We start from the raw sequence: 144,179 nt of genomic DNA, 5'->3' as shown, positions 1-144,179 counted from the left end.
GCTGTCCCCAGAAATTAAATCACATTTTTAGAGACCTCTTTTGTGTGCTTTTCATTATTATAAAGACATATATGCACAGTTTGAAAATTCAAAAAAATGCAGAAAAGTAGTGAAAAGAAAACTACAGTACACCTCTAATTTGTCATGAGATTAAGGAAAATATCCTTTCCCGCTTTCTCTTTTCAGTATTATTAAAATTAAACATTTTGAAATCACTCAGGATCTTAAAATTCCATTAACAACTGGTAATGTTTGGGGTTTTTCCTTCCAATGTTTTAGCTAATCTTATAGATTGTATCTGTATTTTTAAACATTTAAATCTCACTCTCTATAGTAGTCAGGATTTTTTTAATTTAGCATCTTATTTTGAATGTATTCCTCAAGCTGTGCCTTTAGCTTTCAATTTAAGTGGATCTGTGTAGATCAGGGGATTCACGTATTTGTTTCATTAAGATACATATAGTTATATAGTGTGGCTCTCTGTTGGATACAATGTACGAATAAAGAAAAGTAAAGTCAAAAGTGGAGATTCTGATATAATTGATATTGGCCTTTAAATTTGTGAAACTAGATATGCATCCAGTTACACGTGTGCGTACACACGCACACACACACACACACACACGAGTGCTGGTGCCTTAGCACTTGCTATTCCCTCTGCCTGGAAGTTTCTTCCTGTGCACATTCCCGTGGCTCACCCCTCACTGTACTCAGGTCAGGCTTCACCCCCTCAGAAAGGGGTGGAACTAAAAAATCTCAGTCCATCTGGCAAAATAAAATAAAATAAAATAGTAAACTCCCCCACCTGCCACAGTGACCCCTGCCTGGCTTCACATTCCTAATTGCCCTTATTGCAACTGGACAGGACACTGCATACCATTGATTAATGTCTATGCCTCCCCCCTGCATCACCACCACCCACACCCAAATGTAACCTCCACAAAGGCAGGGAGGGACTTTGTTTACTTCACCATTGTATCTCCGGTACATAGAACAGTGCCTGGCACATAGTAGGTCCTCAACAAGTGCTGGCGGGTAAAGACGTGCACAGGACCACTTCCTGTCCTGCATGCCGCCCCTCAGTCTGGCATCTGGGACCAGTTTGCTGATTTTCTGCTCACTGGCAGGAAGGACTGCCTTGGGAGGTACTTCTGGACAGTCCCATGCTCTCTAGGAGATCAACACTGAAGTCCAGGCTGCTCAAGGGGCTGTCAGGAGTGCGGGCACCGGAGCTGACTTCTGGGTCTGACTCCAGCTTGCCTACTTCCTAGCTTTGTGGCCGTGGGCAGCTCATCAGCCTCTCAGCTGCTGTGAGCAGTCACTGATTTAATATCCATGAGGCTCTTAGAATAAGTCCTGGCACAGAGTAAATGCTCTACTAGTGTCAGTTGTTATTAAAGGAAATCAGAGAGCCAGGAAGTAAGAAGGCAGATGCATTTTCCCAATGGACTTTGACACCCAGCTTTTGTCATCACCTCCCCTCACTTTAGCCTGTCTCTTCCAGGAAAATGTCATTGGACTAGAGAGGGGGCTGACGTGTGTGTCCCCTTGGAGGGTCGGTAACAAATGGGAGACCAAGGCCTGGACGTGGGAAACTGGTCATTTTTCAAAGAGAATGAATTGCCTGGTTAGAAAATTCAACCTCTGTGTTATAATGAAAATCTGAGAATACCATTCTGATCCCAAGAGTGGGCTGTGGCCCACAAGCTTATGCCCTGAGTGTGTTGTTTTGGATGTGGTAAGGGTCCCACCTTGTGCCTAAACTGTGCTCAACTCTGTGATTCAGGCAAGTTTGGTCATGTCTGGGGGACTGATGGGTGAGGTCATCAGTTATCTTTACCCATCTGGCTCCCCTATAAGCCTATATCCTTGGTACCTATCTTAGGGCCTGTCAGATGCTTAGAGTTCAATAAATGTTCAGTGGATAAGTAGATCAATAAATAATACATTCAGTAAATAATCTAGCTGTTCAGAGTGCTCAGGTATATGTATTTATGTGTATATATGTACATGTATGTGTGTATATACATATGTGTGTGAGCATATATATACACACACACACACACACACACACACACACACACATGTATTCCCTATATACCACAAAGAATTGTTCTAAAGAACAAAAGAAGGAGTCTAAATCTGATTGAAAACACTGCAAATGTCTCTACAACAAGAAAGCATTTACTCTTATCATCAGGTGTGTTCAGAGAAGCATTATTAGAGAAGTTTTTAGGCCTCGAGGCGAGCTTTGAAGGAAAGATAAAGTTTGGCCAGGTACAGAAAGGCTGGCCTGGTGAAGTAAATGGAAAAGGTCAGAATGGAGACCTCACACAGTTATTGATTTGCTATTTTATGGAAAAAAATAAAGCCTCCACCCACTTAGCCCAGTGTAAACTCTGGGACCCTCAGGTTCTGAGTATTTGCGATAGCAAGTCCAGGCCTGTGGGGTGTCACTGCCCTTCTACCCTGACTCCCTTCGAGGAGAAAACTAGGGTTCCACAAAGTCTCAGACCCAAGGCTTTTCTTCATAACATCTAACCCATGTTGTTAATACTTATATTTAGCAGTTTAGTTCATTTGAAAGTAAAGGGCGTACATTTACACGTGTTTACATGTGTGTTCCAAGAGGAGCAGGCCATTTTAACTAAGTTATCCATATTACAGTTGAACTACTCCCCATTTTAGAACCTATTTTCAAGCTTAAAATAATAACTTATTTTAATCGGCAGTGTTTTTTCTTCGACTCGGTACTCCCAGAGCTGGGCTTTATGTGGTAAGGCTGGCAGGTGAGATTTCCATCTCACTTTGACTCCATTAAAATAAGCTTCTATAAACAGATTTCAGTTACAACCAGTTTTAAGGGTTTTAAAATGTAATCCAACAGTGCTGCTTAACTAAATGAATCACAGGAAATGATCTCCAGTGAATTAAGAGCCGTGTGCGGATGACTCACTGTGGCCTGAGTTAATGACTGAAGAAGATCAAATTAATTACAAGTGTCTCCAAGGAGTTTCCAGGAAGAATCCTTCCGTCATCAGTTAAACTCTGTTTAAAGCTTCATGTTCAAAGTCTGTATGTCTTCTAATTGTTAAAATATCAAGTAATAACGGTGGGGAGAAAGGCTGGTCTGCCGTCTCCTTCCAAGTGTGGGTTTTCAAATGTATCAAAGCATGTCACCCCACTGGGAAGGAAGAATCCCGGCGAAGACACTCTGATTCTCCAGGCCTTTTTGTGGATGGGTATCCAGCTGGGTTTGTGTTTGACCCATCAGCTGAGTTCCCTTGGCAAAGATCCAGGGAAGACTTTAATGAAGTTTTTATAGTTAAAAAGTGTCCGAAAGATAACTTTAATTGGAGGCAGAGGATACCCTTGTGAGCAGGGTCAGAGAAAAGCCTGCGCTGACCAGGAGGAAGCGTTCAAGATTGTCAGACATCATTTTGCACAGACCACAAGGATGTAGTAGGTCGTCAGCCAGGAGCTCTTGGGTGAGCTGATTGCCCCGGGAAATCACAGAAGGGCAGCCCTCAGGAGCTGCTCATCCACGCTGTTTCTGGCCTTCAGGAAGTGTCCGCAACCCAGCTCTGGGTTTTGGCCCTTGCATTTTCCTGCGTAGTGATTTTGGAATGAAGAGTCCATCTTCTGAATACAAGCTGCCTTGTATTTTATTATTATCATGACCAAAGGTTATTTTGGTGGGTGCCAGAGCTGGAGTGCTTGTTTGAATAGCATAACCAGAGAGCAAAATGGCAGAAATATAGAAAACTAAAACAGAGGCAGGTTGAAAGTGAGAGGTAAATAACAGTGTTTGAGGAGGACGGGTGATAACAATGAGAACACACATGGGAAAATTATATTGTACCTGGAAGCAACCAAGACATCCTTCAGTAGGTCAATGGGTAAATAAACTGTGGTACATCAGACGATGGAATATTATTCAGCACTGAAAAGAAATGAGCTATCAAACCATGAAAAGACATAAAGGGAACTTAAATGCACATTACTAAGTGAAAGAAGCCAATCTGAAAGGCTACACGCTGTGTGATTCTAACTAATGGCATTCTTGAAAAGGCTAAAGTACGAAAACAGTAAAAAGATGGGTAGTTGTCAGGGGCTGGGGGGAAGGGAGGGATGAATAAGTGGAGCACAGAGGATTTTTAGGGCAGTGAAAATACTCTGTACCATACTGTAATGGTTGATATATGTTATTATAAATTTGTCCAAACCCATAGAAGGTGCACCATCAAGAGTGAACCCTAACATAAACTATGAGGTTTGGGTGATGATGATGTGTCCATGTAGGTTCACCAGTTGTAGCAAGTGTACCCCTCTGGTGGGGACGTTGGTAATGGGGGTGGCTACACATGCATGGGGTATATGGGAGCAGGGGTATATGGGAAACTCCTGTACCTGCTGCTGTGAACTTAAAACTGCTCTGAAAAATCAAGTCTAGTTTAAAAATTATATTGTAGAAAAAAACAAAAGGAGGTGGCCTCCTGGATTCCCCGTTCTTCAGATGTAAGCGTGATTTTCTGTAGTTTTCATGTCCTTCAAGGCACCCCTTATTTTCCTTTCTTCATGAATTAATTCATTTATGTCTTTGATACATGTTTACTGAGTGCCTCTTCCAAACAAGGCATGAGCCCAGCCCTGGGGAGACAGCAAGGAGCCCCACATCTGTTGCCTGTCACCCCATATCCTGCAAAGGTCCAATCTGTGACCAACCTGACGCAGGGAGAATCCCAGTGGCTTTGCATGATTTGGAAAAGGCATGCTTCTGTAATTTGCATGATTTGGAAAAGACATGCTTCTGTAACATAATATCCCTAACTAGTACTGCCTTTGACTTTTCATAAAATTTTTAAAGTTTCATTGAGCTATACAATTAACCATCAATAGCCACGCTGCTGACACTAATTCCTCTTGTCAGTTTTTATTTTCAATATTTAATTTATTCATATGATGCAGTTTACCCTGCCCAAGCCCTTTGTCCATCTGTCAGGTCTTTAAATAAGGTCACTACTACACAGTTTGCTTGAATAGAAGTTTTTAGTGAGGTTGATCCTTCAGGGACATCCTACAGCAATGCTGGGCTTCTCTTTAAAATATACGAATTCCAGAGAAACATTAGCTCTTGGTGACTTTCTCCATTTCAGCCTCTGAGCTAATATGCCCCGTTTTTATGTGTTGTCTGCATAGGGGGATGTGGCAACAGACTGTGAAAGTCACGGAGTCACGTGCCAGACGGACTGTGGTTTTGTGACCCCTGTAAAGTCCATCAAAGATAATGGAAAGTAGATAACATAAAATCACAGGCTCATTCTGCACCCGCCGAGCTGGAATTTCAGTGCCGAGACACTAATTGGTGCCAGTTTAGCTCTGCCTGATGGTATCTTTATGAGTGTTCGTACTTGCGGGACGATCATAGAACGGAAGTCCATAAAATGCTGAGGCAAAAGGTGCATGATGACTTTCAGTGGATGTTTTTAAGCAAAGAGATAGAACTGTTGTTAAGTCGCTCAAGCAGAAGGATCTACAGGGCACTCCAAACGGCTGTGTTTAAAAACAGCTCCTTCGTCGCCTCATATTCCATAGAATAATAGATGAGAGACAGAGAAACTGATGTCCTACAACACAGGGGCCAGCCTTGCACAGTGAAGAGTCCCCCTGGCCCAGCACGACTCTCACCTGTCCTTCCATTCACGTTCACGAGAAACCTTTTTATCATGATCCGAGCTGATAAACTTAAATCCATTTGACATCTAAATCCAAATACTTTTTGGTACAGAGTTAATACACATTGAATTTTCCAGGAATGCATCCACTTGATGTTGACATCAATGGAGGACTGAACTTGTTTTGTTCAGAGTGGCCACCAAACTCACCAAGAGTTTCAGACATTGCTGGTGGTATTTACATTGCTCATCTCACGCTCCTGGATCGTTCTATTCATAGTGTAATCTTCATGGGATTTTCCCTAGAGGCACAAAAATCAGACCACTTCCCTTTGTCTTTAGTATAGTTTTTTTTCTTATAAATCAGTTTCCTTTTCTTTCTCCTTTATAGTTGAGAGAGTATATTGATTTTTTTTTAAGAAATGTTGTGCAAAGGTATGTTATAGTGCTTCATTTCAAGCTACTAAAGGGATGTTATAAAATATTTGTTATGAAGAAGTGGGTGTGGGTCTGATGTGATGGCCCAGTGCAAGGGAAGGAAGGACTAAAGTTCATGGTGTGCAACTTTCACAGTGAGCCATGCGTGGCCCTGGCCACCCCAGGGCACCTGGGCTATGTCATTTCCATGTGATGTTGACTTTTCCTGGAAGACTCCTCCCAGTATGGGAGTACATGTGCTTCAGAGATCCAGAGAGAGGCCTTGACCTTCCTGAGGTTCCTCCCTGGATACTTTCCAGCGCCAAGACACAGCCGGCCTGTGGCCCAGCCTGGCCAAGACAAGCCGGCCATCCAGGGGCAAGCTGTCCCCTCTGATTCATCATGCATCCTCTCCCCCTTGACATGGTTCTCCTTTCTTCATCAGCTCCTTTTAACTCAGGTCACAGGATCTATCTCATCCTCCAGAGAATGAGGCAGGAGCTGGTTACCTGGCACATCTTCTCCTTGGGGAGCCCCCTGAGCCTGTTAGAGCACAGCCGGCTCAAGCTTTCTGTCCAGTTCTTAGTGCAGACTTGCAGCTTGTGATGCTCTCTTTCATGTATTGTTTACATGGAGAAATGAGGCAAGAGAGGGTGAGAGTCATATAGTCATGGGCCATACTGATGATATTTTTGTTGCCATTGTAAAGTCCATCAAAGATAAAGGAAAGCAGATAAAATGACATCATACCACCCCATTCCAGGTTCACCAAAGCTGGACTCTGAATGTCAGGACAAAGTCAAGGTGAACTCTCTACATATTTTTAAAAACAGGAAGTAGGCTTATCACTATTGTAGTTGAAACAGTAATCATTAAGAGAGGAACCACGACAGAGTAGGGGAGAGCACTTGGAATATTCCATGGAAGCCCCTGCTCATTTCTTCCTGTCTTTCCCTTCGGCGGGGGGGGAGAAAGCAGCATTACAGTGAAGAAAATGAGTAGCCCTGGCTTTAAATTCCAGTGAGGGGACCTTGGGCAAGTCATTTTCCCAAGTTTTGGTGTCCTTATATGTGACACATGATTAGCACCTGCCTTTAAGGGTCATTCAGAGGATGATGAGAGAGAGTATAGACACCTACAACACCTTGCCAAGGTCCCGTAGGGAGCATGTGGTAGAGACGGGACTTGAACCCAGGCAGTCTGACTTTAGAGATTCTGCTTTTATCCCATATGCTATGTTGCCTCTAGGAAAGGCGTGTGGTAAGTGGTAGTTATTATTATTGGTACTGTTCTTTTCCTTCCCTTTCCTTCTCCTGTGGGGTGGAGGGAAGCAAAGGGCCATAAGCCTTTGCAGGTAATGAACGAGGCGTCAGTGGGGCTTTTGCTTCCACAGTCCACGCTGCCCAGATCTGACTCTTGTCATGGTAACAGACTAGGTACGATGCCACATTCATCCATGCCAGTCACTGGGAGGCTTGGCGGGTCATGGTGCTACTCAAACTTTATTTTCCTATCAGTTATCTTACATCCTCTAAAATGTGGAAAAATAGAAAGACTTCTAGATCAGAGAGTCGACACACCAGTATTTTGTTCCCAACTAGTCACTCAACTTCATTCAAGTCAGCTAGTTACCTTTTCTAAGACTTGCTTTCTTCACCTGTAATATGAGGCTGTTTTATTTCAATGGTCTCCGAGACCCCTTCCGTCTTGAGGATTGAAGGATGCTCTTTCAAAGTCCTGGGTCAAGCCTAGACCACCCCTGCTTTTGTACCCCCATGAGCTAAGAATGGTTTTAACATTTTTTAATGGTTGAAAAAAATCAAAAGATGAATCATCTTTCATGGCACATGAAAATGACATGAAATTCAAATTTGCGTCCATAAATCGTTTTATTGGAAGCCAGCCTTGCTCATTCGTTTGCATATTAGATCTGGCTGGTTTTGTACCCAGTGACAGAGTGGAGGGGTTGCAACAGAGACCATATAGCCACAAAGTCTAAAACCTTTACTACCTGGTACTTTACTGAAAAAGTTTGCCGACCCTGGATCTCAATGAACAACAGGAGGAAATGTTTCCAGGTTTGTCTTTGTTCTGCTTTTTTAGACAAAGGAAATCCAGGTCATGTCCTGTGTTCATTCAGTGAAACAAATAACCCTGATGACCAGGGAGCAGTTCCCACAGTCAAGAAATTACAGAAAGCCCTGTGCTGGCAGCGTGCCCTCAGAAGTGGCCGTGGTGGCTGCGTGAGCCGGTGGGGAGCGGCAGATTATCTCAGCAGCGGGAGCCTGTCGAAATGCCCCTCTCGTGGCTGAGGAAGCCTGCTTGATGTGCCACAACTTTCCATCAGTAACACGCCTAAACGCTCATTTTCAAACATTATCTCCATCAGGAGGGATAATTTGCTATAATGCAGGGGTAAGAAATCCAGGAGTAGTTCAGCCAGTCATTCGCTTTATTTTACTATTTAAAAAAAAAATAAAAAACACTAAAAATCCTGGAAATGGAAATGTTTTCAGGAAAACCAATTTGCTGTGGAAGAAAAAAAAAAATCCGAGAGATTTGATTCTTTCTGATCAGGTAGGAGGCTGGCATGACTTGGTCCATAAGGATATGAAGAAGATGAGGAACTGGTATTTGTGAGCGTGTGTGTGTGTGTGTGTGTGTGTGTGTGTGTGTGTGTGTGTGTGATTATTAGACCAGATTCAAAAAAAGCTAGTGCTTCTGAAAAACATGTAGGTGGTAGACGTGGAGATAAATTTAAATATTATGATGACTACACAGACAATTTGGAGGAGGTCCAGAGATAACCCAGAGTTACAGGGAAGAAACTATTCCACGGTTTTCTTTAATTGAAATATAGTTGATTTACAATGTTGTGTTAGTTTCAGGTGTACAGCAAAGTGATTCAGTTATACATATATAGAAAAATCTATTCTTTTTCAGATTCTTTTCCATTATAGGTTATTACAAGATATTGAATATATTTCCCTGTGCTATACAGTAGGCCCTTGCTGGTTATCTATTTTATATAAAGTAGTTGCATGGATAAAGATGAGTCATGAATTCCAAATAGAAATTTATTAAGAACTAGTCAACTCGTCGTCCTCTCAGAGAGGTACAGAGTCCAGGCTGGCTCCTACTTTACTGCCATCACAGCCAGCTGCTGGAGTCTTCCCAGCCAGCCTCGTTCAGGGCCAGGGGACCCTCTCTTGTGCTCCCATATCACATGGAACACACTCTGTCCAGCACTTGTCAGATTGCATTGAATATCTCTGTTGATATGTCTTCCTTCCCTACCAATCTGGAAGCCCCTGGAAACCAGGGTTTTATCCTTCAGTCAATCCAAGGACTGCCCTCCAGGCCAGAGTCATAGTAGGGACCCAATAAATAAAATGTTTGCTGAACAAAGCCAAATACCGAGGGGGTAGTGGGGGAGGAGTGACTTTTTGTTGAGTTTGGATCTCTCTGAAAATAAAGTATTACAGCACCAAACATTCGTTAAACCTAAATTTCAAGACTGAATCCCTCAAACTCAACAAAAAGTTAGTCAATTTGCTGTGTTTTACTTTTGGATTTATAATTTTTTGTTTTTAGAAAGATCTATTTTTAAGAAGAAAGGACAAGGCTTACCTAAAGTGATTTATTTAGTGGCAAAATATTTCTCCTTCACCAAATTCTTCCTTTCTAAAACAAGTAGGAGAGGAATTAGTGAGCACATAGATTACAGTACTGAACAAGCAGCTAATGTGACATTCGTCAAAGAACAAGCAGTGAGAAAGTTAGAGCCACTGACTTACTTCTGGAATTCCTTGACAATGAGGATGAAGGACAACTTACAGCAAATTATAAACATTTTAGGGAATGAAAGAATGGGAGATGCAACATGGGTGGACCTAGAGATTATCACACTAAGTGAAGTAAGTCAGGCGGAGAAAGACAAATATCATACAATATCACTCATTTGTGGCATCTAATTTTTTAAAAAAGATACAAATGAACTTATTTACAAAACAGAAACAGACTTACATATATTGAAAACAGACTTATGGTTACCAAAGGGGAAACGTGGGGTGGGGGAGGGATACATCAGGAGCTTGGGATGAACACACACACACTGCTATATATAAGATAGATAACCAACAAGGACTTACTGTATAGCACAGGGAACTTTACTCAACCTTCTGGGATAACCTATATGAGAAAAGAACCTAAAAAAGAATGAATATATGTATATGTATAACTGAAGCACTTTGCTGTACCCCTGAAACTAACACTACATTGTAAATCAACTATACTCCAGTAAAATTAAAATATTAAAAATTAAAATATTAAAAAAAGAATGGGAGATGATGGAGGAAAGTATGAGAATATGGTAGTTTGTAGGGTATTAACCAAGAAGCCTTAACAATTCCTCTACTATGCCTGACTAACCCAGGCAAGTCAGAGATAATAAGAAGAGGACAAAAAGGAGTCTTAAATCTTCCTTAAAGAAGAATTGGAAATAACTTATACAGATATGCCCCACCCTCCAGAAGGTGGAGCTTAGTTCTGCCTTTTTGCCCACCCCACCCTCCAGTATGGGCTGGACTATGTGACTGGCTGCCATGGAACAGAGTATGAAAAGGGAAAAATAGAACTTTACGGTGAACAAACCCGGCAAACCCTATCTTAACCAAGTGATGAAGGCTAGCCTCCCCAGGAATGCCTTGTAGATGTCATGAACCTCCAGAGAGGATGTGATGACAAGGGCACGTCACCTCTGTGGAGTTCTCTCCCCAATCCCATAACTGTTGAATCAAGATAAAAACAGCAGGCAAATCCAAACTGGGGGACAGTCTACGGGATACCTAGCCTGTACTCCTCAGAACTTTACAGTCATGAAAAACATGGAAAGAATGAGAAACTGTCACAGACCAGAGGAGACTGGGGAGACATGACAACTAAATGTAACATGGTACCCTGGATTGGATCCTGAAACAGAAAGCCGACCTCAGTGGAAAACCTAGTGAAAGCCAAAAAAGTCTAGAGTTTACTTAAAAAGGAAAAAAAAAGAAAAAGGAATGTCAGAATAAGCACTAACTGGTTCTCTTCTTCCTTTATCCCAGTGGATTACAACTTGTCAATGACTTTCTCAATATAACACTTCTGCTTCAGAAAAGTTAAAGGAAATTCCAGTTTTTAAAGGTCTAAGGATCTAATGTGAAACATGGTGACTACAGTTGATAACACTCTATTGTATAATTGAAGTTTGCTAAGAAAGTAGAACTTAAAGGATCTCACCAAAAAAAAAGAAAAGGCAATGGATGTGTTAATTAACTAGATGGGAGGAATTCTCTCACAATGTATACAAAAAAAGAGGTCTATGTTGGCAACAAAACTGTAGCGATAAACAATGAAAAAATAAATAAGTAAAAGATGATATAGTTAAATCACTTTTTGGAAATTCATTTATAAGATGTAAAGAGTAAAGAAAAAAATAATGAAGAAAAATATGAATAATAACCATATGGATATGACAGCTTTGCATGCCTACTCCCAACAAATTTAATTTGCTTAACATAAATAACAACGGTATTCAGGAATTCGGCAAACCCCTCACTTCATCTTCAAACTACCTACCAAAATATTTATTGTTGCCCACCGGCATTTAATTTATATAAAATTCTCCTTCAAAACATAGCTAGCAGCATGGTGCTTCTGGAGAAACTGTATTTCAGTTGGAAAAACAATAACTGAGATTTAAGAAACAGTACAATTTCAAGTAAACAAAGGTAGATAGGAAGGTCTTTGTTTTCCAAGCCCCTAACTAATAGATCAACACAATCAGAAAAACACATAGGATTGAGTCTCCAGGCACCAGTGCCCTGATTTCAGCCCTGGAGAAGTACAGAGTCTAGGATCTCAGAATCTTTCTCATCATCAGTTGAGCCAGACAGACTCAGCGAAAAGGAAAAGATTGATGCGCTGGTTGGATTTCCCTTCATAAACTTTTGAGGGTGGGGAGGAGGGGAGGGGACCAGTATAGTTGGAGGGAAATCTCCATAGGGAAGCTGTTGACATCAAGCTGCCTTATAGGGCAGGACAGGAGGACCATGGGTAAGGAAGAGTTCCTCTAGGTCATGTGCAAGAGGAACTCTTGGAGAAGGGTGTTTCAGAAAAGCACCTGAGGTAGGAACCTCTGGACACTTCAGCATTAGAGTGTGGTCAGACACTGCAAGTCAGCTCCATAAATGTAGGTCCAGGAAGCACAAGCCAATGACACTGAGCTTGCTTATGGCCGCCTTCTGTGTGGTATTGGGGGGTGAGAGAAGCTTGCTCACCCCGTTTTGCTCATTCTCCGCAGAGGTCAAACAGGGTCCGCATGGCCCAGGTTGCAATATTCTTCAGTTCCATCTTTCATGGAGAGAAGTTAGTGGAGAATGGCTGAGGCCACATTCTCTGATGAGAAGGTTTACAACTTTCCATATATAGGGCGATGCAGTGAACAAAGGCTGTTCAGGGGATTCCGATATTGGTTGCCAGATCTTCGTAAGTGTCGCTAGGTTGCAGGTGGCTCAGTCTGGGCACCCACTTTGCACTTGTCCCACTCTGTTCCGGGTGGCAGAATCCCCATGACTGCTTGAGGGCCCTTCTTTCTCATCACTGATCATCCTTTGCTTGTTCCCTGACTCAGGAAAACTTCTTCGCTGTAGGTCACTGTAGGGCACCATGTCTGTGCCCTTTCTTCACACCAGTATCCAGGGGTGGCTCTACAGGCACAAACAGTGTGCTAAGTGCCTGTCACCAAGTCAAGCATGTGACTCAGCTGAGAAGCATTTTTGTGCATGTCTTCCTGTGTGTTACCTTTCTTAGTCAAGGGATCACCACCGAAGTTCCTTCGTGCTAGAAGACTGTGTCTCAAACCTCCTTCTTCCTCATTACCAACCACTTCAAACTCATGAACCTTCACATTCTAGATTCTGTCTCTGAATTCACTTCCTGTTCCCAAACCCCATGCTCATAGCCTAAATCCCAAACCTCATTGCTTCTAACTGGGATTAGGAACCACCCGGCCTCCCAACTCCTTCCCACTGGCTCTAGTCTCTCCAAACTGCCTGGCATGACATACATAGCCACTCAGAATTGGACTCCAGCCACCTTTGCCAATCTTACCTCATGGCCCTTCTTCGTACCACACGTCCTATATTCTAGCCATCCAGCACTTCTCTTCATCCCCAGCGTCCTCTTTCTTCACATCACCTAGAATACACTCCCAGACCCACCAAGCAAATTCTGCTCCTGCTACAAGCCCAGCTCAGATGCCACGAGCCAACCCTCCCAGGAATGCCAGGCAGCTTCTGCCGGAAGTCCCCTTGACACTCATATGACTTTTGTTCCAGTCCTTACCTTTCTGAGCTTCAGTTTCCACATCTTTAAAATAAGAGAGAAGAACATAACATCAGTCCCATAGTTGTATGTCCCATACCATAAATGGTTGTAGGAATGAAAGGAAATAACATATTGGTTTCCTAGGGCTGCCATAACAAAGTACCACAAACCAGGCAGGCAGGTTGATATTGCAGTCCATATATATATATATATATATATATATATATATATATATATATTATTAATTTAAGTTACTGATCTCTTAATTTCAAATGCATCTCAAATATCCTGCATTTGTACTCTCCTGTCATGATTACTGGTTTTGGTATCATATTTGTGTGTGGATATTTCCTACCTTTACTGTATGTTTGCCTTTACCGGTCAGCTTTTCCCATTTCATAATTTTCTTGTTTCTAGTTGTGGCCTTTTCTTTTCCGCCTAGAGAAATTCCTTTAGCATTTGTTGTAAATCTGGTTTGGTGGTGCTGAAGTCTTTTACTTTTTGCTTTTCTGTAAAGCTTTTGATTTCTCCATCAAAGCTGAACAAGAGTCTTGCTGGGTAGAGTGTTCTTGGTTGTAGGTTTTTCCCTTTCATCACTTTAAATATATGGTGCCACTCCCTTCTGGCCTGCAGAACAAACCGGGTAGCTTGAAATAACAGAAATTCATTGTCTTACAGTTGTAGAGTCTAGAAGTCCAAAATCAAGTTGTTGGGTTGGGAGGGTGAGTTTTCCTTGCCTTTTCGTTATTTGCCTCTTCCTAGCTTTTGGTGGTTTGCTGGCGATCTTTGGCATCCTGTCCTTACAGATGCATCACCCAAATGCTCCATCTTCACATGGCCATCTTCCCTCTGTGTGTGTCCATGTCTGTGTCCAAACGTCCCCTTTTATTAGGACACCAGTCGTATTGGATTAGGGTCTCCTCATGACCTCATTTTAACTTTACTTCTGTAAAGACATTATTTCCAAGTAAGGTCACATCCTGAGGTACTGATGGTTAGGATTTCAGCATATCTTTTGAGGGGAACTTAATTCAACCCACGAGAAATAATAGATACAGAATATGGGTATGTGCTAAGCCTGTGCTTTCCCACAGTGTGTTCAGACGGCTCCTTCCCTCCACTCTAAGGGAAAATCCCCGGATCCAGAACAGGCAACTAAATGTGCGTCTTTAATTAAAAAAAAAAAGACAACTGGTGCTGCTTCCATTCCCTCCCTCGCCACCAAGTGTTTGTTCACAGCAGACCTTTAGGAACCCCAGAATCTGAAACTATGCCACTAAGTTACGATACCAGCCCCAAGATGAAGATTCATATGAACAGTTTCTCTGGAACTTTCCTTTCAATTGCTCCTGAAAATTGCTGAAGAGGCAATTATGGCCATGTGTTGGTAATGGAAATAATTATGACTACTTTCTGAAATTATATATTTGTTATATTTCTCATAGGTAATTTAAGGGGGCAGTGAAGTGGGATAGGTGGGTTCTTTCACTGAAATCTCACTCTAGATAACTGAACAACATAATGGAGGAAGAAAACTACGTAAGTGAGCATAAGATAATGCAACCAAGAGAAAGTGAGTTAACACGCTGATTGCTTTGGGATTTCACTAGAATCTCACATCTGAAGCACTGGGAAAGATCTGAGTTAAGACATCTTCTGCCTACTAAATGATCATCAAATACCATCTTAGGTCCCTAAAATGCAGTGATCCTCACGAGCTGGCAGACACCAGTGATGTCCGAGAGAGGCACGATCTAGCTAGAATCCAGAGCGCCCTGACGCAAGATCTCTTAGGGTTGCTCTAATGGACACTTTGCAGGATAAACACATCTTCCAGAAGTGTTAGTATTTACCGATAGAAAATACCATGGAAATAAACGGAGGCGGCAAGACATATGAAAGCAGATTCACTTATAAATCATGGCTTTTGCATTTTTAGTTTTCGTGTGGTAACATACATAACATAAAATTTACCATTTTAACCATTTTTAAATGTACAATTCACTGGCACTAACTACATTCACACTGGTATGCAACCATCACCACCATCCATCTCCAGAACTTTATCATGTTTCCCAGACTGAAACTCTGTACCCATTAATCACTAACTCCCCATCTCCCACTCCCCCCAGCCCTTGGCAACCATCATTCTACTTTCTGTCTCTATGAGTTTGGCCTCCATGAATCTGATTACTCTGGGTACCTCATATAAATACAGAGTTTGTCCTTTTATGTCTGGCTTATTTCACTGAGCATAATGTCTCCAAGGTCCATCTATGTTATAACGTGTCAGAATTTCCTTCCTTTTTAAGGCTGAGTAATATTCCATTATATGTATATATTACATTTTGTTTATCCATTTATTCATCAGTGGACACTTGGGTTGTTTCCAACTTTTGGCTCTTGTGCCAATCATGACTTTTTAAAATGTGGTACAGTTGATGTATAATATTGTGTAAGTTTCTGGTGTACAGCAAAGTGATTCAGTTTTATATATATTCTTTTTCCATTATGATTTATTACAGGATATTGAGTATAGTTCCCTGTGCTATACAGCAGGACCTTGTTGTTTGTTTATTTTATATATAGTAGTTTGTATCTGCTAATCCCAAGCTCCTAATTTATTCCCTCCCTCACCCTCTTTCCCCTTTGGTAACCACAAGCCTGTTGTCTATGTCTGTGGGTCTGTTTCTGTTTCATAAATAAGTTCATTTGTATCGTATTTTAGATGCCTCATATAAGTGATATCATATGGTATTTGTCTTTCTCTTTCTGACTTACTTCACTTAGTATGATAATCTCTAGGTCTATCCATGTTGCTATAAGTGGCATAATCTCATTCTTTTCTATGGTTGAGTAATATTCCATTGTATATATGTACCACATCTTCTTTATCCATTCACCTGTCCATAGACATTTAAGTTGCTTCCATGTCTTGGCTATTGTAAACAATGCTGCTATGAACATAGAGGTGGATGTGTGTTTTTGAAATATAGTTTTGTCTGGATATATGCCCAGGAATGGGATTGCTGGATCATATGGTAGTTCTATTTTTAGTTTTTTAAGGAACCTCCATACTGTTTTCCACAGTGGCTGCAACAGTTTACATTCCCACCAACAGTGTAGGTGGTTCCCTTTTCTGCACACCCTCTCCAGCACTTGTTATTTGTAGACTTTTTGATGATGGCCATTCTGACTGGGGGGAGGTGATACCTCATTGTAGTTTTGCCAGTCATGGCTTTTTAAGCTTACTTTTACTCATTCCCAAAACCCACGGATTTTGTCCACTGAACATGGCAGAAGAACACTGTTTCTGAATAGCTCGGCTAAAAGACAGTTAACTCATTTTCCTCCCTAAATTCTGAAAAGTTTAGTACCTAATCCCTCTCAAAAGGTGAGGCATGTGTTATTATTGCAGCTGTTGCAGATGAGGATACAAAAATTTAGATGTTTAAGTGACTTGCCCACACACATCTAGCAACTGATGGAACCAGGATGCAAATTTGTCTGTGTACCTCCAAGTCTGAGCCTTTTCCCTACACCACCGTCCAAGCCCTACCCATGTTATCAAGATCGTACAGTCTCAAGAAGCCAGGCAATTTCTTTGTAAAAGAGACTTGGTAGTGAGATCAGTTTTCCCTACATGCACATGATTAAGATAGATCTTTAATTTGGGTGTTGGAGATCTCTTCGATTCCATGCAGGGCTGGTGCAACTCTGTATTTATAAATGCATATTTAACCCAAAGTCTTCACAGTGGGGAGCAAACTACCGGGGAAGGGATACAGTCAAGCCTTGTGAGCTCTGGGCTTTCTGTGGGTTTTACAGCTGTGGAGGTAGCTATTCACAAGTAAAAGAGATCTGGTGGAGTTTTAAAAGGCTGCCACACTTACCCATATTTTCTCCAATGAATGTACTGTAGGAAATTTCTCCTGACAGGTTATTATGACTACTTTAACGTACATATGACCAGCTGTCTGGAAAACAGTTCAAATTATAAATTGTTCATAAATATACTGACATACTTGGCGACAGCACATGGTGGCATCGAACATTTAATTTGATCTTTGTTCTTTAAAATAGTGATATTGCCTTCTGAGTGAGAGTAAGATACTATATCCTTTGCAGAAATACACATCTCTTTTTTGTGTGATACTTTGCTGTTTGTGAAGGGCTCAACATTAAAATCATAACAGGTTTGGGTTTCTCCATGCCAGTCAAGGAATAAGAAATGGACTTTTTTCCCCTTAAGTTAAATTCAGTCAGGGTTGGTGAGAATATGATATTAGTCATTTTAGGGGCTCTCACCTCCTCCTCTGACCATATAAGATCCCTGGGGATGTGTAACCCTCAATACCTGGGTGACCTGGGTCCTTAGTTGGGGATGTTCTCAGAAGCTGTTGCTTCTTGGCTAGGCTTGTGGGACCCATTCCAAATGAAGGCTGAAGGCTTCAATTCCTCTCTGCCAAGTTCACCCATGGGCACCTCCACATAGCTCTTGAACCCACAGTCCTTGGTGGGGGGCCCTCTCAGGGGATAACCTCCCATCTTACTGACAAGGAAACCCCACTGTTTTAGTGGCTTTCCTTCGTCATACAGAACATGGCAAAACCTTGATTTCTCTCCCAGATCCTGAATCAACAATTCTTTTGACTTCGTCACAGCTATACTTGTTGGATTTTTCCTCCTGCAAGGTTTGTAACTGATCTTCGGCCTCCTGTGATGTACCCCGTCACTTCAGATATCCTGTATCCCTCTGAAATCTCTGATGCTGCGGTTGGTTATGTGTATGATGCATAGACTGACAATGAGACAGTATATTTTTCCAGACTGTCCCAGAAACCTACATGTACAGCCACTATGTCCATCGTACTTGTGTATTAGTCACCCACGGTTCTTTGACAAACTACAAACTATCAAAAAGGCCTTTCGAATATGAGATTTGTTCCCATAGCCAGTAGCAAAGGTTCAGGAATTCTTGCTTGGGAATGTAGGCAGAGTTACCAACTTACTTCAAAAAATGATATTTGGGCAGGACCCAATTGCTATGCAGTGTTTCAAAAATTTGGGTGTCAAGTGTATGGATCCTAACATTTTGCAAAACTAAAACACTCCCCTGTTAAGGAACTAAAGCCTTTTTTTTTTAATCGTGTGAGTTAGATTTTGACAAATATATCTATTTTAATCGGCCATAGAGGAAGAAAATCTGAAATTATATAAAATGCGTTAATAGGACTGGCCCTTGTCTCCAACATGAGATGCAGACATTTCTCAGGGCAATCCCAGGAATTCCATGTTTTCCCCTCTGTACCGCGCCTCTGACCCCTCCCCCATCCAGAGCCCTCGTCTCCATCCTAGGAGCTAAACCTGGTTTCAGGAAGGCGCGTGCTCTCAGCATTTATTCCCTGAGGGCAGGAAGCCTGTGGCTCCATATTCCCAGCACGTGGCACGTGTTGATTCTCATAAACATTGATTGACGGAGTGAATTAGTGAATGAATGAGTAAATAGGAGTCAATGAGTCTCTACTCCCACCAGCATTTGAACTTGAAACTTCATCTCTACTTGTTGACTGTACAGCTCTTCTCCTGTTTAAGGAACTTTTAACGCCCAGGGAATCCTTGAGAGAATTACCTTGGAATTGAGGAGTGAGGGTAAGGACCTCTGAAATCATGGTTTATACGGGCACACATCTATCCTACTTACCTACAAGATGGGTCTCTGTGCTGCATTACACCAGTTCAAAGACTCTAGAGCTGTTACCCAGGCCGAGGATTACCAAAGCCTTTCTGTAAGAGTATGACTGGGGCACGTATGGGTTATAAGTAGACAACATCCTGATTCAACAGTGAATGTAAAATAATTTAATTATTTACAGTCTTTCTATTACATCATTTCCTAATGTGATGGTTTTAGTACCATAGCGTGGATTAATCTTACTATCAAATTACAACACAAGATCAACAAGACCACCCAAAACACAAGTGGTGTTATAACACCAACCACATGTTGTGTAAAATGGCATGTCTTTCCAGGCGTGTTCAAGTTTTTCTTCAAGACAGTCTTCTGGCCTCTCTTTGAACACTCCTGGTGATGGGACTTTAGTACTTCGGACAGGTCAGATTGTTAGAAAGTTCTCCTTTATTTTCCTCTGATGTTGGCTTCCCTACAGCTTTCACTCATTGGCCCTAACTCATTTCCCAGAGTGTGTCCTGAGGATATTAATTACTTCCATGGTATGTTAAGAAGTAGCATTTTTTAAAGGGAGAAAAGGGTGTTATGGTCAAATAAGAACGAAAATCCTAACTTCAAAGCTATCAGAAGAGCCTGCCTGCTTGGGGACTTCTCAGAGCCTTGAGAAGACATGGATGCTGTGAGTCTCTCTGAGCAGTGGGTACAGGCAGTCCCGTGATCCCAGCATCACTTTTTTCTACAGAGCCTTTCTCCAGATTCATAGCCCAGCAAGCAATATTTGCAAATAGTTATCCAAATAAACATAGAATCAATCTACTTTTCCACCCACCTACAGCTCTGCGAATAGCTGAAGATAAGGACAACAAGCCATAAGTCCAGGCTAAATGTCCTAGTTCCCAAGTCCCAAGGCTTTATTTTGATCCCAAATGTCACTTTCCTCCAGCTTGAAAATAGTGGCCCGGATCATGCCCTAAACTAGAGATACACTACCTAAATATAATCCCTTTACTCAGGGGAACATCTTATGTTAAGATAGCACTCACGCTTCTCTTTTCTGCTCATTATTTCTCCCCATAATCCCTTCCACCTTGGCACCTCCCTCTGGCTGCCTCTGGTTGACAGGTCCCCTCATCCTAGCATCACCCTACACAGTCTGTTATTCCCCAGGCCATCCAACCCCAGCACTGGAAACTATAAACAGTAAAGCCCGGAGGGCTGGTGTATCTTTGATTTAGATACCACTCCAGCCATTAAACCACCCACCACATGACCATTTTATAGCCATGTCAAATTTTTGGGTTATAGGGACTTCCCTCGTGGCACAGTGATTAAGAATCCGCCTGCCAGTGCAGGGGACACGGGTTCGATCCCTGGTCCGGGAAGATCCCACATACCGCGGAGCAACTAAGCCTATGTGCCACAACTACTGAGCCTGCGCTCTAGAGCCCACAAGCCACAACTACTGAGTCCACATGCCACAACCACTGAAGCTCACATGCCTAGAGCCCATGCTCCACAACAAGAGAAGCCACCGCAATGAGAAGCCCACGCACCACAAGGAAGAGTAGCCCCCACTTGCCGCAACTAGAGAAAGCCCATGCACAGCAACAAAGACCCAACGCAGCCAAAAATAAAAAAATAAATTTATTTTTTTAAAAATTGTTGGGTTATAATCAACTAGAACCCTTTGGTTGGTTCCTATGCACTGCTATTAAGCTAAGTTTTTCTGGTCTTACATTTGTAGAGCTGTATCTTTTTACTAGAAATTACTGTATCAAATAAAACACCATCCAAAGTTAAAAAAATATACATGATTTAAGGAAAAGTATTTTTTTTACATACTGTGTTAAGTTTATTTTAGATCTTTCTTTGTATATATGGATTTTGAGGTTTTTTGATCCATTTCACAGTTTGGGTTGTCAGCTTCCTCTTTCATGTTGGTCTGTCTCCTCAGGGGAGAACTGCCTGAATTGCTCTTCAGGACTCACTCGCACCCCCAGGGCTGCCCATCCCCCTCCCATCCCCTTTCAGAACCCAGATCTCACTCCCAGGATTCCTGTGGCCGCAGCCTGCTCTCCTTCCACCTGGAGCATCTCCCTGGGGCCGGGTCCACAGCTTCAGGCTGCTTGGGCAGGTCTCTCCACCACGCCGCTCCGTCTAGAATTCTTTTCTGTGAGCTTTTTGCTCTTATATTCCAGATTCTAAACATGGCTGTGCCATATTCCTTTGAATCAATGTTTTCAAGCTGAACCTGGAGAATGGCTTTGCAAGAGCCATTTTTCGAGGACCAAACATACCATGCTGCAAACTCAATAGATGCTATATTCAAAGTTAATCATAATTTCTGGTAAATTGAAATTAGCCTAGAATTTCACTAAAGGTTTTTGTGTGCTGTTATTATTTTTCCTCCCTAAGAAGGAGATTGTGTGTGGATCTTACACAGATCCAGCCCTGTCCTCTCCTTTCAGCCTCCTGAGATCCTCAGCAGGATTTTATATAGTGACTGCAGATCTGTGATCATGAAATAGAAACAAAGTGAAACTCATCAGACCATATTAGGACTTTAGTCACACAATCCAGTTGCCAACCAACAGGAATGAGCTGAGCTAATGAAATTACAGATAATTGTAGAGACAATTAGAAGACTGGTCCAAATAATGTCACTACTATAAAGCAAATTCTAACATAGATTTTATCAATTCACTTTGATCCGGGTTTCCATAACAATATTAGGCAAAGAGGTTGGAAAATAAAACAGCACAGGGTTACAAAATAAGGAATTCATCATCATTGCTCAGAGGTTTCAACTTTAAGCTGTTATCTAGTTATGTATAAAAATTTGTGATTCATGAGTTACCTCTCTTCGCTGATAACTCATAGCATTTGGCAGATAGGCTTAAAAATTCACAAATGAATCCCCATCTAACTAATCATCATTTTCTTTCACTTTAGGAAAATTAAACATGAGCTAATTAAATGAGTCTTTCAGAGGTGAAGTTATTTGATAGCATTAACCTACATTCGACCTGCTGTGGATGGCGTGTTAGACTCCCAGCAAAATCAATGCATTATGTTAGGTTTCTCATTATGTCGTTGTGACCAGCCGTAATTATAAGAGGAAATTTTTTTCCCTTATATACGACACATCATTTTAGACGGCTTCCAGATATTACATCCCATTTTGTTTTCCTCTTTATGAGATGCAGAGATATTGCCATCATCCAGTTACATTGGCTCACAAGCTTTCCACCTGCTAAGATTTAATTACATTTGTGTTCCTTCAAACATTGATACCTTGCGTGTGTTTTCAAATGATTCTCACTCCAGGGACAATTTTCCCATGTGGCTGTGGAGAAAATGGCCTTTGAAATGGTGCTTTCTCTGGAGTGCTTGAGAAAGGAAAGGCAGCAGGAGAACCTCAGAAGATGAGGGCCACGCTTGAAGCACGCTTTCATTAATACTGGATGGCAGAAAAGGAGCCCAGTCCCAGATAATGAGGAAGGAGTTGCAATTTTTTTTAAAGCTATCTGGTGACAGGGAAAACTAAAATGACATTCAGCTGACGAATGAGCGGAGTTTGACCTAGCCTTTTGACCCTTGACAATCAATCTTACCTGCTACTTCATAAAGAATTATAGCTCTGCCACTCACATTTGACTCTGGATTTTTACTATTCCCTTTACCTTTTTTTTTTTTGAATACGTGGTCCAAGAAGATAAATGTTTATGTTGTCCATAGCAGAGAGGAGGGCATATGGGATACTCAGAAGGGGGAAAAACAACTGAGAAAGGGAGGAGAGAGCAACAACCAGACCAATGGCCATAAAACAGTTTATACATGCAATTCAGCATTGTCAGGGATGTTTTTTATGTGACTGACCAAAATAGCAACTGGAAATAATGGATGACCCCATCCACCCGGTCTAGATGTGAAACCTGGAAGAGTGGGGGTGAGATCCAGGCCCACCTCCCCTCTGCACCCCAGCTCCACCCGCCCCCACAGGCATCACATGAATTCTGATGAATCCATTCCCCGTCCGAGGGCTCTGATTACGGTGTGTGCTGGGAAGGGTTTCGGTGCCGTCATTATAGGAAAGAAAGGGCTTTGGGTCCAGGCTATGAGCTGTGTTCATGATGTGTTAACGACACCTGTGCAGGCACTATACAGCGTGTGCTCTGTCCACCTTGCGTAAATCAGCAGGGGTGGGGAGTATCTCACTGGGGAGGGGAAGGAGACACCTGAGGAATGAGAGATAAGGTCCTCCTTGGCATTGGAAGCGCTTTTGTTTTTCTATATAATTTGATGCAGTTTGTCTCAAGACACTCAAACCCAGGCTCGTCAGCAAAAGCCAACTTTATGGAGCTTGCCCGGTGCATAAGCTGGCCGTGGGGACTTCTTCTTGCCTTTACAGAGTCGAGATGCTTTTTCATGGCTGTACTGGACACTTCAGCACAAACTCGGTCTCCTAGAAGCAGAATGCAATTTCTGACCATTTAATCCATCCTGGATCACTGGGAGCACAGAGCTGTTTTCCGCATCTGGCCTGAAATAAGAGAGCCAGGTTGGGGAGTGGGGAGATGGATGGAGTCTGGCAGTAGCTCTCAAAAACAAAAACAAAAACAAAAACAAAGCATCCGAGTGGGCGGTGTACAAATTGGCCCTTTCGGTAGCACATCTCCAAACCTGAATCACAGACTCCGGCTACCTCCCATCAGCAAAGACAGAAAGCATCCAGGCAAATAAGAAGAACTCCTGACATGAAAAGCCACCAATCTGTCGCTGACACCTTTCTCAGTAAACAGGGACTACCCTTTGCCCTTAGCTGCTCCCCAAACCTGGTCCCATGCCCGCCTCTCCCCGGCCACGGCCGTGCCGGGCGCGTCCTGTAGCCCCGTCTTGCTGGTCAGCTGGCCTCCGAGGCATCGCCCTCCCTCTCCTTGGCCTGGACTTGGTTACTTCCAGAACCACCAGGCTGACAAGCTGTTTGTGAGGGGTTTCTGGGCTGTATGTTTGTAAAGAATCCCCCCTCAAAATAGGGCGAGCTCATTAATGGAGGAAGTGAGGTCAGGGCTCTGACAGTCCTGACGAGATGACAGAATTTATGAAGCGCCGCGGTAGAGAGATGGAGTTATCTGCAGTCTATTCATATAATAAGGCCACTGGGGGCCCGTCGTTACGCCCCTTGAATTTGTGGTCCTTCCTTCCTTTTTTGTGGACCCGCTCTTCCTTGGCCTCCCTTTCTGGTCCACATAAAACTGTGATTACTTTGGATGACGTCGTAGCTGGGGTAAACGGGCCCACCTCCTCACAGAGATGGGTGGGCTGCTCCCTGGGCTGTGTGTGAACTGTGGTGACAAGGGAGAGTGGTGTGGGCCAAGTCCTTGGGTCAAACTTGGTGTAAAATCTAAATGTGGAATCAAATCGGCAGCACCTTAAGCCCAAGTTAAAATTTTCATCTAAAAATAAGAAACTTGTTGCAATTTCTTTTTTTTTTTTAATTTTATTGGCGTATAGTTGATTTACAATATTGTGTTAGTTTCAGGTGTACAGCAAAGTGAATCAGTTCTACATATATACATATCCACTCTTTTTTAGATTCTTTTCCCCTGTAGGCCATTACAGAGTACTGAGTAGAGTTCCCTGTGCTATACAGTAGGTTCTTGTTAGTTATCTATTTTATATATAGTAGTGCATAGATGTCAATCCCAGTCTTCCAGTTTATCCTTACCCCCTGGTAGCCATAAGTTTGTTTTCTACATCTGTAACTCTGTTTCTGTTTTGTAGATAAGTTCTGGAATTTCTTTTTAAAGTCCAGTGTCCTTTTAAATCCAATGAATGGCGACATCCTTTTGTCATAACTCTGTGAGGTGGGGGTGCATTTTATTGTTGCTGGTGTAGAATCGTCATGGCCTGAATAATCAGGGAAGACTTGATGGAGATGTACAGCTTGGGATAAACAAGAATGGAACAAAAGATTTGAAAAGCAAACGGGAAAAAAGAAAAAAGATAAGCCAAACCATTTTGGGTATTAAAATGAGGAGACAGTTTGCTAATAGAATTTATTAGTTGTAAAAACTAGTAACAGGCTAAGTTGGTTAGTAACAGGGAATAAAATATTGCCTGTTTTTAAATGTTGAGAATTAGGTCCAATGAGATCACTTCACTGTGGGGAAATCAAAAGTCTGTCCAGAAACCCACTACCATGATGGAAGCGGCTGTCCCCATTTTCAATCTGACTCAATATTACTTGTCAATCACAAGTAGTCAAAGTCGGTTTTCCCAGCCCAATTATTAACAAGATGCACTGTGTATGATTTTTCCTGCTAACGGTACTTCACAATTCATTGGGGAAAGGGAAAAATAAAAAGAGTCATCTCAGATAAGAAAAACAACAATAAAGCACACTACTCTTTTCTCTGCCTTTCTAGACCCAAAGAGGTATGAAGTAGCAAGAGGTCCAATTCTGTCTGACTCCAGAACAAAGTTTATGTCAATTTGATTTACAGGAAAAAAAGTCCATCTTACCCTTGAATCTTAGGGACTAAACATGCTGGTTGTTTGACTATTTGCTATACCAGTGGGGTCCACCAAATGCATCTTGATTCATTCCAGAGCTCAAGAAAGAGACCGGCTAATCTTGGAAAAGCCAGATTGCCAAGAGACATGGGCAACTGATATTAATCCTGCCTGCTCAGCATGTGACAGCTGTATCATTTGACCTTCACCCGCTCCAGGCTGACTTGCATTTGACCCCAGAAAAGATCTCTTGCTGGACACTTGCTGGACTGAGCCCATGACATGAGCACATTCCAGAGTCAGATCTGGGACTTGCATCAGTGAATGCTCCTCAGTGGGATCAGGGGTGGGTCCAGGGAAAGAGAGCCCTTCAGTCTGGCAGGTGAGTCAGGGCCTTCCCCATCATGGATGCTGATAAAGGATGAACACCTTCTCATCTGTGGCTCATTCTCATCTAGGATCAAAAGATTCCATTTCTGGGTTTGAATTCTTGTAGTCCTAAGCAATATTATTTTAAGAGCTTTCTTTTTCTTTTCTCCCAAAACACTTAGTCCAAACTGTCTTCTGCACAGTTCCAGGACAGTACCCAGTTGCCAGATGCCTGAATTGAACACCTGGAGGGTATGTGCGATTGAGGTCTCTACACAGCACAGGAAGTTCAGTCTCACTGCTTTCTTGGTACAAATGGGAAAATTGTGATGCGACAATAAGAAATTGGATATGGGGGAAAAAAGTGGCTGCCCAAGCTTAATATTGAGATAGAGCAGTCTTGTGCATTGTTGTTTTGATAAATATTAGGAAGGCTGTATCACTTAAAATGATCTCCACAGTCTTTATGCCAAATTGTCTAAAATTCATCCCTTAGAAATTCCTTCCTTTATATAATTAAACACTTTTTTTTTTTTCAAAACACGAGCAACTTGGGGCAGTTAACTCAGTTTCATTCCACATCAACAGCTCTGTCGCAGACACTAGACTAGACCTGAGGGTGTTTGGAGGAATCCACAGATGGCATCTCAGTGTTATCAGCCCTCCAGACCTCAGTGGACACTAACTAGGAGCTAGTGGTGAGGTTATCAGCCCTTCACACCTTAATGTGGATTAATTTATCACATAAATGTCTTCTTAATAGTTTAATGAGAACAAAGCCCATCATAGATTTAAGGAAGTTGGAACCTAGAGATATTAAGCTTACAATTTTCTCTTTAGTAATTTCAGAGTGCAGCCCCATTTTCCCACATAAATTCCTGCCAAGAATTCTCTGGATTTTTATCTTTTGTGGGAACACAAGAAAGCAGAAGAGTTAGTTGAGGCTCGTTAATTATAAGAACTCTAAAATTAATCATGTTCCCTTTCTTTTCCAAAACTAACATTTTTTTATAAATTTATTTTATTTATTTATTTTTGGCTGCGTTGGGTCTTCATTGCCGTGAGCGGGCTTTCTCTAGTTGTAGCAAGCAGGGGCTACTCTTTGTTGCAGTGCGCGGGCTCTAGGCTCGTGGGCTTCAGTAGTTGTGGCTCGAGGGCTCCAGAGCGCAGGCTCAGTAGTTGTGGCACACGGGCTTAGTTGCTCCGCGGCATGTGGGATCTTCCCGGACCAGGGCTCGAACCCATGTCCCCTGCATTTGTTGGCAGATTCTTAACCACTGCGCCACTAGGGAAGCCCTCCAAAACTAACTGTAAATCTTAATTTTTGCCTCTCCTACAAAGCACCCTGGAGAGCCAGATCCCATGTTTAGTCACTTGAATAAGTGACCATCCTCTCTCCTTTCCCCTCCCTAAACCCAATCTATTCTTCACATTGCAACTAGAGTGGTCTTTTCAAAATGCAAATCTGAGCACGTTGCACCCCTATAACTCTGGGAATAACATCTCAATCCTTAAACACGGCCCCAAGGCCTCTTTCTCCAGTTTCACTTCCAACTATGCCCACTCCCTCCTGCCCAGAGTCTTTGCAGGTGCTGTTCCCTCTGCCTGGAAGTACCTTCCTCCCCATCTCATGGACCCAGACTCATCCTCAGGGCAGCTTGCCTTCCTGCCTGCACCACTCCCAGGAGAAGACAAGGTGTCATTTTGCATTCATATGTGGAATTACGGGGCTAATGTGTGTTTTGTCCTCTTGAAAGTCAGAGCCCCGTAGCTCTGTGACAACAGGCTCTGTGCCTGGTCAGTGTCTGGCAGTGAACGAATGGAATAGATGAATTAATGAATGAATGAGTTCTACTGCTCAGTAAAGTCTCAGTGAATCAATCTGACTGAAGGACATGACAGTATTTTTGCTTTTCCATTGTGGTTTATTACAGGATATTGAATATATAGTTCCCTGAGCTATACAGTAGGACCTTGTTGTTTATCCATTTTATATATAATAGTTTGCATCTGCTAGTCCCAAACTCCCAATCCTTCCCTCCCCCCACCCACCTCCCCCTTGGCATCCAAAAGTCCATTCTCTATGTCTGTGAGTCTATTTCTGTTTCATAGATAAGTTCATTTGTGTCATATTTCAGATTCCACATATAAGTGATATCATATGGTATTTTTCTCTTTATGACTTCACTTAGTATGATAATCTCTAGGTTCATCCATATTGCCGCAGATGGCATTATTTCATTCTTTTTTATGGCTGAGTAGTATTCCATTGTGTATATATACCACATCTTCTTTATCCATTCATCCGTCAATGGACATTTAGGTTGTTTCCATGTCTTGGCTATTGTAAATAGTGCTGCTATGACATAGGGGTGCATGTACCTTTTTGAATTATAGTTTTGCCCAGATATATGTCCAGGAGTGGGATTGCTGGATCATATGGCAACTCTATTTTTAGTTTTTCGAGGAACCTCCATACTGTTTTCCATAGTGGCTGCACCAATTTACATTCCTACCAACAGTGCAAGAGGGGTTCCCTTTTCTCCACACTCTCTCCAGCATTTGTTATTTATAGACTTTTTAATGATGGCCATTCTGACCAGTGTGAGGTGGTACCTCACTGTAGTTTTGATTTGCATTTCTCTAATAATTAACAATGATGAGCATCTTTTTATGGAAGGACAAAAGAGTTTTTAACACTGACATGCTCTGAAACCCTAAAACAGTATGCAAAACCTAGAGAGTTTCTAATTCTAAAATAATTTTGAGAGCCTAAGTCTGTTTCTACCTGGGAGAGAAATGAATTAAGCTAAAGAGAAATTAAGGAGAATTAATGATTAGAATAAAATCTCTAATGAAAATCCTCTTTAAATTGTATTCTTTAATATTTGTGCTTACTTATTTTAATAGGGGTTTTTACACACACACACTTACACATTCACACTTTCTCTCTCTCACACACACACACACACACACATAGACACACATTCTTTCCTTGGAATGAATGAAGCATGTCTGTACGAGGTCTGGAATTTTGCACCATGACACCAGAACCACCATCAGTTTCCTATTGTCCTTTTACCTTCACTATAAGTCAGAAAGTCACTTGAAACTCACATTTAACAAATGATGCCATGGGGCACATTATTATAAGGAAAGAAAAAGTTGGTTAAGTATATAGTTCTGCCTCAGATTGATCTATTGTCTGACTATTCCTAGAACCAGAAAGTTGGGGGTCCAGAAATCCATGGCTTTAACATATATGATCATAGCCTGAATTCATTTGGGAGACCACTGTGATACACGTTTCCCTCTCTGAATTCCACTCTAAAATAAAAGTAGGTGTCCTGGCGGATATTGCTACAAAATAGCCGCAAGGCTGGAGCAGTCCCATTTGTAACATGTCAATGGCAGTGTGGGCTGGGATCCAACACAGTCAAATTAAACTACCTCTCACCTACTTTCTGTGTCTGGCCTGTCAGTTACTTGCAGTTTTATTTTTCATTGCTTACTTCACATATTTCTTTTCATCTTTTTTGAATAAACAGACAATCTTATCTGCCGACCCTTTTGGCTCCTGCTGTGTATTTCATCTATCTCATAAAGATCTGTTTGGGTACACTTAGAGAGAGAGCCCAAATAATTAATAAACCCCATTCCCTGAATTGTGCCCACAGCATTGGTACTTCTGAAAGACACTGAAAATAAACAAAACAAAACCAGCCAGAAGTGTGTCAATTTCACAGCAGGCCATGAAAACAACCCTCCCTGCCCAGCAGAAAACTCCTAGTAAACAGGTAATGAGGAGCTGGAATTGTTTTCAGACTTGGTCCAGGCTTCATTCATAATTGAATGTTGAAATCTAGAAATTGTGAGAATTAAATACCCTGGATTTAAGGGGCATCTGCTTAAAACCTAAATCACACTCAGAGGCTCCCCATCTCATTTGGCATTTATGCTGTTTCTGCATGTGGGTCCTCATTCAACTGCAAAGGGCCTTTGCAGATGTCAAAGTCCTCCAGGCAGGAAAGGCTCGGGTGAATTCGCAGCCCGGGAAAAGGTGGGGAGCAACAGCTTGATTAACTTAGCGTGCAGGCATCTGCCCTAGGCGAGTTCCTTCAGGCCATGCTTTTTGCTGCCAGCCACCGTGATTTCATTCCCCAGCCAGCAGGCAAAGGCTCCGTCTCAGCATCCTGCCCGCCTCTCCCTGCAGTCCCAAAGAGGCCTCCCTGACTTCAGGCTGGAGAGCCAAAGCACTTGGATCCCTCCGAATGCAATTCAAACAGGGAAGACCCCTGACCTAGAACATTCTCCAGAACTGATGCTCTTCAGTCACTGAGACCCTCAAACCAAGTGTAGAAAAGTACATCCTTCATTAAAAGGTTGTAAGGAAAAAGGGATTTCCCTAGCGGTCCAGTGGTTGAGACTTCACCTTCCAATGCAGGGGGTGCAGGTTCGATCCCTGGTCGGGGAGCTAAGATCCCACATGCCTCGTGGCCAAAAAAAAAAAAAAACCAAAACAGAAAACAGAAGCAATATTGTAACAAATTCAATAAAGACTTAAAAAATGGTCCACATCAAAAAAAAAAAATCTTTAAAAAAAAATAAATAAAAGGTGTAAGGAAAAAGAAGAATAAATTTGATTTTGTAAAAGTTTAAGACTTCTACATGACTCAGCTAAACATTGTAACAAATAACCAGAAATAAAGTGGAGGCCAGAATTCAGTGAGGTGTGGAATGGAGGTGTCCCAAATAATAGGGGGCATGCCAGGATTCCCCGAAGACCAGGGAGGGAACAGAAAGCTGGTAGAGGAGGGACAGGGACCTTAGACTGTGCTTCCAAGTGCCCAATGCCACAGGAGCCAAGTAAAGTGCTTGGGGGAGGGGCTCGCGGCTCACAGGCACCCATGGCAGGTGACAAATGCTAGAGCCAGAGGACTGCCACCATCTTCGGCCCTCACTAAGCTTCTGTGTTGGTCTGCGCGGGCTGCCGTAACAGAGCACCACAGACTGAGTGGCTTATACAACAGAAATTTATTTTCTCACAGTTCTGGAGGCTGGAAGTCCAAGATCAAGGTGTCGGCAGGGTTGGTTCCTTCCAAGAGCTGTTTAGGGAGGGATCAGTTCTGGGCCTCTCTCCTTGTTTGTAGGTAGCCATCTGCTTCCTGTGTCTTCATCTTTTCTCTATGTCTGTATCCAAGTTTCCTCTTCTTATAAGGACACCAGTCATGTTGGATTAGAGCCCACCCTAATGACTTCATTTTAACTGAATGTCCTCTTTAAAGACCCTGTCTCTAATTAAATTCACATTCTGAGGTTCAAGCAGAAGACCTCAACATATGAATTTGGGGGGAGACACAGTTCAGGCCACAACAACCTTCTTATTGGAAGGTTTACCTTTCAGTCTTTTGAATAGTCATGTTCCTTGGAATGCTGTCTTTAATTGAAATTATTTTAATTTTAATGCTATAGGGAAAAGTGTACCCCATTTGTATCTTGATAAAATGCTGGAGAGTAATTTTGCCTTTTCTGTTCTCAAGAATTTTACATTTCAGTCCTCTAGGATGGAAAAAGGCCATCTAGAAGTTCAGAAGTGTTTTTCAGTGTTATTTAGTAGTTTTTCCACTTCTCTTGGCCATCCTGTGAAATTAGAATTGACACGTCTCTAGAAGTTTCAGTTTTGTTTATTTCAGGGTCGTCCAGCATCATCAAGGAATGATGGGATTCTTTCCAGTGCCCCTTGTAAATCATGGCATCCAGAACTGGACACAATATTCCCCAGCAGGATCTGCCGGCCCTGCGTGCAGGGGGTTTTACAGCTTTTGTTCCAGGCTCTGTTCTTTGATTGATCACATGAGCTCTGGGCAGCCACATCATTCAGAAGTTGTTGCTCACTGTCATTCAGAACCTGGAAAGCTTTTCAGTATGTGCCGCGGTTACCCGTGGATCCTCAGTCTAGCACTTCTGCAGAGGCACATGTGTGCATGTGCATGCCTGTGGGTGTGTGCACGTGCCTGTGTGTGTGCAGTGTGTATGCATGTGTACTCGTGTGTGTTTTAAACTGCCACATAGGTTGTTAACTTTATCTTCGTGATATTTTATTTTGTCAGGTCTGTTTGATCATTCCAGCCTGTCATGAACTCTTTGGACCCTCATTCTGCCAGTCATTGCCTTGGCAGTCATTCCCTCTATCCCTTAGTCCAGTAATGAAAATGTTAAACAGGAAAGGGCTAAGGACAGATCTTTGATGCAGCACATCGGAGAGCTGTATCTGGGTCGACACCACCCCATTAAAACAGCCTCTGCATTTGCTTGCTCAGTGGTTTATGAACTTTATGAAGCCATGTAGCCTACATTTTTCCAACTTATTCACACAGACATATGAGTGACTTTGTTGACTATTCTGCCTAAATCCAAATAATAATAGTACTTTGTTTACAGCTTCTACCAGATCTACAAAGCTAAGGTTTTTTGGAGAAAAGCAAAGAATTATTTCATTTAATTTGTTCATGGTTAATGTGTGCCAGCTTTCAGTTGTCAACACAGCTCCTTTTAAGCAGTTACAAACCATTTATTTAATACATTAGCTGTGAGTTTTGCATGAGAATAACATCAATTTCTCCAGTCCATAGTTTCCAAAAACCACCTTCTTTCCCCTTTTGAAAATGATCACATTTCCTCAGTTTCACACTCCATTCTCCCATGCAAATTCAAAAGTTATGAGGCAAGTTTTGTCAAATAAGCTTTGAATTATTGTAACCTAAGGACTCACCAAGAAAGGGGATAGAAGGTTTTAGGGGAGATCTGCCCCGCCAGGAATAAAGATCAAAACAGATGGACCCAATACCAAAAATACAGGCTTTTAGGGATGGTATTTATTTCTTCTTGTGGATTTTTTTTCTCCAGAGCCAAAATCTTGGGTAAAACAGTCATTTGAAGATTAGTACAGTGGAAAAGGAGAAACTCTAAGTATTCCAAGTTTGCACCCCTGAATTGAGTATTTAATCCACATCTTATCTTGATCCTATCTCTTTCCTGCATGTTCAGTTGGTCCCAATGAAATTCTAAGTTCCTTGAGGTCAGGGGTATGTCTGTTCTTTCCTTTGGAGCTTCCACCATGACTAGCTCAGCACAAGACTTACAGAATTTCAATACATACTAGGTGTCTGGGCTTGAAAGAAACAATCAGTGAGCCAAGAAATTGGGGTAAAATCCAAATTATGTTTTTCATGACATGTGCACCTGCAGCTTTCCTTCCTCTATAGCTTCAGCATCCATCATAGAGCTGGTTACAGAAAGAGCATCATAAGTGCTTGCAGAACTGAACACATAGTAGGCATTTAATTTTTTTGTTTGTTTGTTTTAGCATTGACATGTATACACTACCAAATGTAAAATAGATAGCTAGTGGGAAGCAGCTGCATCGCACAGGGAGATCAGCTCGGTGCTTTGTGACCACCTAGAGGGGTGGGATAGGGAGGATGGGAGGGAGACGCAAGAGGCATTTAATATTGATTGAGTGATGCATGACTGTTGGAGATCAAGACCTGAGGACTGATCTAGTCCAGTGGTTCTCAAACTTGAACAGGCAGCAGAGTCACCTGCAGGGCTTGTTAAAAACAGATTGCTGGCTGTTTACAATAGCCGGGTCATGGAAGCAACCTAAATGCCCGTGGACAGATGAATGGATAAAGAAGATGTGGTACATATATACAAAGGAATATTACTCAGCCATAAAAATGAACGAAATTGGGTCATTTGTAGAGACATGGATGGACCTAGAGACTGTCATACAGAGTGAAGTAAGTCAGAAAGAAAAAAACAAATATATATTAACACATATATGTGGAATCTAGAAAAATGGTACAGATGAACCGGTTTGCAAGGCAGAAATAGAGACCCAGATGTAGAGAACAAACGTATGGAAACCAAGGGGGGAAAGCGGGGGGAGGGTGGTGGTGCTGGGATGAATTGGGAGATTGGGATTGACATATATACACTAATATGTATAAAATAGATAACTAATAAGAACCTGCTGTATAAAAAAATTAAATTAAAAAAATATTACCCTGTACAAATATTTTTTTAAAAATAAAATAAACAATCAAAAAAAAAAAACCAGATTGCTGAGCTCCCCCAGGAGTTTTCTACAAGGTGGTCTAGGATGTGGCCTAAGAATGTGCATTTGTTACAAGTTCCTAAGTGATGCTGATACTGCTAGATGGAGGGCCACACTGGGGGAACCGCTGCTCTTGCCAACGTGCTTGAAAAGGCAACAGTTGTTATAACTCAGTGAGTGCCTTTACTACTGATACTGCTTTATGTGTTTGTTCCTCTGCTTAGATATCTTATATGGATGCATAGAAACACCTCGCATTCTGAGATTATAATGGTCTTTATCCTCTATCTTATCACAGTTTTCTCATTGTTGTGACTGTTGGAAGATGTTGTACACTGGATGGGGCGGGTGACACTCTGGAGGCACCGGGTCTGACTTCCCTTCCTTCAGTGAAACAAAGCAAAACGCGGGTACCAACTTTGTCCTATACGGCCAGGTCCCATCAAGCTGCAGCTTTCGGAATGACCACGTGGTCTATATGTTCACAGAAAAGGAAAGGAGGGAGGAAGAGAGGAATGCACATAAGTCCTAAGAAATAATCTCATTAATTCCTCTTAGAGAAAAAAAAGTAGTTAGGAAATATAATTCATGGAAGACCTAATTCAGATCTTTATTATTTCTTACCAAAAATGTTACCCTCAACACTGCCCCTCTTCCTCTTCAATCCACTTCAAACTCTCCCAAACACAGTATCTGACTATTTCAGTAAACCACGGTCCTGATCATGTCACCCCTTTGCTCAAACACCGTTCAGCGATATTTATCTCATCTCAAATGGGATTAGGCACTTCTAAAAATAAAAGCAAAGGAAAAAAATCCATAAGGAAAATCTTCAAAGATTTGATATATAAAAATGGAAAAGATCTTTGTATTAAAAAAACCCAAAATGAAACAGTGAATGACAACCTGAGGAAAAAAAAATGGTTATGACATATATGACAGAAGGAAGTGCCTGTAGTCTATAAAGATTTTACAAATCAATAATAAAAGGCTGGATGCATTACAGGAAAAAATGGGCAAGGACACAAAAGAGAAAATGTACAAACTACAGAAATGGTCTTTGAAGAGCTTTAGAGAATTCAGATCAACATCTCTTGAACCAACATTTGTTTGGGTGTCTTGGACATCCGAACAATCCAATCACCTCAGTCATGTCAGCATGATTAACTCTTAACGAACTTCTTCTCACTAGTCTCTATGTGAGAAATACGTGGATCACATGATCTCAAACTTCTGATCCCAAATTAGAGCCAGGATATGGAGTAAAACAAAGCCAATTAAAGACAGGAGCAAAGAAGTCAAGGCACAATCTTTATCCCAATCCTGATGGAAACAGCCAATAAACAGGGTCCCCTGGCATAAGAAATTAAAACCATCATATCAGGTTTAGGCAGAAGAGTCCCCTTCCAAAGATGACCATAAAACTCATGCTCCCCACAAGCTAAAAATAGACACAAGTGGTGTGCCTTTCTGTTTGGAAAGGAACCTCTAGGTTTGGGGTATTCTGAAGGAAATTCTAAATTCCTGGACAGTTAGTATACTGGAATTCAGTCAGGTACTTAGATTAGGTAGTGACCGCAAATGTGAGCCTAGGGCTGAAATCCCTGAGACAATGATTACTATGGATACCAGAGTGTGATAATAAATTCTAGAAAGTGGAATCATACAGGCCATCATTTAGCTGAAAAGCTCTCAGTCAAGTAAGGTATGTTAAAAGAGGCAAGATTTATACCTTCAGGCCAATCCTTGCCCAGCCAAGTTCATAATCTATCTTTTTTTTAAAAAAGAAACATTTCTTCAACTATGTATAATATACAAATTCACAAATTAGCATGCTCAATTCCAGAAATCAATGAGTCTTGTAAGCCAAAATAATAATTATCATTGTTGAACATTTAGTGCTGAGATAAGCTCTTTAGATACTTTATTTCACTTCATCTTCACAATAACTTTATTAAGAAGGTATTCTTCCCCTATTTTACTCTTGAAGAAGCTAATGCTTAATGAAATCAAGTAACTTGCCTAAAGGCATACAGTTACTAACAATAACATTACTAATCTTGCACTTCTTACTCTGTAATCAACAAAATGCCTATCTAGTTGTTTTCTAAAATGTGTTCAACTAAAAATGTGTTCAACTGAAAAGTGCCTTTCTCATAACACTTACAAGTAACGGAAGTCAGAACGGCACTCTGACTTTATACTGGGTTTATTAACATGGCACCAGTATAAATGAGCTGGTCACAAGTGTTCATGCCACAGTCAGGATATTTATACAGATGTGCGGGAAGGGTTTGTGGTTTTTATTAGCAGTTATAGTCTTCAAGGTAGAAATATTGAGAAGTTTTCTAGGCATCATCTTTACGTGTGGGGATGCCTGTAGAGGTTTTTTCTGCTGTGCAATTACAGTGAGAATATACAAGCACAACCTGAAGGGGAAAGGCTGGCTTAAATTGGCAGTATTATACCTCTCGGAAAGTGTAAGATGGTAAACAGGACTTTGCTAATGTTCTTCAATGTGCAAAGAATGTCCTGAAATGTGATACCTTGAATTGTCGTGTATGTGATTCCCACTGAATATTTGTAAAAGAAAATAGAAATGAGCTAAATTTACTCCTAGAAAGCGTCAATAGATAGTTTTCATTGTTAGAATAGTCAATTCTTTAACCACCCTGGAATATGACTCCATTTCCTTTCCTTTAAGAAAAACCCTCATCACTGTTATTCTCTTTTTTAGTTTTCTTCTATCTGTAGTTACTTAACTGTAGGGAGAAACATTACATTTGCAAATTCAGTCCATAAAATCCTAGATACATGAACAACATTGAAAACCTCTGGGCCTCTAACAAATGGAAACCAAGTTCACAAATTAAGAGAATCCAACCCATTAAATCAACCAGAACTGCCAGCCTGTCAGTAGCCAATAAATTAGCATTGTTGAAAATAAAGTCATGCTTGCTTATAAAAGCAGCTGTTATCGATGAGACTAAGACTTTGACCTTCGAACAGCAGCAGCGGCATAAACCCACGAAGGAAATGATAGCGGTCATCCATTGAGCATCTACCAGTGTCCAGACACTGCAGCACCCACAGCCCTGTATGCATTCGTTCTAGCATCCTTTTGGGTGGACGTCATTAAACTAGCGATTACGGATGAGGAAGCTGAGGTTCAGAGAAGTTAAGTAACATAGGGTCCGGGTCAGTTAGTAAGTGTCAGAGACTTAAGCCCAGGTCTTCAAAACCCGAGCTCCCCTTACATCACTACAGAAGTGCCAGTTGAGACTCTTCTGTAGGAGTCCACTTTCTAGAATGTATTAGTATACTCTGGCATCCGTTACAATCATCGCCTCAGGGTTTTCAGTTCCAGTGATACTTTGGGGGTCACTTCCTAATCTGAATATTTAACTGAATTCAGAAAAACAGGCCAGGAATTTAGAATTTTCTGCAGAATACCAAAAGCCTACGGGCTTCGTTTCCAAATAGAAAGGCATGCTATTTGCGTATACTCTCAGCGTGCGTGGAGCATCGTTTTTTTATGTTAATCCTTGTACCAGGGACTTCTGTCCAAATAGGAGTTGATGGTTTCTATTTCTTGTGCCAGAGGGCCCTATTTATTGGTTGTTCCCATCAGAGTTGGGATTTAGATTGTTCCTGAACTTCTTTGTTCCTGTTTTTAATTGGCTTTGACATTAGAAACTTTCAGTTCTGATTTTGGGTCAGGATTTTGGAGGATCCATTAGAAGAGGTTCAGAAGGAGCAGTCATGAATGAGGCCTTGGATTGTTCACATGTCCAAGAGACCCACCAAATAATGGCTCAAATGGCGTTGATTTGAATTCTACAAAACTCTCAGAAGACTACGTCTGCAGTTACTATTATATATTTAAAATAATTGATAGTTAGCCATGTCTTTAAAAAGCAAATATCTTTTTTCTAGGTCAATATTTAACAAATCAGAATATTCTTTCTTCAAGGGCAGGTCTCAGGTTATAGAGCCTGAAGCTCTCTTTAAGAAAAAGTATATAAAATTAAGAATATGAAGCTATGTATTAAAGTTAACATTTTTAGAATGGGGAAAGAAATCACAATACATTAGAAATATGAAATTTGGAAAAAAACATAAATATCACAAATCCCCAAATATAATCTATCATACTCTCTAATATCGCCTACATTTTTGGTTAATATTTTTTGATTGCCTCTTCTGATGACAAGAATTTTTTAATGTCAATATCTATAGAGATTATTGAATGATGATGCAGTGCTTCCCCTGTCATGGTTAATTAATCTTATTTTTAAAAAATTATTGATACTTTAGAAAAGTTTCTTACAGCATCATTTGTTATCGGTAAATTTTAGGATTGTTGTCCAATCTGAGAAAAGCCTCTATTGAGTTAGTTTTATTATTAGAGGTTTGGAAGAATTTTTCACAAACTGGCTTCTAGCTTTGTACATTGCAATTGTTGCTTCTACCATCCACAAACCTCCAAGTGCCAGGTGCTATTGAACAAGTTCCTATGTCTGTGTAAATCCATGTCACAAAGACAGGTGGTAAGAATATTGCTTTGAACTTCTTCCCACACCAAGATATCTAGCAGTAACTTAACTATTCATAGGAGGAACTACAAACCACATAAAGACATCCCACTAAACCAATACTAAATACAGCCCCAACTCAGCTTCCCCACAAATGCCTACAACCACTCCAAATACCGCCTGGTGGAGGGAAAGTGATGGGGGAGGGACAGGAATCAGAGCGGAAAAATTCAACAGGCTAGCCAGTTGCAGTTAAATATCTCAGTAAAGCACGTCCCTGGGTGAACACAGTGCTAAGCTCTCCCCAGGGGCTTTGAAGGGACCTGTGCTATTGAGTCGCCTGGGGCTTAAGCTTCATTTGTGGTAAAAGGGAGACTTCCAGTGTTTCTGTGTAGGAACAGCCTTGTAATTCCAGCTGGAATATCAAAACACTTTTCTCAAAAACAGTAAGATTTTGGGTTCCCTTGCTTTGCTCCCATACCAGGCAGAAGAAGCAGAGCATCACCCAGCTCCAAATTGCTGGTGATGTCTCCCTAGGACAGCCAAAAAGGGAGCAGCGATTCTGCTCTGCCAGTCAGGGCTGAGGCATTGTGGGAAGTGGGCACCACGAGCCCAGATGCCCTATCCCACCCCAGCAAACACAACCCAGCTGCCCGTCACTTACTCCTTTCCTTACCCCTGTGGGCCCCAGGAGTGGATCCACCCATTTCCCTGTCCACCTCTCATCATTTCAGCTCAAGTTTTGTTGTTTTTTTCCTTTAATTTTAGTACAGTTGATTTTCAAAGTTGTGTTGGTTTCAGGTGTATAGCAAAGTGATTCAGTTTTATATATATATTCTTTTTCAGATTCTTTTCTAGTACAGGTTATTACAAGATATTAAATATAGTTCCGTGTGCTATACAGTAGGTCCTTGTTGTTTATCTTTTTTATATACAGTAGTGTGTATCTGTTAATCCCAAACACCTAATTTATCTCTCCCCCACTCCTTTCTCCTTAGGTAACCATAAGTTTGTTTTCTATGTCTGTGAGTCTGTTTCTGTTTTGTAAATAAGTTCATTTGTATCATTTTTCTTTTAGATTCCACATATAGGTGATATCATATGATATTTGTCTTTCTTTGTCTGACTTATTTCACTTAGTATGATCATCTCTAGGTCTATCCACGTTGCTGCAGGTTTTTAGCCCAAGGTATTGATAGCTGTTTTGGAAGCTGTCTCGCAGCTTCTCCCCTTGGGTTCAGTAGCTCAGACACACACCTATACACACACTGCCTTTATGAGGGCTTTCTAAGGGGAACTTGCTGCTTGCAAGCAGCCTTGAAAAGGCCCCTTCCGTGTCACCCACATCCTGTTTGTTTTTCCCCTATGTAGATAAAAACAAGGTACTCCTGGGTATAGATAAGAACAAAGAAGGGGGAGAGACACAGGATAAAGAGAGAATTGAAAAAGTCTCAACTGCGTTTCTGGAGAGACAGGACTTGGAGAGGGTTCCAAGGAGTTTTCTCTCGAGAGCTACCCAGGACCCTCCATGAATGAGAAGATGGTGTCCACGCCCGGGAGGACCACGGTGGATGGACCAATCTTTGCTGCCTGTCCTCTCCCTTCCCTCCCCAGGCTGCTAGTCACTAGGTAGCAGGGGAGGCAGGGGATAGGGTGAGATGGAAAGTTCTTGGAAGAAATGAGGGGATGGAGATGGTGAAGGAAACCCAAAACAGCGGCGGCCGTGGCCACTGGCTGAACCCAATCCCTGTGGCTGTCCGTAAAGAACACAGGCAAGAAGGAGATTACCTCTCTACAGACAGTCTACACTTTTTAAAAAAAATTATCCTCAGGTTCACACACTGAAGGACATTGAAAGAAAACCACAGGGCTAGTATAATGTCAAGGTCAACATTTTAATTGCATAAAACAGAGAGAAAGCCTGTGCTTGTCATTTTTACAAGGTTACCTTTCCTGTGTAATGGAGGCTTTTATCCAACAACTATATACGAGTTGGTGACGTGACGCAGAATGTGACTTACATAAATGGAAGAGCTCACACTCTTTTTTTGCACATAGCTCCTCCAGAAGGCACCATCAAGTAGCAAAATGGTGGCCTTTTAAACCTTTCCTCACAGATAAGAAATGCACATATGTGTCATTTTGTAGTTTTGAATGCACAGGGCCTAATTCTCCTGTAGTATGTCTGCCCCCTGCCAATGCCCAGAGCCCCATCGACTTCAAAGAGGGGTTTGCAGGTGGAATAGCAGATAAGCGGTGGAGAATTTAGCTCTTTTGGATGATGTGATCACATAACAAAAGACTGCTGTAACCCCATGAGAAGGCAGTGTTAAGGTTACTGTTGGAGCCTTAACTCTGAATTCCCTGAATCTAGGGCAATCCAGAGTACATAGCCCCACAGCTCAATACTTCACAGTGTTTTACAATGAGCAGAAAAAGAAAAAAAAATCTTGTAAAAGGTGGGAAGCCTTTCAGATCTGTGCACTGGATCTTTTTCTTTCTTTCTTTCTTTCTTTTTTTTTTGAAAAATAACTTTCCAAGGTTGAAAAGTAGCTCGAAGTAAGTTTCAACACATTACACACACTTAGGAAAATAACAGCTTTATATATAAGGTGTGCAAGGGATAAGTGTCCTTATTGGTTGATACACAAATGTCTATTTATCTTTTCATCTCATGAGACTCAGGAACACAAAGGAGGTTGTCGTCCATAAGCACAGACTTATTCATAAAAGACCCTCATTCCCACAACCAGTCTTGAGATAGAAATCCAAATCCTCAAGTGTGGATGAAAAACATCTGTTAAAGCCTTAAATCTCAAAATGAAGATGCAGTCACCTTAAAACAGGACTGATTCTTTTTAAAATTAAGAGAACACCGCCGCTCGTTAGTTTATATGTGGCGAAGCTGAAGGATAACCCTCAACGACTTGTGTACGGCACACTAATTTTGTTCTCCCAGCCAGGAGGAAGGCAGAACTGTTTGTGATCAGCCTGAGCTAAAAACACGGATTTGGCTGGATGAAAGCAAAAGAGAAAACACATGAGTCAAGAGCCGCCAGAGAGAGGGCCCTGGCGGAAGTCCCCTGCCCCACCGCAGACAGGGGCCCCTCCATCCCCTGCTTTTCCCATCTTCTAAGAGAGGAGTGAGGAGAGCTGCTTGGGAAGGGAGGGTGGAGGCAGGAAGCAGAGAAATGAACACCTGGTGTGACCTGCTCTGTTCCCAGTGAAAGGGGCGTCATCCTGAATCGCGGAGCAGTCAGGAGGGTCAGTCCCCAGGGAAGCAGGCTACACCCCTGTTTGGGCAGTCATCCTGGTCGTGCAGTTTTTAGCAGTGTCTCAGGAAAGAAGGGCAGGGGTGCGTGACCAAGTAGCTGTCCGAGGTTCCAGCTGCCCTCCCTCTTCCTCCTCACTCCCCTCATCAACGAAGAGCCTCAGCCCACAGAGGAAGCTCGGAGGGACCTCTGGTCGGAACGAAGAGGGTTGAGGAGGGTCCACCTCACTCAGTGAGAGCTTGTAGAAGCTGCTTTACAGGCTCCCGCCCCTGCTGCTTTCCCTGACCGTTCTAATCTGTTACAGGCTCCCGCCCCTGCTGCTTTCCCTGACCGTTCTAATCTGGTTCCCAAGACCTTCCTCTTGCCCCACCCACTCCAGCCTCGCTTGCCTCCTTGCTGATCCCCAGACACATCGGCCGCATTGCTGGTCTGGCACCATGCCCCCTGCCTGGAGGGCTCTTCACCACGTGTCTGCATGTCTTCTTCCCTCACCTGTTTGGTGAGGCCTTCCTCACTTCCCTGTCTAAAATGTCCATATCCCCACACCCTCTTTCTCTCTCCTCTGCTTGATTTTTCTCCTTAGCAATTAACACTGAACTCAGGTTACTGAACTCAGGTTCAGCTGCTCGTTGCTCAAGAATCCCATACTGAGAGACAGGTGTTGGGTAAGAAGAAAGATAGCTTTATTGAGGAAGCCAGCAGTCCTGGGGAGAAGGTGGATTCGTGTCCCAAAGAACCAGCTCCCAACTCCCCAGGTTTTGCTCAGAGATTATATAAGGAAAAGAGGAAGGGGCCTTGTGCTGAGGGGGGAATAGTCTTCTATTTTCAGAGTTGATTGTCTCCATCACGTGGTTCTAAGTAGCCATCATGTCTGTCCTGTGATTAGAACATTATCTGAGCCATAAATCTCTGGTCAGCATACTCTATCTACTTTGTTCATATATCTTGTTTCTTATCTGTTTCCCCCACTAGGATATAAGTTCCCGAAGGACACAAATTGTTATCTGTTTTGTCTATTTCTTTATCCCTAGAACAGTGCCTGGAACATTGTAAGCATTCAGATATCTATGAATGAATAAATCCCCTGAGGTACAAATCCATCCATCCCCTTAAAATTTTGGATTCAGAGTAAGAGTAAACACGGAAGGTGATGAGCAAGGTGTCTTGTTAGGACAATCTAATGAATACTTAGCCTTTGTGTTAATTGTGTTCGAAGGAATGTTAAATCTTGTATTGCTTCTATGGTACTGCTGCAGAAATAGAATTTGGACACTTCCAGAGAGGTAGATCTTCCGTTTTCTAAGAAAATCACCTGACAGTCAGAATTAACAATGGAATTGGCCTCCTGATGAACCCTGAGGAGATTCCCTGGCAACAGAGACTGGGAAATAGGTGTTGGGTGTTTTCTGACCAGAGCCCTGTAGGAGAAATTCCCACCGTGTAAAGGAGTTTAGTCCAGCTCTTTTAGGGAGATCTCCCAAGTCCCTCTCCGGCTCCGACATTTCGGGTTGCTCTGCACACGTGGTACACGCAGCTTCCATGCTCCGTGGTGCGTGGTGGTGTTTTGCAGACATTTACACTTGGCGACTGGAGCTCTTCTCCTGACTGCAGGTCCCCTTGGCTGCTTCACCCAGATCCTCCTGGCTGCGCTTTGAATCACAGCACTGCCAGTGGGCAGGATCCCAGCCGAGTAGGTTGCCTGGCTTTTCTTGAAGAGATTTACTGTTCAGCAGTAATTCCGACAGGAGACATCTGTTTACTGTAATTGAGTAAGCAGGTCACCTCATATTTCTTTTGAAAATCGTGACTTCATTAATACGACCTCCAGGCATAGACATAGGCTTTGGTTAAAGCAAGATTCTACCTTTCTCTGCAGTAAAGATAAAAGACCTTATAAGAATGAACTAAGGATTCTAGAGAGAGTTCAGGTAGTTCCAGGGATATCGGGAACATTCTTGCTGGGGATTCAGAAGGAAGAGCATGAAACAAAAGTTCCACCTGTTTGCATTTCAATTTTGTTGTTATCATTTTCCTAATAGTCGTATTTTGTGTGGCTGTTCCTATTTCTGAATCCAGTTGACAAAACGTGGGATTCATATTAACATATATTCCAACAGTCTAAACTTAAAACTCTTATTCCTATATTAAAAAATACTTATTTGAACTGGAAAGTTGGATGCTAAATTAATCATGACTCTATTTTATAGGACAAATGAACCAAACTGTAGCAAAGACATTAGAAAGATTTGAGGCTCTGCAAAAAAGAAAAGATTATTCCCAGTAGTTCTTTAGAAATGCCCATGTTAAGCCCAAATGATGGCAGTCAGCCTCCTGAGCTTTAGAGCAGGCAACTTTAAAAAAATCTTTGACCATGGAACCATGACAGTGATAACCTTCCAAAAGATGGTCTGGATGAAGCTTCGGTGATCAAAATTAAAACGTAACCAAACCCCAAACCTCTGGTCTTAAATAAAACATTTCCCTGTGTTTCATCCCACTTCCGTGACTGAGATTTATGATGCTCTCAATCTGAGAATCCTGCTTTACAGCCACAGAAAGGTTCGTGTTTCCCATTCATTGCTGAGTGGGGGAGAGCTGTGTACAGGTTAGGACTTTTGAGAGAGGCTCACTGTTCTATTCCTATTAAACCATATGAAAGAATCTCCTTTCCATTAACATAATGTTTCCATAACGATATACAATGTTAATTTTTCTGGAGGTTCGTACAGACTCAGGTCACTGCCAGAAGGACTCTCCTGGTGTGACTTGTGACTGGCCATTTGCACGGGTCCTTAAGCCATCTGTGCAAGTTAACCACGGGGGCTTTACAAGGGTTATAGGAGGTTGAGTGTGGCACATAGTAAGTCCTTGGTGAAAGATCAGTAAGCTTTTATATTGTGTTAGTTGGTGTTTTCAGGCTGATTACTCTGTATTGTTGGGAAAATAAATGCCCACTAGATCATGGACAGTTTCTGTTCTCCTCCATCCCTCTGGCAGGCAGCCTTCCTGTACCAATGGCCTCGCATCACAGCTCCTGGAGCAATGCACGCCTGCTTTCCTAGGGGAACACTTTCCCTCTAATCCTCTTTATGCCATTCCTCTTTCTTCTTCAAACTCCTAGGTTGGAGTCCAGATTGGAGCCTCCAGAGCAGGAAGAGTGGTGGGTTAGGGAGAAAGGAAAGAATGAACACTTTGGACGGTCCTACATCATGGATGGCACTGAGCTAAGGGCTTTACATGCACTACAACATTTTAGTTTTGTAACGTCCTCGTGGAGTCGCTCATTTTTCTTTTTTTAAAAATTTTATTGGCGTATAGTTGATTTACAATGTTGTATTAGTTTCAGGTGTACAGCAAAGTGAATCAGTTACACCTATACATACATCCACTCTTTTTTAGATTCTTTTCCCATATAGGCCATTACAGAGTATTGAGTTGAGTTCCCTGTGCTATACAGTAGGTCCTTATTAGTTATCTACTTTATATATAGTAGTGTGTTTATGTCAATCCCAATCTCCCAATTTATCCCTCCCCCCCCTTTCTCCCTGGTAACCATAGGTTGTTGTTTGTTTGTAATATCTGTGACTCTATTTCTGTTTTTTAAATAAGTTCATTTGTGCCATTTTTTTTTAGATTCCACGTAGACAGAAGACCTAAGATTCGGGTAAACAATTTGCCCCAAATTAGTTATTTCATCCTTTTGCCACACTTGTCCTGTGAGGCAATCCTGCCAGTTAAGATAGAAGTGGATAGAGAGCAGACTGAGGCAGTCCTCCTTGAATTCAAGTTCTGTTTAACCCTGTGTTCTAATAATAATAGTGGCAACAATGCAAGTAACAGCCATGAGAGTAGTAATCGTAGTAACGTAATGATGGTAGTAACAGCAGTAATGATAGTAATGATAGTAATATAAATATTAGAAGTAGTCTGTCTCTTGATCTACTGACAGGGTTCAATATTCAACTTTGTATCTTTTCAGTATTCCTCTTTTAGATGTTCAAACAGTATCAATCAGGTCCCTGAGTTTACGGATTCGAACTTCTTGTTGTCAGGGACCCTCTGGACACTAGTAGGAACACAGTGTTTTGATTTCCATTTTTTAACTCTAACACTAACAAAGCAACTGTGATCTTTTTTTTTTTAAGAAAGTATGTGTTTGTACAGTTATTTTTTATTATTTATTTATTTTTGGCTGCATTGGGTCTTTGTTGCTGCGCGCGGGCTTTCTCTAGTTGTGGCAAGCGGGGGCTTCTCTTGTTGCGGAGCACGGGCTCTAGGCACGACTTCAGTAGTTGTGGCTTGCGGGCTTCTCATCGCAGTGGCTTCTCTTGTTGCGGAGCACGGGCTCTAGGCGCGCGGGCTTCAGTAGTTGTGGCTTGTGGGCTCTAGGGCGCAGGCTCAGTAGTTGTGGCTCATGGGCTTAGTTGCTCCACGGCATGTGGGATCTTCCTGGACCAGGGCTCAAGCCCGTGTCCCCTGCATTGGCAGGCAGATTCCTAACCACTGCGCCACCAGGGAAGTCCCACGACTCTGATCTTATTCAGGGCTGCATTTGACACTTACCCCCACCGATCCAGGGACTCACATAAGATGTGACAACAAGAGGTTATGATGTCAGGCGCTGTGGCTGAGAAGTACCCGGGAACAGAGCTTGCCCCGAGGCCCCTTTGGGCTCCTGGCCAGTGCCTGCTGGTTGTGGTGTGAGTCATGCCGCAAGGGTGCAGGGGGAATCAGGCATGGGGGTAAGAATGTTTGTGGAGGCACCAAACGGTCCCCGCCTCTGCAACGTTCTTTGTGTGCTTCTCCATGAAGACTTACAACTGGGGAGAAACTAAGTCAGTCTACACCCAGTACTCTGCCTAAGGTGTCATCTGAAAGACTTTCACTTTCTGAGTCACCTTCCCACGTTTGGATCCACATACTTTCCAAGTACATATTTCTGACTGTCAGCAGTTTCCCCCATCCTACTGCTCCCCTTTGCTGGGGTTGAAGGAAAATGAAACGTTGTTGCCATTGACTTTCAGAGTAGAAACTGATTTTATTAACTGACCAGTAATCAAAGAGAAAACACTTACTCACGTGGCTTTGAGTCTTTTCAAATATCCATTCTCTGTTCAAATTTTTTCACTTGGAAAGCCAGGAGCAAAGCCAGAGGGTACACGCACAAGCATGGCCCAAGAGTATGAAAGCTTCCGGGTGACGTGGGATTGTCTCAATCTGAGCTGGACGCCTCTGGAATCCTCCCAAGGGAAAGATCAGGAGCTCGCTTTCCTTCTCGGGATAAGCAAGCTGCTCTATTCCAGAGCAGGAATTTCTCTTTCTCGAATCTCCCGCTCTCCTCTACAGTAAGCCATCTTTCAGGCTGGAAGGAAGTAAATGTCACCAAGATGCTTTACCCACCCTTGAATGCATTGGAGGGACAGTAGTTCCTGGAAGACCCCCCTAATTCAGAAGCATGGAAAAGTGACTTCCCATCAGCCAGAACTAGAAACTGATGGCCCACGTGGCCGGTACTCGGTGATGGTTTGTAAAAAGCCAGCACACACCCAGAGAAAGCTGCAGTCCTTTCTAATGTGAGTTTCTCCTTCTTTAAGATTCCAGATTTGCTTGGGAGCGACACCGCCTGGAACGCAGCAGGCACGCAGTAAATACGTGTGGTCTGAACAAATAAAGGTGCATCCACAGTTCCGTTTCCGTACCAATGGTATTTTTCAGGTTTAATGATTCATGGTTGAAAGCAAAGAGATAATAAATTACCATGGAGATTTTTTTCACTTGCTTGTATTATCTTAGATAAAATAGTTCTTTAAAAAGAAAGTTCTGGAGGCCTAATTATTTTGGTCGTTTAATCACATATTTACAAGGAAATTATTAGATGAGAACTGCCTTTAGAATTCGAAGCCAATAAAAGACTCCCCTTGGTATAAGTGGTTATTGGTTCAAGATAGATACAAAATATACGGATAAGCCATCCTACCTTTTCCTCTGCGTGCCCTTGAGCAAATCATTGAAGGTCTCTGGGTCTCATTTTCCTTATTTCTCAAGGATGAGGTTGGGTTTCACGAGAGTTTGAAGGACCCTGCCAGCTCTGATTCTTATGCATTTGGCAGAATCCTGGCAGAAGAATCCTCAAATTAGAAGTCACACTTTCACTGTGGGTGGTCCCTTAAAGACGTCACCCTTCATTTTTCCTTTCTCGTCGAACCCAACTCTCACACCAGTAGGAACACCTTTCTTTCTTGCCACTTACAGTGGGTTTTCTCTCTCTTGTCTACACTAATCCTGTTGCTGTTCCATGGTTTATATGTACCTCCAAAGAAATACGAGCTCATGTGCATCAATAATTTGCAGTCTATCTGCATATGCCACCAAACTTTTAGATTTTTGAGGGTAAGAAATATGCCTGCTTGTTTGTGGCATCATAGGCACCCAGCACAGTGCCTGTGCTGGCAGTAGAGACCAGAACCCAGTAGAGACCAGACCTACTCAAGTACGGACCAGTTGCCTCCTGCATCAGAAGCAAGTTGAAAAGTTGCCCGTTCCTCAGCCCCCTGGAGATCTATGTCATCAAAATCTCTGGATGTGGAGCCCTGGAATCCGCATTTGAACAAGCATCCTTGGTGATCCCTCTGCACCCTGAAGTTTGACAGCCTCTGCAGTATACAGTCCATAAATATGTGTCGAATGCTGAATGAATATTTCCAAAGACAGGGAAACTTACCCTTTCCCCCAACAAAGGTTTTAGACTCACAAGGGCAACATCAAGGCAAAAAGACACAGGAAAAAAATACCCTGCACTTAAACCAGTAGTTATTAAGTATCGGCTGCAAAGTAACCTATCTGTACTCTAAGGAAAAAGCAAATCCAGGCTCTGTCCCTCTAAGGTCAGTGTAACCAAACACTGAACAGGTGAGCCTTTGTTCGACTTTATTTTGATCCCACTGTCACTTTAGATTCATTGACTCAGGCTGGCTCCTCCCCTGCTCCCAAATGACAGCTCTAGGAGGTCCCACTGCTTCTGTGGTCGCTCCTAGGTGATACAAACACTTCACTTCAATTAAAAACAATGTACAGATGAAGGTCATAGTCAAAACTGCAGCTTGATTTGAAGTTTCAGTCCTCGGCATCTCCCACATCCTCCATCTCAGCCAAATGGTGAGCAGAGAGCCTGCGTTTGGGAAATGGAGTCAAAATGTTCTCTCCCTTTGTTCCCACCTCAAGTTTTGGCTCCTTCTCCTCTGTCTTCAGTTTCTGACCCCTTCAGAGGTGAGAAAAACGGGTACAGTCCAGCTGGCACTCTGCCAGCTGGCTTCATGTTCATTGGACTGGGAGATACTTACAGTTGACTTTTTCTGAGGTTGATTTTTGTGGTTTTTTGGAAACCTCCCAATCCTGGCCTCTTAATATAGATCCTTCGGTGCGAGCGATGTACTGCCTTTACAGTCTCTGTGCTGAGATCTGTTCAGCCCTCCACGGGGCTCCGTCAGGCAGGATCTAAGATGGTCCATGCCAGGGCTCTCTCATCCGGCCCCTAGGAAATCCTCACTCACACCAGAAGTACCAGCCACCAGGTCCACCATCTCTCATGAGCTTCCGCACTGGTGCAGCTAACCAGCCTGTCTCTCCCCTTTTGCATTTTCCACGAAACACCTGACAAAAGTCCGATGTGTCCCCCTACACAAGGGCATAAACAAGCCCTCTGTGTTGCTCCATGGAAACCCCTCCTTCTCAACATTAGGTGAAGGGGAAAGAGCCCCTACTCCCTGGAGAGAGTGGGCCTCACAGAACACTAATAACTCTTTCCAAAAATGTGATTTGAAATTGTAAGCGTTTGTAACCTAGGTGAAGAGTTAAGAGTTGTCCACTTAATTCTCAGACAGCCTCTTTAAAAATCTGCACCTTGGTTCAGCAATGCACTGCAGTGTCTGATACCTGCCACCACAGGATTACCTTAAGCCCCCTTAACAGAATGAGATGGCACTAGATATTTAAACATGACTTTAGTAGAAGCTCAGAGAGTAATCGAGCTCACTCAGAATGAATCTCCATGTGTCAGAGAGAGCCTTTGATTCTTCCCAGCCTGGACGCCCAAAGCACAGCCAACAATAGTCAAGACCTTACTCAAGAGAATGAAAACCATCAAAGGGCCAGAGTTCTGTCAACCACCTGTGGCCCACCTTCCAATTTCCAAATCTCTGTCTGAGGACCTACCTCTCCGCATCAGTGGACACCATCAAGGGCCCCGTATTTCAGAGAAAGCCAGTTGCCCTTCACCCTGATCTGCAGCCTGATCCCCCAGCAGAAGCTCTTAGCCTTTGTAGGGAGGTATGGATGGGCTTTAGAGGGGTGCGAAATCCCCTTAAAAGTTACGTTAAATTTACAAATATAAATAGGTCTCTTGGAAAAGGGTAGATATCTTTATCAGATTCTCAAGGGGGTTCAAGATCAAAAAAAGCTTATCTCAGCCTTCAAATCTCAATATGGTCTCAACACGGCATGCCTAACAGGTGTAAAAGAGACACATATGTACCATAACCAGGTATTTCTCTGCACCTACTACGTGCTAAGTGGGAGCAGAAGAGGCCACACAGAAAGATGAGCTGAGTTTTGAAAAAAGAATTGGGTCATGACAGAGAGGAATGAGGGGAAAGACCATTTCAGGAAGTAGGACAAGCATGAGCAAAAGCATGGACACAGGAAAGCCAGGCGTGTGTGGGAAATGATACACGGGCTGTCCGGTGGGAACGCAGGGTACGCGTAGGAGAACGGTGGAGCCAATGCCAGAAAAGTGGGGGCTGAGGTGTGAATGGTTTTAACGTGAAGGATAAGGACTTATTTTGGCGACATAGAGAAATGGTGAAAATCATTAAATAAGGAGAAATGTTAACTTATCACACTGTATCATGATTGGGCATTTGCGTGTCTGTTTTCCCAGATAGAACAGGAATGGACTTTGGGAAAGCAGAATCAGAGTCTAATTCATGTTTATACCTCCTACACAACCCCTGGCTCGTGGTAGGTGCTTAATAACTTCCTAGAGAAAGGAGGGAAGATGGGTAGAGAGGAAAGAAGGGAGGAAGGTGGGGGAGGAAGAAAGGAGGAAGACGGGAGAGGGAGAAGGAAAGGCAGGTAGGGGAGGGGGGAGCTGGTCTTTAAAATAGATGAACGGAAAGAGAAAACACAAGACTGCTGCACTGGTCCAGGAAAGCAGCAATGAGAGCATTCATGAGGGGAGAGAGAGAGTAACATATTTATGAGATGCTTAGCTGCCATAAAATTCAAATTCCCATCTTTCTTTAAACAGCTTTGCTATAACCTGTTTAGGATTTGTATTTAATGATTTAATTCATTGTAAGCAGAAAGGACCTGTAAGTGTTGTTTTACCAATACTGTTAGTGAATTTGTGCTCATTCCTCCTATGCTTTTGCCCAGTTTCCGTGGTGAACAGAGCACGCGTTTGCTGATGGCAAGGAGTAGAGGGCAGCCATGGAACTAGGAGATAGTAACTGACCCAGGGGCCCCCCACATCTATATTGCGATTCTGCCCGCTCCCCTATCAAGGCAACGCTTGTTATGCCTGGCTGACTTTCACATCCTGCTAGCCCCGTCGTACTAAGAACCTGACCTTCAACTCAAACCCTCTTAATCCATATGCTCTATGATGTTTCTCCCCAGACTGGGTAGAATTTGGGTCAGCCTGTGTTGTGATGACATTTTTCACTCTTCTAAGATTATGATTTAATCTGTCCATCTCAGACCCACCTGAAGCTCTTTTCTGTTTTTCCAGATAACCTTTCAGGGCATGCTAAGCCTGTCATTTCCTCTTTGACCACATTTTATATACACGTATTTCATGTCGAATTTCTATAGCACACCTTCAAATCCTGAATCCTGAAATGTTAATTCACTTCCTTTATGAACTTTCTAGTTCATAAACAAAACTATTCTCCAGAGTTTAGGATGTGGCTCCAGCTGTGTCAGAATGGCTGCCTCTGCCTGTACAGCCATAAAAAAAGGAACAGAGGAGTTTGCCTTAATTTTTTTATATAAATGTATAACATTCTCCAAAGTTAATTGAAGATCATGCTCAGAAGTCACATAACTTGCATGTAGTCGCCTAGAAACCCGAGCAGTGGATCTTTGTAACCTTGAGAATCTGTCATTATATCTCTTTTTTTGTGAGCCAAGCCAGAGCAAGCATGTGACACAGTTAGGGTGAAAAGAATAAGATAAAATTAACAAGTGGCAAATCAAATTACAGTTCCTGCAATTATCATTTCTCAATTATTTAGTGAACATCTACTATATGCAGGTTGCTGAGAGAAGGCAGGAAGATTAAGGGGAAAAAAAAGAACTGACTAAAACCGGGTTCCCTTCTGTAGGAAGGGATTTGGTAAAAGAGGCAATCGGGTGCACATTGTTCATTGTAATACAGGGCACACCGTGAATGTCCCCTTATGGGAGTGCAGAGGACAGCAAGTCATCCTGGCTACTGTGGGCACCAGCCCTACCTGGCAGGGCAGCTGCTACTCAGCTCTGGTTCCCATACAGGAACAAGAGTCAAGTGGCCACACCTTCCAGATTATTTTTAAGAAAACTGGACAATGCATATTTTATGTAGACGCTCTGACTTTTTAATCTTGTCAACCAATTTGAACTTTTTAAAAGCTCTATTTCTGTATGTGTGGGAATGGGGCACCCCTGTCTTTATGTCCATGTACCACCAGCTTCTACCTCTGAACTAGAAGTGAGGGTTCTCAGAGGGGGTTAGAATGAGTCTAGAAAGGTGGACTGGAGCCAGAGTCATTCTCCAATACGGGCTGAGCGGTATGATTTCATTCTCTGATGAATGGGAGCTATCATAATTCTCTTTTTAATTTTTTAATTAATGGTATAATCCCATCTATGTTTTAGAAAATTAACTCTGGTGGCAGAGGGGCACTTGACACGTGATTTGATAACATTTGTTGAATTAATGAATGAGAGAAAGAGGGAGCAGGGAAGGTAAGAGTTTAAGAGGCCAGTTAATAAGCTCTTTCAATGATCCAGACAAGGCATAATGAGGTGAAACTTAGGAAAATGAAAATGGGAAGAAAGTAATATATACATAAGCTATCTGGGAGGCAGAGTGATGCCTTTGTGGAGATCATTAACGTTATTCACTGAATTTTTCTGACTCTCCCCCTCTCCAGGTCTTGATAGTATGGCACTTCCTGGCTCCCTCATAGTTTAGGGGTGCCATGTAGTTAGTGCTGGCCAATGAGTTGTAAGAGAAAGTGATGGGATGACTTCTGAGTCAGAGCATTTAATTCCCACCCTAAAAAGCTCTCTATCCTTCTCACAGCATAGGCAACGTTCAAGATAGTGACTGCCCCATCAGCTGGGTACCTAAGTGACTACACTAAGCTAAGACCCCCTGCCAATTTATGATAGCACGAAAAGAAAAAAAATCTCTGTTGGGCTAAGCCAGTGAGATTTGGGGGCTGCTTGTTACCACAGTAAAACTACCCTATGCTGACTGACACATTTGTGTTTGCCTCTTTTGTCCAACTGCATTAATGAAGTAAGAAGAATATCACTTTACTTCCTATAGCAAGATCAACCAGACGGGCAAAAATCCACTAGACCTTTGCAAAAGCATTTGTACCCATGTAGGTGATATGACCACATTACATTCTAACACCACTGATATTCTAGCATCTATCACTTTTTATGAAGTTTCCCAGGATTCTTTTTTTGATGACTTTTTTCTTCCAGTAGGGTTATCATTAATGTAATTAATTATTTCACTAAAACTCTTACATGCCTTTTCTCATTTAACTTTTTACATGTGAAAACCTAAAATAAACTGTGTGAATTGAATGACTAATTTGCACATCAATACAAAATAACCAAATTACCCGTGAAGTATATTAATGATCCAACTAAAGAATTCTACTTGTAAAGATGGAAAGAGAAAATAAGAATGAGAAAAGTAATAATATTTATGATATAATATGAGGAACTTTTAAATAGTAAACATTTTGCTACACAATTAAAGTCAACTGTTACAGTTTTCTTTTCTATGAATCTAGAATAGAATTACAAATCTGGCAAGGGTATATTTTTGATGTCTGTGTCTCGAAATATAAAAATAAATGTAGCTTAAGGAGAGTTTTATCATTTATTGTGCAGGCCACAAAAAGCTAGGATATGTATGGTCCTAGTATCATGTCTTGAGTTTAGATTTCTTCATCTGTAAAGTGAGGGGAGATATACGCTATTTCCTCTTCTCAAAAAATAAGCAAGAACCGATAAGGTAAGATCTATAAAGCTTTTTGGCAACCCAGAAGTTGTCGTACAGGAACAAAATTGAATTGCCTGTTTATGGAGTTTAAAGTTCAGCCTAGATAAGGAGGATTTGTAGTGATTGGGGGGAAATTAAAAAGAAGAGAACATAGTCAGATCCTTAAAAGGAAACATGCTGTACAGCCTAGCCTTCTAAAGGAATCAGCCCCCGCATCTTTGTCACTTAACTTTTTTTAATCTGAACTGACAGATCACTGGAGAATAACTGTAGGGAATAATCCCCACACTGGCAGAGGGGATGGATTAAATCAACCATGAAAATAAGCGCTGGCCCATGTGTCTATAGCCTAAAAGAAATTTGAGTGAACATAGTGCTGTGTTTAAACCAGGAGCAGTATCCATTGAACTGCCTGTAACATTTTCTCCTGCAAATGCCCATTTGAAGGGAAAGGCAAACACCAATGCTCTGAAAGCCAGTGTGGCTATAATTTGAATGTTTGTAAAGCCAGTGTTATCATTTGGAAGATTACGTTATTATTTTATTAGCATAGGAATATAAAATGAGCACGTGTCTCCCTTTCCCCCATATCATGGCTTCATTTTTAGTGAGTATGGCTTCACTTCTACCCTAAAAATTTTTAAATATCCCTGGGAAAACCATGCTCAATAAATGTTAGCTATAAGTTTAAACCTTTTAACCTCCAGTGAAAAGGTGGACTGGCCTTCTGAGAAGAGGTTATCAAAGATGTAAATAATTGTTTTTCACATTTAAGGAGGAAAAATAATGGGATTGAATGTTACATGAGCGCTTCTTTAAGCTGCTTTCTATTTCACCCAAATGCATTTTCTGTCATTAAACGAATATGGTATTAAGAAGGAAGGGTGGCATAGTCAGTGACTACTCTTAATCTCAGACTTCTAAAAACAAACAAACGAACAAAAGCCCCTTAATTATCCTGAACTGGAGAATTAGCAGAGCAGTGAGAACTGATACCCAAGGAGAATCTCACGTTTCAGCCAGATCCTTCACCAAGCCTTTGCTAAACTCCGTTTAGAAAAGGAAACCAGTTCTTATTGGAGGGTTAGGATTCTCTGATGAATAAATTTGGCCTCATCCGTTGAGCAAAAGGATTTCAAATCAAGAGTGAATATTTCCATATACAGTCTATGATTCCCTGCAGGTGATGGAAAAATTAATCAAGCAAAATCAAGGAACAGAATCTAGAATTCTGGAATTTAGTTAAAATGCACACTCAAACCTACAAGTTCTAATTTGATATGGTATTACCACCTGAAGAAGACTTGAAAATCTGATGGCAATAGGCAGGAGGGGGTTATTTAAATCTTTTTTTTCTGAAGGAAGATCTTATTTTTAAAAGTTTAGTATCGATGGAGCTGCATTTTCTTGGCTCATGCTATATGCTATTTGAGGAGAGAATATCCACGCCAGGTTCCTCAGAGCTAAAAATCCCTGACACTGATGCTTTTCCAGTGCTTGGGGAGAGTTCTGCTAGGCCCCAGGTTGTCCTAGTTAGTCATAGAACGTTCCAGCTCTGGTTTCCCATCTTTGAATCTTTCAAGAACATTTTTTGTATTTCTTTCTCCTCTCCTACTAGACTATCTGAAACACTTGGCCTTCAGGGAATTTGCATTTTTTAAGAAATTCATATGCGTGTACCCTCTCAACACCTATTTACATTTTTAATCATCCAAAGATGTTTCTTATGCTCACCAGAAGTTTCTCTTTGGCATGAATTAACCAATTTCACCACACTGGATAAGCTGGGTTCTAGATTAATCCATGCAGCCTTATTAAGGGTAAACTTAAGAATTTCATTAGGCTTATTTTATATTGAAGAGAGCTCATTACTTCCTCCAGACACCCTGATATATAACACATATATATATTGTATGTGTGTGTATATATATATATAAATTATATGTGTATGTATATATACATTTATATATGTGCATTGTGCATATATGTACATTGAATGTATGTATATTGTATGGATATATACATTGTATATATGTACTTATTCATATATATACATTGTATATATGTACATTGTGTGTACACATACATTGCATATATGGACATCATCCATATATATGCATTGTACATATGTACATGGTATATATATGTGTACATTATATATACACTGTATGTATATATACATCATATATATGTACACTGTGTGTGTACATATACATATATATACATATATATATGTAAAACACTTCTTCATCTATAAAATGGTCATGTATGACTACCTCAGATAGAGACACCTTCAGGTTACTCCTAAGTGGATTCCTCTCAATATTAGTTCCACACACATGCATAAATTTGGGTCAAAGAAAAGCAAGATGATGGGGTTTCAAGGTCACATGAGTTTGGTCAGTGTTAGATGAAGAAATGTTAATCAGGTTTCTTAATGCTGAAATTCGAAGTCATTAATATTCTGATGCTCATTATGGATTTCCAAAAGTAAGATACAGCATGTCGTGTCTCATAAATCATTTGACCATGGAACAGTTTTCTTTCATGGGACCTATGTGGGGACTAGCATCCTATGAAATGGTCTCTGAGAACATGTCTCCGACCATCAGGAACAAATGTCTATTGTGGATTTTTCAAAAGAAGTTTCATGCCTCAATTGGTGTCATCAACAAAGCCCAAGGTGAATTCAGTCCCATTTAAGGTCTAGAACTCAGTGTAAGGAACTCAAGAAACTCAATCCAAATAGTGTCCTGGGATGGATCTGAATATCACAATATCTCAGCTAGACTCCTCTCCACCCTCAGGATTACTCCCCCAAGGCAATCACATTGAACCATTTCTGGTTTCAGCCTTATAGGTTTACCTCCACACTTCTAAATACTTTCCATTTACCTCTGACTCGATTTATTAGCTTTATGTACCATCTGTTCATGTCTGCTATGGTGAATTTGGGTTTAGCTCACTTATAACATCTCCCACTTTCTCCTCCTCCCTCCTCCTAATAGAAGTATAGAGCTATTTTTTGTTAACTTTGTAACTTTAAATAGCATATTTAAATCCCCATTTGTTCTGTCAACTATAGAGGTGTCTCTTGATTCCCCAGTCAGTGCTCTGGTCCTCACTTCCCCTCCTCCCTCCCACCAACCTCTCACTTCAACCTTGTCAAGGATGATAGCATTTGTGTTCTCATTAAATCCTTCCTACTTTGTTTACAGGTTGTTTCAAAAACTTGAAGTCTAGTAAACATTCTTAACTTTAATGTGGCTACCTAATTATTTCCTGCAGAGCCAAAACATGTGCTCTGATCAGATGTCCTTCTCAGTCTGGATTTTTGTGCCACTCAAAGAAAATACTCAAATAGACTATCCTTTCATACTCTACCAAGTGCTCAAAATTATGCCACATTTTATTGCACAACTGAGTCATGTTGTTTGTCTCGTCTCGTTTCTTATAAAACTATGCATTTCTTCTTCTATTGTTTGTTGGTTTTGCCTGAAGTGTCTTATTGCCCATCCCTTTTATGATGATGATGATGATGATGATGAAAAGAATGGTATACCTTCTGTAGAAAGTAGTTACCATCTTTCAGCTTCTTACTTTTTCTATAGCATTAAATCCATTCAGTTCTTCTTCTTGGAGCTCAATGACTTCTTGTTCTAGTTTGGAACCGATGCTTCATTTCTAGATTGTGGCTTTCCCAGGCAGCTTTTGTTTTCCCTGAAGTTTATAGTTTCCTTTCTTTTTTGTTTTTCTTCATACTCTCAGATTCTTCCAAAAGCACAAATATTTTATCACTTCCATGGAATCCCCCTTTTTTTCTGGACATATTTCACTAGAGCCCTTCCTTTATGCTGCAGTCTGGACTGGGTACTCTTTAGAACTTCCAGACAGCTGTCATAGTGGGGCCCCCTTGTACTATTCTTGTGGGGGATGCACACTACTTCCTGCATCCTAAATCTTCCTCTTTCTTGGTTCACCCCCTTATTTTGCTGAAGTATCTATTCAACTTCCTAAGAAAAAGGTAAGTAAAGATAAGCTAAGTCCTTGTAAGTTCCAAAATGGGCCTTCTTCCACTCTCACTGTTAACAGTTTAGCCAGCAATAAAATTCTTGGCCGGAGATCATTTTCTTTCAGAACGTAGAAGGCATTGCTCCACTGATTTTAGCTTTTTATTGTTTTGCTGATGAGAAGTATGGTGCCTATTTGCGTTATGTCTCTTTCTCTGTGGCCTTTTATTTGTCTCTCTGAAATCTTACTTAGGATTTAAAAAAATCTTTATCTTTGGTGTTCTGCAATTCCATGGGGGAGGTATCAGTATCATGGGGGGAGTTTTTCCTTTCACCTTGGTTGGCACTCAGTAGGAACCTGGATGGACTTCTCAAGACTCGGAAGAGCGATGAAGAGCTCTGTGTATTGGGGTGAGACTGTGAACTGACTGGTTTCTTCAGGGTGACTGAGAAGAGAAGGGTGTACTTTGGGGTGCCACATCCACATTGGAAATCCTAATTCTTCCCCAGTTTTTTCAGTTTCTTTAGAGGAGAGCCTTCCCATTATTTTCCTGAGAGTTTAGGCCTAGCTGGGGCCCATTCTGCAGGCAGAGACGTTGGGAGGTCAGCTGTTCCAGAGGAAGGCCTCGGCAAACCCCTGTGGGAACTCGGGGGAACTTGCCACCTTGAGTTCTCAGCCTCCCCGATACATTGCTGGGTGGGTGCAGCTCCCCTTGGGATGGCCCATGCCACCACTTCACCCCTTTGTTTTACAGTGGGCACTTGTCCTCCACTTTTTCCATCTTCCCTAGTTAATGGGGCATCTAAAAGCAAACAGTATGTCTCGGACTTACGATACTCAAACAAGAGTGCTCCCCTAAATGTCAACAAAGGCAGTAATGGGTGGCAAATTGCTCTTCTATCTCAAAGAAGGTGTTAAAGAATGCTGGAAGATTCCCAGATGTCTGTTTTCTCTTCTTTCCAACCAGTGATTTTTGTTTTGATATTTTTTGCCAATGGAAGAACAGACTCATTTTTTGAAAAGAAATATCCTCAAAATTATGGAGATGGATAAACAAACTGCTCAGGTTGAAGGCCAAGGGAAGAGCCTTCCCCTCCTGGATGGGCTGCTAGGAGCCCCAAGGCCAATAGCTCCTGATCCCCGTTGCGGGGGGGCGGTTGGTGCTTCAGAATGCAGACTTTGTCCTACCCTCTGGAATCCACTTGTATAACAAGTTCTCCAGGTGATTCGGGTCCATAATTTGAGATAGAGTTGGGGAAAACACCTGACCGAAGAAAGAAGCTTGTGTGGCTCAGGCAATACATGGAAATTTGTGGGAATATGTTCATTGGAAGAATTTCTCTCTTTGTTTTCCCCTGACATCTCAAGAGATACTTAGATCTCTGCCTTAAATGCAAACAAAGCAAATGACAGATTAAAGATATGTATTAGCAATATTTCTGGAGCTGAGAACACTGACTGCATGTGAGATGGTTACACATCATAATCTTTGAGGCAGAACTGATTTTGCTTGTTTGGGGCATTGCTGCCAAAATAAAGGCAAATTTTCCAGAAAGTCTTCACCTTCTGTACTTTTTCAAAATCCGAAGTCCCCAAAATGCCGTTTCCATGTACTTTACAAAAACTTCTGTCTGGCGGTGCATGCTAGGGATGCTGTTAATGAGGGTACCAGGAAGAGTTCCTGACCTGCATCCTTGCTTCAGCTACCTTTATAGGGTGGGGGGCGTGGAAGGAGGGAAGATGTCCAGTTTTACCGACTCAAATTCTTCTGGTTGAGTTGTTCTAGATTCCATTTTTTTCTTCTAGGGATTTCAGTGGGCAAGAAAAGTGAACAGTAAATACAGAGTTAGGGAGGCAAAGGCTGCATACATCAGGGAGCACGGGATTTCCTTTTCGGTGGCCCATGAGTTCACTGATTTGTAAGACGGGCTGATCTGGGAGTCACTGTCCCCAATTAAGGGACAAAGCCATTTGGAGAACTCTTAGCTGCCACCTTACTATACTCTAGAGACAACACATCACAGAGTTCCATGGACAATGTAACCTGATACCCTACTTGGTTACTTTCCTTAAAATGTCACCAAGCTGCGCACAGTTTTGGGGCCACCCAGGGTCTAAGTGTAGAGGAAACATTCTCTCACCACAGAGGCAAACTTGTGACACGAAGGAAGTGTGCTGTGGCCCTTCCCCACCTCCCAGCCACTCATACCTCTCACCCCCTCTCCCTCAACCCCATGTCCCTGGTCTTAAAATAACTCATGGCTCACACTCAAATTAGCATCTTTATCCTCACAATGCACATTTATATTTCATATCAGCAGGCTTTAAAAAACATTTTGCCTGCAGCAGGACGGGGGTACAACTGTACACACTTTCCCAGAAGCTGAACGATTCTTCACTGAGCAGACACCTTCAAAGCAGCCTCTGTAAGCTGGGACCTGTGCCACCTCTTCTCAAGAGCAGGGCCATGGAGGGCATCCCTCTACGAGGGAGTAGTTATCTTCGTTCCAACCCTCAGGGGGAAACAGCTTGCCCCTGATTCTGTTATGTTAAGAGGCTTTGGGAAGTGGCAGACCTGAGACTGAGTCGGCCATAGCGCTCATTAGCTGTGTGAACTCAGGCAGGTCACTTAACCTTTCTGAGCCCGAGTTCTATATGTACAACATGGCAGTGATATCATCTATCCATATGGTTGTCCTGAAAAGTTAATTCATCCGGGGACTTCCCTGGTGGTCCAGTGGTTAAGACTCCGTGTTTCCAATGCAGGGGGCACGGGTTCGATCCCTGGTCGAGGAACTAAGATCCCACATGCCACATGGTGTGGCCAAAAAAAAAAGCTAATTTATCCATTTTCAGTGACAGTGCTTTCCAAACTGTGAAGCACTGTCTCATTTTGAACCCAAATTGCTATCACTGTTCTTCGCCTGCTCAGAGTCTAGCTTCGGCAGCATTTCTAGAGGGGTGTCTCGTGTGCGCCTAGGACTGAATCCGTGGTCCACGATGATAGCAGTCCACTGCTCCCACCGCCAGACCTGTGCCTCTCCCCGTCCAGCGGACACGGCATTTTCCTCCCGGTGCCGCCCGGCATCCTGCAGCCCTGCCCATGTCTCTCCCTTTGCTCTGCCAGGCACAGCCCTAGCCCTGGGGACTACACAGCCGTGCAGAGTGGAGAAGGATTATTCCCTTCCCTCGTGGGGTCCCAAGGCAGTGCGGCTTGGTCTCCAGTGTGCAAACATGGAGAAACAGCTATTAGCTATTAACAATATTGTTATTATTACTATTATTATAGTAAAATACACATAGCATAAAATTTGCCACTTTAACCATCTTAAAGTGTACAATTCAGTGGCATTAAGTACATTCACAATGTTGTCCAACACTCACCACTATCTAGTTCTAGAACTTTTTCATCACCCCCGCCCAGGAACCCCATACCCACGGGCAGTTACCCCCCAGTCCCCCCCACCCCCAGCCCCTGGCAACCACTAACCTGCTTTCTGTCTCTGTGGCTTCGCCTATTCTGTACACTCCATATAAATGCAACTATCCAGTATGTGGTCTTTGGCATCTGGCTTCTTGCCCTTAGCAAGAAGTTCAAGGTTGCCCTTTGTGTTTTTACTTGGTGCTCTTTCCCTCCCTAGGACCAGGCTTGCACCAGGGGACTGGGCTAAGGATGGGCTTGAAAAGCCATTACCATCACGCTCTTTGCAGGATTCCTGGTTCACTTGCAGTGATAAACCCCGCCGGCTTCCCTCCTCCTTAGCACGGGTCCTCTCCCCTCTGTAAATGTATTGCTGTAAGGCAACTCAGGTCCCAGCCAGGCCCAGAGCTTGTAATCCTTCCCAGCAGACTCTCAAACCCAAGCCTCCAGTTTGCCAACCATGCCCACAGACCCCCGAACCTGGAAAGTCCCAGAAAATGCTGACACTGAGCCCCTGACTGCACTGATTATAATAGTCTGATGTTGTACTTTGTGTTAACAAAGGTGAGTGAGCGTGTTGCTAAGAATCACACTTCCTTTAGCGTTTGAGTCCTGTTCGGCTTTCTGTGAATCCCACGGTGTTTCAGTACCTTGCACAGTACAAGACACGTTTGTATTTCTCCAGCATCATTCACGGCCTTGCCCTTCGTGGGCAGGTAGAGAGGATGAGTTTACTTTCCATTTCTGTGCCTTGGAAGTAATTGTATGTAAAGTCCATCCCATATAGTTCTGATACCTCTGTGGTGGAGCTTTATTTATGTGCCTGGTTTCCTGAGAACACCTTTAACAAAGATCCCAAAGAAGAAAATGTTTTTCCTAAATTAGTTGATATATAGAAACTGAACAAATGGAGAAATGCAAGCTTCTTGACTTCTCCTTTGTGATATTAAATTATTTATTTGGGAAGTTCCAATCCACTCTAGGAAATTCCAAGTTCGATAGAAAATTGTTTTGTGTTTCTTTTTCAAAATTGTAAGTTTTTAAAATTTCAAAACATCCTAATGAAAACTTCTGTGCCTCTCTTTTAGTTCTTTCATACCTACTGTTAATGTAGTTAAATTTTATATTAAACATTGGCCCATGGAGTGTATAGTAACCAGACATAGAGGAAATAATCATAAAAGGACATAAATACCAGGGAAGAAAGTAAAGTCTTAAATCTTCTATGAAATAGGGTCAAAGCTTTACCCCCAACAATCATCATTTTATCTGCAAACATCCTCTGTAGTTCAAATATGTCCTTGAACCTTCCTAACGTCTATCTATATCTCAGTATGCTTTATACAATGAGCGATTTAGAGGCTCCATATTTTAGCATTTTTTTGCTTTTGTTTTCATATTATTGTGTAGGTGCCTTTGGCATTTCTTAGACCAGAGTGGCATTCTTGTACAGCCCCCTCATGCTTTTCTTTGCATCCAGTACATACGTGAACATATTTTGTTGTCCATCGTTTCTTGCTTGCAAATGTCAGATTAGTTCATGTAACTCAAAGAGGTTTAGTTTAGGTTAATGCCTTTCCAGGCAAGATGCAGGTTATGGGAAAGACATAGCCGAGCAATGTGAACTCACCAGCATCAAGAAACGAAGACATATTTGGGACCACATCTCATTAGTAGGTTAGGGTCTGCTGCACCTACCCGTCTGCCAATGTCTATCTGCCAGTATTCCCCAGTCTTTCCTGTTTTCAAATGCTGATTTAGATAAATGCTTTTCTAACCAAAATGAAACAGTATGGTATTTAAGTCAACCATGAAAATAAGCACTGACATATGTGCCCCCCACCTGAAAGGAATCAGGACAGGCTTGATTTGAATCAGGCAGGAGGCCAGATGCAATCAGGTTCCCAAAGTCTATAACTCCACCAAAAGGAGAGCTCAAGCCCCACTCCCCCAGGACCCTCCCTCCAGATTGCAGAAGATCCTGGGGGGTCAGAATTGAGCTGGGTTCCCAGCTGTTCAATAAAATGTGATTTTGTACAATAGGAGCAGGGAGAGGGGAAAATGGCAAAGCCAGATCATTCTCTTAAAGTTCCAATAAATGGGATGCTAACGGGTATTTTTTTTTAATATAGACTTTATTTCTTAAAGCAGTTTTAGATTCGCAGCAAAATTGAGCAGAAAGTTCAGAGTCCCCATTGACTGGGTATTTTCCAGCCCTCTCTCTCACAAGCCGTCTCTACCTGTAGAGTCCCAGAGCACTCTGGATTTAAATGAAAGGCAGGACACACACTGGGCTGAGTGTTTGAACAGACCTAGAGTAACTCACTGACCCAGTGAGGACTTGCCATCCCCACTGGTCCAAAAAGGAAGCTCTACTTGGACCTGAGAGCACAGAATTGGTATTTGGTGCCCCTGGGAAAGGTCAAGCTATCATTTCATCAATACAGCTATGCCTTGCTTTAAACAAACCTGATTATATATTTAAAATCTGACTTACACCAGTGGTGAATTGAGAGTGATCCATCTTCCCACCACTTTCAAGGACAGGCTCCTACCTCTCTAAGGTCTAAAATCATCAGAACGGCCCAAAGTTTCTGTTCCAGGCAGTCCATTCTCCACACTGTCCTTCAGAAACATCACCTAAGCCATACTATCATCTGGGTGTCTCTCCAGCCTGGAATATCCTCTCTTCCTTCCTTCTGGGTATAGAATTCACTCTCTTAAGCCCTCTCGGTCCTCATGAACACTGCCTTGGCCTCTCTAGCCCACAGAGGAACCCCTCTCCTCATTTTCCTGGACCTTTTGGTCAGTTTCCACACTGTTGACCATTTAGGCAATTAACTGAGATGTATCAAGCATCTCAGTTAATTAGTAGGACTGTAACAGGCACCCCAAACCTGATTACTTCTTATGAGTTCATCTTATATGCACAAATGTACTATAAACTCCTTAAAGTCAGGACTATGTCTCCCTGTTAAATCCTACGTACTACCAGACACAGCACTAGTGCCTAGCTGGTGTTTTCATTTCACAAAATGATTCTTAATTTTACAAAAATAGTCCCTGGTTGATTTCCTTACAGAGAAACTTCTTCAGATGTGCTCAACATAAGGTTCAATATACACATATTTTTTAAGAACATCTTTGTTGTATGAAGTCAGGTGTATGATATGTCACTTTACAGAACCACTAGATTTTTTTCTTTAAGGAACATTTTTTTTTAACGGGAACTGGTTTAATGTTGCAAACAGGAGTTACTACTTTTGGGAATCTTGACTAATTCTAAGTAGAGGAGGAACAGGATAGCATTGCAGCGAAGGCCTATGGGTGCAACATTGATCCTTATATTTATTTGTAGGCTCATTAGAAAGCTTTTAGGCTGATATTCAGGCAAAGAAAAAAGTGAACTTGTAGCAGTACTTTTCTCTAGATCATTCTTTGGCCGAACTGTTTTCCTGCTGCAGAAATTGTTAAGGGCTAGATGGGCACATGGGAACAAATATAGTGAGCTCGGTGTTAAGACAACTTTTCCCACCAACGCTTACTTCTCACAGACCAAGGAAATCTGGAAAGATGACTTCATCCTCTCGGTTCCTGGCTTGTCCTTGAGGTGCCTGTGTGACCAGTCACCGCAGTGCACAGTCGCTGACTGTAACCCTTCCGCTGTGGGGCTGTGTCTCTCTGATGAGCGGGCAAAAAGTTCAGACTCAAGCTTTTGATTCTGCAAAACTAAGAAGCGTGTACTGTCTTTAAATTTTTAAAAAAATGGTAGAAACTTGAAACTCAGTGTCTAAGCAAATTGGCGGAGGTCTGAAGCAGCGGGTAGAAATGACACCATTAGTGGTATCGATGATGAAAAGATTACGAACACTTGAGCTTTCTGTTCTTAACTCCATTTGAGCATTTGCCAAAAGAATTAAATGGGTTGAACTTTAAAAATCGAAATCAGATCTTGAAAGTCTAAGTGTATTTCCCAAGCAGTGTGGAAAGGAAGAGAGGGAGAAAGTACTGAAAAATTACCTCTGTTCCTAGTACACCCCCTTGGTTTGCTCAGTCCCTTTGGAAGTAATGCCTGATGGGTTACACTCCGGTCCTCCCTAAATTTTAAAATTTCCCCGAGAAGTGACTCTTGTTTTCGCAGTGCCCCGCAACCCTCTGAAATACCACGGAGTTTCAGGGCATGAGGGTAAACTTTTTCTAAGGGGGAGGCGTCTCGGCTCGCGGGGTGCCGGCTGTCAAAGGCACAGCACGCGGTTTGGTCGGGTACGTTTCAGCTCCACGTGTTTGTTTCAGCTCCACGTTCCCTCTGTCTCCTCGCAGCTACCTCATCCCTCAACTCCCAACTGCAGCAGCTCCAGCAGCTGCAGCAGCTCCAGCCGCCGCCGCCGCCACCGCCCGCCCCGCCGGGCAGCCAGCACCCGCAGGTGCCCCCGCAGTCCCAGCCGCCGCCGCCGCCGCCGCCGCCCGCCTCCCAGCCGCCGCCGGCTCCTCCCGCCCACCCTCACCCCCAGAACCGGAACCAACCGTCTCCAACTCAGCAGAGCTCCAGCTCCCCCCAGAAAGCCAACCAGTCTCCGGCACACGGCCTCCCGTCGCCGCTCTCGCCACCCAATCCTCTGCAGGTACGCTCCCCGCCCCGCCCCGCCCCGCCCAGGGCCCAGGGGACCGGGCCGCCGGGTGGCGCCCTCCCCGGAGGCAGAGGGCAGGCCAAACTTAGCATCCACTTCCGCAGCGTCTAGTTCAAATCGATCTCTTAGAAGGAGGGAAGAGGGAGCAGATAGCGGGCAACTGGGGATGCATGTAAACGAAACAAATAGAAGCCCACTGACGTTGCCCTCCGAAGGATAAATGTTATCTGTTTCCTCCTGTGAGAGGCCAGCACAGTAAGTGCGCTCGTAGCCTGTAATAACTCCACTTTATGATACTTTCTGAAGGCAGCAAAGATAGCATCCAATTAAAATTATTACTAGCAGAGTTTTGTAGCCCCGTGGAGAACTGCATCTCCTGTCCATGAGGCATGGTGGTTATTTCTCTAGATTATGAATACAGCAGTGTCTTACCTTAAGTACTTGGTGCTCTTTTGTGTCTATTTTTCCAAAGACTCTGGGGTTAGGAAGATAAAGAAATTTAGCCCCGGTCTTATGTTCCAGATTCCAACCATTACTCCATGGATTAACAAGTACTCTAAATTCATGCCGAGACCCTCCACAAATATGCATCTTTATAAAATAATAAAGCTTCCGTACATTTACTTTATTGCTGTGAAGCTGAGGGCATCCAAAATAGAATTTCAGGCTAATCATGAAAGCTCATCTTTAATCTACTGTCATCGAGGAGCAATGAACAGGAGCATTCAGGAATATATAATTTTAACTTTCAGAAACTCACTTTTAACTTAGATGCCTTTAAAATAAATTAGCTTTAAAAGATAATAACTCTGATGTCAACAGATCAGATCCAGACATTAATAGCTCAGTTTGGGACTTAAAAAACGTAATGATGTTTTCTTCCAGGAAGATTTCAGATGGTTTAGTCCATTTGTAGTGCAGTGACACATTCCCACAGAGTGGAAAGCCTATGCACTCATTTCACAGGGCAACTCACCTCCCTCCTGATGGTGGGCGCTCACATTGCAGTCAGTCCAGCCCTGCCCCACCTGAGGACAAGAGTGATGTTATCCTTTGGTCCGAAACAGCAAAGTATGCAGAGTCAAGATAAATTGGCCCGCAGACAGAAAGGCCAGTGGATTAGAGACGTAGTGTTTTAGAACCGATTTACTTTGTTGTCCTGTAACTTTGTTTCTATGTGTTTGGCTTCTCAGTGGTGGCCCAAATTTTCTGGGAAATGGAAACATTAGGGTGAGATGAGTAATTGTCTTCCTTGGCATTTGGGTCATGGCTACTTGCAGTTTGAGCATTTTCTCGAGTTGGGTTTGAAGGTGTATTTTTTAAAATCTTACAAGTATGAGGCAACACAATACCTTTGACATAAGACTGAAATGAACACAGGCTAAAAAACTCTTGCTTGTACACTTGACATCTATGGGGAGAGTAGGTCTAATCAAATTTACCAGATGCATGATGAGAGCAATCCTAATGTTTTCAGCATTTGGAATTCAACTCTGGTTATTCCCAAGAATGGGTGTAACGCTTTTTTAAGAGCAGTTAAATTAGATCTATCTCAACACCATGTGATTAAACATTTCCTCTACACGAGCCGTCAAAATACATGAAATTACCAAAGAAAACACGTGTGCTGCTCTGAGGGATGAGATTACTTAGTCCTGCCCCTAGTTGGCCTACTTAGTCCAGTATTCTGTAGAATGGCGTGAAAGCTTTGAGTTCTGTGGACATCAGCCTTCTCAGAACACAGTCGACATCTTACAAATCTCTATCGGCCAGTAAAAGGCAAGTGTAGACTACCCATTTGAATAGCTGTCGACAGGACATTAGATGAGATGACCGCTCAGCCTCATGAAAAACAAATTCTACGAGGACAATTTCCCAAAGTTCTCCTAATAGTTTCCCATGGAAATCCGGGAGCTGTTTCGTTTTTTTGTTTTTGCAACAAAAGAAGGCTCAGAATCACATTTATTTCTTTATAACCCTGAGAGAATATTCTAATTTTTCACTGTTGGAGTTTTAACTTACAAACTTACTAAGTAGATTGATGAGATAATACTCTAACTTCTTCTGTGGGTCTAATGAATGACCACTGAATGGTTGATGTGGTGAAACTTTAAAAAATATTACTGAGTAGATAGAGAACTAATTTTGAATAAGTCTCCATCAGTAGGCATAAAAGGATTTTTTTTTTTGCTTTCACGATAGGCATGTGTAAAGGAAATTGAGAATGCCATGGTTTTGAAATATCGGTTTTTCTCTACACTAGCTGAAGGGTTTTTGAATTTGTGGAACATGGAATGTTTGAACTTTTGAAAAAGAAAACTATTTAAAAGGAACTGAAAGATATTTAACTCTCAAAGGTAATGATCTTTATGAACTAGAATAAAGTGTTTGTGTTTGAAGGTTTTTAAGAGACTAATGATCAACTAAATTCATATATGACAGCTTAAATTCTATTTTACAGTTCTTTATTTTCATGTGGGCTTTGTCTTTTTACGTTATTCAAAATCTGTCTGAGACACGTTAGTTTAGAACATGCAACCTAGATTGTCGGAGAAAGCCAGTAATTCAGAAGGTTTTTTGTTTAAAAAAAAAATACAAAACTTTGAAGGATAATAATCATTTCTAAAACTGTACAGATGCTGTCATATCTTCAGAAAAAATAATAAATGAAAGTAGCTTGTATAGGTATATTTGGTGAGGTTATTCCTCAAGATGAAAAAAAAAAATAGTGCTGGCAGGTAGTAACACTCTAGACTAAAATTCTCCAAATACTTCTGGTCAGGTTTTTGTGTAATACTGCAATATAATTTGTTTCACTCTTTTACTCAAGTCCATGAAATGGATTGCATTTACAAAACCAGGTTGTTGTTTCAAGACAGATATGAGTCTAAAGTATTATCACTTCAGAGAACTAATTTTGATTGCTCAGGGTTATGGGAGGGCTGGTGGTCCAGCATGGATACCAGAAGCTGGCCCCTGGAAGCCTGTCTTTAAACTCTTCACAGAGAATCAAGGTCCACTCACCCACAACTTCATTCTCAGGAGGGATGAGAAGTTCTAAACAGGGATTATAAGTGCAAACGCCCTCAGGGGCCAGGCAGTCCATATAAATAAGTAAAGCAGACTTGAGTATAAAACCCAAAATGAAAATTTGAAAACAGTGTGTGGGACAAACAAAATGCGTCTGTGAGTTGAATTTAACCATGAGGTTCCAGGATGGATATCAATGCCTACTCCTTATTTTTTGCACAACCCACCTGCCACAGGCTGCATCAGAATCTAAAACCAGGAATATAGAGTGTGTCGGGTAGAAGCAGATCAGGAACATAAGTGGAAGCAACTTCTTTTTTTTTTAACATCTTTATTGCAGTACAATTGCTTTACAATGGTGCGTTAGTTTCCGCTTTATAACAAAGTGAATCAGTTATACATATACATATATCCCCATATCTCTTCCCTCTTGCCTCTCCCTCCCTCCCACCCTCCCTATCCCACCCCTCTAGGTGGTCACAAAGCTCTGAGCTGATCTCCCTGTGGAAGCAACTTCTTGAGGGGAAAGATACGGTCTAATCGTTCCTGGGTAGAAAAAACAATACACAGCTTTAATTTCAATATATGATATTGATCTGGATAAAGACCCCATAAGCCTAAGAATGGTGAAATACCTCCTTGCTATGACCTCTGAGATGGCTTTTCTTGAGACTGTTCCTTGGGAGTTTTTAACTTGTACTAAGGAAGTTCCAGACATTGTGTGGAAGGCCTGCTATTTTCCTTCACGAGTGATCCGGAAATGAGCTGGACACAGTTGGAACCTAGTCATGGTGCCATGGGAAGAGGGAGCTTGTTCTAATTCTGACCCTGCTTCCAACTAACTCACAAATGGAACAAGTTCTTTGGACTTCATTTTCCTCATCTGTTAAATGTGTGCTGAATATGATTTTTAAGATCCTTTTCAGGTCCTTGAGTCTATGATCTAAATGTTGGTAGGCCTCTAGAATTTTATTGGGTACTGAAAACCCAGTGGTCCTGAAGATTCTCTGAGTATTCTTCAAGGTCAGGTTAATTTCTTCCCACTCAGCTGGGTGGCAGAGTAGAAAGAAAGTAAGGACAAACATAAGATAATGATAGCAGAAGCAGATTTTATCTTAGACAGAGAGTCCAAATTAAAGTCAAGTTTTCATCTTCAGAGAGTCACTGCTGTAAACTCTGGTCCCTGATTGCTTTTTCACACCTACGCATTAGAAAAGCTTAAGAAACCAAATGCTGCATTTAACCTTGGCCTTCTGCATACCGTCTTGCATGGCAGGAAGCAGGATCATCTTTTCCTTTTCTTGTTGTATTGCACATTTTAATAAATAAAAAAAAAAAAAACAGAGGGAGAGAGAGATAAGTGGAAGCAGTTAGGGGGGAGAAAGCTATCTGTGCTTATATGAGGAATGAGGAGCATGGTCACCCCCTCAGGGGTGAAGTTGCTCAAGAGAGAGCGTAAAATTGTTCTCAACCACCTGCATTTGCTAATGTAAAGGTCTTGTTACCACTTAGGCATCCAGGAGTAAAACTGCATTCAAATTCCACCTCTGCAGTGCAGCAAGCTCAGCCTCCTGATCTTCTCGTGTGGGATGTTTCCCCCTCCCCCCAGCAGACTTTCAGTACTACTTTCCAGAGTGATGGAGAGGGTGGTATATTATCCCTTTTTAAAACAAAGAGCCCAAGCCCTCAAGAAGGAGTTAGACCTACATGATTTCCATCCTTTTAAAGCAAATGGTCTCCAAGCGTGTCTCCTTCCTATAGAAAAGGCCCAGTGCCTGGGGCCAGCCCCCTCTCTCCCCAGCAGTTAGTCTAAATTTAACACAATATTAGTCAAAGCTTGGTGGGTCTAAGTTTTTTTTCATCTATATATAGAGGAGGTAAAATTAAATACTTTCTGGAACTCTTTCCCTTTTATTAGGAGTTTTATGTCACAAACCTCTAAAACTCACTTGAGTGACCTATGCAGGTACAGGGGAGAAAAAACTCTTTTTTTCCTCTATTCATCCTAGGTTCTCAAGCTAAGGGCCTGTAAAGTAGACTAACAAATGACAGATTAAGAAGAGAAAAACAAACAAAAGTTTATGACACATGCATTGTGCATACACACGGGAGCACTTAGTGATGCGTAACTCAAAAGGGTGGTTAAAACTTGGGCTTATATAGCATCTTAACAAAAGAACAATACATTTTTAGAGAAGTGCCAAGACCGAGGAAAAGGACTATGAGCTTCTAAGTGTGGCAAACTGTGGGAAGGCAAATATATGGGGAAACTAATGGTAGATAAGCAAGATTTGTTATACAGATTCTTCTGGTGCCATCTCTGGGCTGATAAGGGTCTAGACTTGTCTCCAGTAATTAACTCCTGTCCTTCCTGGTAGAGAGGGGAGGGGGGCCACGTTTACAAATTTATGTCCTGCTTTTAGGCAAAACAGGAGGTTGGCAGAGAGCTTTTCTTGTACCTACTGAGTCTCAGTTCCCTTCAGTGCAAAATAATCCTCATGTCCAAGTGGCATATTTTGGGATGCCATATTCTGGTACCTTTTGCAGGCATATTTGTATAACCCCTCTGTGGTCATTATAAATTCTAGTAGAACTCAGTCTACACAGGGCTGAATCAAGTGTAAAATTCTCCTCACCTGGACCAAGACTAAGATAAGACAAGTGAGGCATTCATTCTCAGATGCAGAATTCAAAGCGCACCCAAAACTGCAGTCATCAAGATAGATCCTATTTTAATGCAGTTTTTAAAAAATCAGAATGAATGCCAAAATCCATGATGAGCTAAATATCGCATTTTAAAATACAGGATCAGTAACAGGATTGAGCCATATTGGAGTCTGAGGCAAAAGGAAAGATCAGTAACACTGATTTTGTTGGTCATGAATTTTTTGCATTCATTTTGATTTTTTTAAAATATCACGTTAGATGTTATTCATCTTGATCAATGTGTGAGGGGCATGCCCTTAAATTTTCTTTTAATTGCATATTTATTTATTTGTTTATTTACTTACTTATTTTTGGCTGCATTGGGTCTTTGTTGCTGCTCGTGGGCTTTCTCTAGTTGCGGCGAGCGGGGGCTACTCTTTGTTGCAGTGCGCAAGCTTCTCATTGCGGTGGCTTCTCTTGTTGCGGAGCATGGGCTCTAGGCGTACAGGCTTCAATAGTTGTGGCACACAGGCTCTGTAGTTGTGGCACACAGGCTTAGTTGCTCCGCGGCATTTGGGATCTTCCCGGACCAGGGTTCGAACCCGTGTCCCCTGCATTGGCAGGCGGATTCTTAACCACTGTGCCACCAGGGAAACCCAACACCCTTAAATTTTGTGCCTGAGATGAGTTCCTCACTTGTCTCAGCTTGGCTACCAGCCGTGTAAATGATTTACTTAGCAAATACTCTCCAAGGTCAATGGCATTCTGTCCACTGGAAATTTCAGCCAGGTGTTGGATGCCACTTTCTAGTTCAACTTGAAAATCGTACCAAATTTTGCACAGTAGAAAAACAAGTGCATGCTGGATAACGGATTGAGACACAGAGGTGCCGTAGAAACCCATCCTCCTATGTATTGTACAGGTCTAATAAACCAATCACTTTTTATTGAATTGAAATGTTACGACAATCAAAAAACTTCTTTGGCTGATATTTTTCACTGAACTAATTTATGGTTTATGAGATTAAGTAAATTTGGTGAAAATGACAGAAGTATTACTATGTAGACAACATTCTCCCAGAGCAACCCAGGCCATGAGGACCTTTTAAAAACTGGAATTGTTCACAGGGAGTGAGTTAAGTCTTCCTCTTAGCCAAAGGAAATGTCATTATTATGGATGAGAAAATCCATCCAAGCCCAGAGAGTTCTCATGAAGATTAAATATAACATACTAATGAAAATGCTTTGTAGGCTATACATTTGTTAAGCAAACGTTAATTATACTACAGATATGAAAGAGTATGAATTTATTTCTGTTTATTTGACTATCCAGTAAATGGAGGGCTTCATTCATGATTCCCTCATTCAGCAAGAGCTCGGGTGAGAAACGGGAGTCCCTTTATCCAACCGTATTCAGCCCTGAATAAAATAAACAAAACATATTCAGCTACATTCTCGGCAAGGGACAATTTTTCCTTTTATGAAAGAAAGAAAATCTCCTTCAAAAAAAAACCCCTCAGTTGAACATTACTGACATTTCAAAGAATTTATTACAAGCATTTGAGATCCAGGAGGAACAACAAAGTTTATATTGCTTTGAGAGTGGCAGGGGGAAAAGTTAGTTTACCAAGTATATACTTATATACTGTGGTACTTCTTTGTCATTGTCTAGGTGTACCATTCCTGGCTACTGCTCCATGGATGAGTCAAATCATGTAGAAAGGGGTTTAGCAAAGAAGGTGGTATGTTCACACCACTGACTTTGGAAGCTCACATCAAGTAGCAATAGATGGAAAGGATGCCAGACTCAAAAGGGGCTGTGGAAAGATTCCTGCAGCATTTGAACATGGCAAGTTACACCTTCTCAAGTAAACAGCACCACTCTGATCGCGACAGTGGGGCAGATCCCTGGCTTGTCTGCAGCAAGTTCAGCGGTGAGCCTGGAGCCACATACCCAGCTTGGGTCCCATCACTGTCTGTTGGATGTAGCTGATAAGCTTATCCTAAAGTCTAGTTCAGAATGCTTCTGAAACAGTTTTGCCTGCATGTGCATAGATACAGGTTTTAGTGGCAATGTGAGCTGCCCAAAATGTGCTGGCTGGCATTTCGCTCTGAATAAGCAAGACATAGCCAGTATTTATGTTAACTTAATACAGTATTCTTGTGCTTTCATGATCAAGTGTTATTTCTTGTAGTTTAGCCTCAATTCATTCCCTATAGGCTTGAGGTAAATTTTCCACAGGCTTTTTTTTTTGTAGTTTATTTTATTATTTTTTTTACACATACATGTATCTATTCTTTTTCAAATTCTTTTCCCATTTAGGCTTTTACAGAATATTGAGCAGAGTTCCCTGTGCTATACAGTAGGTCCTTGTTGGTTATCTCTTTTAAATATAGCAGTGCGTGCATGTCAGTCCCAAACTCTCAGTCTATCCCTACTCCCCACCGTTTCCCCTGGTAACCGTAAGTTCATTCTCTAAGTCTGTGAGTCTGTTTCTGTTTTGTAAATAACTTCATTTGTATCATGTTTTTAGATTCTGCATATAAGTGAAATCATATGATATTTGTCTTTCTCTGTCTGACTTACTTCACTTACTATCACTTCATGATAATCTCCAGGTCCATCCATGTAGCTGCACATGGCATTATTTCATTCTTTTTAATGGCTGAGTAATATTCCATTGTATATATGTACCACATCTTCCTTACCCATTCATCTGTCGATGGATATTTAGGTTGCTTCAATGTCTTGGCTATTGTAAACAGTGCTGCTCTGAATGTTGGGGTGCATGTATCCTTTCGATCCATGTTTTTCTCCGGATATATACCCAGGAGTGGGATTGCTCGATCATACAGTAGCTCTATTTTTAGTTCTTTAAGGAACTTCCATACTGTTTTCCATAGTAGCTATACCAGTTTACATTCCCACCAACAGTGTAGGAGAGTTCTCTTTTCTCCACACCCTCTCCAGCTTTTATTGTTTATAGATTTTTTGATGATGACCATTCTGACTGGTGTGAGGTGACATCTCATTGTAGTTTCTAAAAGTCCACAGGCTTTTAAATTGACTCCCAAAGTATGGGCTTGCAAGTGAATATTCTCCAGATTGTAAAGAAAGCACTTTTGCCATTATCTGCATTTATTAAGCACCTATGGGGTGCACTGTGGCCTTAAGGATGGTTTGCAGAACAGCATAATGCCATAGGGCAAACGTGATCTTTTTTTTTTTTAGTATTTATTTATTTATTTTTGGCTGCCTCGGGTCTTAGTTGCAGTACGCAGGCTCTTTGTTGTGGCGCGGGCTTCTCTCTAGTTGTGGTGTGAGGACTCAGTAGTTGTGGCATGCAGCCTCTCTAGCTGTGGCTCGTGTGCTCAGTAGTTGCGGTGTGTGGGCTCAGCTGCCCCACAGCATGTGGGATCCTAGTTCCCCGACCAGGGATCGAACATGTGTCCCCCACGTTGTGGGGTGGACTCTTAACCGCTGTACCGCCAGGGAAGTACCAAGCATGGTCTTTAGAAGCAAGACAGACCTGGGCTCAGATGCTGGTTCTGCTGGGCAGTTAGGTGAGGTCAGCCCATCCTTCCAAGCCTCAGTTTCCTCATTGGTTGGAGGGTCGATGTGAGGATTAAATGAGATGATTTGTATGAGAGTATCTAATTCAGTTCCTAATAGCTGGCCCACAAAAGACATCAATATCCTGCCTGCCTCTTTGCCTTCCTTGACTATAGATATTATAATCCAAGGAGGACTATGAGACAAAGAGACCCACTTGAAGTTGAACAAAAAGCAAATAGTCATGGGATTTATAATGCACATGTACACCACAAAATTATGCACGGTACGCTACGTGAAACCCCTTACAAGCTAGAATGTGGCTAATAATGACACGTGGGTTTTGTCGCGTCAGAGAGGTTTGGAGGATTTCCGAGGAAGGGGACTTAGCAGAGGGAGGGTAGAGCTCATGCCGTACAGGTCAGGGCTGCACAAAGGCCTAGCAGACGTGTGGAGATTAAAGGATTGTCACTTCAACCCACAGAACCTCACTTTATTCATCAATATAAATAAGAACCAAAATCTCCTATTTCCTTCTAAATTCCCAAAGTTGTGCTTTTTAGTGTGAGTAAACAGGAAGAATCTTGGTGTTGCTGGTTCTGCCCCTCACTAGCTGTGTGACCTTGGGCAAGTCACCTAATCTCTGGGACTTGGTGTGTCACTTATTACATGGAAAGTTTATAGTAGATAATCTTTAAGTCCATTCCAGCTTTACAGTCTATTTATGAAATAACACAAATAAGGTGGTTTGAATTATGCGGGAAGAAAGAACTATGTATGTAAAACACTGTTACCCACGACACATATGCAGGACTCAAGATACTCCTGATGCTATTTGGCTAATATTTGCAGTGTGTTTTTAAATTTACAAAGTGCATTTTTATATATATTATTTCATGCATTTGGCCTCATGGGTTCACAGTTCTAATAATCATTAGCATTTTTCAACGGTATCTTATACTCTCTAAGGACTTTAGCCTCTCATTTTCTCCTCCCAACAACCCAGAAGAGGCAAAAATCATCTTCATTCAGATTCAAGGAAATAAGAGTGTTAGAAAGTTGAAACAGCTTCCTCAGCGTCGTTGTCAGACCTCAGAGTACCTCTGTTTATATTTTACCCTCTCTGCAATGTTCATTTGGGTTGTTGGTGAAACATTTTTTTTTTCCTTATTTGGCTTCCAGCATTTTCTAAGGCAACATTTCTCAAAGTGTCTTCCACAAAATGCTAGTCCAAAGAGCTTTTATTGAAAATGGATTCCATAGTTGGTAAATAGATGGATGGATGGATGGATGGATGGATGGGTAGTGATAGATAAATGATAGATAGATAGATAGATAGATAGATAGATAGATAGATAGATAGATAGATAGATAGATAGATAGATTAGATAGATAGCTGTTGCACAGTGTATGCTGCTCCTGGGTATATCTTTTTTTTTTTTTTTGGATTCCAGCTTTTTTATTTTTCCCCTTTTACACAAAACAAAGTAGAAGAAATAATACAGGATTAAAACTGCAAAAGTAGTTAATTGGTAGAACACACATACACACAAAAATCCAGATAGGAAGACAAGCTTATTTACAATGAGGCAACACATGTAAATTATGGTAGTTTGTATACAAAACCTTAAAAAAGAAAAGTCAAACATATGCTACATGAGTGCCACTGTTTACAGCAATATTGAAGGGGAGAAAACAACACTTATTTAGGAACATCTAGATATACCACAAGGTCCAGGTTTTACAGCATTAGTGCAATAAATTCACAAAACTATATTACAGCTAGTTAATCAGTTTAAGAACTGTTCCCAAATATGTCACATTTCCAGCCCTCAGAGGTTCATTCCTACAGATTTCAACTACTCCATCTATTGGGACCAAAAGCAGCCAGTGTTACCATAAAATGAGAATCTTAAGGCTTACCTTTAAAGGCTTATTCTGGTCTTGAAAAAACTAGTAGGATTTTCTACTGAAATGAATCTTGACTAAACGCAGGATGAGTTTTGTTCTTTATTGGCTGGTCTTGGAGTGAAGGTCATAGACATGACTTTTAACCTATTCTGTACTTTAGTTTCAGTTAGCTGAAAATCTGAAATTAAAAGTATGCTAAAAATCCTAAATACCATCTTGTGTAAGCCTGCTACTAAAAAGCCTTTAAGGATGTACTAACTTCAAGTTAAAGTGCAAGGGAACAAGAGTTCTAAGCCTGTCAGATTCCACATTTGGGAGGAAGGATCAATGTTTCCAACAAATTGCTAAATTCTGCACAAGGGTGGAGCCAACACATACTAGGCCATGAAGTCAGTTTCGTTTTATTCCACGAGGATCCTTCTCCCACAGTATCGAAACAGAGTGAGGAATGAATCTTAACTGGTCTCTTCATCAGAAGTGGTAAACTTGGTTTCTGTATTCACGAAGCCAGACACTTGTTTAAGCAGACTGTGGAAGCAGACAGTAGAACCAGCTTCCTGTACTCACAGACCACGATCTTGTATCCAGCTAAAGCGAAGATCAACTTGAACAGTTCTCCCAAGCCACTGTTAACTGTACTAAAGGATGAAGTTCACCACTATATTATTTTAAAAGGAAGAGTTCAGTTAACCCTGGGTGAGAAAAACCAAGGCAAGTGGTAATGATGAATGAGTTGTCCATGTAAGGCCAGCTGATGATAACACACCCATGAAGACACTGGGCATAAAGCCTTACTTGGCAGGTCGGAATTTCTACTAACTAAGGGCAGAATGAGGGACAGCAAAGAGCTACATCTGTAACATTTTAGCATCCAGACAGCATAACAGACACTGTCCCCAAGGACAACGTATACGCCATTAATCACACTGAATAAAGCAGATGCATTATTCATTTTTCTTTTCTTTTTTGTTTGAGAAGCTTGTTTCTCTGTCTTTTGGCCATTCCCATGTACTTCGAAATGATTCCGTGTTGGCTTAGTCCAGGAAGCAAGAGTAAGAAAGTCACTATCAGGTAGGAGAGACAGATGTTGTGGACTTGCTGTCCCACCCAAGCAACCGCAGCAAGAGAAATGATCATGGTCATGAAGTACGTTTTAGGCTTTTCTTCCTTTAGCGTAAAGAGGCGTTTCCACCAGCCCACAGCTCTGCGTCGAGTTTTTACTAGATTGCTGCAAATTTCATGGAACCACTGCTGTTGCTCAGTGGTCCATTTATTGGAGCCAAAAATTCTAGGTGCTAGAATGGGAACAAGGTAGTCAGCCAAGCACAGAAACATAACAAAACAGGAAACACCTGACAGAACAGATGGATCTAGATAGTAGATAGTCAGAAACACCAAAGAAACCACACCCATGATGGCAGGTGGAAACCAGGCTCTTTCCCATCGGAGGACTTTATCTGCCATTAGCATCACTTCTCCCCATCCTTGAAGCTGCTCTTCCAGACTTGCAGTCTCTGCAGCCAGCAGGTTGGTGCTGCGATTATCTCCTTCTGCCATCGTTCCCGAGGTGCCCTCTCAGCGAGCCCAAGACGCCCCCAAAACTGGCCTTCCTCAGAACCACTCACGACAACCCTAGCCTCCTGGGTATATCTTGATGAATATTAGAATACTAAAAGCTAAAAGCCATCCTGTAGTAAAGATGTCTAGTTAACATTATTTAACCAAGAAATTCCCAAACTTATGTAACTACTGAACCTTTTTTTTTTCATATAACACTGGTTAATATCCCATGGGAAATTCCTTCAGCAAGTTCTGCTCTAAGGCTTCCTTCTTTATTGTACAATCCGCACAACTAAAATAACCTTGCATTTCCTTACCTAGAACATCATGGAAAAATCCACAAATCTAATCCAATGGATTGGACAGTGGAGAAAAGAAAGTATAGAAAGATTGGGGAAAGAAGAGAAGGAAAGACTCAAAACCAAAGTAAGAGCAGGGAAAGCCGAAACCAAGGATGGTCCTTACAGTTGGCAGCAAGCAAAATCATTGAGTCAAAAAAACGAAGGAGGGTCTGGCTTGGGTGCCCCTCATGGCGGCTGAGGTCTTGGAGACCTTCTCCTTCAGATGGTCCTTCCTCCCCTCTCCTCTTCTTCACTGCCCATCACTCCTCCTGTTCACACACCACTGCACCTGGAATCACGCCTCCCCATGCCAGGACCTGGAGAAGTGAGAGCAGGGTACCACTGGACCATATAGCCCCTGGCAAATCCATGGAATCATAGGCCAGGGGGAAGGCACACCCTCCCCTCCCCTCATCTCCACCCTTCCTGCTTGTGACTGAGGAACTTCCAGGAGTCAGGAGAGCCCCCAATACCCTGACAATCTCGATCTCCACCCCTGTGTTTTAAGAGGGGTTGGATTCCAAACAACAGGTCAAGTCAGTCTAAAATCTGTAGCCAGGACTAAGTCCTCTAGGGTACCAGGCTGTCAAAACCCCTTGTCTGTGGGGCATTCTCATAGTTATAAGGCTCTTATCCTGGCTCTTTTTCTGTTTCCTATTTAAAAGGAAAAAAAAGACCCTCCAAGGCACTGGTGTTTTCCTTCTCTTTCATCCCCCACTGTTGAGAAGTAAATTGGGCATTCTGGCTTCAGACGCCAGTGCTGGGGCCCTAAGAGTGCAGAGATAAGATAGAGAAAGGCGCCATATTGAGAAGACCAGTTCCAGAGTCTCTTTTTTCATGCATAAGAGGAGCCCATGTGGCCAAAGTTCAGATGCCCCTGAGAGTGGCCATCCACGGGGAAGGGCAGTCCCGTGCTGTCAGCCACACAGTGGGGATGCCTGCAAGGCCACAGATGAACGCAGTGGTGCATTTGTATGCTGACAGCTCTCTTCTGGGAACTAGTGTCTGAAGGCCCAGTTGGGCTCCAATCAATGCAACCTTTCCAACCCGATACATTTTGTCTGAACTGTCATTTGACAGGGATCCGCCTGGTGCCACCACTTAGTTTTCTACACCAGAAAATATTTAACTGACATAAAAAGGAAGTAAAGTTAGGGATCTCCTTCTTTTTCTCAGCTGGACTCCATACCCTCCCAGAGGCTGGCTGCTCTTTGTTGAACTCTTTGTCCTTTGCACTGGGAGGTTATGAATGTGGCATTTAAAGAGAGCAAAGCAATGTTGAAGGCTTCAGAGAGGATAAGATTTCATAGAAATCCTCTCACTTCCCCCAAGGAAAGGTCTCCTGAGCCTGGCTGGCTTGGAAATGTCTGTATTTTCAATCAGAGGGAAAATAATCTTGTGCTCTTGTCTAAGGTTCTAAAAAGTTACATTCTTTGGAGTAGTTATCACCTGCAGTATTCTGCACCCCATGGAAGGAATTTGAACAATTTAGGGCAAAAACCAAATGGTCCTTGGAACCAACCTGGACAAGGCAGAAAGTTATTAAAGGCAGAAAGCAAAGATGGGGTATTTTCCAAGCTCCCTGCATGTAACAATCACAGTGGATTCATTTTAAGCATCTTCAAGGTACAACCTGCACACCATTTTCATTGCTAGTGACTCTCCTTAAGTGATGAAGTGGGGGTCTTCATACCAGAAAGACCCCGTATAACCAAATATTTTCTAGGCCCCAGGGGCCCATCATCTCACTGCCTTGCTTGACTCCCTCCCTCTTTCGGACTCACCCAAGCCACGCCATCTACAAATAGCTGGGGCCGTGCCCACACCACCCACTGTATTTTGTTCCATCCTTTACTTGCTTTCCCAAAAGACAATTTCCAAACTCAATGCCAGTGGCTCTCTGCATTGGATGCACATTGGGATTACCTGAGGAGTTTTTTAAGAATACCGATGCCTGGGTCCCACCCAGAGATTCTGATTGAACCTGAGCGGGGCGAAGCATGGGTAAGAGCGTTTTTTTTTAAGTTCCCCAGGAGATTCCAGTCTGGGGCCAGGGTTCAGGACAACTGCCTGTGGTCTTATATCAATAAATAGGCTCCCAATTGTTCATTTCTAAAAGAGCAAATTCCTACCTCTTGTTTATACAAAATGCTTTTTACCAGATCTGTTGGCTGCATGAGTTGGCACTAACTTTGCTTCTGTGATACAATAAAACTAGGTCTTCATTTCTCAAAAGAATGAACCCGTGTTACTTCTGCCCTGCCCCTCCCCAGATTCACAGCCCACCATGGAATGAAAACAACCATATCTGTATGTGTATATATATATAGTTATCCACTACACTAGAGCCTCTTCCCAATTCTGAAGTTGGGTTATTAGCCAGTATTTGCAGAAGAATCTCAAACCTGGTGATTCACATCTGATACTCAAATTGTAACAGGGGAAATGCAGAATCCTTTCAGAATGTTTAACATTCTCTCCAAACAAGAACAACTGCTGCTGATTGAGAGCTTGTTAGATGTTCCAACTGCTGTTAAAATGTTGACTCATCTAATCTATACTAGGACTTTTCAAGCTTTCATTACATATGAATCCCCCTGGGACCTTGACAAATGTAGACTCTGATTCGGTAGCTCTGGGGCAAAGAGCCCACCCCAGAGTCTGCATTTCCAACCAGCTCCCAGGTGATGCTGATGCCATATCTTGGTCCCTCGCCCATATCTTGAGTAGCAAAGCTCTACTCCGTGAACTTTTGAGGCCCCACTAGCGCCATTTCACAGATGAGGAAGTTAGGGGGAAGGACCTATGAGAGGCGAGATTCAAACCGAGGTCTACCTGACCTAAAACCTTGTCCACTGTGCGAATCTGCCTCTTTGTAGTCTTTTTCTCACTGTGGCACGTCCATCTTTCAAAAGAGATCTCACTTAAATCACATAATGATTTCTCTCCTTGCTCATGAAGATGAAGGTAGAAAGACTCTTACTTTCTTGTCTTGGTCTTTCTTCCTGATCTCAGTCTTGATCTTACATGGCTCAAGAACCAGTAACTCTGAGGTTGGGGGTGAGGACTCAGCCACATCTTCTCTTTATTTAGTAAATACACTAGATTTGTTGAAAGCATTTCCACCAAATTGAAACTCAAGTACGAAGAGATGAAAGTTGTCTGTGGCCACTAACTACCTCAGAGCTGAGATAGCCGACAGGATCTCTGTGAGAAGTCAGAAGGTCTTATTCCAGTTTTTAGACCCTAGATCGCCTTGCTACATAACCAGATACAAAGATCACAGCTACCTACTTTCCTGCCACCGTCTTTCACGCAGCCATGAAAGTGCCCTTGAGACTGTCTGCCTCAGAAGAGGGGGAGGGAGTCTCCTCTTCCATCATCATTTCAATACAGTTTTTCAAGAGCAAAAGCCAAGCTACATGCAAAACAGGTGGCAAAAATCATTCAGACACAGAGTCAGAATGTAGTTGCTGGTGAAAAATCCTATAGTGCAGCTCGTAAAACTTCTCAATGCTCTTAATCAGGGGTGTGGGAATGTGTACAAAATGACGTTCAAATTCAGCATCTTCACTCCAGCCACGTTTGTTTTCCGAGATGGCCATTCCTGTTAGAATGGAGAATTTGCTTTATGATAATTGGGAGCTGTGCCCTCATGGTGAGGCAGTGTTTTCTTCGTAAATGCGAGATAAGTCTTCAAAAACATCCACCCTTCTGAAGTTCTTGCCTGTCGTTTTGTATTTCCTGTAAGTGTCATCTTGTATTTCCAGTAACTGAGGCACATCCTTGACACCAGCCCAATGTCTGCCTGATCGAACAGGCAGGTCCTGCTCATTAACATCTTCATCTTCAAGGAACAGAGACCTACCTGAACTTGTACAAATATCAGCCACTAGCCTTAGGACGCATATATGAATGCATGGGTTGACCTAAAAGAAAACAAATGGGGAAAATACACCCTTAAACCCTGCCAATGTGCATCCAACACATGGCTGGCTGTGGGCTTGCATTAGACTCTATGTGTGTATGTAGACTTTAAATCTTGTTTTTGTTTTGTTTTTCTTTTTGGCCACACTGCGTGGCATGCCAGGTCTGAGTTCCCCAACCAGGGATTGAACGCACGCCCCCTGCGGTGGAAGTGAGGAGTCTTAACCACTAGACCGCCAGGGAAGTCCCTGTAGACTTTAAATCTTCAGAGTTATATGTATGCGTGTTCCATATTTGTGTGTAGACATCTCTGTGTTTCTTTGGTACATACATATGCACATATATATTTAAAATCTTTTTCAGAAACACCAACTCAGGGATTCAGCCAAGGGTCCACCTACAGGGTTATCCATGTAGTCTGGGCAAATCAGTGGCGTGTGAGCACAGAGGGAGAAATGACATTGTCTGGGGCTTTCCTTTCTTTCCTTTTCTGCCTGGGACGTTTTGAGAGAATGACTAAGCAGTGCTGGAGATTATGAATTTGCTTAAGTGTGAATGGGTGATGGCTGGACGCCGCATGGCCCTCCCCAAAGGTGATTGACTGGGACGGCAGGTCTTCACACTTGATGCCTGGATTTGACTCGGAAAGTCTGCCAAGTCTTTTACTCGGAAATTTATCTTAATTAGATCTGAAAGACCTGCCACAGCAGAATAGTCACACCGATTAAAATGAAAAACAGGAGAAATTACTGATCAAATTAATCATAATGTCGGGTTACAGCTGTAGGTCTGATGTAATTTGCCACTCCAGTGAGTTACATCGGCCCCAGCCCAGGAAAGGGAGCCGGCTTTATGCTGATCCGTAACACCCGCCCGCTCCAGGCTGCCCGGCAGGAGGCTGATTCCATTCATTTTCCTGGCTTGCTCTGACCTCCCTGCTGCAACTAGAAACAAATCAGGCACCAAACAAATGGGGGTGGTGGGGGGGGTAAACGAGAACTAGTCTTTTACCCCAGCGATCCCCCTATTTCAAAATGATGAGCTTCTAAAGCTGAGCCCGCAGGCTTGGGGCTTTGTGCTTGCTGGGATTTTGGCTTTTGGTTTTTCCACTTAACCTCCTTTTAGTTTTACTTGTGGTGACCTGACATGGATTAGATGCAGAACGGGAATCAAAAGGTCAGAGGACGAAACCTTTGGCTCTATGCCAGGAGAAAAAACCTTTAGAAAAATCTCCTTGCCAACCTGCCTCTACGACTCGGGCGTGGATTGAAATAATCTAAAGTGTCACAACAGAGGAGGAAGAAACCCAGCCTGCCTATAAGAGCTCATTGTTCCCAGGAGGGTATGGTCCTGGTATTCTAATTTTAAAATAAACACCACTTTACCCCATGCCCTGTGTTCTGGGTGGGGATGGAATATACAACTTTTTTTTTTTTTTTAAAGAAATTCACATTCTTTTATTTATTTATTTATTTATTTATGACTGTGTTGAGTCTTCGTTTCTGTGCGAGGGCTTTCTCTAGTTGTGGCAAGTGGGGACCACTCTTCATCGCGATGCGCAGGCCTCTCACCATCGCGGCCTCTCTTGTTGCGGAGCACAGGCTCCAGACGCGCAGGCTCAGTAATTGTGGCTCACGGGCCCAGTTGCTCCGCGGCATGTGGGATCTTCCCAGACCAGGGCTCGAACCCGTGTCCCCTGCATTGGCAGGCAGATTCTCAACCACTGCGCCACCAGGGAAGCCCCAACTTTTATTTAAGAAAGCATATCAGAGAGTCCAGATTCTTTCCAATGTCTAGCCCTGACACTGAGCTGTGACTCATGCAGTGCTTACAAAACCCATCTCCCTATCAGCAATACAAAGAAGGGGCCCTAAAGCACACCCCAGTGTAGACATTCCATGGAAATGATCGAAGGTTAGATTTTAGGAGCAATGTGGGTCCTCTCTCCAACCAGTTCTGCTTGATCAAGGAACTAGATCAGCCTACCTGGGGGAAATCATCTTAAAACAGAGGTGACTGGGAAGGAACAGGGGTAGGAGGCCTTCTCCCCAGTCAATAGTTAGCAGTAAGACCTTCCTCTTTGACCCTATGATGGGTTGTCCAAATCCCATTTATTCATCCCTGGGCTAGGTGCTTATACCCTTTTATCTCTAGTCTGAAAAGGCCCCCAATCCTTTCTCCATTCCACCAGGAATGAATCTGGTACATTTTGTAAATGAGGGAGATAAGCAGTCATAGAAGACAAGGTGGCCTTGGCACTCAAGAGGCTGCACCTTCTGGACCTTTCTGTGGTTCCTAATGAAGATTCAGGTGGGACCACATGCCCAGATTGGGGAAGGATATAATAACCATATTTTGAATGATTATTATATTGGTTTAGTAGTTTGTAACCAGAATTTTGTAAAGAAAAAAAAAGAGGGCTTCTGTTTAAATTATATACATATAGACATACATAGAGTTACATACAGACATAGGTAAATAGATATAGAGAGAAGAGAGAGATTTATTCGCATATATATTTTTGTATGTATGTATGTGTTGACTTGGGTTGTTAAAAGTATTTCTTACTATGGGGCAAGGTCAGAAGAATTTGAAAAACACTTCTTTGAAAGACCTAGCTCTGCAGGGGGACAGAGGTGGGAATTCTTAGATGAATAATAGCTCGGGAAGCAGATTTATCAGCATCCCAACATACTGGGATGAGCTCCTGAATGCTAAACGTCCTCCCCAACGGTCTAAAAAGACCAAAACACTAATGCCAACCCCGGCTGCACCACACACACACACATTGCAGGGGAATTCAAGATTCAGCATTATACCACTACCCAAGCGGCTGAAAACGCACATCAAATGAAGAGTTTAACAAATCGATTAAACTGAGAAACAAAATAATGTATTAAAAGCTGACTAAGTTATCCCATCCAAAATGGAGAGAGAATTCTAAAGAGAAAGAGGGAGGGAGAAAATGGTTGGAAGGAAGCACGGGGCCCCGCACTGATGAACTGACTGACTGCGGTTCCTGGAGGATTTACCCTGGGAAAAAGCCTTGTCCCCGGGAGCGGCAGGCCAGGAGCCGGGTCCCCGGGGCCCTGGTCGGAGGAATCGTGGGCTGTAGAGCTCCACGTCCGAGGGGCCTGGAACTTTCCTCCATTCTCCCACCTGGTCTGGCCCCCCCTTTTCCCTGATCTGGTCTTCATGATTCTGGTTTCTCCCTGATCCAATCCACTTTGCAAAGCACCAGCAAGCGAACCTTCCTAACAGAACCCTCTGCTCTCCGCACCCTCGTGCTCAAGGCCCTCTTTTGGTCTTCTCAGCCTGGATGCTCTGTCTACTCTTCAGCCATCTCCCTCCTCCCTCCACTGCCCTCAGCCTCTTCCAGCGCCTGGTGCGCCCGTGCAGCCACCTGCCTGGCTCTGCGGGTGCTGGGCCCATTGCGAGGAGCGCCCGCTTTTCTCACCGGGTCCCTCCTGGTTCCCATCACCTCCCACCCCTTCCCCGAAGCGCCCATGCTTGCCCAGTGCTCGATACTTGCTCTGTTCTCTGAACTCACATGATGGGCACTTAGCCTGTGCAATTTCAGTCGTTTGGGTTTTTTGGGGGTTTTTTTTTTAATGGACAAATTTGTTATCTTGCTTGAATTATAAGCCCCTTAAGAACAGACACTAAGTCTCACACCTTCGTACATCCCAGGACTGTCAATAATTGTGGTAAGCGATGATTTCTCGTTTAACAGTTATCCATTTCACAAATCTGTAAGTGCCTATGACCTGGCTATCTTAAATTTATTTGCAGAATGACTCGATGAAGATAACAATTCCTAATGAAAGAAATGTTACCTATTTATTTTTATATTTAGGACAATGCCTGGCACATAGAGTAAGGGCCATAAATAAATAAATTTTATTATGACTGTGATTCCTTTGCAATTGTTTGCACCCTATTTTTCTTTGCACTGTCTTCTCAATGGGCTTTGGGAAATGCAGGCTTCATTTAGACTGCTTGAAATCGGCTTCTTTCATTTGGGAGGAACAAAGCAAGGACCATTTTCTAATTAATATTTTGTTTCCTTTGCCCCATCATGTCAACAATGCATGATGGTTCTTGATATTCAGAATATAGTAGACAGAGGAGAAGGCCTGGGAGCGGCAGGCCAGGAGCCGGGTCCATGGGGCCCTGGTCAGAGGAATCGTGGGCTGTAGAGCTCCACATCCTTCTTAATATTTTATAGATCCGACTGATCTGTGAGTTAAATCATATTTTTCAAAGCATAGAAGTATTACAAAGCAGATAGACCAAGGACAAAGAAAGTGGATCTCTCACTGTGGGTGCACCTCAGGCCCCCAACGCTGGATACAGGAGACTGTCACGTGACACACTCTGGCTGCCCCCCAGCCCCACTGGTAGAGTGGACAAATACCTACAGAATCTCCCAGTAGAAAAATGATGACCTGATTTACAAAATAAAAACACTTTTGAGCATTCAACACACTCAAGGCGCAGTGCTAGGTGTTTTGTATGTGTTTTCCTACTTTGCCTGGCAATCACTTACAGGCATAAGGAAACCAAGACTCAGAGAAGCTGGGAACTTGTCAGAGATGGAGCTGGGATTTGAGTGTGTCTGGCTCCAACCTGGGGGACCACACAGGCCATTTTAACCAGGAGAATTTCTGCGTCAATCTGTCTGTCCAGTGCAGTTACTAATAGCAACCATTCCATTCTCAGAACGGTCCTATTTGGGACGGTAAGTTATTTGGGCAACTTAACCCAAGTCATGCTCACTAGGCCACCTCCAGCGTTTACCCAAGCTGCCTCCCGCTTGATTTTACTCCACTACACGCCACAAAAGCTAAGACACTTGGATGTCTTCTTAATTTACTGAGAATATGGAACTAGTAGTTCTTATAAATATATTGTCTTCTTGCTACTTGACAACTTAACTAATAAGTTTTCAAAATGTGATCCTACATAAGACAAGAAAATCCTTGGATGAAGGGCCATAGGAGACACCTTCTTCCTCCAAATGATTTGGAAAAACCTAATGGGATTGTTCTTGGTTCCTGACTGAGGTGCCCAGCGCCATGCTCATAGAACTATAATTTAGAACAGAGAGGCTCCCCAACCCCCAAAAAGATGATGCTCAAGAAGGATAAACACATATATTGTAAGGAGAGGAAAAGAAATCATGCACACATATGAAAGCAGAACTAATGATTTTTTTTTTAAATCTCAAGGTGAACAAGAGCCAAAAATGCAATGTTATTAAACGGTTTGCAGGTGACATGGAGAAGGAGGGGTACAGGTTTCATAAACAAAGGTGAGGGGTCCAGAGCGCTGATTGCTCCAGCCTTTCTCCTTCTGGGTGGCTCCTGAGGGTGCTTCAGAGCAGTCCTGATTCCCAGATTGGCCACACATCAGAACCCCATGGGGAGATTCCTTCAGCAAATAAATAGTAAGAAAAAGAGAGAGAGGGAGAGAGGGAGGACGGTCCGGAGGATTGAACCTGTAGATCAAAAGACACCAATTTCATTATGTGGACTTTGTTTAGATTACAATTGAAGCAAATTGTTAAAAGCAAAAAGAATGACATTTATGAGACAATTGGAAATGTGACCACTGACTGGAAATCTAATGATGTTAAGGAATTATTTTTAATATTTAATATTTTTAGGTGTGATGGTGGTGTGTAGTCTTATTTTTTTTTTTTAATTTTATTTATTTATTTATTTATTTATTTATGGCTGTGTTGGGTCTTCTTTTCTGTGCGAGGGCTCTCTCCATTTGCGGCAAGCGGGGGCCACTCTTCATCGCGGTGCGCGGGCCTCATTATCGCGGCCTCTCTTGTTGCGGAGCACAGGCTCCAGACGCGCAGGCTCAGTAGCTGTGGCTCACGGGCCTAGCTGCTCTGCGGCATGTGGGATCTTCCCAGACCAGGGCTTGAACCTGTGTCACCTGCATTGGCAGGCAGATTCTCAACCACTGCGCCACCAGGGAAGCCCCTGTAGTCTTATTTTTAAGAATGTCTTTTGAAGATACATACTGAAATACTTACAAATGAAATAATAGGATGTCTGCAATTTCTTCTAAAAGGATATGGGAGCAAAAATAATATATGGGTGGGGTTGTTGGGTGGGTATAGATGAAAGAAGACTGACCATGAGTTGGTCATTATTCAAGCTGGGTGATGTGTCCATGGGAGTTAATTATACTATTATGTCTTCTTTTATACTGTTTAAATTTTTCCATGAGAAAAAATTAAAGAAAAAAGTTTTAATCACCCAGGGATTCTTTAATAATGGAGATTACCCTCACCCAACCTAAGAACTACAAAATCAGAGTCTTTGGGGGTAGAGCCAGTGACTTTGATGATCAGCGAAGTTTGAGAACGCCTGCTCTATAGAATCGTGAACAATGTATTAGATCAAGATAGATTAGTTAAGGCTCAGGGGCAGTACACAGAAAAGGAGTTGTTGGGTTAAGACACAATAGCTTAAGAAACAGATTTTTCAACTGAAAGATTAAGTAACTGAAGATAGTTGTTAATATCTGAGGGGTTATAAAGACTAGAAAATGTACTAGAAAACCAAAAATAGAAAAGATCTTTCCAATTCTCAAAAAGAAAAAAATGGGAGGACTTCCTCTTCAATTGGGGTAGATTAAATACACTGGGTACATTTATCTCTATATGCTCCTGAAACCCCACTACAATGATACCAAGGGAAAAATGTTTTTAATCGTATAAATCTATAAGGGCAAAGAGAAGTGGAGAAAAGACAACAGTGGACAAGCTTTTGGAAAAGCAGGAGGAGGAGTTAACTAAGCAGAGAAAGCTAAATACCAAGGGCCTGCGAGAGACACGATGAGAAAGAAGCAAGGCAGCTCTGGAGCCCTCAGAAGTCTTGGGGGTTGGAGACACCAGCTGTTGTGAAAGATGAGGGCGGAAGAGCATGTTGGGGAGCACAGAGGGATTGGTTAATGACGGTGTGATGAACACTGAGGTCCTCAGCTCCCTCCCCAATTCAAGGAGACAGGCAGCTATCTCTCCAGCAGTTTAATGTGTGAGAAACTGAATGAGCCAGTCTAGACGTGGAGACATAGACATGGCTGTATGCTGGGGTGGAGTCCTTACTGATGAGCAGGGCATCAAGGGAAAGTTACATCCTGAATAATGAGACTTGGCCTCATTGGGCCACTCAGATCTATACACAGGTGTTCAAATGTGCAGGCATCTCACCATCTCCCTACATCACTCCCTCCCACCCCCGGTAGTTGGTGGATTCTTCTTGGGAGAAACTACATAGCTAATCAGAGAGCAAAGACTCAGATATCTCCAAAAACATAGCCAGGTCCCTGTCTTATTCTTATATATGAAAAGACAACAAAGAATGACTCAATATTTCAGAAATGCCTTTGTCTGAACTCAGAAACCAAACCAAACAGACTGGGTGGAAAAGGAATTCATAGAAAATAGAGACAACACAGGAAGGAGAAAAACTATATAAAAACTTCAAAATTAGTATCCTAGAGAATATTCATAGAGAAGACGGTGCATCTACAAAACACAGAATAGGTGCTACACACAAGGAACAATGAGAAAACAATTCAAAGAACATTTAGGTAATAGTTAAAATAATTATAGCAGAAATTTTAAAGTTCAATAGAAGGTTTCAAAAATAAAGAAAATCTCTGAGAATGAAGAACAGAAGGACAAAGAAGTGGGAAAAAAAAGAACAAGTAAGTAAAACAGGGAGGGAATAGCAGGGGGAGAATAGGAGGTCCAACTTCTAACCAACAGAACAGAAAAAAAAAAAATAGAGATGAAATACCAAAAAAAAAAAAAAATTCAAGAAAATTTCTCGGATTTGAAGGATGTCACCTTTTTGAAAGTCCCACTGAATGTATAACCTAATAAATGGAAAAGGACCTTTTCAAGCACATCATTATAAACATTCTCCAGAGAGAAAAAAGTTACAGATTAAATACAAGGAATCAGGAATGAGAAGAGCATTGCGTTTCAGTACGTGAGCTTGATGGTCCTGTCCAGCTCTGAGATTCTGTGGTCAACACTGAGAAAAGGATGAAAGGAAATGTACTTCTGTATAAAAACTAGGTATGAGAGGAAGATGCTTTCATCACCAGCTGAGTTAAACCTTGGAATAAATGATGGAGGAAAGTTAAAATATCTTCTTGGCAGTGCTTTATTTTTTTAATAGATTTTAACCAATAGTGGTTTATTCTTTATTTGAATTTTCTATTTAAAACAGCCTTCTCTGCCCCTGTATTTTATTTTATTTTTTTGGCCGTGCTGTGCCGCATGCAGGATCTTAGTTCCCCAACCAGGGATCGAACCTGTGCCCCTTGCACTGGAAACGCGGAGTCTTAACCACTGGACTGCCCTGGCAGTCCTTTAAACACAGACTAAATTCTAACTGCGTTAGGCTTGGTTTAATGCATCCGTGCATCTTATTCACCTCTGTGTCCTTCATGCCTAATACAGAACCTAGAACATGGTCCATATTTAATGTGGCTGTTTGAACGCCATGAAGTTCTCAGATTGGTTTACTCCTGGAGATGACTCCATAAGGAAATGGATGATTTTTTCCTGGGTTTAGTATGAGAGGAGAGAGAGAGGGAATCTAACACGGAATAAGTGTCCGGCAATGTGTCAGGCAGCGTAGAAAGGATTTTCCCCATCTATGCTGTTTGGTTTTAGAAAGGGAGGTACCACTTCTAAGTCTCCTTGATGTTTGGCCTTCTCATTGGCCCCAAGTATTAGGCATGGCGTGTAGAGAGAAACAGCATCTAACCCAACGAGATACTCGTATATTTTTAAACATTCTGTGGAGAAAAATCTTTGATTATAAAAGTTTGCACTTTGTTGTTTTCCCTCCTAGAAAGCTTTTGTATTAAAATATTTTTATGTAAAACATGCTCTCTCAGCCCTAATTTATGGAAATGGGAAAATGGGCATATTGCAAGCTTTAACTTCTTAAATTATCTCATTTCCTAGAGAGAAATAGGAAAAAAAACTACAGGAATGAAGTCTTGCTTTATCTTTCCATATACCCAGTACTTTCTATAACAGCTGGTCAGAGTGCTATCAAATGCACTGATGAGAGGTTTCCCAAAGTTAATTTTTCTCATAATACAATAACTAAATTTGCTTTAACACTTGAAAAGGCCCATCCATACTAAAAAGAATCAGTTGCTTAATCCTAAAATTAAAGGTTATTGCATGCAAGAGAAAATAATTACACGCTCAAAGTATGGAAAAAAGAAAACTTTTTTTAATATGTAGGTATTTGTATAATTAAAGACTAATCAAGCATGAAAGGCTGCTGACTAAACCAGAAAATGAGATTGTTGGCAAGTAATATTGTAATGTAAATGCCATTTTTGTTTAACTACTAAGAAGCTGGAGAAATGATATCCTGAATAGATTAAAAGCAAACAACATTGATAATAAATATTTATCAGATTCCAAATGCAACACAGAGGATTTCTACATTTTACGTGCAAGGTTTGTTCACAGTGGAGTATTGAGGTATTTTTCAAGGGGTTAGTTAACATCCTTATTTAGAGTTGCTTTTTTAGATAGTATCTTCCTACTGTTAAAGTACATGTGAAATATTAACCAAGGGGAAGTGTCTCTTTTGAGATATACCGCCCCTATTAATTAGGATTTTGTTAATTAATATTAGTTACCTAGTATTAGGTAAAGACTTTCTAATGAATACAGACATACCTTGGAGATATTGTGGGCTTGGCTCTAGACCACCACAGAAAGCAAATATCTCGATAAAGCAAGTCACACAAATATTTTGGTTTCCCAGTGTATATAAAAGTTATATTTACACTATACTGTAGTCTATTAAGTGTACAACAGCATATGTCTAAAAAGTCAATGTATATACCGTAATTAAATGTTGCTAAAAACTGCTAACCATCATCTGAACCTTCAACAAGTCATAGCAATAACACCAAAGATCACTGATCACAGATCACTCATAACAAATATAATAATAATGAAAAAGTTTTACATATTGTGAAAATCACCAAAATGTGACACACAGACACAAAGTGAGTAGATGCTATTGGAAAAAAAAATTGGCGCAGATAGTCTTGCTTGAAGCGGGGTTGCCACAAACCTTCAGTTTGTAAAAAAGCACGATATCTGCAAAGCACAATGAAACACAAGGTATGCCTGTATACTTAATGAATTCTTATAGAGAAAGAGAGATGAGATACAAGCCACCCACAGTTGTTAAAACAAAGAAAATAGAAGCATCAAATGTAAACAATTTCTGTAAACTTCAGGCGTACAGTTTAAAGTAGAAAGAGAAGAAACTTTGAAGTCATGTGTAAACATTCTGAGACTTTGTGCGACTATGAATATTACATGGCGTACTCGTTTTTCTTAAATGAGACTTATTTGATTAAATAATATAGATAAAGCACCTTTCAGCACCTAGGAGGTAATAGTCACTCAGGGAATCTCAGTTCTGTCATTTTCTCCCTCTCCTTTGCTGGTTGAGTTCAATGGCCACTCACAGGTCTGTTCCATGACGACGATGTTGCCTTTGGAGACCCTGCTAAGGCATCCAATTCTGCATTTTGGGTAAGCACGAGAGCCCGACCACATCTGACCCCTCAGGATTTCTCAGATGCAAGAAGAGTCTGAGGGGTAGAAAGAGTCTGGATTTTTCTCTTGGCCTTGAGAGAACTTAGAAATTCAAGAGGAACGAACATCCCACAAAGAGGCCAAAGATTTTAATCCAATGAAGCCCTCACCGTAAAACTTACTATTTGTATGTGGTGATCTCCCTGTGCTCAGCCCTGATGTGTCTTATAAAACAAGATTTGCTGCATAAATGTGGATGCAAGGTCTGGAAAGCAGACTTCTTGACCTACTGATAAAAAATAGTAATGAATTAATCAAAAGTAGCTTTCAAAACTCAAGTGTTGTGCACAACAAGTATGGTATCTTCTTTCCACCACGAAGCATAATTACAGATAAGTTTTCAGGAGAAGCGGCAAGACTGTCATTTTTTTACCTTCAAAAACAATAGAAGATTTATTTTTCGGTGTCTAAATTAGAATGTGGCAGTTTGACTGTTTCTTTTGGGTGTATTGCATATGGTATGTGATCCAGAAAGTTGAAAGCTTGCAGACCTACTAAAATGCATTTGGGATTTTTCAGAAACAGATTATTGAGTGACAATATGATAGCCTTCAGTCTCGCTGCTGGAAATTTTTATTTAACTTATTTTCTCCCTAACGTGGTAGTAACATGTACCTATTTTCTGAAGATGACAGAACACATCATCAAATGACAGTTCAAAAAACATTTTAAAGTTTGTTCTTTCCCTTTTTTGTGTAGCTTATTGTGAGAGCCAGGAAACAGCATGAAAAGCTGTGTTTCTCTCCCACCTTCGCCCCACTCACAGTTTGAAGAGGTCATAGGAAAACTGCAAGTTCTGGAGTCTGAAGAAAGAACACCCACAAATTTTTGAGCTCTGGATTTAGAGAAGACCTGAGGTTGTTTGCAGAAGCGAGTGGGCCAGATACTGGGGAGGAGCCTGCAGCACACCTAGAGACAGTGTGTCCCTCACACGCTGCCAGTGGACAAAGCAGCCGGCCACGCAGGACAGGTGCCAGACCCCCTTTTGGTGTCAACGCCTGCTGGCAATGTCTGAGATTGTGGCTCAGTTCATTCAGCCCACATTTCTACAGAAGTCTTTGCTGTCCCTTGTCTGGAAGTATGGAGCTGCTGTTTCAGTAAATCCAAACCAAATTATAATCTAGCCTTAAATTGCTCAAAAAACACCCTGCACTAAAATACATCTTGCAGTTTCCAGTCCAGACCAAAACTTAGAGAGCATACATTTAGGCAATGCCTTTTGATTTCCTACTGAAAGCTGGCAACTTCCAGGGAAAAAAAGGGAGCGGGGAGAAGAAGAAATGAAAACATTGGTTCCAATGCATATAAGGGTTGAGGGGCCCCAGAGTAAACCTGCCAGGGTCCCTTTGCCAGGCCCCTCTTTTCTGGGCCCATCTGCTTAGAGGAGGAGCAAAATCAGAAGCATTCATGGGCTCCTGAGATTCACAGAGGAGTCTATGGCAAACTGGCCCAGACCTTCTCATCTGGGGACTTTTTTTTTTCAGGTTCCATGTTAGATTTCCTATGCCATTTTAATCCTTTGAGTCACGCATTCATTTGTTCAACAACTGTGTATGTCTGCGTACAACATGTGTGTATGTCTCTGTGAGCATGTATGTATGTATGTCTGCAGAAGTATGTCCACAGATGTCAAGCACCATTCTTAGAGCTAGTGCAGGAATCAGTGGTACGTACAAATAAAAAAATAAAATAGACACTTATACAGTATATCAAACATTGATAACTGCTTTGGGGGAATAATAAATGGGGTGGAAGGGAAAGAAAGTGCTAGAGAGGGGGTATTAGTTGACATAGGTTGATCAGAGAAGGCATCTCTATTGGCACAGAGACTCGTCAGGGAGATCACTTGCCAGCAAATGGAGAGAGCGCCCTCCAGGGGTGGGGTGGGGGGACGAGTGCAGAGCCCTGAGGTAGCAGGGTGCTGGGCAAGTTCACGGATGAACAGAATGGGCAGCAAGGCTCACGCCAGATGGGCAAAGGGGGCAGAGAAGAAGCAGGGGCCAGACCATCTTGGGTCTTGTAGGTCACCGTCAGGAATTGAGCTATCCCTCTGAGAACAACAGGAAGCCCAATTGATGCAATGAAGAGAATCGACTTTGGGCGTCAAAGAGCAGAAACAGGTTGGAGGCGGTGGCGATGGTGAGGAGTAATCAGATTCTGCATGTGTTTTGAAGGAAGAGCTGACAAGATTTGCTGATGGATTGGTTTTGGGGCGTAAGAAAAACATAAGAGGGGACTTCTCTGGCGGTCCAGTGGTTAGGGCTCTGTGCTTCCAGAGCAGGGGGCACAGGCTCGATCCCTGGTCAGGGAGCTAAGATCCCACATGCCACGCAGTGTGGCCAAAAATTCTTAAAAAGAAATTAAAGACAAGAGTCTAAGTCGTCTCCACTAATTTTGACCGGAGGTATGACGTTCCCCATTTCTTGAGATGGGAAGGCTATGCAAAGAGTAGGTTTGGGTACACGTTTTGTCTTTAGCATGTCAGTTTTGGACAGGTGATATTTCAGAGACCACTAAATGTTTGAGAGGAAATGTTGAGGAAGCAGCTGGGTTATCAAGTTCTGGAGAGAGGTCCCATGCTGGAGATATAAAGTTGGGAGTTCATTGTCTACTGCTGGGATTAAAGCCTGGTAAGATTACCCAGCGAGTGATCAGAGATTGGAAAGAGGTTCAGGCCCTGGGCCTGAAGCACCCCAACATTAAGAGTTCCTGTGGAGAAAGAGAAATTGGCATGGACACTAGGAAGAGGGGCCAGTGAGGGAGGAAAAGGGGGATGCCTGGAAGCCAAAGTAGATCAGGTGCTTCAAGAAGGGAGTGATCTCTGTGTCCACTAGTTTTGATAGATCATGTCAGAGGAGAGCTGAGAATTAACATGAGAGTGGCACCTGGAGGTAAGGAGTGCCTTGGCAAGAGCTTCAGTGGTGCCCATGAACTGGAGTGATTAAAGTAGATTTAAAAGAAGAAGAATTGGAGACATCAAGCATAGACAACCCAGGGACTTCCCTGGTGGTCCAGTGGTTAAGACTTTGTCTTCCAGTGCAGGGGGTGAGGGTTCGATCCCTGGTCAGGGAGCTAGGATCCCACATGCCTCCTGGCCAAAAAACCAAAACATAAAAGAGAAGCAATATTGTAACAAATTCAATAAAGACTTTAAAATGGTCCACATTAAAAAAAAAAAAAAACTTAAAAAAAAAGAATAGACAACCCATTACACTTAGTGAGGCTGTGAAGTATTAAATATTATTTTTAAAAGACAGATTCTTAAACTCAAGGATTAACAAATACTTGCAAAGTGATCACCAAAGTCTTTGCGTATTTGTTAACAAAATCGTAAATCCAGAATACAAAATCTACCTGAAATAATCTAACCAAACACCAGATTACTTAAATGAGACTCGGTTTCTGAGATGGTATCAAGAGACAATTAAAATCTTATTTACATACAAGGTTGTGTACACAAATAGGTTTTTCACAGCCTAACTTAAAGTGTAATGGAGATCACTGTTTTAAGTCTAGGAAATAAGCGTAATACATCTAAAGATGAATAATTTAAACAAGCTGATTAGGTTTTTATTATTACTTTTTCATTTGAAATGTTTTATGGACTGGCTTAATTCTGTTTAAATTTTATTTTTAACTGTTGTGTTTATGGTTTATTTTGTATAAATTTTTGTAATAAAATAACTTAAATTCAAAAAAAAAAAGAAGAGACAATCCTTTCCAGGCATTTTGCTCAGAAAGGAAGCAGACAAAGGTTCACTACCTGGAGGGGGGGGTGGGGTCAAGATAGGTTGGTTTTTTTAAGATGGAAACGGAAACTCCAAATTTTTATGCAGATGGTAGTGATCCAGGAGAGGGGGAAGTTTTGATGGAACAAATCAGAGATGTTCTTGACTGGGCCAGAGGCAAAGGCTCTATTGCATTAGCGGAGGGTTATCTTTGGAAAGGAGCTTAGTGTGCTGGTTCATACAAACAAAACACAGGTAGATAAAACACAGTCATAGATGCTATGGGTGGGTATATGCAGCAATGAAAAGGTGTAGACGTTCTCTCCTGATTGATTTTCCTGTCTGTGAAATAAAGATCAAGGTCAACAGCTGAGAATAAGAATGGAGAAGCAAGTGCTGGAGGGCTGAAGAGAAATGAGAAGATGGAAGATGGTCCTTTTAGGGGGTGGGAGAGTGATCTGATAGGGAAATGCCATAGGGTTGCTAGGTGGTACCCAGGGTCTGTCTACTTGAGGTTCATTGTTTTGTATTTAAAGTGAGGCCGGTCAGCACAGTCGTGAGGTTTTCTCCAGTCAAGTTCAGCTGTGTGGGCATTGGCACAGAGTAGGTAGAGAGTTGGATCATGAAATCTAAGCTCAATGAAAAAGGAAAGACTAAAGGTGGAGAAGTGAGGGACAGTAGAACAGTGATAGGATTCATGGATTACTGATTCCAGGGAGACCAAAGAGCTGTTAAAATTTGAAGTACTAGAAACATCTGAGGGAGAAGCTAGAGAGTAAGATGCTTGTAATTGGGATGATGGAAGAGGTGTGGTTATTGAAAATCGTAGAGCGTGACTTTCAGGAGGATGGCTGGGGTCGGGTGAAGAACATGCTCATTAGAGGAGAGCAAGTCTAACAGCTAAGAGGCTAGGGTATCAGAGGATATAAAAAGAGGATGTAAAAGTTACACACACACACACACACACACACACACCCCACAGCAGTTTTAATTCCACAGAGAGTAACAAAGCTCCAGGAGCAAAAATTTGAAGGAATGAGGTGGGGTTACTTATAGATTATTGCAACAAAGAGTAGCAAGTGAGATAGTGTGAGGGCATGAGCTTCAAACCTGGGATTTTCAAGGAGATGAGAGGGAGACCACCAATGACAAGCAAGCATCCACTCCCCCCTCCAGGTCCGGAGACACTGGCAATGGGTAGATAACAGCCACCACATAAGAGGTCTTCAGGGAAGCAGTGTCCTCAGGGGAGAGGCAGATTTCTGCTGGCGCAAAAAGATGCAGAGAACATTCCAAGAAGATGTTGAGGAAATAGGCGATTTGGCTGATGAAGGACCACGGTGGAAGGGTCTCTGGAGTAGGAAAGATGAGTGAAATGGGGTTTGCAGAGCCATATGAGGAAAATTGTCCACATGAGGACTGGCTGGGATTCTTGGATTTCCTGGGTGACTAACAAAAATAGGGATACAGGATATGATGGCTTACTCCTGGTGACCTCCAAGGGAGACTATGGCGGGAGCTTTGAAAGCCCAGAAGACAGAGAGGTGGGGATTTTTCCAGAAGTATGAAAAATACTTCTGGAAAATACTTTTTCCAGAAGTATTCTGGGGGCTCATCTTCACTCCTAAAGATAGAGATGGAAACCAGGAGAGGGGCAATATTTTGAGAATCACAAGTAGGCTTTCAGGTCCTATTCACTCATGGCAAACTCTTATTTTCTCGAAGTCATTTATTTTAAAATATTGATGAATTAGAAAATTCAGATACATTTAAATATGAATCTTTAAATTTAACCATTCAGATATATAATGAACCTGGTAATAATCTATTTATCTAATAGACACCCATGCCATGAAAGTAAATGTAATTTTAAAATCTGAGAAAGAATGTACTTTCAAAAACACAGAATGGAAGAATATCAGGATAGCTCAGGAAAATCTTGGCTATCCATCACCCTCAAAGAAATAAGTTTCTCTTGAGAGCTGAGTTTCCCCAGAGGAGCAAAGGGTTAAACCTTTTAAAGTAGAACTATAAAACTTGTAAAATGTAAATCATTTAAAAGCATTTTACTCCCATCTCCTGCCTTCTTAAACAGAGTATCATAGTAATAAAAATCTTCTATTTGTATCATGCCTTGTGGTTGACAAAGTACTTTCACAAACATTATCTCATATTATCCTCCAACATCCTAGTAAAGTAGGTACTTCAAAGATTTGACATATTGGTGAGATGGACAGTCACAGGGGTGTGATTTGCCCAATGTAGATGAAAAGGAGTATAATTGCAACTTCCTGTTTACTTTGGGTCATTATTGTTGATATAGATCATAAGGATGTTCCTGGAAGGCAAGACTAACATGCAATATAAGAGAACATAGTGAAGGATCCAACTGTGTGGGCAGACAGCAAGTGCTCTCAGAAACCCAAAGAGCAGCCAGCTGAGGACTGGAATGTCTGAGAGGATTTCCTGGAGGTGGTGGAACTTGAGCAGGGCTCTAAAGTTCCAGTAGAATCTAGGAGGGCGAGAAGAGCCAAAGGAAGACATATCAAGTATGCCCTTGGATGTTGGAGCAGCCATAGTAGTTACTCACTTGGACGATTTCTGTTTTGCTGCAAATGAATACCACTGCCCTGGGCCTGCTCACCACCACTCCCCCTACCACCTAAATTATTCTCTGTGATGGTTGATTTTATGTGTCACTTTGGCTGGGCCATGATGCCCAGATGTGTGTTCAAACATTATTTTGCATGTTTCTATGAGGGTGTTTTTGGATGAGATTTACCTTTAAATCAGTGGACTTTGAGTAAAGCAGATTGCCCTCCATAATGTAGGTGGGCTGCATTCAATCACTTGAAGGTCTGAATAGAACAGAAGGTGGACCTCCCCTGAACAAGAGAAAATTCTGCAGCAGACTGCCTTCAAACTTGAACTTCAACATCAGCTCTCCCCTGAGTCTCCAGCCTGCCAGCCCACCCTGCAGACTTTGGACTTGCCAGCCTCTGTATTCACATGAACCAATTCCTGAAAATAAATATGTATATAAAACCAACATCCTATTGGTTCTGTTTTTCTGGAGAACCCTAACTAATACTGTCCTTTCTCATAAATTGTATGAATTTCCAGAATGACAGAAGGGGTGCATTCTCCTCTGTTGCAGAGTATGGATGTGTGCAGTGGGTAAAAGGAAGAGCGCTTCCCTTATGGATGCATAAAGTCCATAGGATCAAGGATGTTCTTGGGTTTATCAAGGCAAAAGAAGCCAGACTCTAGGAAGTAGTTCTTAAAGTTCATTCTGGGGGAAACCCAGACCCAGAGCATTACAAGCCCTCACTGCTCTACTCAGAGCCAGTTCACCAGTTATCATATTACCTACAGGTTTTCCTCTTGAGCCGGCTCTGGCTTTTCCCGACACCACCCAAGGGAGAATCGTGCTGGGCAGTATGGTTACTGTGTCATTTGATTCCACTGATAATTCTACCAAACACTCCAATCAAGATAGACAATCGATCAAACTAACTATCTAGTTCAGAGTCAACCACGGGCTCCTTGCCATAGTACAGGAGTTAGGGAACATTTTATGTAAAGAGCCAAATAGTAAATATTTTGGGCTTTGAGGGTTGAGGCAAAATTGAGAATATTCTTTATGCACTTATATAACAAGAGAGAACAAATTTCCATGCATTTCTTATTGATGAAATTCAAAATATAATAATAGTAGGTGAGGGGCTTCCCTGGTGGCACAGTGGTTAAGAATCCGCCTGCAAATTCAGGGGACACAGGTTCGAGCCCTGGTCCGAGAAGATCCCACATGACCACGGAGCAACTAAGCCCGTGCACCACAACTACTGAGCCCACGTGCCACATCTGTTGAAGCCCACGTGCCTAGAGCCCGTGCTCTGCAACAAGAGAAGCCATGACAGTGAGAAGCTCCTGCACCGCAACAAAGAGTAGCCCCCCTCACTGCAACTAGAGAAAGCCCGTGTGCAGCAATGAAGACCCAATGCAGCCAAAAATAAAAATAAATAAATTTATTAAAAAAAATAATAGTAGGTGATAGAAATTTTTGTTATGCAGGTTACTAATGAGAAAAATGGAATTCTTTTTTTGGGGGGGTGTGTATTAGGGTTCTGCAGAGAAACAGAACCAGTAGTTTCAATGCACATATGTGGAGATAGATGATAGATAGATGATAGATATAGATATAAATATGTATAACCCTTGAACAACACAGGTTTGATTTTTGCAGGCCCATTTATACATGGATTATTTTTCAATAAATACATAAAATGCATGAATACAGTACTACACAGCCTGCGGTTGTTTGAACACACGGATACAGAACCAAGGATACAGAGGATCAATAAGTGGATTTTCAAGTGCCCCCCCACATTGCATTGTTCAAAGGTCAACACAGAGAGAAAGCGAGGGAGATTTATTATTATAAGGAATTGGCTCATGTCGTTATGGAGGCTGAGAAGTCCAAAATCTGCAGAGCTAATGTCCCAGTTTGAATCCAAAGATGTACAGGCAAGAGAATTCCCTCTTACAGATATATCCAGAATAAAGTTTAACCAACTATCTGGGCTCCCCTTGGCCTAGTCAACTTGACATATAAGATTAGTCATCACAGGGGGATAACATTTTACTTTATTAGAGTTCAAAATTAGTGGTCCTCATCATCCAATCAAGTGCAAATATTCATCTGTAAAAACCATTCTTAGCTTGTGGCCTGTAAAAAACAAGCCATGGGCCAGATTGGGCCTGTGAGAAGTAGTTTGCCACTCCTTGCTATAGAATAATGTTTTAATGATAATAATGATAGTAATGCCCTCTAAAAATAAAGATAATGAGGACTTCCCTGGTGGCGCAGTGGTTAAGAATCCGCCTGCCAAGGCAGGGGACACGGGTTCGAGCCCTGGTCCTGGAAGATCCCACAAGCCTCGGAGCAACTAAACCCGTGTGCCGCAACTACTGAGCCTGTGTGCCACAACTACTGAAGCCCGCGTGCCTAGAGCCCGTGCTCTACAACAAGAGAAGCCACCACAATGAGAAGCTTGCACACCACGACAAAGAGTAGCCCCCACTCGCCGCAATTAGAGAAAGCCTGCACGCAGCAACAAAGACCCAATGCAGCCAAAAATTAATTAATTAATTAATTTTTAAAAATAAAGATAATGAGAGTCAGTATAGTGTATAGTTAGGAGAGGAGGCTGAAGCCTGCCTGCCTGGGTTGGAATCCTGACTTTCTCACTTAGTAGCTGCATGATCTTAGGCCTGTGGTTTAGCCCTTCTGTTTGTCAATTTCCTTCTTTTTAAAATGCAAATAAAGCGTCAACCTCATAATCTTACCGTGGAGATTAAATTAGTATCTGTAAGGTTCTGAGAAAAATGTCTGATGTATAGTGAGTGTTACATAAATAGTAGATGTGATGATGGTATGATGCTGATGAGAGAAGGGAAAGAAGAGAGAGAAGCACAAAGAAAATGGGAAGTAAATCCTTCTGATGCCAGGAGACTGAGTGGTTGCTACAGGTTGAAGGTGCTACTAGAAATCTGACTGATCCTATTTGACCTCTGAGACTGACTGATCCTATTTAACAGCTCAAACGTGGGACATACTCTTGTATTCCAAGCACCAAGAGTCATGGTCTTGTGTTATAATCCGACCTTCAAGGTTATTAATGTTTATTTCACTCTGAAGACCCGACAGCCTAGGAGGAGTACGGGCTGGGGAGAATGGGGGGTGGGATAATTTTTGGTACTTACCTTCAGAGATTATTCTAGAACTCAGCACACAGGAGATGCAGACCTGCCTACTCAGTCCGAGCTAGCCATGAGTTTACTGGAGAAGCAATAATTTTACAAAGAGACTGGGAATTGGTGTCCATATCGAATAAAGAATAAGCTCCCAGATTTACATTCATTGATTTTCTATCTAGTTTCTATCTATGTTCATCATGTTGAATTTCTTAGAATCCAAAAATCAAACCATTGAGAAAGCAAAGGTGTCTCACCCCTATAATACCCACAACCTTTGTAATGTAGCCAACTTTTATAGATCTTAACTCTTAATTGTACTCATTCCAAAGAGAAGGTTTTTTTTAGAAAAGGAATAATGGATCCTTAAAAAAATAAAAAGATCTAGCCTTATTGCTTTGATGAAGATTCGCCAACCATGACCCTTTAAATATTGAACTTGGACTATAAAAATATCACTTCTTATTGATCACATGGTTATTAGAGTCAGTCAAATGCTGCATTTATATGTCAAACACTTGTAATATTTCCTGTAAATATTAGGGCAAAGGGAAAAGATGGTAATGCCACTTGTGAAGAGTCACATCGGATTTGTTCAACTTTACGTAACTGAGAAATAATAAAAGTGTCGTCAAGAATTTCATTACATACGCCAAGCACTTGCCAAAAACCGCTGCGCATCAGTTTTGCGTGTATATGTGTCCACGTATGAGCCCAGAAAACACACACAGGGATGTGACACACATGAAGCAGAGTGAAGAGCGATCTGTGTGCCTCTCCACCTGCACAGGCTCTATAGCACACCACAAATGACAGCTGCTAGGATTATTCAGGAGCCTCTGTACACACACTCGTTCAAGTTCGCTTCTTCCTGAACTCCAAACCACTAGGGGATGCTGACCAATGATCTAAGTCTGGGGGAAAACCTTGAAACTCAAAAAATCAACGAATCCTCATTAAGGGTTTAAGTCAGATTCTTAATCCCCTCAGATTCAAGTCCCTACCTAATGATACGCAAGGATGCTTTGGGGGAGAGGTGAGCATGGAGATCCTTAGATCTCCTGTTTTCCCCAAGACAACTTTTCCTCTAAGCAGATGCTTTCAAATGAGTAACAGAAAGGAACCATTAGTCAATCCTGGGCATCTTGACTGGAAACTGGGATCCGAGGCCCAGGGCAGGCCTGTGAACAGAGCAATGTGTAGGCATTTCTCATGGCATTTTGATGTACACGCACAAAATTGATGTCGGAAGGATCATTGTAAAGTCCCAAACAGTGGAATATTGAGGACATTTTCAGGTGGCACTCAGATTCTGGCTGGGTGAGCCCAGTATATTTTCTCATGTCACAGTTGATTAGGTTCACGGGGAAGTGGAAAGAGTAAAAAATTCTCTTATTACTGCAGCAATGCCATCTCAGCCTCTTTTCCCTTTGAATGCAACATTAGTTTTTGTCCAGAAGTCTAACTGCTTTCTACAGTTTGGGGAATTGTAAAGCAGAAACAATCTTCCCAGCCAGGCTGACCTTCACAGTAATGAGAAATGACTGGAATTTCTCCCTATTTCTCTTAACATTTGGGGAGGTTTGGGAAGGTGGTGGGGGAGGAAGGAAGAATATGCTTGTTTTACCTGATACTATGTTGTGGGCGTCCGTTTGGTACTTAGAGCCTAATTTTTTTCCATTCAGGGGATTACATGGACTGTTGCTCCCTATGACCCAGGAGTTAGACCACAAGTGTGTTGAGAAACGACAGTAAGGCACCTGAAACTTTTTGTCATCACAACAGAGATGGCATGTTGTTTCAGCCACTAAATGAATAAATATTTTTCTCCAGGGCATGGCTATTTTCATTTACTCTCCAACCCTTACTAGGTGATGAGCAAGAGGGTGAGGAAATTCAACCTTCATTTAGGCTGTGCCCCACGAGTCTCTGGTGCCCTCGGAGTTCCCCCAGCCTCTGGGACCTCCCAGTGGGGCTCCCCCATGAGCCAGCCAAATGGCACTGCTTTCTGGTTACTTCTACCCAGCCTCTTGTTCAGCACTTGCCTTGAACTTTACTAGGATGGTGGGATAGATGAGCTCTCTGGCCAAGGCTAATGCTTCCTCTTAGGCTGCAGAAGCATAAAACTCCCTAGGATGGAATGCAGAAGATAAAGTTTAACATAACCTCCACCCCCATCCCCAGAGGAAGCAGTTAACCCTAAAGGAGAAACTTAATCCCAAGAGACACACCCTGAGCTGTCCTTTGTCTAAGTGTTCAGGGCAGCATTCATCCTCCAGAGACACTTTGGCAGAGAGAGTAACTTTTTTTTTTTTAATTGAATTATAGTTGATTTACAATGTTGTGTTAATTTCTGCTGTACAGCAAAATGATTCAGTTCTACATATATATACATTCCTTCTTACATTCTTTTCCAGTATGGTTTATTACAGGAGATTGAATATAGTTCTCTGCGCTATACAGTAGGACCTCGTTGTTCATCCATTCTATTGGGTTGGCCCAAAAGTTCGTTTGGGTTTTTCCGTAAGCTCTTATGGAACCAACCCAATATACATAATAGTTTGCATCTGCTAATCCCAAACTCCCACTCCATCCCTCCCCCACCCCTTGGCAACCACAAGTCTGTTCTCTTACGTCTGTGAGTCTGTTTCTGTTTCATAGAAAAGTTCATTTGTGCCTTATTTTATATTCCACATATAAGTGGTATCATATGGGATTTGTCTTCCTCTTTCTGACTTACTTCACTCTGTATGATAATCTGTAGGTCCATCCATGTTGCTGCAAATGGCATTATTTCATTCTTTTTTATGGCTGAGTAGTATTCCATTGTACATATATACACCACATCTTCTGTATCCATTCATCTGTCGATGGACGTTTAGGTTGTTTCCATGTCTTGGCTATCATGATAGTGCTGCTATGAACATAGGGGTGCATGTATCTTTTTGAATTATAGTCTTGTCTGGATATATGCCCAGGAGTGGGATTGAAGGGTCATATGGCAACTCTGTTTTTAGTTTTCTGAGGAAGCTCCACACTGTTTTCCATAGTGGCTGCACCAGCTTACATTCCCACCGACAGTGTATGAGGGTTCCTTTTGGCAGAGAGGGTAATTTATTGTGAGGGTGACGTTTTGTAGCTCCTCTCACCTGGCCTCAGACTCTATCCCTGCCCCCTTTCAGGTAGGCAGTAGAACATCATCATGACTATACTGAATTTAAATCCTACTCTGCCACTCACTAGCTGTGTGACCTTGGGCAAGCCACTTAAACTCTCTGAACCTCAGTTTCCTCATCTGTAAAATGGGGCTATAATAGTACCTCCATCATAAAGTTTTTCATTTGAAGGAGAAAAAAACCCCAGCACATTTCCTGCTGTGTGCCCTCACTAAACTGTAGATTGTGTTATTAACTCGATTCTGTCCTTTTCAAGTATAATGTAATTTGATTAATTTGCCGTATGGTATCATAGAAGCCTCCACTATTAATCCGTTTGGTGGTGTGTGCTATAGCAAGATGCTGTTGGATGCCTGCTTTAGGATGGCAAATGACGAGATCCATGGTTTGGGACTGAAACTTTCTTTTTCTCTGGATGGCAGTAGTGCCTGAACCTTACATGAGATGTAGCAGTGAGGGCTAAAACCAGGTGTTAAAACAAACAAACGGATTAAGGCGCTGGAGGAGTGGGTGGTCGAGAAAGGAATCCACAGGAGGAGACACCAAGGAGAAGAGCACCTCAGCTAGCAAGTTGTGGGTGATGGTTGCAGCTCAGTCTTGGAGTCTCGGGAGCATTTTAGTGACAGTGACCTGTCACCAACTCAATAATGAGCTTTCTGCTGAAGGGCCTTGATCTCGCCTGGAAACTATACCTGGATAACATTTTCAAGCTCTCTCATTTCACATATTAAGAAAGTAAGACCCAGCGCTTCCCTGGTGGCACCGTGGTTAGGAATCTGCCTGCCAATGCAGGGGACACGGGTTCGATCCCTGGTCCGGGAAGATCCCACATGCCGCAGAGCAGCTAAGCCCATGCACCACAACTACTGAGCCTGCGCTCTAGAGCCCGCAAGCCATAACGACTGAGCCCGTGTGCCACAACTACTGATCCTGCACACCAAGAGCCCGTGTTCCACAACAAGAGAAGCCACCGCAATGAGAAGCCCACGCACTGCAACAAAGGGTAGCCCCCACTCACCGCAACTAGAGAAAGCCCGTGCGCAGCAATGAAGACCCAATGCAGCCATAAATAAATAAATAAATAAATAAATTTATTTTTAAAAAAAGAAAAGAAAGAAAAAGAAGGACCCAGGGTGTTTAAGAAGCATTGCTAAGGCCACATATGCCCAGTAAATAGATGATCCTAAGGACTCTTCCAACTCCAAATTTATGATCTACTTGAATTTTATTTGCTATTTAAAATAGCTCCCATCACAGTACTAGAAGCCTCTAGTGCCTAGAATAGATGTACAGATCTCAAAACGACACTTTAAATATGTGATTATCTATAGTGGACCTAGCTTTTTAATTTATTTTTAGCATTTTTTTTTAAATTTTACTTTAATAGTATTTTAGTGTATTTTAATATTAGTATAGTTTAACATTTAGTCTATTTCTTGTGTGTGTATATATATATATATATATATACTTATATTTCTAATTATATATAAATACCTGTATACTTATACCTTATATATAAATATATGTATACTTATATATTTAATTATATGTAAATTTATAATTTTATTAGTAAATTTAAATGTTTGCCAAACTTAAGAGATCAATTTGACGCTTCTCTTTGTGGGCTCACATCCTCGAGATTCGCCGAGACACATAAGCATTGGCAAGCTTTACAGGAGAGACTTTCAGAGCTTCATTTAATGGTTCCAGTTTATGGTTCAAATGACAGTAACCAGCTCCCTGTCCCCACCTTGCTTTATCAACCTTGAGGCAAAAGGATTCAAATGTACTTGCGTCCAAAGATGCAAGTATATATTTCCACATGCATCCAAAGATGGCTTCAGGGTCTAAAAACTGTAGGCGTGATCCCAGCAATTCCCTGAAGAACTGGGGTAGGCTTGGGAGGAGGGTTTAGTAGAAAGGTGGAGGTTTGAAAAACAAAACAAAACAAACAAAGATACAAAAACCTTATTAACTTAGAGCATGAGTTAATGTTTTAACCTTCGTTAAAGCTGTGAAAGGTTATTGCCTCTAAGAAGAGTTGGTTTAGGGAAGGGACTTTCCTTCTCCTCAAATGCTTCCTTCTCCCTCTTGCGTGGAGTCAAATCTCTTGGCTAAATTTCTGCCAGCAATACGTCCCTCAAGGAATCTGAATCCCTCTAGATATTTTGTGCCACTCATTGGCCCAATGATAGAAATGAGTTTGCTTGTGGAGTGCATCCCCTGACCCAGGGTTGCTGGCCTCTCACGAGTGACTCACTCACTACTGCCTTGGAAGACAGTCACCTCTCATAATGATGAGAACCTGTTTCAAGACAATCTCTGTCCCAGGAGCATCTTCGAGCAAAAACGGGATTATGAGTACAGAGTCATGTTCTCTTTCTCAAGTTCATTCCCTTGTCTCTGTCGCTACTGCCACCATCCTAGGTTATATCTAGGATATGAGAGCCCTGGACCTTCTTCCCAGTCTCCCTGACTCCGTGCTTCCGCCAGGCCCCTCCCAACCCATCTACGGACCAGCCGACCTTCCTAATACTTGGGGGATGATCAGTTCATGTTGGTGGCATGACGTGCCATGGTGTGGCCTACATGATGTGAAGTGACATGATGTGCCACGGTGTGGCCTGGAAGAGCACGAACCCAAAGAGTCAGAAGACACAGTTCAAGCACGTCCTGACTCTGCCTCTCACCCTCTGCCCTGAAAATCTTTTGCTATCACTGAGCTTCGGTTTCCACTTCTGAAAAATGAGCCCATTCATTGCTCATCTGTAAGATCCCTTCTTTCTTCGACATTGTAACATTTATCCAAGGGAACATGGGTTCTCCTCCTTGCAACTTGGGTCCTTCAAAAAGTGGCAGAGGGACTTCCCTGGTGGTCCAGTGGTTAAGACTCCACGCTCCCAATGCAGGAGGCACAGATTCGATCCCTGGTCAGGGAACTAAGATCCTGCATGCCACATGGCGTGGCCAAAAAAAAAGTGGCAGAAACTCTTCGAATTCTGGGAGGACCAATGTGAGATCCTTATGAGATTATTTCTGATAATTGGAAAGACTAAATAAGCCATTCTTGGCGAGTCACGTGAGCACGGAAATGTCTGATGTTCACATTGTGACTGAATTGTGTAGTTATTCAAGGTTTTCTTCTGTGGGGAAGATTAATTAAACATAGAAAATGCTAGAGATAGATCCAGGAGGCTGATCATGCCATCCTCCAAATGAGAAGAGGTGGGGACCTTACCTAGGCCATAGCAGTGGGAAGGAGGAGGAGGAGAATTGCACCATCTTCAAAGTCAAGATGATAAGATTTAGTCATTGATGAGCCTTAGTAGTGAGGAAGGCGGGGAGCTGGGGAAGAATGACCCAGGGATTGAGGAAGAGGGGCTCTGGTGGAGGAAATTGAGTACCATTTTGAACAAGCTGAGTTTTAAGTGCTGTGCATCATTTCATGGAAATACACAACATACCATTGGGATTTGTGTGGAGGCAGGTCGTAGCTGGAGCTAGAACCACATCTCATATGGAATCATAGCTACTAAAATCTCTCTTCGCGTGAACACGGCCTTTGATCCCCTGCTCTTCCTCCAGAAATCACTCCCCTGCTTTTAATACTCTTGGCTTGATAGTCAGTGTTGCATTTTGAAAGTGATGTAGCCACTAAGCCACTTTCCTCTACTGCCCCTCAGACAACCATCCCTCATCACCCTGCACCCATTTGCTTTCAGTATCATTTAAGCTCCTTCCCTTAAATTCCATCCCTCCTAACCTAGATGTCAAGGAACATGCATAAATTATTTTTTCTTTTGCATCACCCATTACTAAATGCTCTTCAGGTAAAATTCTACCCAGTTCCTATAATCCTGCAGTGGAACCAGACAACTTCCAAGCTCTGCTATTTCCCACAGGGGTTACTATTACTCTCCTTTTATCGTTCAAAATTTTTTAAACAAAAAAAAAATGCAGAGCCACTTTCTCCTCCTAGTTCTACCATCCTGTCTCCCCTTCATATCACTGGCACCAACTTCTCTGGTTTTCAGAGCAAACTATTCACTTGGGTCAACACATGAGAGGATATTCCTTCTCCAAATGAAAGCCCTCGTCATTTTGAGGTCTAGACAGAGCTGTATGACTTTCTGAAAGAGGGCATTTATAGAACCTCAAATAGATGAATCGTTTTTATTCAAACAGGGAAATGTCTTTTACTCTTCTTGCTTCGACTGGGATCGACTCCATTCATTTCATTTTTTTATGCTCTCCTGTTTTATTTAGAAATGATCTATTCATCCCAGCCCAGTTGAAGAAATATAGATAACTCGGAAAAACATTGCCATATTATTCATACGAGGAGCAAAGATGCTCCCACCGAATATTTTCACAGCTCCGTTAATTTGCGCTGTATAAACCTGGCCTACAAAATTCTCTTTTATTTGTTGTACTCGAGGAAGGCAGCAGCATCCCCAGAGCCAGTGAGACCCAGATTCTAATTGCAGCTGCTTTCCGACCCCTTGGACAAGTCATTTGACTTCGAGGGTAATAGAATATTTTTCAGGATGCTGCGCGATTAAGTGAGATGTTGAATGTCTGACATATACTATGTTATGCGGTAAATATTCTCACAGGTGTAAAGCCGTATTTTGCAGGAACCTTTTTGCCTCTCCAGTATCGTTGATGCACACGACTCTGCTAGCCTAGTGGGGAGTTCTGTTTCACACCTTTATTCTCACCTCAGCGCTGTTGTATTGCACATTGCAGGGGATTTTAAAATTATACTAAAATAAGAACATTATACGTGTGAGAGTGCTCTAGATGCTGGCACTAAAAACCAAATGACTTCATTATACTAAATTGAAGCCTCTTTTACGTAACTATTTTTGATGATCGTATTCGCATTTATCTGCCTCTGTGATAACTATCTGTACAGCGGCCAAGCAGTTAGAAGTTACTGAAGTCCTGTCTCTTACCCTTTTGCTTCTAGAAGTCTTCTTTCTTGGGCTCCCTTTACTGTGAAATTTAGTAATGTCTTTGGTCACATAGATTTCACAGCAGATCCCCAAATCCTGCTTCGTGGTGCCAGATCCACCAGAAATTCTACTCATTTTCAGACCACTGCTGTCTCCAGTGGTCTCCGGTAGAAGCCCTGTGTAACATTCAAGGGGAAAGTAGTATGTCCTCCAATTACTCCTCCTCCAGATGAGGGAGAGATTCACCCATGCAGGAGCCCACGGCACGTATGTAATGGAGGAAAAACGTGATCGGCAGACTATCCTCCCCCCTCTTCCATCTTTACGAACTTGGTGGGCTCTCTGTTTCCCTTCCTGAAGCACGTGACGTTTCACCTTGAGTCACCTCTCACCAGCCCATCCAAACCTACTTTCCAGAAAACCCCAGTAAAGTCTTTGTTATGAGCTGCAAAAGACAAATTTGTATGTACAGATGTTTCTCTTCCTCAGGTTATTTGCATGATTGCAGGGGACCAGGCGCCTGTTCCAATTTAAACAGAAAAATGACCTAATTAGGAAATGGATTCTCATAATCAGTTGATTACATTCCTGATTTCCCTTTATTAACCCAGTTTCTGTCTTTAGGAAGGTTATACGCACTCTTCTAGAACCTGTTTACCTTTTTAAGAAATCTTTGAACTAATAGCTACGTGATTTCAGTCGAAGTGTAAGAAGAACAAATGTGTTCTGGGCAGTAACTCTCCTATTGGAAACTCCTCTGTCTGCTGCTTGACTCCGGAATGGTTGAGAAGCAGGAGATTAACTAGTAATAATGATACATAAATTGTAAAATCTTTGTCAAGGTATCCAAGCGTATTATTTAGAGGAGAGAAAAGACACTTGAGCTCTCACCCTAATCCAACCAGACTGGCTATTTTTTAAATTTTTTAATTCAAAAAATGTGAATAAAAAGGATCATAAAAGTCACAGCAGATTATAAGCCACAAGTCACAAGGGAAAGAGCTGCTTTTAGAAGCAGGCCCAAAGACAGCTGAGAAAAATGGTCCTGTCTCTCAGGACAAGAAGATGCAGAAACATACAACTCAGAAAGCACAGCCCTCCGGGCCTGTGTGGGATGAAAGCAGAGGGTCCAGTAGCCAAGAGGGCAACCCCGGCTCCGAGCCCCAGGTCTGGTCCAGCAGGGGGAACCAAGGCGGGAGAGGAGACTGGAACAGATCCCAGCCACAGACCCCAGGCAGAGGGGAGAGACCCTGGCACACAGGAAGTCCCTGACAGATACCCGGGCCCTGCGGGACAAGGCGGGAGTTCAGGACAGAGCTCCCTTAGGATGCTGGGAAGAGCAAAGCCGGCCCAGAAGGGAAGGAACAGCACCGCGCAGGTCTCAGGGGAAGAACTGAAATGAGAGAGCATGTGATCGTGACCTACCTGGTACGAGAGCTTGGAATAGGGCCCAAGTCAGAGCTGCTCCAAGTGAACAGTGGTTCTGCAAGGGCTGAGTTCCCCCAACCAAGATCCTTAAACTCCCCGTGAGGACAAGACAGCCAGGTAGGGCCCTCGATACTAATTGATTTTCACAATAGTGCCCTGGAGTCATCGAGAAGGAGAAATTCCACCACTCAGCCATAAAAAGAATAGAATTTTGCCATTTGCAGCAACATGGATGGACTTGGAGGGCATTATGCTTAGTGAAATAAGACAGAGAAAGACAAATATTGTATGATATCATTTATATGTGGAATCTAAAAAGCACAACAAACTAGTGAATATAACAAAAAAGAAGCAAACTCACAGATACAGAGAACAAACTCGTGGTTACCAGTGTGGAGAGGGAAGTGGGGAGAGGCAATACAGGGGTAGGGGATTAAGAGGTACAAACTCTTAGGTATAAAATATGCTACAAGGATATATTGTACAACACAGGGAATATAGCCAATATTTTATAATGACTATAAATGGAATATAACCTTTAAAAAATTGTGAATCACTGCATTGTACACCTGTAATTTATATAAACTTATACAGCAACCATACTTCAATTAAAAAAATAAAAATAAACTACTGAAAAAAAAAGAAAAATTCTATTAAGCTTAGAGAGGCACAAAAAATATATTGGTACAGAAAGGTATGAACTATATATAATGCAGTTTTTTTTGTTTTTTTTTTTTTTATTTATTTATTATGTTTATTTTTGGCTGTGTTGGGTCTTCGTTTCTGTGTGAGGGCTTTCTCCAGTTGCGGCGAGTGGGGGCCACTCTTCATCGCAGTGCGTGGGCCTCTCACTATCGCGGCCTCTCTTGTTGCGGAGCAGAGGCTCCAGACGCTCAGGCTCAGTAGTTGTGGCTCACGGGCCCAGTTGCTCCGCGGCATGTGGGATCTTCCCAGACCAGGGCTCGAACCCGTGTCCCCTGCATTGGCAGGCAGATTCTCAACCACTGCGCCACCAGGGAAGCCCTAATGCAGTTTTTTTAAAGTGAATAAAAAAGATTACCTTCACCCAAAAAGTACCCATATTGTGCTCCTATTATTGTTAATATGTCCATCACCAGACAAGTACAAGAGGACAGACACCAAAATGTTGGCACTGTTATCTCTGGGATTGGGGTAGTTTTAATTTATGTCTTATTTGCTTATCTCTATTTTACAGTTTTCTACAACAACATGTACCTTGTATGTAATAAAAGTGATAAAGGGTAAAAGAAGGTAGTGACATTGGCAGTGCATTTTAAATATTTCCATGTACAAGATTAAAACTGTTTTTAAAAACCCTCATCCAGAAATCCTGGTGATCTGATGTGATTCATGCTTCTAGGAACCCCAGAAGCTGAGATTTTCCTTTACCTATGAAATGAGAGCCTCAATCTAAACCACCAGGTGACAGAAACTGTCTATACTGCTGTCTCCTGCAATATTTTAGCTTGTTCTTATAGGAAAATGTTAAACTTCCTTTGATCAGGAGCTCAAAGAGCCCTAATTCGATTACTCCAGTGGTGTAAACTCTTCAGCATTAAGAGCTGTCTGTGACCTCTTTTCTCTTTACCAATAGGGTATCGAAATCAGCAGAGTCCATAGAAGTCACTCAGGGATGTTTATCCTTTGACCAAAACCCAGAAGGGTTACATGAAGCCACAGCAATGATCCAAGAGCAGGGAAAGCTGCACATGTTTTAAAAAGTCAGGGGTTTCTGCACCTATACAAACCTGGGCAACTTCTCTGAGCTTCAGTTTCTTCTTTCTTTCCTGTTGCATGAGGCCGCATGGAGATACAGCTTCAATTTTTCTGTCCTCTCTCACCCATTTCTGCAAAGGCAGAGTGTTTTAATTCTGTCACCCTCTCCAAAAATGCTAAATTTAATATAACAAATGGGCCCCCCAGATAAGGGTCTTAAAATATGCGGTAAATGACAAATCTTTCAAACATAAGGAACTCAAAGATTTTGTTTTAATAGACCTTTATTGGAGTATAATTGCTTCATAATACTGTGTTAGTTTCTGTTGTACAACAAAGTGAATCAGCCATATGCATACACATGTCCCCACATCCCCTCCCTCTTGAGCCTCCCTCTCATCCTCCTTATCCCACCCCTCTAGGTCATCGCAAAGCACCCAGCTGATCTCCCTGTGCTATGAGGCTGCTTCCCACTAGCTATCTATTTTACATTTGGTAGTGTATATATGTCGATGTGGCACATATATACAATGGAATATTCCTCAGCCATAAAAAGAAACGAAATTGAGTTATTTGTAGCGAGGTGGATGGACCTAGAGTCTGTCATACAGAGTGAAGTAAGTCGGAAAGAAAAACAAATACTATATGCTAACGCATATATATGGAATCTAAAAAAAAAAAAAAAAATGGTACTGATGAACCTAGTGGAAGGGCGGGAATAAAGATGTAGACATAAGAGAATGGACTTGAGGACACGGGGAGGGGGGAAGGGGAAGCTGGGGCGAAGTGAAAGGAGCTCAAAGATTTTTAATCCAAAGGCCGATTCAATAATCCTAAACACTGCCCAGTTAGAGGTCAGAGAGTAGGGGATAAATCCAAACTAGCCCCAGTGGTTCTTATTTGTTCCACTGAACATCTAGAGAAAGGAATTTTACTGGCTGTGTCTCATAAAATAACAGATACTCCATCCTTAGAAATACTTGCAATTGGTTCAGATCAAATACTCCAGGGCTTGGACCAGACACCATGGCTGGGCTGTTTCCTTTTTGCAATAGCCGTGACAGATCACCATGTTAAAAACCTTGTAAAGTTTTAAAAGTTTTAGCAAAATACACTGCAACTCAAAGTGTGCTTATAGTGGTGATTGTGTCTGAGGTCTGTAGACATGTAGGGTAACAAAGGAGTTGAACACTGAAGAGTCAGTTGCTGTCTGCAGTTATTTGATGATTCTTTTTTTAAAATTTGTTTTGTATATTTCAGTATAGTTGATTAACAATGTTGTGTTAGTTTCAGGTGTACAGCAAAGTGATTCAGTTATACATATACATGTGTCTATTCTTTTTCAAATTCTTTTCCCATTCAGGTTATTACAGAGTATTAAGCTGTGCTTACACAGCTTATACCTGTGCTATACAGCAGGTATTTTGTGATTCTTTTTTGTGTTTCTTTACCAAAAATATCTGCCATGTGTATGGGGTATAAACTAAAATAACCAATATTCAAATAATTACAAATGTTTTTCAAACCTGGGCTTGTAAACAGCCTTGATTGTTCCTGCCTCAGGACCTTTGCACATGTTTTCCTCCCTCTGCCCAATTCAGTGTCCAGTTATTTACATGCTGGCTTTCTCTTGTCTGTAAACTCTCACCTCAATCTCACCTTCTCAGAGAGATGGCTCTTGACCACATGATCTAAAGTATCTGTTCCCTCTGCCCCCACGAGTCCCTCTATCACATTTTCCTGTTTTAGTTTCTTCCTAGCTCTTCCTGCTACCTAAAATTATCTTGTCCATTGCCTACCCATTTACTTCTGTGTCCCTCCCATCAGACTGCAGGCACCTTGTCCCCCATGTCAATCTTGCTCCCTGCTGTACCTGTGGTACCTAGAATAGCGCCAGGCACGTGACAGGCACTCAGTAAATATATGCTGGATGAATGATTCAACTTACTTTCCCTTTGTTCCAGCATCTATATTGCTGCCATATGGACCACATTCAGGCAAGATCCCTCACCTCCCATGTCTTAGCTATACCCCTGTAAACACAGAATGGGAGCGAACTATACTGGGTCAAGCTGATTGGAACACAATTGGAAGCTTTGCAATGTAAATAAATCCCTCTAAGTAGAGGGGTGAATTCTGATCAGATAGTAATACCTAAGTGTTTTTGAAGGCCAGAGTTTAGAAGATGTTGTTATTTGCATATATGTAATTTACAACCTGCCAACTCCCAAAAGTGATCTGAGAGGGCTTATGATCAAAAACATATAGTACTCGTAAGCAGAGTTGATAAAACACCCAAATCCATGCAGAGTGAAAGACACCGAATGCCTAGGCTAATATTTCTACAATTTCTCATTAAACTTAACCCTGGACTTCCTTAGGGCGAAGGTAGAAAAGGAAACAATGGGTTCTGTAAATCTCAAATCCTTGCTATGGGAAGAGTATCAATGCGTCACAAATGACCCCTCCTCTCTTTCCTGTATTCATTCAACAAACACACAGTGCCTGCCTCACAAGGCGCTGTGCTCAGTGCCAGGGGTGCAGGAAGGGAGCCTCTGCCCTTGAGTTGCTCCGGATCCTGGCGGAAGAGGAGGAGGTGGGGCACGGCTACAATTAGTTACACTGTGACAAGCTATTGATACACTAGAATCACACACACAGTTCTACAGGAATAACAGACCGGAGCGCTTCATTCTGCCCCGGGGTAGGCCTGAGAAGGCAGATCTTGTTGGTTCTGGGCTGGGCAGAAGCTCACCAGTGAGAGAGAAATATTCTAGTCAGAGGCTGGGGAGGTAAGAGACCCTTGGGTTCTAGAAGCAGCAAGTTATTCAGAGTGGCTGGACTATTAAGAGCCCAGTGATAAGCATATAATAACATGTCTTTTGAGCATTTACTGTGTGTCTGGGCATTGAACTTCAGACAGATGCCACAAGGTGAATGCTTTTCTTACTCCCCATGGACACTGTTGGAAACAGCGGCCTGGGGAGGCTAGGTGTGCTGGACCCTGGGATGCCCCCAGATCTCCCTTTTTAGAACTTCGGGTATAGCCAAACCAACATCTTTGCATACCCTGCCTTTTTCATAACTGTGAGCAAAGCAACAAATCTGTAGGTGCAAATAAATTTAACCGTGAATATTTTTATTTTTTATTTATTTTTTAAAAATTTTTATTGGAGTCTAGTTGCTTTACAATATTGTGTTAATTTCTACTGTACAGCAAAGTGAATCAGCTATATGTATACCTATATCCCCCCTTTTTTGGATTTCCTTCCCATTTAGGTCACTGCAGCGCGAATATTTTTAAGGTTAACAAAAAATGCTGTGGTTGCAGAAACTAAGGAAACTAGAGAACCAAATGTAACTTGGTAAACTTTCTTCTTAATACAAACATTTTTTTTCTTAATTGCAATATCTTAGATGTATGAAAATATGTGTTTCTTGGTTTTGTCAACATTGAAGATTTAAAAACAAAATGAAAGCCTTAGTGGCCATTTTTTCCTCTCTGTTTAGCAAGTATCTACTATGGTGCATACAATAAAAAATAAAAGAGTATTATTCTCAAGCTAGACTTAGGCAAGTCAGCCACAGGTCGAGTTCGAAACCTATAGCCTTTAAAATAGACACACTTGGACACACGTGGCCCTCTTCCAAATCCCCACATACCAGTACAGAGAACCATCTTCCAGTTTTCCACTCTTGAGGGTTTCATTTCTAACACATGTGCTTGCTTTCTGATTCCGTTCCATTCCATTCTGAATTCTTCCTGGGATATAAAAGGTGCTGTGTTGGGTGGTAACAATGAGGTCACCATCAGATACCCTTGTGCTCATTTCATGGTGATACTTCACCTACCAGCAATTCAAAAATATTGCCATCCTGCTCACTGAATGGTAATGCAGCTGTGTTTGTGAACGCTCAAAGTTTGTGCGGTCTGCAGGGTTCTTTTGCAGTCAATAAATTTTATCTTAGCCAATTTGCATGAACATTAAAAAAGCACCAGAGGGAATTTTGTTCAGACCTGGATGGTTCCTGGAGCACCTAGGTTTGAAATATAAAGTCCTTCCTTTAAAAATAGTTGATGACAATAGCCGAAGTGGATCACAAGCTTATTCCACTGGCCTGTTTGTTAACTCTATGGATAACAAAGTAATACATCATCCAGCTTTTCTCAACGCGTATAACATAGAATGCATGTTCTAGGGATGTTCGTGGTATCCCATGCAAAGGGGGCACCATGATCAAATATTATTGGGAAATGCAGAGTTAAACAAGCTGAATGGGTTTTCTTTTGTAAATCACCAAGAGGTAGATGCTTCACACAGGTTCCCAAACCTTTTATTCCAGAAACAATCCAGGACCAGGGTTTCACTAAACACACTTTAGAATTGCTGTAATTTTCAAATGTTCTACCAGAATATGATTGCTTGCTAGCATGTAGAGCTAAAGCTAAAAATACGTTGTTCTAAAGACATTATGAACTTCCAATTTATTTTGATAAACTCTAAGAAATTACATTTCCCCTTGTTACTTGATGGCGTTTTCTTTAAAAGCCATATGACTCTCTTGTCCAAATTCTTGAAACCAAAATTTTGGAAAAGTAAACTTGTTTATTTAATATGTTTTTTTTTTCATTTTCTGCTTCTGTATTTTATTTTATTTAAGTGATGTTTTCTATACAGTGATTATACGATCACCTCTAAAGTTATATATTGTCTTTTCTTCCTTTTTTTACACTTGGCCATTTTGCTTTATTTTTTCCTTCCATTACTGCAATGGAGACGCATAAAGGCATAAGGAATTTTAAAATGTGCTCTTATTTTTTTTAAGTAATATACCAAACACATAGTAAACAGTGTACATGATCATCTGAAAAATCAAATAAAGCATGAATAAATCTTTCTACTATCCAGACACAGGAATACATCCCCCCAAAAGCCCAAATGATTCTGGAGTTCCATGCTGAAGCTATACGGATACAAAGCCCCAGCAGCTGTATCTCTGCCCAAGTTTCATAGTGATGACCGGCCCTCTTTTCTCCCTTCTGCAGTGGTTTTCTTCAGTATTTGGACAAACTGGGATATGGCAGTTTTAACTCTTTGCTTTTGTCCTTGAAAGCCTTTGCCTGGTTGATTTGCAGTTGTTTATCTTTTAACATCAGGTAATTCGTTTTTAATTAAAAATCTATTACAGATTTCAAATTCTATTGCTGTTCCCTGTGATAGAACAGTGTGCTAGGTCTGATCCCATGGGAGAAGCGTGGAGCCCCAGTCTCAGCCCAGGATGTGCAGGTACCAAGCTGCTGCCTACTGGCTGCTGGGCGCCAGCCCCGAAGTCCGTGAACAGCACGGTCGTTTCAGAAACTTGCTATAAGCCCTGACAGCCTTATATCCCCGCTGGCTAAAGCAGATTTAGAAATCATTTTTTACTTAACATATTTATTTAGTAACTCTTACAGGAATAGAACTCGAAACATTACAACACTGTTGTAAGTTTTACTCCACCATTTGAGCATCGTCATGGAAGTTTACTCTTTGAAGGCGCTTTCGAGGTCACCCAGTTCAGGGTTCTCAGGCTTTAGTGTGCATCCGCCTCACCAGAACTGCTGTTAAAACCCAGAATGCCACTCCTGGCCCAGAGTTTCTGGCTCAGCAGGTCTGGGGTGAAGGCTGAGAGTTTGTGTTTTCAGCTCCCAGGTGATGTGATGTTGCTGGTCCCTGGGCCCCACGTTGAGAACCACTGCGGTAGAAAGCCCGTTCTCCCAGCCCTCTCCAGAGGACCTGAACGTTCCTGGAGCTGGCCTGCAGCCCAAACCCTGCAGAGCTATCAGAGAGGGGAGGAGGGAAATCGTGATTTCTCCAGGCCTTGGAGCAGCACCAGGGATGATGGTGGGCCTCAGTGTTTAGCAGGGGTATTCCTCAGGGGAGGCTAACTCCGTAACACACGTCCCTGAAACCACTGTGGCTTAACTGCCCATCAGGGACCATATTTTGAAAACCACTGACCTAGTTCAGCTTTCTCACTTTACAGACAAGGAAATGGAGCAGGGCCAGGGCAAGACGCCACGCCCACTTAGCAGCTGACTCAGGAAGAGAACCCGGCTGCCCTGACTTCCAGCAATTTCACATGCTCTCCTCCATCACTAGTTTACCTAGTTTCTGCCTATAAATGCACATCCAGGCTTTCCTCAGTAGTTACCAGTATTGCCAAGAACACTTTAAACATATTTTTCTCAGTGCTGATGGGGTAGATTGGTTTCTTCAGTCAGCGATGTCTTGCTCTTTTCTCCCTAAATGTGGAAAATTCCGACACAACCTTGCTTTTGCTCTTGGTGAGATTAAGCTTTATGTTTTTTAACCTATGTTCGGTTTTATTAATGGAAACTTCCCAAGTGATCTCTACAACAGCTTTTTATATTTTCTTGGCTTACGGATCCTACAGGTAGTGGTTCTACTGTTAGCCTAATGTTTTTAGAACAACCTATGACCAATATATTTTGTGAACGCAGAAGGATTTTATTTACCTCTGAGCGTTCTGGTCATGTTTTTTTGCTTTCTCTTTCTTGTACTTATCTTTGCCTTTCTACAGAGTCATATTTTCTCTAATAATTTGGACCATTTGTTTTTCCTAATGGCAAAGTTCTCTTCTGGGCACTGAGGCTGCAGCACATCTGACATGGGTGTGGAGCTGTACTCTGTACCCCTGTACTCTTGACAGTAAAGGAACCATCATAAATGCTTAAGGATGTCACTTAAAGATGGATGTGACATGACCAGAAATGCATTGTCTTCTCCCTATAGTGGAATCAAATGGTTAATTTGATCCCACTGTAAATTCAAGAAAGTAGAAGTTTGAAAGGTTACACACCAACAGTAAATAGGTTGATTTCTGCTGGTCCTTGGGAGAAAATAATGCATGACCCAAATGTAGTATTGTTTTGTGGGAAGAATAGCATATCTTCTGACTAGCTTTCTTCTACAATAGCTGTTCAGTGAATAAATTTTATGAGGCAAGCAAACCATTATGCATAAAAATAAAATTCAGTAACAGCTTAGACAAGGCTCTACACTGCGCATGTGTGAATAAAACCAAGATATTATGTGTAACATTTGTTACAAGCATATTTTAATAACCAATGTGTTTATTGGGATGCAAGAAAGAGGAAGCATATGTTTTGTTCTGTATAAGTGATGGATTGAACTAGTTTGGACTTCTAAAAAGTTTCTTGAGTTTCCATGGTAAAATGAATATCTACAGAAAATATACATATTCAGGAGTAAAATAGCCCCAAAGTAAATAAAAGACTTCCATCTTCTCTGGGCAGATTCTCAGAGACTTCAAATCTTGTCATAAACTAATACAACCCTTATAATTAATTTATAAAATTAAAGTTTTTTGTTTGTTTTGTTTTGTTTTGTTTTTAACTGGGGTATAGCTGCTTCACAGTGTTGTGCCAGTCTCTGCTGCACAGTGGAGTGAAGCAGCCGTACGTACGCACACATCCCCAGTTTACAGAATCGCAGCTCAGTCTTCACACGTGCACCCGGCCATGGATATGACAGTTGGATACAGAGATACAATTTATCACTTATAATCCATCTTTGTAATTTTTCGTAACAGAGAACATCCCATATTTTAAAAGATGATGGCTTTGTTTTTATTATTCAAAATTCAATTGTTGGTTTTTGTTTTGGTTTTTTTTTTTTTTTTTGGTCAGTCATCAGTTGTTTAGATTTCCCTTTATATAAAATAAATGAAAATATTTCGTGATTTAATGACTATCAATCAGTGTTGCTTCCCGAGCTACAAAGCTGTTAAGGCTGTCTCCATTATATTGCAAAAAGACGGGAATATTTAGGTGCTTTCAAAGCAACAGCTTGCAAGGAATCTCTCAGGAGATGCTCTATTCCATATGAACACATGCATGCCATTCATACATGTGCTTCCTAATTTCTATTTTCCTACCTTCTTTCTCTGCCTTCAGAACCCATCTCAGAATTTTCCCAGCCCCATCTGCTGCCCTAACTCTGGCCATTCCAGACACACCAGGCATTCTGATGTTCCCATAATTTTGTACTTATTCTTTCTTCAGCTCTAACTGCCCTTCTTCTCCTGTCTGCCTAGTTGATCTGCTTCCTAGCAATTATTTTGTGAAGCTTCCCTCACATGCCTCTCTTCCCTTAGTGAGCTAGCCAGTTCCCCAGTGTTCCCCCAGGTCACCGATCACACTGCTACCCCGACGCTTGTGGCTCGTTTTATATTTTACTGAGACATAATTTACATACCACATTATATTAGTATCAAGTGCACAACAAAATGATTTGACATTTGTATGTATTGGGAAATGACCACCACAGTAAGTCCAGTTAACATCCATCCCCACACATAGTTAGAAATCTTTCTTCTCGGGATGAGAACTTTTAAGATCTACTCTTTTATCAACTTGCGAATACCCAATGCAGTACTATTAACTATAGTCCCCATGCTGTACGTTACTTCTCCATGACATATATTTCATTACTGGGCATTTGTACCTCTTGACCGCCTTCATCCATTTAGCCTACCCCCCACCTCTGGCGACCACCAGTCTGTTCTCTGTATCTGTGAGCTTGGGCCGTTGGTGTTGCTGCTGTTCACATATAAGTGGCGTCACACAGTATTTGTCTTTCTCTGTCCGACCCATGTCACTTAGCATAATGCCCTGCGGTCCATCCATGTTGTGCAAATGGCAAGATTTTATTCCTTTTTATGGCTGAGTAGTATTCCATTTTATATATAATGGTATATAAGATATATTTATATGTACACCACATTTTCTTTATGCAGCCATTAATGGATACTTAGGTTGCTTCCTTGTCTTGCCTATTGTAAATAATGCTGCAGCGAACAGGGGGGCGCAGATATATTTGCAAGTTAGTGTTTTTGTTTTCTTCAAGTAAATATACAGAAGTGGAGTTGCTGGATCATAGGGTAGCTCTATTTTTAATTTTTTGAGGACCTTCCATACTGCTTCCCATAGTAGCTGCACGAATTTCCATTCCCCCCAACAGTGCATGATCCCTTTTCTTTACATCCTCACCAACACCTCTTATTTCTTGTCTGTTTGATGATAGTCATTCTAACAGGTGTGAGGTAATCTCTGATTGTGATTTGGATTTGCACCCTTGGCTCTTAATTTATCTATCTACACACCTGTCTTACCACACGCTGGAAGCTCTTTGGGGGAGAGACATATAGTCAGTGGTCAATGTTTGTTGAATCAATGGATAGCAAACTAGTCTGTATTCCAAGTGCCAAGTTACCCCAAGCCACACCCCTTCTCCCACTGAAGGGCAGCCCCTGGTCTTTGCCTCCTGATCGTCTCTGCCTCCAGGCTGACCCACCCCCACCCTAGTCCAACTCAGTCACCAGAGTGACCATTCTAAACCTCAGATCTGATCATGTCCCTCCACCCTCCCATACAGAACGAAGGTGACAGACCAAGTGCTCCCTCCATAATCTCACACCTCACCCCATCATCTGCCACTCCCCTCCCTCACTTCATGGTCCCAAAATATCCAAATACCAATGCAGTGGCTTCACACCCATGAAATGCTCTCTCTGTCCTCCATTCTATTCCCAGTGGTTGAGAAGCCTTCTTCCTCCCATTCCCAACTCTTCCCCAATCAACTCCTAATCATCCTTTTTGATTCTAAGATCCTAAGTGGTTTGCACGCCTGAGGTCTAGTGAGGGCCCCTCATCTGGGCTCCGGGCACCCCTTTCTTACAGCACTGGCTACAGCAGTTCATCAATTAGGTAGCACATCAAGGCAAAAGACTCTTGCCTGGTTCACCTCTGTATCCCTGGGGCCTGGCTCAGCGCCTGCCCCATGGTTATGGGGAAGCATCTGATGAACAGAATTGTCCTGAGGCTCCGCAGGGCAGACCGTGCCTTGTCTTTCTTTGAGTGCCTCATCCTTTCTTGTCTTTCTTCGGCCCTCAATAGCACCTATTTTCCCTGCAGGGGCTCAACCAGTGCTGGGGAGTAATTTAAGTAAATTAGACGTGGGTGGGGCAAGAGTGTGCCCTGCTTTCCCGTGGCTAGAAACTGGAATAACACCAATTGCTGTACCAGGGAAGCAATTTATTCTTTAAAAAAATTAGCCTTTTTTCTTTCATCACAGGAGTGCTCCCAGTCACTTATTTAAACTGGATGATAGAATGAAAGATACAGAAAGAGTAATTTTGAAATATCAACAAATTCACCTAACTAATGTGCCATGACAATAGGCAGTTGGTGAGAGGAGCGCTATTGTATGTAAGTAGGAAAATAGCATGAAACTCAATAAAAAGATAGATTTTCAGGTTATTAAATGGAGGACTAGACAGAAAAGGAAATGAGATGTGTAAGCTGGTGGTAATACAGTATTGGCCTACATATAACTTAGATAAAATCTGATTTCGTGTTGGTGAGTTTCCATAATACTGACCTCTCTGCTTCCAAATCAAATGTATTGGGGTAAGTTAAACACTAGTTTCTCCCCCCTCAACGCTGGGCTTGACAATTTTATCAGTAAATTTAAAAATAAAAAAGAAATGCCTCCCATCGGAGAGCTTTCTAATAGTTTGCAGCCAATCACAGTGTGCTGGCCAGACTTACTTCCTTCCCCTCCCTCAAGGGGTCCCTGTTCCCTCGGTGCAGATCTCATCAGTCATCCTGCAGAACCTGGACCCGGGCCCTCTGCAGAATCCACCTCTCTCTCCAGTGTCCTTCTAGAACACTCTCCAGGGCATCCACATGTTCCCATAGTCTCCCCTCTGTTCACCTGCATTGATGTGCAGGGTTTGCAAAGCCATCTGAATAGAACCTCACTTTCGACACTGCCCCCAGTGACCTCCAGGAACCACAGACCATGTAAATGCCCAAGTGGTTGACACCTCCTGAAGTCCCACCACGGTGAGGCTGCACGAAGGGAGAGCATGCCCCTCCTACACTGATGTCACACTGCCACCTAGCCTCAAAGGGACACATGGATCCATCCTTATCTGGGGAAAACAGGCCCTTCTGCTCCTGCCCGTGCTACTGTCTGCAGGAGCTTTGCTCTAGGCCATGGGGCTGGGCTGGGGATGCAAACCCCATAGCCCAACTCCATTTCCACCAACACAGCCCAAAGATAAAAAAAAATAAAAGCCCTCATTCACTGCTTCCTTATGCTTCAGCTCCCAAGTAACATCAAACCTGGAGCCTAAGCCCTCCACGCAGCCCCATCCCCACTCAATTCTCGGCATGCAATTTCCAGGGATGCTTTTGGTCCAAGAGGTCCAGGGAAGAGCCTTCATCCTTAGATGCTGCCATTGTTTTTATATCCTGGGATATTCCCAGAATTCCTTAGGGGAGTCTGCCTGGGCAGTTGAGAGGAATGCTTTAAGTGCAGGCACTGACTCACACGAGGAACTGACCCATCAGGGATTATTCACGAACCCTCAGGACTGAGTCACCCATATTCAAGGCTCTGGTCAGTCAGTCCAGTGGGTGTGAGAGACTCTGAAGTGTGGTGCTGTGTTTTTAAAAAGATGAGGTTAGACAAATTTTCTCCAAAATTTTCACTCTTTTCTGTAAATTGAAGGGTCCAACTCCCACCAAGATCCCAGTCAGGCCTAGATATCTTTGACTCACTCCTTCATACGTTCATTCAATCCATGTTGACTGAGGGCCTGCTGGGTGCCTGGTGTTGTTGAAGAGCTGAAGATACAGCAGTGAACCAAAATCTATATTCTAGAGAGAGGGTTGAAGAGAATACACAAATGACTAATGTAATATTAGACTCTACAAGTGCTGTGAAATACATGAGAAAACTAGATGGAGAGTGAAAGGGAATTTTTTTAAACTTTGTATTATGGAAAATTGCAAGCACATGTAAAAGTAGAAAAAATAGCATAATGAACCGTATATATCCACCACCTAGGTTCTACAGTGATCAACACCAGACCCTCTTCTATATCCCCACCCCTTCGCCCCACTGCGCAGATTATTTCAGAATGAATCCCCGACATCGTATCATTTCCATGTACATGTTTTGGCATGAATCTTTAAAGGAAAGGGAGTGCTTTTTAGATAAAGTAGTCAAGAAAGGTGTCTCTATGGAGGTGACCTGGGAGAAGAGAGGTGTGAATGAGAAAGAGTTGCAGATGTAGAAACAGCAAGTGTAAACACCCCAGGGTAGTTGAGGATCTGCAAAAAGCCCCATTGTGACTCCCCTCAAGGGAGTGAGGGGCAGAGGGGATGCAAACCTAAACAATAGTATGGCCAGAAGTTCCTGGAAGGAATAAAAATTATTATAGCAAAATTTGCATAGTGCTTACCGTATGCCAGGAACTCTTCTAGTATTTTGCATATATTAACTCATGTATTTTTCACAGCATCCCCATCATGTCGTTACTCCTATTATTATCCCCAGTTTACGAACACTGAAAAAACTGAAACACAGAAAGTGTTTTAGTCCTTTCAGGCTGCTATAACAAAACACCACAGACTGGGTGGCTTAATAAACCAAAAATTTATTTCTCACAGTTCTGGAGGCTGGGAAGTCCAAGATCAAGGCACCAGCATGGTTGAGTTCTGTTGAGAGCCCTCTCCTGATTCACAGTGCTTTCTCACTGTGTCCTCATGTGGTGAAAGGGGCTAAAGATATCTACGGGGTCTCTTTTCATAAGGGCACTAATCCCATTCGTGAGGGCTCCACCCCTGTGACTTAAGCACCTCCCAAAGGCCCCATCTCCTAATACCATCATCTTTGGGGGTTAAGATTTCACCATATGAATTGGAGGGAGGGGGTGCACAAACATTCAGACCTTAGCAGAAAGGTACAGCAAGTTACTGGCAGCTTCATGATTGGAACCCAGGCAATCTAGCTCCAGAATGCAAGCTCTTAATCCTTACCCTGTGCTGCTCCCCTTTCCCTTTTCAGATAGAATGGTTCATTCACTGCCAGTCACATTTCTGTGCAACTCTGAGCGAGCACAAGGTAGACAGAGACAGACTCAGAGCTGCCCTCCCAGGTCTCTTTGAACTCACCACCTCTTCTCTCACTGACCCCACCCCAGACTGCCACCCCCTCCAGGTCTGGATACTGCTCCCTGGATAGCTCATCTTTTCCTACCTCCCATCTCTTCCTACCAGATCTCTTTCCCTCTTTGACTATAAGCCCCCGGAGGGTAGGGAACTTGTCATTCTGTCATTCACACCATCTCTCTCACACTGTGCCCAAAACATAGTGGGTCCTGAATAAATGTTTGCAGGGTAAAGACTTTAATGAGTGAAAGGGAGTGACATTTGCCCTGTAGCCATAATTGTTCAAGTTCCACCCAGATCCCCTGGAATCCTTCTTTTCTGTAAGTTGCCCCTGTCTTGGGGGGCTTTCAAAAACCAGCACGAGCAGCTCTTCTTCCAAAGACTCCACTTTGTCCCAAGAGCAAAGAGCCAACCATACCCAGGGATTTGGGTCCCAAGCCTCTCCTCCACCTCACAGATGTGAACTGGGGCTGTCAGGTGTTGAGTGTGGACATCCAGCTTCCTTGCCTCGGGGGTGGGAACTCACACTCCAGAGCCCCTGCCAGATTGGAGTTCCTCCCTTCCCCCTCCATCCTGTTTCTGGGAAACTCAACCTCAGACTTTAGGTCGTTTACAAAATTCCTCTGTTAGCCAGTGTAGCTGGGTGTTAATAGAAAGTTACTGGAGCATTAATAGAAAATTACTATACTTACAGTTGGCCACAAAATTAAAATAAATTAAATATAATTCATTTTGAGACTAGACTGAAATCAGTGTGACTTTACGTTGATGACTCGAAGGTATTTTAGGATGTTGCAGTATCTGAGAGTCATCACGGCACATCTCGTGCACTCCAGTCTGAGACGTCTCAGCCATGGAAATGGAGACTTTTGGTTGGTAGAGAGTAGGACGGGCAGCATGTAGCACGTTGCCATCTCTCCAGGGAAGTGAGCAGAGAGCAAGCAGCAAAGCTTGACTCAATATTAAAACTCACAAAACTGAGACTTCTCCGGAGGTCCAGCAGTTAAGACTCCGCGATCCCACTGCAGGGGGCATGGGTTCGATCCCTGGTCGAGGAACTAAGATCCCGCATGCTGTGTAGTGCGGCCAAAAATAAACATTAAAATTAAAAAATAAAACTCACAAAACTGATTTCTGTGATGAGGGTTTCATAACACATAATAATCATGAGACCAAAGGGAAAAAACCTAGTAGGATAAAACACACATCGGGTGGGTCATTGAGATGAATATGGCCACCCTTCCAGAATTTGTCTACCGGTATTTCCTTGACTTTTAAGAGAAGTCTTGAGGGTAAGAAGTGGAAATACTGATTTGGTTAAAAGAGTCCCAAGGAACCAAGAAACACGTTTTGCAGTGTAAGAAAAGTCAAGGACCTAGCGTATGGAAATGAAGAGCCACGTTTGCCCTCCTGTTTCTAGGCAGCCACTGCAAGTCATTTCAGACCTTAAATGGGGAATGAATTGTGATGAATGTGTTCATGAGCATCCTCATTTGAAAACAAATGGCACCACAGTTCCAGAGTTTTAAATTGAAAAGTTAGTAGCAAAAACAGCTGCTCCAAAATCCATACTCTATAAAATTCACATAGCTCATAAGGAGAATGATAAAACTATAGATCACGAGCAATTATGCTCCAAAGAAAGGTTTGAGCCAGCTGAATTCATAAGGTCCTCCTGGTACAAAGACATAGACATAGAATATAACACTATAGCCAAAGTGCTGCATCATGCTGCCATATTTTTGTAAGTAAGATTTATACTAATAGAATACTGTAATCAGCAAATTTTCATGAACAATATTGTGACTACTAAGGCTCAGATTCAAGAACCCTGAATTCTTTAGCAGGCTGTAGAATGTGAGTCTTTCAGAGAAAGAGAAGATGGGGCAAGATTTGGATACCCCACCACATTATCTCTGGTGACATTTATGTGATGTCACATAGATGACACCATCTAAGAGTCCTCCTTGAAGAAACTGTATCAGAGATTTTCTTTGCATCACCATTTAGTGTCCACAGATAATAAGGATGTGCATAGAGCACTATGGATTTGGGAATATGGATTTATTCTCATTATGAGATGACTACCCAATATCCCTATCAATACGTGAATGGAGAAATCAACCATTGCAAATCCCAAGGGAAATTTTTTTTATGAATCTACTTCCTGCATGCCTTCACTATCAAATTAACAACTGTGGGATAGACTCATTCACCATAGTTTGACATGAGGCAGGAATTAAACTGCAAAATGGGTGTCCTTCTGGAACCCTAACAAATGTTGTAAACTAAGCGTGAGATAAAACAGACCAGAGGAAAAAAGGTCTTCTCTTGCTTTTCTGTCACCTACCTACCCTGGCCTCAGAATCAAAACACTGCTTTCTCTATAAATTTCTCTATATGTGATCAAATATGAGAGGCCAGCAGGTGAGGTCATGCTTTAACTACTTCTTTCAGATGTCTTCCAGTCTGAAATATCTTTAAACCCCATATTTATCTTTTCAATTATACAACTCATGTCATCTAACAATCACATTACTTAGCTAATCGCTTTCTTCAAGCTACTGTTTTAAAATAAGCAAAATAAAGTTAGAGAGTACATTTAAAGTATAAAAATGGAGACTACAGTTATTGTGTTCACATTACTTCCAGAGTAAAAAGCTATTTGTGGAGGTGAGTTCTAATTCTGATAAATTAATCAGTTCAGAATCCTGCTGCACAATATGAACCATGAGGGTAATAGCTAGCACTATTTTAGAACATGACATATGCCAAGTATTATTCCAACACTTTTTTGCACATGTTATCTCATTTAATTCTCATCATAACTCTGTGAACAGTGGTGCCCTGTTTACACCCATTTAACCTGTGAGAGTATGAAGCATGGTTTCCTTAAAGTCACAAGCCAAGGCAGTCTGGTTTCAGAGCGGATGCCCTCAACTGCATGAATGGATAGACCAGGCTCTGTGAGGTTTGAAGCCTTTGCTTACCGGTACAAAACTATTTTTGTTTTATTATCCTGTTATTTTTATTCTCTAAAATTCAGGGGGCTGTCTTAAGGAATTAGTGTTTCTATTAGTAGGTTTTTAGACTATCTGAGAATTATAGAACTATAGCTTGATGTATTCAAGGCCCAGAATCCATTTGGATGTGACAGGAGGACTCTCTGCAAATCCTGCTTTGAGAGCTACCACATTTATAAGCAAGCGTGCACCAGAATGCAGCATGTCTTTCGCACTGGTCTGTTGCAAATACAAGGATGTAGCACAGTCAGACCTCATTTGGGCCATCCTTTGCTGGTTAGGTGCATTGGCAATGAAAGATCTGAAGGCAGACACTTGGCAGTGTCTGCAAAATATCCAGTTGGTCCTAGAACGTTGACATGCTCATTATGTGCATTTATTGTGCCTGGGCTCCCCACTGTCCAAATCTCCCCCGAGTCTCCAATCAAGAAGAAGTATTGAGAGGAACACTGCTAATATGACATGACTGGGGACAATACAGAGTGACATGACCCAAGGTGATGAAGAGAACACTTATGGTTTCCTGACCATCCCCTCCCCCGTCCCCGCCACGTATCTTAATGCATATTACATCGTGCCTTGGCAGTCCCAGACAGAAAAGCCAAAAGATATTTAGGAAGCTGCATCCATCGGCAACACCAACGGTCCATCTGAAATGCTGTCAGCTTACAGATTGACTTGTACCTGCTCTCTGTATATACCACTCACTCCCCTGCCTTCACTTCCAACTCTGCTTCCAGGGGCCAGCAAGGCATCTCCCCAGAGCCCTACACCCTTCACAGAGACCTAGGGATGCAAGTAAGAGAGCCATCGAGTTGGCATTTGCTTCATTAAGAGAGAAAGGCTGCAAAAACAGGAACAGATTGGATTTCAATCTAGGACCGGGATATAGAGAGAGTAAACGTTAAAAAAATAAACAAAATCTGTACATCCATGGTCGCTGAAGCAATCTTCCAAAACAGTAGAAGTGTTCCCATTCCTGGCCCTATAACACAAAGGCCCAGAGCCTGATTTTAAGTAGCTGCTTTGTTTTATATTCAGAACAACAGTTTATCCTTTATATAATGCCTGAATTTATTGTGACTACATGGGACTATTGCTGAACAACACACGAGTGTCCTAAATGTTGGGAATTCTCATCTACACTATTGTATTGTATCCAGAGAGTAATTTCCAAAATTACCTATGTGAATTTTTGATTGACCTAGATGTTAGGGAAATGTCTTCCAATTTTTAAAAATATTTTCTCTTCATTAAATAGGAAGCACTGTCTATCTTCTTTAGAAAGCATTCTGTAGGTATTGATTTAAATGTTTCACTCAAAATTCGTGGACAAAATTGCATATTCAACATTAAAACCAAATTGCACATAATTTAATCTTTCTTTGAGATTAAGAACCTTATTTTGAGAGCTCCCTGAAATTCAAGAATTTCATTATGATTTCAGCTCGTATTGCATGAAAAGAAATGTAAACATATCAACTGGCACATGACCTGAGAATTGTGTACCACTGGGCAGTGTCCATCCTGACCATTTGGGGAAGGTATTCCTCAAGTGGTCTTCTCACTTTGGAAGTGAAAGAAAAGAACACACTATAAACTCTTTCACTTTAGGGAGTCAAGCCAAAAACAAGGAGAGTTTCCATTCAACATATACCATTACTTGCCTCCTATACATTGTACAAATATCCTCAGAAAACCAAGATCAAGGCCAACCTGAATTTTAAATCCCATGGTGGTAATCTGGGATAAGACAGGGTTTCTCTTTAGGCTAATGAATGAGAATTTTTTTTTCTCCTTAAAAGGAAAATCATTATTATCTTTTAGGAGAGAGATAAAGGCAAAAGACACATAATGTAATGAGCTGAAAGTGGATTTTCATTGCTAAAAAATGTGCTGGGTCAATGGAATTACTGTAGAACTAGTGCTGTGAAATTTCGTTGTAAAAGAATAAAGAAACCAATAAGATAAGGATATCACATTAATGGGGGGGAGAATTATTAAATTCTTGTCCTTTTTGATATTTCCTCTGACAATTAGTATTTCCATCCTCATCAGATGACATAAACTCTAGGCAAATTTCCAAAGGAATTAAGTAATAAAATATGTTTTGAGAGGAAGAGGGAGGGAAAAAGGAAAAGAAAGAAAAAGACGAGAAACTGAGACAGTAAAGAGAAAGTAAAGAAGAAAGTTAAAAAAAAAAGAGGCATCTTTAGAAGAGCTTCTAGGACTTGAATTTAAGTATGGCATTAATTTTTTTCTACCAAGTCTTAGTCTTGGCAGGTTTCTGCTAAATGCAGGAATTTCATGGATGTGGGAACTGGTGATGGAAAATGCATTATTATACACAACAATTGCTGTACTTGAGAGGAACTATATGGGAAAAAATAACACCCTAGAATAAATACAAATGAAATTCATGTATCAAAACCATTACTGTGAAAATAGTTTAAATGTTTCTTGCATTTATATCTAGTCATTAACCTAAATGCAGATTTTAGTTCAAGCTACACTTCTGCCTCATGGTCAGAAGGCCTGAAAACCTGTGACGTGGAAAATTGGCAGGATAAAGAATATTGAATTGGCCTCCACGGAAAAACAAAATTTGGCAGAAATAACCTCCTCCTTGGGTGGCTCTCCCCCCAACCCCCCGTCCCCCCCACACCCCCCCGCCACTGTTCCCCTGTCAGATTCCTCCCTAGCTCACTCTTGTCCCGGCAAAGAGGCCAAGGGAAGGCCGCATATGAGCTAAAACAGCAAGCTGATGTCAACCTGACCATTCACCAGGGAACCTTTCTCCTTGACCTTGAATCCCATGGTTCAAGTGAGCCCCCCGAAAAGTCACAACCCTAGACTTAGCCTCTGAGAGCACAGAGGCTGGAGGTTTCTATTTCTCCTGACTTTGGTTTCCTTCATCCTTGGAGAAGGACGTGGGGTGAGGCATCTGCCTTACCAGATATGAAACTGCAATTCACAAATGAAAATGATAAACTCATTTGCATAAATCCCTAAAATCTCTTCCTCTCCTCCACCCCCATTCCCATCCTGTTTTAATCCCACATTCAGTCTGGTTGCCTCAAGCAAAGAAGACCTTTTCTCCAAGTTTTATTTAATCTAGCAAACAAAACCCAGGGACTTCTCCAAAATTATTTCTCCACCTGGGAAGATCCTAAGGTCCCACCTCGCCCCTGGGGCCCACCTCCCTCCCTCCTGGGGCGACTCCCAAACCCAGGCTCCATTAAGCAGCCCAGTGTTGATGGAGAGTATTTCCCTTCCAGCCTCATTTCCAACCTTCCCCAAACCCTACAGCTTCAGAGGGAACGTTCCCCAGGCCCTTTGCGTGAGCCATGTGGAGCGATAACTTTCCCCCCACAAGTGAATGTTGTTTCCGTGTGCTGTGCGTGTCTGGTGGTTTCACCCTGATCTTTTCTCTCTTTGCAGCTGGTTAATAATCCACTAGCAAGTCAGGCTGCAGCGGCTGCAGCAGCAGCAGCCATGGGCTCCATAGCAAGTTCACAGGCCTTTGGCAATGCCCTCTCCAGTCTGCAGGGGGTCACGGGTCAACTCGTTACTAATGCACAAGGACAGGTGAGTGGGAGATGGGGACAAGAGTGAATTTTTATGGCAGATTGAACTCGGAAAAGAAATGAATTTCTTTTGCATGACAGTGATACGTAACCGCAGCCATTCAAGGCAAATAAATAATGTTGAACAGCAACGTCAAGAAGAAGAGAAGGGTTGGGAGGTGTTTCTCTAATTTAGAAGCAAGATTTTTTTCCTTCCCCTAGAATGTCTACGAAGTTTTATTTTGGTTTTATTTCTATACGATGACTCATGTTATGACCTTAATTGAAGAAATTACTTTTCAGGATTGGGAGACTCTTTCTAAGAAAAATCAGTTACATTTTACAAGTAAGATTTCCATTTTGTTTTTTTTTATTTTTTGGAAACTTGGGTATTGGAGGAGACTGGTAAGTTTCCTTCCCTAATTGCGCCAAGATTTTTAAATTAGCCTTAAGAAAGCTATTTCTGGATGTTTGGGGAGGTGATGGGAAACAATTCAGGATGTCCTGTAAAGGTAAAAACGAAAAGGTGTGAGTTAGAGTTATCCCAAAACCGCCAGTCGCCGACGTACCCAGCCTCTTGCTGATTCTCACTAGACCTCAGCGGTCTCTTGTGTGCGTGTAGATTTACTTCAGCCTGCTAGGGCCAGTAAACCTTGCTCATGTCACCATCAGGCACGTCTGTTCCCTCACACTGCTCATGTGCCCGCATCGCGACCACCAAGATGCTGATGGGGCTTCTTGATGAAGGTGGTCCCTCTTCAAGACCCCAGTAAACCTGAAAGCTGCATGCGGAGCCAAAGAGGTTGAAGCTGATGGTGTCAGGGGTGCCCTGCATTCAAAGGCCTGACACAGAGCCCAGCCTTGAGAGTAGGGCACCTGGTTCTCGAGTCTTGCTATTTCTGAGGACGAAACACAAGAAAGAAGGAGTTTGCAACCTTGCCGAGACTTTTTCCTCCCAGGGTTATTTACCCAGCAGTGAGGTTGCTCCTCTATGCTTGGCCTGCTCTGGGGGAACAGGAATTGAGGTGTCCTGAACCTTGTTTTATTTTACATAAAGAGTAAACAGAGATGCATTATAAGCTAAACCGGCTCCATCCACATCCCAGGGGGAAAAAAAAAAGCTGACCTTGTTATATTTCCTGGGCGGGTGCAGGATTGTCCCATCAGAACCCCTGAGGCCTGAACGATGGAGCTTGTCAAAGAGCGGCCCCAGGTAATGAATCATCTTATCACAGGTGCACACCACACATATTAAAGGAGGGATGTATGAACACCGTGCCCTCCACGGTCACCTTTCAATGTCGGCTTTAACCCTTGTTCCAATCCCTTTTCATCAAAGGATCATTTTATGCAGCGGCTCTAAATGGAGGCTCTCAAAAGCCTATTAAGATTTCTGGAGGGATGGGGTATTGGTGTGGAGGAAAAGTTGGTTATAATATCTATAAGTCATACTCAGATCAGGTCTGTCCTGGTAGCTGCTTCCTGGAGTTGTGCCCAAAATAGAACACCCTGTTTCCTTCCTGCCAGGCAGCCGACCCTTGAAATGTAAATTTTAAGAGTTCAAGATAGACAGCATAACCACTGATGTGTATTTCCCTCTGATTTTTCTTGTTTCCATGTCCAAGTGAAATGTACCACTATGCCCCACCTCTTGAGTATTTGTGATGAAGAAAATGCTTTATTGTTTAGAAGGAATTATTAGTTTATTCTTCTGATGATTTAATGGCCGATCATTTTTGCCGGTTACAAATCCACCTCCTTCTCGGGGGGCTAGAGTTACAACCTCTGCTTTGTGTGGCCTTGGCCAGCCCCCATCCCAGGGGCTCCCAGCCCACAAGTACCCCTAAGGAAATGGGCTTCAAAGTTGCTTGATTGGCAACTCTGCATAAATTAAGAGTTGATTTTAACCTTAATTTTTCTATTTTAGAAACTGTGTTACAATAGTTGATTTGATATGGTACACAAACCTCCTAAAGTAAAACAAACTTATAGAGAAATCAATCATGGCCACTTATAAAGTCTTGTCTGAGAGTTTTAGACACATCCCAATGGCATCATGTCCCCTTCCTAGTGCAAGAAGAGACCAAGATGCTCCCATTTCCAAAGTAGAGGAATTGGCCACATTGATGCAGCACTATAGGTTTTTTAAAATCTTTATAATATAAACACCATCATCTTCCCAGAAAAAGGTGCATGCCCTGCACCTCTTGGCACAAAGATACCAATTTGAGCCTTACAAAGTAGTCAGATTGTACCCCCCAAAAGGCAAATATTATTTGGGCTGTGTGTGTGTGTGTGTGTGTGTGTGTGTGTGTGTGTGTGTGTGTGTGTGTGTGTGTGTGTGTATGTGTATGTGTGTACTCCTTTGGCTTGTGTTAATGTGGTACAAAAGGTAAGAATATATTGGAATCAGGTTAATGCAATCGCCATGTTCAAAATACCATGTAAACTAGGATTACTACATGCAGCCCATTTTCAATTCCTTAAAAATCTCCATGGAGCTTTCCCAGAAGAGATACAAAGAGAAAACTCTAAATATATTTAGAGATTCTTTCATCTGAGTTCTTGACATCAACTATTTTTTTTAAATTTGAAAGTTCACCTGGGAGTAGTAACATTAAAATCTAAACCTAAGTTAGAAAAGCATGTTTCACTCCACTGATAATTTGCTACGGTAGGTCTGTTGATTGCAAGCAGGGGCGTTGTGTTATCAGTAAGGCCCTGATCCTTGCTCCCCACTGCTAAGATTCTCTCTGCTCCCTGGAAACCGAAGTGGGATTACTCAGTAGTTAAGAGCCCTGACTGATTTCAGACCTGCCTGGGAGTGGGTTTAGGCTCCACCTCTTTTTGGTCTTATGACATTAGGGCAATGACTTAACCTTCCTAAACCAGAGCCTTGTCTTCAAAACTCTAACACAACCCCTATGAGGCAGACTGAGCTAGTGGCTTGCGCTCGGAGGGCAGGTGGTCCTAGGTCTGCCTCCTTGGCTGGGCAGATGCCCACACAGGGAGACATGCCCGGATCTTCCTTCAAGCTCTAGGGCCTTAGACTCTCAACAAGAAATCCTACCACCTGGGACTGTAGTTTTGCTTCCTTGTCTTGGAATCTATGTTTCCATTTACTGGATCTCAGTAAATTTCGATATAGTTAAGGATTTTTTTATGTTCTTTTTTTCCGACTAGTAGTTATGAGCAAATATGGAGGAAAAACTTCAGACATTTTATACCCTTCTAACCCTGCCATTCATTTGCAGTTAATTCAGAAGTCAGACACTGGTCTGAAGAGTGAATAATTCTAACAAAATAATACATTCTAAAGTCACAAAGCACGTATCTTAACCCAGGGATGTTAAAGTATTTTAAAATTATATCACACGCAGCTTCACTCTGAGGTGGGAAGGTACCAAGTGTTCTAATGGTAATTAGTGATAATGAAATTGATAATGGCTATCGCAGTGCTGAGAAGAACATTTTGGTTCTCCTTGCTCACTGAATCAGGAACTCACGCGGGTGTGGAAGCTAGGCAATGGCATGAGCGCTAGCTATAGACTCATTTGAATCCAAAGTCAGACAATAACTAGTTCTGTGACCTTAGGCAAATTACCTGAGCTCTCTGAGCCTCGGTTTCATTATAAAATAAAAATAATCAAAACTAAGCCCCTAGATTATGAAGATTATATGAGATGTGTGGGGGAAAAAAACCTACCATAGCACCTGAGTACATGATCAAAGACTCAATAAATGATTATCATCATCGTCATCATCATGGTTTAGAGTTTGTCTAGTATTTTCTGGAAACCTTTCTTTGGTTTGGATATACATCAGAGGCAGTACAGTCTACAGGCAAAGAAAATGAGCTCTGGAACCAGACTGCCATTCACCAGTTGTGAGACCTTGGGCAATTGACTTACCTTCTCTGTGCCTCAATTTCTGCATCCGAAAAATGGGGATGATTATGGCACCAGCTTCTAGGCCTAAAGGGCTTAGAACAGGGTCAGGCACATAGTCATCATTCAATAATACCATCACTCAGTAAATGGTACCTGTTATTATTAATCAAAAAGCGATGTGTTTTCGGTTTATAACTGTGCACACAGACCTGCTGTGTGTGAGGAGTTTGAGAACATGAGAATCTTAATAGTAGGACATTAATTTCCGTTAGGGAAATCTCATCCTTACCCTGGATAGTTCAATAGGGTTGTGTGTGTCTGTTCCTAACACTTATTCAGTGGGTATGTTCAGGATTTGGCAAGTAGATTTACCATCGATTTGTTTAGCTATAGAATTGGCTTCCCTCGAGCCCCCGGCAATATCTCCTTGTTGGCGTTATTGCAGAAAAGTAAAAGCAAATGAAATTTTATTTTAACCTGGGGCTAAAGAAAGCATTTTACATTTTAACTGAAGCTCAGAATGTTTCCTGATGAAATTAGTTCTCAACCACTGTGAAATTTTCATAAGTGGCAGGCAGCAAGTCAAAAACCCTCCCTTCAGTCTTTAAAGAGCCAGTCAAGTGAAAAAGAAAAAAATCAACTAAACAACGTTACTCTTTTATATATAAAAAGAAGAAAAAAAATTGAAAGGACTTACCCATTCAGGTTACCCAAGAATACACACAGCATGATACGAATAAACGATGGCTGAGCACAGCTGGTTTGGCCGGAAGGAAGGATGTGCTGTAGGATAGGGGCTGTTTCCTAAATGACCACAAGGCCATGATTAAAGTAAAACAATCTGCTGATCCTAGCAGTAGCCTTGGCTGCAGAGGTGGATGGAGAGGTAGGACCACCACCAGTTCCAAGTGGAAGACCATGCCAATATCATAACTTTCCAAAGTGGTGAGAAATACATGTCTTAGAATGGAAGAAACTTGTTGCTGACATTGGGATGTCCCTCAGAATTAGAATAATAATAAGCTCAATAGCATCTCTAGAAGGCAATAGAGTAGCTAAGAACATAGGCTTTAAAGGACACAGGTCTGATGGGAACACATTTCTAGCTCAGTGGTCTTGGATAAGTTCTAGAACTTTCCTGGGCCTCCGTTTCCTCATCAGCAAAGTGGGAGTGATAAGACTCCTCACATACTTTTGTTGTGGGGTTAGACGTGATAATAGCAGGAAGGGTGCTTAGCACAGTGCCTGATAGCTCTTAAGCATTTAGTAAATTACATTGATTGATCCATAAATTAATGCCATAGCTATTTTTTTAGGATGAAGAAGCAGCAATTGACCTTGAACTCTGGCTTGCTAACACATAGCTAACACATAACACATCACTCAACACATAATTTTAAATAGAAAGATGAGAATCTTTTAGAGAGAATCGCTACAAGATGAAGGAAGATAAAGTTATAATAAATGCAAATCTTAGCCAAAAGATTGAGATATAATGAACTTATGTGTCCATTGAGCCCCTCTGTGGGCTTGATTAGGTCTGTCTGTGCAGGAGAACTAACAAAGCCACAGCTGCCCACATTAGTAAAACTAATTTTAAACTTTATGCAAAGGAGATCAAGTGTGCAGCTTTGACAGCGGGACTCGAACCAATGCATTAGACGTATCCAGCTAAAGCCAGTTGACTGGAAATTTAGGGAGTTTCACAGGTACTCTTGTAGTTCATTTTTTATAATGAGACACATTAAATGTATAGACAAAAGATAATTTCTTACATAAAAAATAGCACAAAAGACATCCTTGTTCAGCCACCTAGATATTAACTTTTTTCCATACAAGCCTCAGTTCTTTTGCTTATTTTTACTTTATTTTATTTTATTTATGGCCGCGCCACACCGCATAGGGGAACTTAGTTCCCCAACCAGGGATCAAACCCACAGACCCTGCAGTGGAAGCACGGAGTCTTAACCACTGGACCTCAAGGGAAGTCCCTATTGCTTATTTTTAAAAGAAATGAAACATTACTGATAACAGCTAAGACCTTAAAATGCCTTCCATTCCTCTCTTTCCCTTCCCCAGGTGATTCCTATGATAAAAGTGGTGATTCCTTTCATGCAAGTTTTGCATTTTTACTACAAAATATTGATTTTTTTTAAAGCTACAAGATCCTATTACAGAATACCATTTTAATACAAAAATAGAATATATTATTTAGATATTTTGCATAAATAAGAATCAATTTGTTAAAAATTCAGAGTCGGTATCTAAAAATTCAGAGTTCGCATCTGTATATTCCCCCCCCCCCACATACTATGAACAGAGCGATCTATGTATGTAATAAGCTCAACGAATGGGTTTGGCCATATTTTCTAAACCAAAATTCAAAACGGTCTGACAAAAGATTTTATTTTCTCATATCCAATCACTATGTTGTGCACCTGGAACTTACAGTGTTGTAGGCAAGTATACTTCAATTAAAAAAAAAAAAAGATTTTATTTTCTCATTGGCAAATATTATATGAAGTTTTCTAAAGGTGTAAAAATTCAATCACATTAGTGAAATACATATCAACTATCATTGTTTAATAGAATAACATTTTTTCAATCCGCTCATTCTAGAGATTGGGAAATCTATGTTTATGGGGTTAGTAACATTATACGAATTTTACCCTGGCTTTACCCAAGTAATAAAACAATGACCACAATAAACCACCTCAGTCTTTCCACTAACATATCAAATTTCCCCTTTGAGCCCAGTTAAGAGCTCTATCTCCTCATTTCAGGAGAGGCCATTGCATTAAAGCAGTGTGTCCTTAAGTGTGCCCCTCAGGACTCCGCGCAAAAGGGGGTTCCCGGTGAGACGCGGGGAGGCGCAGCAGCTGATGAATATGCATGAGGCCGGGCAGGGGTCCCGCCCCACCGACCGGACGCGCCCCAAACCCCTTTAACTTTTTTAACCCCGCTTTTCCCAAACTCCGTGTCCACCCGCCGTCTCGTAGAATTTACACTTTGGGAAATGCTGCAGGAGGTAACTTACACGCACCCCTATCCACGTCTTTGAATGTGAAACAATGACTTCAATCAAAAAGGAACCACCTCCAAGGAAGCTTCTGCTCCGCCACGGGGGGCTTCGCGGTGATTTCTGCGCTGCTTTTCTGTTTTTGTTTTTTTTTAACATCTTTATTGGAGTATAATTGCTTTACAATAGTGTGTTAGTTTCTGCTTTATAACAAAGTGAATCAGTTATACATATACATATGTTCCCATATCTCTTCCCTCTTGCGTCTCCCTCCCTCCCTCCCTCCCTCCCTATCCCACCCCTCTAGGTGGTCACAAAGCACCGAGCTGATCTCCCTGTGCTATGTGGCTGCTTCCCACTAGCTATCTATTTTACGTTTGGTAGTGTATATATGTCCATGCCACTCTCTCACTTTGTCACATCTTACCCCTCCCCCTCCCCATAGCCTCAAGTCCATTCTCTAGTAGGTCTGTGTCTTTATTCCCGTCTTGCCACTAGGTTCTTCATGACTTTTTTTTTTTTCCTTAGATTCCATATATATGTGTTAGCACACTGTATTTGTTTTTCTGTTTCTGACTTACTTCACTCTGTATGACAGACTCTAACTCCGAGTGCACACACCTGCATTGCACGTTTGCAGAAAGAAGGGATCACACACCGCTCGTAAGAACTCCTAGGGGCTGCAATCCGAACACCGAGGGCAGACAGAGAAACGTGAGGCGGCCCCCCAGATCCCCCGCTGCGGTGCGCTGTCTGGAGTCTTGTCACCTGCAGTGACCGGGCAGGGGTAGGGGGAAGGGGTCCTCGCAGGAGATGGGTTTGATGGGAGGCCTTGCTTCTGCAGTGGCTCAGCTGCTGACACGCGGGACCTAATCAGGTCTCAGACCTGGTCAGGGCCATCAGCACAAGCGCGGCTCTGTCTCTCATTGTGACAGTGAATTGTTCAGCCCAACCTTTGCTGCCGGGCGAAAGGTAGCCCCTCTCTCCCTCTCTGGCCCCCTCCTTACCGCCTGCATTTCTGAAATGAAAGGGTTAATCCCATTAGTGTCATCAGTCCAAACAGCTAGCCAGCTTAAGGGGGGATATGTGTATATGTAGAGCTGAATCACTTTGCTATACAGTAGAAATTAACACAACATTGTAAAGCAACTACACTCCAATAAAAATTAATTAAAAAAAAAAAAGAACTGGAAAATTAAGTACCCTCAGAAATCTTTCTTTCTGCCTTCCTCCCCCAGCAAAACTCAGCAGGGCAGTCTGTCCTGTACAGTTAAAGGGGTGGGCAGAAACAGAATGAAAAATCCAGTTTGGGGGTTTCACCTCTGAGGACTGAGCCAGAGAGAACCAAGGCCTCTCTCATCTAAAGCAGAGCTTTGGATTGTTGTGCTGACACATTTTTTTCTCTGGCCACTGCATTTTTTAAAAACATTCTTCCTCCATGAGCATTTCATTTGCCTGGAAATAGGGAAATGTGTTCTTGTGTAGACACCTGGCCTCAGACAGTTGGACAACCCTTCTGGCTAAAAATAGGAAAGGGGCCAATTAACTAAGGAAGTAACCTAATTAACAGTTGCAATTCTGGACAGGCTGTAAGTTACAAGACTCCAAGCTCCCTCAAAGCTAGTCTGCCTCCTTGAATCTTTGTTTCACTAGCATAGTTTACATTCCAATTAGTGCAAACTTATGGCAAAATAATATCACTAACTAATGTTCATGGAATTTATTTCAGTGTGCAAAACTCTTTAACCACCTCATGTCTTAGAGCAGTGCTAGGTTTAAGCTGAATGTTCCTTTAGGCTAAGTGACTTCTAGAAAAGAATAACGGAAATAATAGCTCCCACGCACTGAGGCTTCACCATGGGGCGGGTGTCATCTGTGGTCCCACTGGGCACTTTACCACCGGTTTGATGATCCCAGCTATGCAGATGAGCAAACTCTTGGGAGAGTTAAGGCAGCTCCCTGGGATGGTACTATTTTTTTTGGCCATGCCACTCGGCGTGCGCCCCCTGCAAGGGAAGCAGAGTCCCAACCACTGGACTGCCAGGGAAGTGCCCCTGGGATGATACCTTTTAGTAAGTGGCAGGACTGAAATGCGAGCCCAAAGTCCACACCCATCCTCCCGCACCTCCGTCACTTTCTGAGGTTCGTTTTCTAGATGCTCCATAGAGTTGTCACAAATCCAGAAGCTTCACCGTTCCATCTACAAACAGGAACTGTAATTCTTGCCCTGTCAGCCTCAGAAATTTCTCTTGAAGATATATAAATCCTCACACACTGGAAAACTGTAAAGAGCTATAAATCTTGCCAAAATAAATATAGAGTATTTTAATCGATATTCTCACCATTATTATTTTTGCTGATCAGAGGAACTAGAGAAGTACTTGCAAGGAAGTCTCTAAAGCAACGAGATGATCTTGAAAAGTTGACCTCAGACCTCTGCTTCATCTTGCCAGAGAAAACCAGCAGCAAGGCGTTAGGGTCTGAGGGACTGTAGGGCCCCTGCCTTCCAGCAAGGCATCCTGGCCATGAGGACAACTATGAAGTATGAAGAAAGAAGTCTGTGCTTTATATGGGCACTCACCAACGTGAGCCTTTCAGAGCTAAGGAGGAAACGCTATCCCAGTGAACCCTTGACCGGTGCTTTTTGTGGTATGACACAGCAAGATGATTTTAGAATTGATTAAGCTCCCAAAGTGGCAAGGCCCTATACATTGCTAGATCTTTCCCTTTGGCAGCTGCCCCTCTAATGAGGTAAACCCTTGGTAAGAAAAAGAGAAATATCTAATTCTGTATTGTGAGTCTAAGAAACGACTGATCTTACGTTACACCATCAATTTAATAACAGCTTTTTATGTAATGGAAGAAAATATTAGCACATTAAACAGATATATCAGT

At 42.1% G+C, this 144,179-nt stretch overlaps 1 pseudogene across 1 annotated transcript; it reads right to left on the bottom strand.

The window, feature by feature from the left end:
• Positions 1-76,928: 76,928 nt before the first annotated feature.
• LOC309666270 (ADP-ribosylation factor-like protein 6-interacting protein 1 pseudogene) lies at positions 76,929-80,248 on the bottom strand (annotated as a pseudogene). The gene has a single exon. The product of its transcript is annotated as an ADP-ribosylation factor-like protein 6-interacting protein 1 pseudogene (transcript).
• Between the last annotated feature and the right edge of the window lie 63,931 nt (positions 80,249-144,179).

This window comes from Balaenoptera physalus (genome assembly GCF_965194825.1).
Source record: "Balaenoptera physalus genome assembly, chromosome: 8".
Classification (NCBI taxonomy): domain Eukaryota; kingdom Metazoa; phylum Chordata; class Mammalia; order Artiodactyla; family Balaenopteridae; genus Balaenoptera; species Balaenoptera physalus.
The sequence above is the reverse complement of the archived record's forward strand: the minus strand, read 5'-3'. Positions and strand labels throughout refer to the sequence as shown.